The sequence below is a fragment of the Rhamphochromis longiceps genome, linkage group LG12 (assembly GCF_057381845.1).
Source record: "Rhamphochromis longiceps isolate RC_006_pf linkage group LG12, R_longiceps_female_GT1.1, whole genome shotgun sequence".
Classification (NCBI taxonomy): Eukaryota; Metazoa; Chordata; class Actinopteri; order Cichliformes; family Cichlidae; genus Rhamphochromis; species Rhamphochromis longiceps.
Genome location: NC_140568.1, coordinates 12,766,192 through 12,910,370, shown reverse-complemented (window position 1 = coordinate 12,910,370; position 144,179 = coordinate 12,766,192). Strand labels below are relative to the sequence as shown.

Genomic DNA, 144,179 nt, shown 5'->3' with positions numbered 1-144,179 from the left:
ACTGCCCCATGAAGGCAGTTTATCACGTTAATATGTAACCTACACGAAACAAGCGCTAGAGTTTGTCCTGCCTGGGACGACCACACCCCTGCGCTATTTCTCCGCATTTTCTCCCCCCTCTGCCCCCTCTCCCCCCCTCTCTTTTAGGAAATGGTAGCAAGCTAACGGCGGGCCTTACAGTAGTTTACATGAACTTTATAGTTGACCTTGGTGCAAAGCAGGTAGCTTATCTCTCCGCTGTCGCACTTTCATATTGTCAGTCAGTTTTCTGGGCAATTCTCTACACGAAACGACCGAAAAACAGACACTTCAAAAACAGCTTTAAGTTGGCACGAGGGGGCGTGAGCACAGGAGCGCGCGGGACACCGCAGGGACGCTCGCGACTCTCCTGCTTTCAGAGCGGGAGGGAGGACAGCGCGTGGTGCTGAAACGGAACTGCAGTGCCATTAATTTTCATGTGCGCGCCGTTCAGCACGTCGAAGCGACGTAGAAAAGACGGCTGCCGACAGACTTTTACATCCTAACACATCTGTAGGTCACTGCTTTCCCGAACTACTCACAAAAATAAGAAAGAAAAAAGGGTTTGTTGTTGTGTTGAGTGCAACAAATCAACAACTTCCTCTGTTGTAGTTTGTTTGTGGCCACTAAGGTGATTATGAAGTGTAAAAACACTCAAGCCTGGAGACCACCTGTGTTCGTGGGTAACACTGTGTTTCTGGTGATATTCTGTGGCTTTAAAACTAGTGGTTAATCGCATTTCTGACCAGTTGACCGTCGGCGGGTGTAATCCTTGCGTGTCTATGGGCAGGCCGTCAGACCCCCGTGGGACGTGTACCTGTGTGGCCTGCAGTGAAGCCTGGAGCTCCTGCAGCTCCTCCTCGTGGACTTTCCTCAGGAAGGCGATCTCATCCAGGAGCGACTCCACTTTCTTCTCCAACTCCAGGCGCGCCAGGGTGGCGTCGTCGACGTCCTTCCGGTAGCCCTTCAGGGTGTTCTCCGCCTCCTCTCGCAGCCTGCTTTCTTCCTCGAACTTCTCCTTCATGCGCTCCAGGGTGTCGTTCATCTGCACGCAGTCCAGGTGCATCTGGCTCTTCTCGTGAGTCAGCTCCTCCACGCGCGCTCGCAGCTCGCGGATCTCCTGCTCGTAGAGCTCGTGCAGGCGAGAAGGCTCACTGTTGCGCTGGCGCAGCAGTGTGACCTCGGCCTCCAGGATTTTGTTTTGCTGCTCCAGGTTGTGCACCTTCTCGATGAAGGACACGAAGCGGTCGTTGAGGCCCTGCAGCTGCTCCTTCTCGTTGGTGCGGATGATCTTGAGCTCGTTGGTGACCGCGGTGGACTGGGTCAGGTCCACCGCGTGGTCCGGCATGGAGGAGAAGACCCGGCCGGGGGCCGCTGTCCGGCGGTAGGTGGTGGTGGAGGAGATCGCTGAGGGGGAACCATAGGTGCGGTGGCTGCTGCGGTATCCCGCGGAGTGCAGGCGGGACGGGCTGCTGCTACCCAGGCTGACGCGACCGGAGCGGGGGGCATCTCCAAAGATCTTCCGATAGGAGCTGCTGTAAATCTCGCTGGAGTAACTCATGGTTCCTTCACCTCGGTTGAATTGGGCCGATGCCTTTGCTTTGCACAGGGAAGTGTGTGTGTGTGGAGTTCACGAGTGTGACAGGATGAGTGTGTGTGTGAGAGAGAGAAAGTGAGATGCGAGTGATGTCTGCCCGGGACAGGTGCTTTTATAGGGAAGGCGCCGGCGCATCATTTGACGCAGCAACAACAGAAGACAAGGGGAAACCTGCAAGCTTTTGCAGAAAGCCTCCACCCTCTGGGGAGACACGAAGTCACTCATGCATCTCCTCCTTTCCGCCCTGCAGCTCCAGCTCAACAAAATCACACTCAACGACGAGCAGGTTTCTGCACGGTCTTTGCTGTCCGTGCCCGAACTGAGATCATTAAAATCTAACTTTTTCTTTTCAAGTTACCAACTACTGATCGCACTTAGTGCCACCCGGATAAACACATCGTAACACAAACACAGACACAGGTGTAATCTGAATTACAGCACATTCATTATGCACTTATCTGTGGCGTTCACTGCAGTATTTTTTTTTCCTGCGCTGTCGCAGCAGAATGGGAAATGGGATCGATGTATAGAGCTTTTCCCAGAGTGTGTTTTGGTGGTGCTGCAGTCTGCAGTCACCCCCCCCCCCCCCGGCCACCGCAGTGTGGGAAGACGGGATAATATCATATTAGTGGCAAAAATATGCGTAAAGTGTGTATTTTTTACGCACTTTACGCACTTTACGGGGGGGGGCTCCTATGTTTCAGTGCTGTGCAGAGCGGTCTCTAGCCTTGGTCCTGATCTAGGCTGGAGACAGAGGCGAAGGACCACGCCCCTGCAAAGTACAGGACACCCACCCGCGGGACCGCAGCCTCAACAGCTCCGAACACCACAGGAGGCGCCTCCAGTGCTGCTGCTCAAGCTGCCTGTCTGGAACAGATCCCAAGCGCAGACATCGCCGGGTCATCTTAAATCACCTTAAACTACTTTCCATTGGTCTCGTTTCCCCCACAAATTATTATCAAACAGGGGTCAGTGAAGAGTTGCCATTGTCTAAAGTTACCGAACAATGGTAACTGTGAGCAGAAATTGATATTTTATTTAGCTTTATGAATTTGATTGGATTTATTTATTTATCTGCAAATTTGGAAAACAGTGACTTTTAAATAGAACTATTTGCACTGTAGCAAATTATTGTCACATATCATCGGACTTGTTGTTTGGAATGCAAAATTCCTTTTTAATAAGTCACACTGATTTCAGTCAAACATTTCCAGAGTTGATGCACTGAATTAATCACACGTCATGAGTGACGAAACTTCTCGAATGCAGTTTTTTCCTGGGGGCAGCAGGGGGCGCCCACTCTGGCTGTAAAGGCTAGGCAGATTGTATAGATGTATATGAGAAAATGACCCTGAAGTACACTCTATTACCTCGATTGATGTCCACAAATGCTAGTTTTCGGTCTTATTAAATATAACATGATACTTATTTTGTAAATCATAGCCCACCTATAGCTTCCCATGTAAACACTGGGCCAAACCAAACATGTTGATTGAGTGATGTGAGTAAAGCAGCAGCCCAAAGAAGCTTCGTAGTGGAATAAACATTAAAGCAGGGATGCTTTATCTTGCCTTACTTTTAAGCTGTATAGTTGTGAGAATGATGGTTCAAAAAGCTCACCTCAACTCTTCAAAATACCAGCCAACAATCAAAAAAGGAATTCCATGACACATACCTCTATCTTTTATATACAGACTGTGCTCAAAATTGAATTTTATGTGACCACGTTCACTATAAAATCTAAACCTTTTGCTTGAATATGCTTGAATGTGTAGCTAAACACACCTGAACACTGTGGGAAAATGTCTCAGGGCTGAAGCAGATGTGTCACAGTTTTAATAAGGAGATGGAGATTTTTGAAAACAACTAATTTTGAAATAAGCTCATAGCTGAAAAAAGAACAAAAATCTTGAAAATCTGTGTCCATTTGCCCCTGTAGTTTCTAATGAGACAAACAGGTCTTAAAGAAAATTGAGAAAATAAAGTTTATAGTCTAAATATAACAAAATGTTATATTTTAAAGAAGTGGAGCAAAGATACAGCTGAACTGAGAGACCGGCCGAGCCACTTTTCAGATCATTTTGATGTTGATTTTGATCCAGGCCTTTCCACAAATCATGTAGTTTAAATAAATAATAATAATATTATCAAAAATCAGAATAAAGATGATGTTTTTCACTTTAACTTTCGTATTTTATTTGATGAATGCATGAACACAGACAGAGAGAGACATTTTAATCACTAGGGGGCAACAAAGCACCAACGTTACACTCCTGAGCTCACAGTCTGAACTGATGCTGAGCACGTGTAAACAAAAACTTCCTTATTATAGTATCCTTTAATTCCCTCATGTTCATGACTGCAGCTCTAATGTGGATCGTGCTTTTGAGCTCTCCTGGGAAGATGCCCGGGCCTTTGATAGAAGGCAGTGATGATCTGGTGAAGGTTCAAAGTCACTGAGCTGGGATGTAAAACTTCAACATAGTGGGCATCTGTGTGTGTGTGTGTGTGTGTGTGTGTGTGTGTGTGTGTGTGTGTGTGTGTGTGTGTGTGTGTGTGTGTGTGTGTGTGTGTGTGTGTGTGTGTGTGTGTGTGTGACAGTGAGGGACCTTGGCTCTTCCATCATTGTGACCATCAGTGGCAACAAAAGGGCCTATTGATGCAGGGGACTGGTGACTCAGCAGGAAATATCAGGTACCCACGAATATCTGAATTCTGTGCTTGTGTCTCCTCCCTGCCCACTTTTGTAGTTGCCATTCAGCACAGTAACAGCACGTACACCAGCTGTATTTAAATAAGCTTTGTTAAAAGCATCATAATCTTTGATATCAATTCCTGATTTTCTGTCTGCATTTACTGCAGCTTCAAAAACCTTCAGTTCAACGTGCAGGTGAAATGTGCAGTGCTTTTTTAATATAAAAACAGGGACGCATTCATTCTGAGGCGTCAGTGCAATGAAGTGCAAGCAAGACCAGTGGGGAGGATGTTCTTTGCCTGCAGTCAGTGCCGCCAGGTGGATTTTCTTCTATGCTGGAGATGCACTGGGGTGTTTTATGGCAAAATAACAGAAAGAGGGCGCTGTTCTTCCAGCAAAAGCAGGAATGAAGCTTCCAGGGTTTGTAGCAAATGGTGGAACAAGTGAGAGGTTGGAGGGATAATAAAAAAAATAACATGTTAGGTATGAAAAGGCAAACAAGCAGGAGATGCCAGGTAATAAATCTCTCCGACACGTTACTTGAGGAAACAGCTCGTGTTAATAATGACTGCGTTCCATTTTACTTACCCTGATTTATTATGCATGCTGGTTCACTGGCATTGCTTACTGGGGCAGTTAATGGAACCAAGCCATCATTCATTTTATTAGTTACACTTGTGCTGGCCACGCTTTGACCAGTCACAATATCTGCCATTATGAAGGCCCCCTCTTAGGTTTCTTAGCAACATTGCTGGTACACTGCAGTTGGCTGTTTGAAATAAGCCGCTGTGTCTAATAGCTTATTATAAAAATCACAAACAGGCAATATCTGGGCAGCTGTAATGTGGGGAAAATGTTCTGCATGCCAACTGGGAAACCTTTATGTCTCGCAGCCCAGAGTGATTACTAGCTATTAGCATTTTAATGATGTGATGGATAGGTTAGCGCAGACGCTGGTGAGGAATAAATGTCTGATTAAAGATTGAAGAGCTACTGTTGCTGTGTTTTTATAGCTGGTAAAAAAAATACACATATCTAATCTTATCAAATGCTCAAGTACAAGAGTGTAGCATACAGTGAAACAGTTGTTCAGGCTTAGAAGTTCACCTGTAGGCTATAGACCACACAATATTACATACAGCTTTGCACTATGAAAACACATGTGACGTGACAGTTTGAGAGGTGGCTCAGGACTGTGCAAAAGTTTTGAGCCAATCCCTGTACCAGTGCTCTCATAAAGACTTCTGTAACTGAAGAGAATAACTGCGAATCATGAGCTGGACTTTGTATTTGTGTTATTTTGATTCTGACTTGTTTTATTCTGTTTTATGTGTTTTGATGTTACATGTGATGTTTACCTCGTAGCATGGTAATGGTGTGCATTCTTGGCTAACTCTCCTTTTAAAATGAGATGTTAATCCCAAGGGCCCCCTGTTAAATAAAGGTTAAAGGAATACTTTTGTCTGTTAAGCCACTCAACCTATGAAGCTTTTATGCATAAAAAGGCATTTAACTCAACTCGAGGAACCAGTGTCGTGTCTAGACATGGTAACAGACAATGTAGCAAAGAATTGAAACTCTATTTTTAAGCACTTTGTCACAGTCTGATGCAAAAACACACACTTTGTTAGTTTTCTCTATGAAAAGTGCACACAGTTCGACAGGCATAAAAACAGCATTTTTGCACCAACAAGGAGATTCCAGAAGATCTGTTTGCTGAAAACTTGGCATGTCTTAGTATGGTGTGCTGCGTGTCTTTAAAAAACAAATTAAGAAACTGCATGTGTGGAGGACAAAAGTTTTTCCTTCCCACTGTCGCCAAAGTGCTTGCTCATAGGGAGTCATATGATTGTTGGGTTTTCCTCTGTATGTATTATTGTAGGGTCTACCTTGCAATATAAAGTGCCTTGAGGCGACTGTTGTTGTGATTTGGCGCTGTATAAATAAAAATGAATTGAATTGAATCATTTCCTTAAGAAACAGGAAAAAATCCAGCAAAGACCTGATACAGGTTCAAGACTTTTGCACAGTACTGTAAATCTTTTGTAGTTCTTTCTTCTTCTTCTTTGATACCTGGTTAGCATTATCGCAGCTACCTGCTGTTATTTATCAATGAAACTCAGTGTGTAAGGCTAGCTAGCTGAATCCAACAAATGTCTTTCAAAGTGCCACATAAATATCCAAATATTAACTTTAACTAATATTAACTTTTTCCAATGTAGCTCTGCTAGCTTTGACAATATTGGGATGGTGACTTTTTGACTATTTCTATTTGCTTTTAACAGGACAAGTAAAAATAAGTGTCACTCAGAAACTGTTTGTAAACTGTAATAGATGGTGATTTTCACCTATTTGAAGAAGAAGAAAATATTTGCTTCTCTTTGAAGTACTACCTGTTTTTAATATGACATACTTAAAGAACATACTTCAAGTACAAATGACATTTCTTTTCATAATTTAAATATATTAAAAGCAACATAAAAGTCACAGTGGAAATGTAAGTACACACACAGATTTACATCTCTAAATTTAGAAACAGAGAGTATGTGTTAGTTGCCAGAGCGATGTAAAAATCACAATGATTTAGACCTCAGGCTAGGATTAAATTAGCATGTGGGAAAACCATGTTTCTTGACACGATTCACTTGCCAGTCCTTCTCTTCAGTTTTTACACCTTCCACTTCAGTGGGCTGGATTTGAGTCTTGAGCTTGCTGCTTTTGGCCTGTGGGCTGTACATGTTTGACACCTCAGTTATAACATGTAATGTAGCTTCCTCAGGCCTAAATGAAAAGACTGTGGATGCTTCTGAATCTGGCAAGAGGAGGATTTTCAAATGATCTGAAATAAATCATGACACCGTCATGGATAAAAGCTTCAGCCCAAAAGCAGACTGGAGGGTTATGGAGGTAGAGCCATTCCAGTCTTGGTGACGGTGGTTATAAATGTACACAAGTGAACTGTGTTTAAATGTATTTGTATTTTTAGAGAAGAAAAGAAAAGATTCGTTCTTTGTCCAGTGCCCACTCCTACCCTGGCAGGACACCAACGTTATGACTTACCTTTCAGCAGCCAGCTACTCGGTCTTCCTCTCTCTGCAGTCCAGCTACAGTCGCTGCCAGCAAAGTCCCTCCATCTTCGCTGTGGTCTCGTAATTGACTCATAAAAAGTGTGAACAATGTTAACACTTATACACAAGGCTTAGGCACATATATAATTGAATAGATGTAGCTCCTTCATTATGATTTGCTGCAGCTTTGGAACACAGGAAACAAAACAGTTGCCATTTACATTGCGGGTTATTTCAACACTTACTCATTCAGTGGTGTTATTCTCCACATGCGTGTATATAATGGCATCTAATAACTCAGAAAACACACATCTCCGTGGAGACCTGGGCACAAAACAGTCTCTGGCAGCCCTGCTCCTTTGAAACTCGTTTCCCTTTGGCGCTTTGATATGCCAGGTGTTTCTCAGAAGCACTGAGCAAGGCTCTCTGTGAAGCGCTTCACTACATGTCACGTACAGGCCACTCAGCTCCCTCGCCTTTGTTCTATCTTGGATGCACTGATCTTGTCTGATGTGCACTCTTCGCTCTGGTCCACTGAGATCCCTGTTTCCCGCATGCAGACGATCTCCTCCATCTGTTTGCACACACACACACACACACACACACACACACACACACACACACACACAGGGACACAAACCGCACATATACACTCATTGAAACCCCTTTACCTCAACCTACGCTGTCAGGTATTATGGAAGATGATCACGCAGAGTTCTTGTCACTCTGCCACAGAGCCATGCTGTATCTGGCTGCTGCAGAATTTCTATTCAGGGCATGAAATACTCTGACGCTTCAGTACATTTGTGCAGTTTGCACAGAATTGTTCTTACCTACGAGTGATTGTAGAGGGGCCTATGTGACTTGATGTGCTCTTTAACATTAGGGTTAAAACTTTCCTTTTTGATAAAGCTTACATATAAGCTGGATCAGCTGTCTCTGAATCCTCCCTTGAGTGTTTTCTCGTTCACTCATCGTTCACTCTCTGTGCCTTTATGCACCATTTAATCATTAGTTATAACTAAACTCTGCCTCTTTTCCACAGTGTGTCTTTTGTCCTGTCTTCCCCTTCTCACCCCTAACCAGTCGCAGATAGATGCCTCTCCCTGAGACTGGTTATGCCTGCTTTTTCCTATTAAAAAAGAGTTTTTCCTTCTCCTGTCACCAAGTGCTTGCTCAGAAAGGTGGTTCGATTGTTGACATTTCAGCAATGTCACCCCCACTCACTCCTTGCTTTGGATGACCTTGACAGGTCACATGATGGGTTACGACAAGATCTCACTGTGACGGTAAAGACTTGTGCCTTTTTTCACACCTTGGTTCAATGTGATGACTCACATGATCAACAGTGGGTCAGCGACCCTCACGACCACCTCTTAAGGGAACAACACCCACTATGGGTTAAATACCTGGGACTCTTCACCATTTGTTTTTAGAAGTGAAGAAGTTGGTGAGGTGAAACGTCTTCGCCAACCTAACCCTACCATGACCTGACTGAGAACTTACACATGTACATGTGATGTGTACATGTGCACACAGACAAAGCAATCACACACAGGTGAATATAATTATGGAGAGACTGTGATAGTCCAGGAAGCAAAGCTAACACATGACAGGGGAAGCAACCCTTCAAAATAAAAGAGGGACTAACAAAAGAAGACTGATACAGACATGAGTGTTGATTCCCCCACTTGCACTTAACAGGTACAAATTGTGAAAATAACCAAAACACTAAACTAAACATGGAGAGAGCAACACAGGACAAAGACATGAACACAGAATAATGAAACAGAAGGAGGAACAGATACCAAAACACCCAAATAATTGAAACTACTAATAGAAACCAATTCATGAACCAAAACCCGGAACACAAAAGTGAAACTTATTATTAAAAAAATATGAGGTAAAACAGGAAACAAAAACTCAAAGATATCACAGAAAATAAAGCCCTAATGCCAACCCCATTTTTCCTATTCTTCACCTTTCACATCATTTTATTGTTACAAAGAGAAAGAAAAACAACGGAAAGAGGGCAGATTCCTCGGAAGAGTCCGTGGATTTTTTGAGGGACCCAGAAATCCAAGAACTACAGAAACCAAGACATCAAAAAACTTGAGAGTAACAATAAAACTTCCACAGTTTAAACAATAACAATTGAAATATATTCTGAAAGAACGGCACGGTGGCACGGTGGTTAGCACTGTTGCTGCACAGCAAAAAGGTCCTCAATTCCACCATCAGGCCGGGGTCTTTCTGTGTGGAGTTTGCATGTTCTCCCCGTGTTTTCGTGGGTTCCCTCCGCGTACTCCGTCCAAAGACATGCAGTTAGTGGGGACAGGTTAATTGATTTATCCAAATTGCCCATAGGTGTGAATGTGAGCGCAAACAGCGACAGACTGGCGACCTGTCCAGGGTGTACCCCGCCTCTTGCCCTATGACAGCTGGGATAGGCTCCAGCTCCCCCCGCGACCCTGAAAAGGATAAGCAGAAGCGAATGGTTGGATGGAAGAATTCAAAACCCCACAAGAACAAAAATGCTAGCACCATGATAACACCACCTGACAGACTGATTAAATGGTGCAATCCAGCCACAGTCTGCTGATGCCTCTCATTCAGTTTTCTTTTCTTTATATATATTTTCTATAATTAGTCGTGCTATATTTCATAAAGATACTGTAAATCTTGACGGTCAGTGTTTACTGTGCATAGTACTTTGTGAAAACTAACAATTCTTCAAATAAATTTGAATCTGTCAAATAATGCAGGTTAGCCAGTGCGATTCAGACCAGTACTGGTCCTTTGGTGACTTTGTGAACAGTGCCGATTATGGTTCCTCACTCTGTAATAGTTCTTATTGCCAAAAGGTTGGAGTTGTCACAAGTTGCGAAATGCTCCGTCAAACTGCAGAAAATGTTAAATGTGTAGGAAACCGACACAGATAAACATTTTCCTGAAGGAGGAAGATAAGCAAGGACAGCAGAACATAGGAAGAGCATTGTTACATTACAATGGAGATAAGACGTGTGACATAAATGACTAGACGACTAATAGACTGCTACAGTGAGTAGTCATACCACAAAAACGAGCATGACGGGACTTTCAGGAAAACAGACAGTGTCAGGATGTCCGGTGATACCCAGCAGTAATTTGTTACCGCTGCACAGAGGATGACTTTTTTCCACTGCCCATACTTTTCTGTTTTAAAAGTATTATAGAACATGTTTGAGTACGTATCGTACCGAATTGTGCGAACATTGCAGAAAAAGTGCTGTTTTTAGCGCACATTTACACTTTTTTATTACCAAGTGGAACGTAAAACCTTGAGCCCATGAAGTGAGTATCCAATGAGGATTCACTGTGACAGACAATAGCAGTCAGTCATCCGTGGAAGAATAATTGACTGGTGCAGTAGGTATTCAGTGGGAGAGAAACAAGTATGACAAGCCTGTCAGGAAATCAGAGGAGCACACTTCCAACGCGCACTCATTTTGACAAAGTATCTAAGCAATTTAACCGTCCTGGCTTGCACAGTGTCGGCGACAGTGACTTGTTCATTGATACAAAAACTTGATTTCGACACAAAATTCAAAGGTCTTGTCTCCTGCGACTTGACTTCAGTCTCCTGAAGGTTAACTATATGTTTGTATGCTGTGTGAAAGCTGTTAAGTGAAATATGGCAAAGCAGCTGCAGAAAAACTAGATTCAAAGACATCAGTTGAGTAAAAATTGTAAAGAAGTGTGTTTGTTTGCAGTATAGCTTGTGTGAGCCGTGTGCCATTTGTGTCTTATAGCTTCATGTTGGCAATGGGAAACGTCAGACATTGCCGATAACAGTAAACATACAGATCATACGTAAGTGCTTAATGATCACCATCAGACAGCCACCACGTCTGTGGGCAGAGTGAGTGGGGTGGAGCGACTCATTATGTACACTCCATTAGTGACTTGTCGCCCACAAATGATCAAATCCCTGAAGTTGCCTCTCTCTTTGTTCGTGAGGTTTTTGTTGTTATGTTTCCATGGCGCACGTCATTTGTTGTTTGATTGTGATCCTTGGGTGTGTGTGTGTGTCATGTAGGTGTGTGCCTGTATTAGATGTCTCCATCCAGGTCTGTGTGAGGTTGCGTATGATTGGTCCACTTAAGTTCAGGTCCATCTTATCCAGGTCCTGGATAAGATGCTGGATTTGACTTATTTGGCAAATTAGGACGTGGACAGGTTAGCCAGTAAACCTCTGACCCTGATACACACCCACAAACAAACATTTACACACAAGTCAATACCATTGCTATAAACACACCAGCAACTGAGTTATGTCAGTACACTTAGCTGGAGAGTGTACTTGGCTCAGCCTTAGGTCTTGAACTAGCAATAGCTAGCTAGCTAGCTAGCTAGCTAGAAACCCATTTCAGAGTGTGCACACTGTTTCCGTCAGGCAGATGTGGACTGTCCTGATCATTCAACTGTGCTGAGCCTGTGTCAAGCCTTTGACAGCTAGGACACACAGCTCAGTTATCAACAAGCAGGGCTGGAGCACCAGACTGTGGCCATTTAAATAAGCAGTCTCTGTGAGCCCTCTTGCTTTCATGATCCATACCTCTCACAAAATTTTTCAACAAATAATTGCACTGACAACAGTACAGTAAACCACAGTGGTGATGAGGATAGCCAGTTATGACCGTTCCTATACCAGTTTGATTTTTAAAAATCTGTGATATGTCCATAAGTCTGCACAGTTTCCACACATTTCACAACATACTGTAGTCTACAGTTACTTTGTGGAAAAATCACTTTCCTTCCGTTTTCTTTATGGTATAAAAAAAACAAAACAGTAAAATGCTAATTTAATGCCGATACCCTAGAAATGTGTTTTATTTGCAGAAATGGGAAAAATGACACTGCTGTCCTGATTCAGCGTAATGGTTCACTTATATCCTCTCATCATGTTTCCCATGCTCTCTTCACTATCGTTCCACCGTCCTCGATCATATCTTCTTGCTCACTATCTGCTGCACAGACACACCCTCTATAAGAATGAAGTGTACAGGACTACGATTCGCCTCTTAACCTGCTTTCAGCCTCATACTGTTCTCCATCTATTGGATATAATGTCTTCATAAAGTGTGATGTTTGAATAAGTGCAAAGTTATTTGTGTTTACTAAAGTAGCTTGGTTGTGTTTGTTGGTTACATGACATATGCTAACTGTTTTCTGTAAGTGCTTCTTTGATCTCATCCAATACAAAGGTTAGACATGTCAAACACAGCGGTCTAATGGTCTTGCAGATATCTCAGTGATTTAGTAAAACATGAAAACCCTTAAGAGCAGGTGTGTTGGTGTGCTGCCTGATGGTGTTTCATTAGAGCTAGCAAAATTAAGTTTTTTCATTTTCTAATTAAGAAGTCACTGTGGTATTTAAACAGCTCTTTCATCAGCCTGAAAAGCACTGGCTTCCTTAAAATGCCTTGCATACCTCACAGCCTGGCAGCCAGAATTGTCATGGTTCTCGATCTATAATCCAGCGTTTCTTTGTTCCCTCTTGGTATTGTTTCGTTTCCTTGTTCTTCTTAGTTTAGTCATTAGTATTTCCAGGCCTTTGATTCTTGCTCATTTAGTCTGTTCCCTGTCATGCTCTGGTAGTCTTGGTGTGTTCTCCCAAACCCATCATGTCTCTCTCCCTTTCTGTGTCCCCCACTCTCACGTCTCCTCAGTCTGTCTTGTTCCCAAGTCTGTTTCTTCCACAGTTCCAGTGTCAAGTCTTAATCTGCGTCTAAGGTTTATTTTGACAGTTTCCTGTCCTTTGTTCAGTGTGATTAGTTTTGCTTCCTCCCTGTCTTATTGTGTCTGATTACTTCCAGCTGTGTTTCCTGCTGTTTCCCATCCGCTCTTTATCCTCTGTCGTCTGCTATTCCCTTGTTATTCCTAATTAGTTCCCTGTTTCCAGTTTCCATATTAGATTTTTGTGTTCATGTATTTAGCGATTGTTTTTTTTGCACAGGCAGTAAAGCGGCCTCTTTAAGTTGACCTTTTCATTTGGGTCCTACCTCTGCCTGCCGCTAGTGAATCCTTGACTAACATACAATAAAGCTTAATGTTACTTGATATCAGTGTTGGTAAGCTGAAGCTGAAGCTGTTATCAATACAAATGATTTCTTGGAATAACTTTTACTTATTACTATATGAGCTCATCTTGTAAAGAGGGATGTACTGCTTTTGCCATATAATGTCACATCCTTATAGTTATAGTGTGTACATTCTCACTGACTCCAGGTTATTTCAGCTAAATTCTGTTTTCTTGCCTCTCCCAATTGCAGTGCATAGTCCTAGCTGCGGCGGCCACTGTAAGACTAACATGTTTAAGTCGGCCGAGAGAGATGAAAAACATGACTTTTTTCTATCAGTTAGTGTAGAAAACCATTTTGTATGCACTGTATTTTAACATATTCTTTTAATATAAACACTTAGGGGGAAACCCTGAACTTTTCTTTTGACAAGTGCAGCTGTTTTTGCTGCTGTTAGCTCCTGTTAACCTCCGATAGTTGCTGTTAGGCTCTGTTAGCTGCTGTGAGCCAGTGTTAATTAAACTTTCTTTGAAGTTGGTCTTACATTGTTGGACTAGGATACTTAATAATAAAATCTCATAGGATGTGATAATGTAATCAAACTTTTTATCATAAGGAAAACTGATTTTTTTTTAAAGGATACTCAAGCCTAACATTATGCCTAACTAGCCTAATGTTAGCTTATAATCAGCTGTTGTTGTTGTGAATATAATCTACTGATAATAAGCAACAATATCAGGAATAAATAACTGTGTTTATACACGTTTTTGTGTGTTGAAGCTCTGACTTCAGTTTAAGACATGAGGCCTGAAGTGAGGAGAAAGAGGATCGCCCTGTTGCATCGTCCTTCGCATTTATGCTTCTTTGGGGAAGAGGACCCCTTCTTAGATGAAAAAAAAACAAAGGTATTATCCTTCATATCTTGAGTCTAAAGGTGCAGAAACAACTTAACATTTGTCTCCACAGCACATGAACGTCTGCAAGTTCTTTTCTCCTCCATCTGTGACGTATTGCATAATAATGGATTGGATTTATATAGCGCTTTTCTAGGCACCCAAAGCGCTTTACAATACCACTATTCATTCACTCTCACATTCATACACATGTGGAGGCAAGCTACAGTGCCTGAGATGTCCATCTCGACCACTGTATTCCAGATGGTGATTCAACATGGTGGCTTACACAAACTGGTGCCCACTGCTTTGTATTTTTAATGGATTATTTATATGTTTATGAGGCTATATCAGCTTGTTGGAGTAATTACATGCTCATCAATGTATATTTATTTATCATTACAATATTGTTATTTATATTACATAGCCTCAGAAAATTACTTATCATACCTAATGAATGCTGAGAGCAGTAAAGGTTTTACTCTGGTCACGTTTCTTTAAATTTCAGTTACTGCTTCTCCACCTCTCATTTCTTCTTTTTGATTCCTCGATTTTGCTTTCTTGGGGAAAGACATGACTCAGGATTCACATTAGCAGTTCTCTATTTATAATAAATTAGCTGTGCTGTAAAAGCAGCCAGAGTGCAGGTGGACTGAATCATTTTGCATCACTTGGAAGAGGTGAACAAGATGAAAGCCTCATTGATTCAACCAAATGATTTATTAAGATAAATAACATGAATGTATTTCTTTTTTGTTCAGAGACCCCAATAAATGGCACAAATACAGTAGTTGGTTATTATATCTTAATCATATATACCAATGAGGATGCATTAACACACAGTCACTGGTAATGGCACGGTTTGGAGCACCATTCAAATTGCATTTTTTTAAGGAAGGGCTTAATTTCAGTGAAACCATGTCAAGCCACATTTTGCATGCATTCCAGCAGCCTGACTCCAAAGAGCCTGGATGCTAAACTGGCATACCTGCAGTCCAGACTTGTTATAGGAAAAACATATGCATAAAACAGCAGGGATTCTATAAGAAGCAAGAATGGTACATGGAAAATGTATTTCAAAACCACAGAAATTCACAAATCCACAGTTCTCAAACACAGAGGGGGTTTTTTTCAGTTCTCTACTGAAGTGTAGTTATAGGCCTGACAAGAAAAACCGTATCCACATAAGGTGAGTAAATTATCCAAGTCAGTCTGCTGGCCTATGTTAGCTTATTGCTCAGAATTGGTTTTTGTTGTACATTCACAGAAATTGCCAGAGTTTACCAAATTTCCTGTTAAAAGTATTGTGTTCATTTATAAAAAAAAATGACCTAAGGATTTCAAATGTTAACATTGGTATTCAGCTCAGTCATTAGCATTTTGATATATTAGTACATCACATAAAGTTTGGGATGCCTGGTGTAGATGGGATTTGTCACTAAAAGATCTGTGTCAGCATAACATACTTAATTAGTTACACATTGCTAGTAATGTGTTGGACCCCCCTTTGCCTTCAGAACTGCATTAATAGTGGCATAGACTCAACAAGGTGCTGGAAACATTCCTCAGACGTTTTGGTCTGTGTTGACATGATATGATAGCATTTCCACTGTGGCTGGTTATATTGCTGGAAGCAGCCAGCCATATAGGGATGGATGTGGTCACTAACAACACTCAGGCAGGCCTTTCCATGATGTTCAGTTGGTGCGCAGAGAAGTATCCAACTTCGGTAAGCCCGTGTGAACTGTAGCCAGTGTTTTGTGTTCTTAGTTGACAGGAGTGGCCCCTGATGTGGTCTTCTGGCTGGCTTAAGAGTCGACATGTTGTGTGCTCAAAGAGGTTGAGTTACTGTTGAACAATTCGACATTTACCATGCTTTTCCTGCCATGATAGGTCAAGGTACTTGTTGGTCAGTTACAACATGAACTGTGATTGTTTGTGGATGCAAAGGGTGGAGAGGACTTGCATTAGATGCAGCATGAAGGGATGCAGCCTTTTCAGGAAACCCATCCCACTCTTTCTTTTTCCATTCTAGCTTCGTGTGTGTTGCCTGTAGAGCAGCAGTCAGATGGCGGTGATCACACAAACATGGGATTTGGCCAACAGATTACTCTGGAACACAATGGATGGCTGGCGAGGATCAAGCCCCTGCTAAGGCTTTCTTTTTATATTATCTTCACACACACACACAAAAAAAATGCTCCTCATTACCGTCTACTCAACCTCTACGTGAAAATTACCCATTGTATGAGAAACCGGTGGGCTGGATTTCCCCTGACAGCCTCCATTTGTCCTCGTCCCGTATGCTTAATAATCACAAACCATGAACAAAGACCACGACAAGGAGATAGGTAGGTAAACAAGGGTTTCAAATGTTTAATTCATTTTAATATCACTGGCAAATATAAATTGCTGCTCAACGATTCATTATCAAAGGGGGGCTGTTTCTCCCCTCTCTTACATTTGAAGAGATTTCTTTAGAAGACAGTGTCCAAATTCTCCAATTTCTTAAAAAGTTAAGTGCACAAACCTTAATGTTATTATTCAGCAAACAGACGTTTGACCTTTCTGAGAAGAAAGGCAGGAGGTGACGACGATGTTCGATGGAGCCGTGACGAGGGGGTGTTGTCTTGTGTGTTTTGTGTCTAATGCGATGAGAGCACCATGCCTGAGACCCGTCACGAAGAAGAAAAGAAGGGAATGACCTTTGTGATGCACGTCGCTGTTGTCGTAAACACACTGTATGCGTCTGTTAGGCCGTAACAGGTGTGTCCGTTTTGAGCCGCTTTGTATGCAGGGATAAAAGTGTGCAAAAAAAGAAAAGAAAAGCCAAATATACACATGAACGTGAGTTTTCCCCTGATGTGGAAAGCTGTAGCTTAAACAACTGGTCTGACTGTAGTCTTGTTCTTTGAGAGATTCCACACCTGCTTCTTAAGGCAGATGCTGAGAGCACCAGGGTCTTTGTACTGGAAGTGAGAGGGGTGCGATGTGATCACTGACACATACAGTACACTGCCCAGCTACACACACACACACACACACACACACACACACACACACACACACACACACACACACACACACTTTGCCTGAACCACTGATGCCAACGCAGCATGTGGAGGAGGGTGTATTGCTCACACATGGTTGCATGGCACAAACACACACACATGCACACACACACAGAGATTAGTGGAAGACAGAAATGAGACGATGGATGGGGAGGAGAGAAAAAAAATTGGTGGCTACCACAGAAAGACATTAATGCTCTTCTTCAAATAAAACAAATAAACAGAAACATGGATTTACAATGTTTTTAAAATCACCCACCCTCTACTACCAAAAAAATACATCTCTGAAGACAATAATGCAGTAAACTCACACACACACACACGCTCACATACTGTACACACACGTATGCACCGACAGATGGCATTACAGTGAACACACCTGCCCACTCACACCTACTTTTCAACACCCCCACCCCCCCAACCCCCACCTGGTTAGCGTGGCTGCACAGTCCCTCTCCGTTTGGACAAAAATAAGCAGCGTTCGACACTCAACGACTAAACAATCTCATATCTATTTTTCTGCTTTCCTTTTTTTTCCTCCTTTTTTTTGTGTTTTTGTGTTTTTTGGCGTACCATCATCATGCTTTAAACTGAGATCTGCAAGTGGCGCATGCACAACACGCAGGGAGCTTCTTTTGGCACCGTGCTGCTACGACTGCAGGGGTTGATAACACGTACATTCAGAAGAAACGACAACAGATCTGCGCTCCTGTCCCTGCCCGTGATGACTGGGAACCACACGCGAAGAGGAGGAGGAAGAGGTGGGGTAAAAAGAAAAAGAAGAAGAAAAAAAATCTCACAAGGCTCAAGAGCCATTTTGTCTGAGGCACGGGCGTGGGGGAGGGAAAGGGGTGTTGGGAGGTGAACCGGCAGCGCCACTGCGCTTGACCCGGACACCGGCTCCTCTCGCTTTTTCTACTTTCTAATCATTTTCTTTTTTAAGTTCTTCAGTTTTTTTGTCCCATTATCCTTCTCTTATGGGCTTCGAAAATGGCTAAAAGAAAAATCAGAATCAGCCACAAAGAAATCACTTCCTAGGAGCACCGTGCTGAATTCAGACAGACACTAAAGCCTCGAGGCACAAAGAGACATTTCTCAATATTTTATGGATTGACTAGGCTGTGCAAACAAACTACATATAGGAAACTCTCAATAAACCTCACAAGAAGAACATAAGCTATAACTAATTAAATAGATTGTTTTTGTATATTCATCTATAGATTTATCTAATAAATACATCTGCTGATAGACACTTCTTTCTGTAAATTATTTACATTAAAAGGTATATATTTCTGCTAAAACAATAAATAGCTATGAAGGCAAGGCGAGGGAGAGAAAACTGATTTAGTTTAGCTGTGAGCAGAGAGAAAGAGAGATCCTGTGTGTGTGTGTGTGTGTGTGTGTGTGTGTGTGTGTGTGTGTGTGTGTGTGTGTGTGTGTGTGTGTGTGTGCTCCCGTTGAAAAGTCAAAGCCGACCATTTGTATTTCCGAGTGATTCACTTCATCTCAAACTGGACTCTCTTCATAAATAACTGGTAGGAACATCCACTCGCAAACCAAAGCAACAAAAAATAATGAAATAATGCTCTCAGCCTCACCTGCCTGTCTTCTTTACATAAGTGGAATGTGCTCTCAGTAGATTCCCTTCCTGTTTAATACCTGGTGAATGGGGCAGTGAAGAAGTAGTGTACAAAAACGTACCAACACCCGCCAGAGCGTACCAGTATTGGGCCCAGTGGCTGGTGTTCATAATATCCATGACAAGCACACATAAGAAAGGGATGATGTTTGAAAAAAATAAAATAAATGCCCCGTCATCAGAGAGCGGCATAAAAACAATCAAACCCACCCCTGAAAACCCTCCCCAGTCACAATCTCATGCTGCACAATTTTTTTTGTTTGTTTTTTTCTTTTTTGTCGGTTTTTCTGTTACTTTTTGCTCTAAAGGGCAGGCGTGGACAAAAGATTACAGGGCAGTTGCGAGCCTGCCTGCCAAAGCCCGAGTACTGAGGGACGTATTGCTGTCGACAGTTTAACATCACTCACACACACACACACACACACACACACACACACACACGCGCGCTCTAGTTTAGTGTCCACAAAGTCTGCCGACTGACATGTTTTTCAAACACTCAGTTCATCTGGTGGCATTGCTGCCATGGCTGCAGCGGGAGGGTTGGGTGGGGCTTTGCTAAGGGACAGTGTTTGAAAAAGGTGATAGTTTTGTTTACAAAAAAGCTATTTTAAGTGCAAAGTACCATGCACATACGGTCGACCGGTGAGCGGGGCGCAAAAGCAAAAAAATAAACAAAAAAAGCCCCGCACCATGTCAGCATCACACCTTTGGGAGAGATGGAGCGGTCTGTGTGTGTATGTGTGTGTACGTGCGAGTTGATGTTATGTGTGTGAAGTATGGGTGAAATCTCATAAGTGCTTCCCATGGCTCTTGAGGCATAGAAAAAGAGGCAGTGGGACATTGTGTGGTAACATTCTCTGGCTGAAAGTTGTGTTCTGTTTTTGTGTTTTTTTGTGTCGGATGGGGGTAGGGGTGGTTGGGGGGGGTGGAGTGTCTTTGACGTCCCGCTCGTATTATCGGTGCGGAGCAGAGCGGGGGACACCCTAAAGACTGACCGCTGATGATGGGCTGGATGTCTTGGAGGTGTTGCAGTCTGAATGGAAGTCGGTGTGCAGACAGGAAGTCCGCGGAGGCCCAGCTGGAGGAGGGGCCTCAGACTTGGTCAGTCCTGGTAAAGAGGGAGGAAGAAGGGCAGGAAGGGGAGGTGAGGTCGGAGCGGGACCAAGGAGTGGTGAGGGGGCTGAGGGAAAGAGGTGGGTGCTGGGTCAGTGACGAGTGCTGTTTATAGGCTGCAGCCCAGCTGCTTAGCCTTCTCCTGAGTGTCCTGCACGTGCTGCAGGCTGGCGCTGGAGTAGCCCTCATCGCTACAGCTGCTGCGCAGGCTGCCTCGCTCGTCCCCTGAGTCGCTCACGCTGCTGGTGCTCCACTCCAAGTCACCCAGCAGGTAGTCCATCCCCTCCACGTCCACATCCAGGTCCTCTGTTTGAACAACAAGAACACAAACACGACACCATTAAAGAGCTGAATGACAACTATGTCATATTATTCATCTACTCAAGTTTCTCCGCTTATAGAGAGGATGTTATTATTACTAGTAACACTAATTAAACAACTAGTGCGAGTTAATGGTGGAACCTGTACAGCCAGCAGCAGCAGCAGCAGCAGGTAACTCCCTGCTCTGCACATCCTGCAAAAGCTCTTTTTTCCTGTATTTAAAATCCCCTTTAAACAACAGGGACAAAGCTACACAGCATAAGGGTGACACATGCACAGATCTGTTTTCATTTTAACCATTTAAAGGTTTTTGATTTTGCTCTTTTATTGAGTGACTTAATGCATTCAGGTTGTTTGATGTCATGTCCCTGTAACCCGGTCCAAATAGACAAAAAAAGAAAAGAAAAAGTGAACACTGACAGTGCTCATTTGTGCTAGGAGCACTGTCAGAGCTACAAATGACTTCCAAACAGGCCGCTGGAGTGAATGTGTCTGACCAAACAATCAGACTTCATTGAGCGCGGACTGAGGTTTCCCACTGGGCCTGGTGCTAACTACACAGCACTGTGGAGCTGATTGGCATTTGCCATAGAGTAGCAGATTTGGCATGTCCACCACTGTCGCCCTGTGTGTTTTTACAGATGAGAGCAGGAGATCAGGGACGTCCTGGTCCAGACCTGGGAGGAAATGTACAGGACATCATCTGTTGTCTCATTAGAAGCATGCCCTGATATCATCAAGCATGCATATGATCCACAAACTATTACTTCTCCATGTTTCTTCTTTCCTCTTTTACATCATTTGCTTTGGAGGGAGGACATTAACCATATGACTAAACAACAATGAATGCCACATAAATGGCACTCAGTATAAACTGCTGAGTATCATTTGGAGTTGCTGCAATGACATTTGTCAGAACGGAGGCGTTTGATGCATAATTTTTTTTCACTTGGATTTTTGGGGTATTATTAAATTGAGCGCTCTGTAGGTTGATCACTTTTGTTTGTATCAAGAAATGTAGCATCCTTTCATTCCTAACACTTTACCTCGTCCACATCAGTATAGATATCCAGAATGTTTTTTTCACATTAAGATCTGATGAGTGTGTTTTTATAAGCAGTGTATTTACTAAGACGCTTTACTTTGCACTGTGGAAGATTGTGTTTAGTGATGATGATGAAGACAATACCTGACACAAGAACAATAAAATGATGCCTATTCTGAACTTCCTGCACAACGGTTCACCTCCATATTTTTTTCATGTGCTTTGAGAGAAGATGTTAAACCATCTGAATATTTGCCCGGAGGTTCCAGACATGAAACATGTGAAGAGTGACATGAATAAAAGCATGTGGTGGTAACAAAGTCGTCTGAGCTGGCCACAGCTCTGCCTGTGTGCAGCCTCACCCTGGTCAGAGTCGGACTTATCAGAGGACTGAGTGGAGCCGGTGCTGTCCATGCGGGTCCTCTCCACTCCCAGCTGCTCTAGACGCCTCCTCAGGTGTCTCCGCTCCCGTTGTAGCTGCTCCAAAGTGTGCTGAGCTTTCCTCTCGCCCTCCTCCAACCTCTGCAAGGAAGAAGGAGAGAAAACGGCGCGCTTCATGAACAGCTCCTAATCTGCTCCTGTGTACGTGTCCACAGCAGCTTATCAGCTACTGAAACACGCAATTACTAACACACTCAGCAACCGCAGCGGTCAACAAATTGCCCTCTTCACACCGATTAGGTGAGTGGTGCATGCGCACATCCACGCACCTTGATGTGATCTTTGGCCTTCATCAGCAGGCTGAGGGTGGTGTGCCTGTTAGCATCTGGTCCCAAGGGAACGAGGGATTTCAAGCGCTCCAAACACAGTCGTAGATGTGCCCGTCTGAAGAGGAAAGATAAAAATGAAGGTGGAAGATGCTATTAAATGTACAGAAAAACAAAAAGCAAAAACAAAACAAGAAGGTAGGCCACTGAAATCTGAAAATCCCTGATAAAAACTAGTCTTTACCTGAGCTTTGAAAAGCTGAATGCAAATATCTTAAACTATCCTGTTTTTTTCTCTCTACAAGAAGTTCTACTCTTGTATTGAAATTGACCTTTTACTTAAAATTCACTTGGATGATTGGGCTTCAAGGACCTCAGATTTTTCACTGAGGGGAAACAAGCAACCTCTTAAAATACATCCAGGGGAGATTTTGTCTTCATACTAAGAGCCCTGAAAGGACTGTGTTTACATTTCTCCAAATACTGACAAATGAACAGGTGAATTATAACGGCAGCGTTTTTTGCCATCTTTTACTCTGACAAGCCTCGAATCAGTCTTGTGTCATTATACTTTTCTAGGAACATGGGAAATAGGTGAAATGACTTATGCAAACGTGCAAACACACATGGAAATACAGTATATTAGGCAAAATCAGTGTTGGACAATTCTAATGAGTCTGAAAGCCAATACACCTTCCTTTATTCCTCTACACAGCCTGAACTGCCTTAGGCACGGCTTCCTGTCTTTCTTCAAGTACTCTTCAGGAATAGTTCTCCAGGCTTCCTGAATGACATTCAAAGCTCTTTGGATGTTGGCTGCCTCTTGTTCTCTGCCAACACAATCCCACACTGCTTTAACAATGTTGGACTTATTATTGAAGTACTGGCCAATCCATGACTGATGGAGTTCCATTGAGTTTTTCTATCCAGGTATACTTTTACTTCATTGGTAGCACGCATATTCTGAATGCTCACATTTAGACAAGTTTAACGGCAGTCTTAAAAAACACAACAAACCAAATCCTAAAGTGATGTAATATGTATCCATGACTACTGCACAGTGACATGGCCAGATAATTAGGACCAATTAGCATTTCTGCGCCAGACTGCTGTGAGGACAGGACTCTTTTTTTTTTTCCCTCATCTGTGGTATGTCTTGTCTCTACTTGTTGCAGGTGATTACAAGCAGCAGTGGATCCTTTCTGTTTCAGCAGGAAGTTAAAGCATTAAATAGAGTGGGAATACTTCCTTGTTGTGACAGTAACTGTCATAGTCAGGGTGGAATTTTTTGTCCACTTCACACAAATTGAGTTAGTTCAAAGAGGAGATTTGCGTGTGCTGAAGCAATACCAGCCGATAAGTTCCTAGCATCAAAGCAAATATGAGGAACGAGCTGCAGTGAACTGCCTTTGTACTCTTCAGGCCTCATCAACCAGGTGTCATTACTGCAAGTATTTGTCAGACTGGAGCCACTAAACACTTTCTCCTCTTTAATGCAACCTTTGGGATCAAAGAGTATAAAGGTAGGAGCAAACGGAAAGAGGCGCCCTGTATGTTTCAGGAAGTCAGCAGTGTGTTAACTATTACATAATAGAGCTCGACAGGATGTGCGCCAACGGTCCTCTTAAACAAGAAGAAAACCAGAAAGCCATCTGCACCATATATTCAGAACTGCAACTGATGATTGATGTCACTTGCCCTTTATACCCCAGTCACACACACCTATACACAGTTCACAGCCTCTGTTTCCACCTGTATGCCCCTCAGCCCCTCTATGCTGGCAGCCTTGGCAATTTCTAAGGTCTGGTGGGTGTTGGTGACCACTTGACCCCGCTGTTACACAACACACACCTCCAGCTCCAGCCTCGTCACAGTGTGTACGTGTCTGTGCGCTTGTGTTTGCCTGAGCGAGTGGGCGTGTGTACGTCAGACTCTTCCTGAGAATGAGTGTAAAAATTGTTTTCTTTCTTTCTTTTTATTCTTTTTTTTTGACTGTGCAGCTGAAGGGCTGGCCGGCTGAGCCGCTCACTTATTGTCTGCTGCAAATAATCCTAACGTGAGCGTCACTGCCGGAAAGAGTTTATTCAAATTGTGCGCATGGAGAGCTACGAGGCTGATTTGACTCTGGGCAGTGGAAGCGCACAAATATATTCTCAACCCCTTGCCCTTTAAAAGGATAAACACACAATCGGCGAGCAGAGCTTTTGCACGCACATACAAAACAGCTGAAGCCAAGTGCCTGCTTCTCAGCTGACTCAGTCCAAAGGACATGCAGACTGTCATTACATAACATGGAAATGGTCCGGCCTGTGTTGTTCTGACATAATAAGGGCTGGCTAATGTTTGTTAAACACTGACAGAGAGCAGACTCAAACAGCACGAGTCACATGGCGATTCAGAGAAACACTACGGCGTGGTCCTAACACACAGCTATTCCAGTGACAGGTTATTCTGGTTCACTGTGTCAATAGGTAACTATGCAGTAAATGTGGAGCTGCAGCCTCAGGCCACAGCCTACATTTCTCTGGCCTTGTTTCACACTTGCATACGACTGACCTGAATGCATGTGTCTGGTCCAAAATGAGGTGAATGCGCCGCCTCAGTTTGTTATACTCAAAGCAGTTGCAGCTGTCGTCACCCCTTTGACCCAAAATGGTTTCTCCCAACTAGGTCAGCTGGTGCACTTTGCCTGATTAGCAGTAAATCACCTCGCTTTCAGGGCTCTTGCCCTCTGACCTCTAACAGTGAGTAATTTAACCAAGCCAATACTGATGGAAGGGAGGTTGGGTCTCATTGCACTCCTGAGGCTTTCCTAGCAGTGGGCTGCTGTGACTAATTTACTACTCGCCACTGATGGCTTTCCATCATCACGTTAGTGGTGGGAGAAACTAACTAAGTAGGTTCTCTAGTGGTCATAATTGTGTTTTACTGCAGGGTATGAGGTGTGTCCACAAACACATACAGAGGGCTCAGCCTGTCCACTGAGCGGCTGGTTTGGATCATCTAGCTCAGAGAGTGACAGAGACTGTATCAAAATATGACTCCTATTGCTTTACATATGTAAACTGAGGACTTTACAATCATCCAAAAATGGCTTTTATCAATTGTTGGGACAGTTTATGTTCACATAAGCTAAAAGAAAATCAGCAAATTCAGGAAGCAGAATTGATTAACGAGCGTCATGACAGTTTCAACAGTACCTAACTCTAACCGTTCAATGTTTTCACCTCCACCCTTTTGCTAGTAAACCATCTCCTCTGATAACTTTTACATTTATTTCCATTACATAACCAAATTATCATGAATGAATGCTCTCCAAAATGTTGTCAAGACAACCAAGTTGTGCAGCACTGAAACTAGATCGGCTGCTCTCAGGAGCCAGAGAGCACAGTGAGCCACCTGATACAACCGTGACCCCGTCGTTCATCTCATCAGCGTCAGGAGGGCACCGTGACAAAACAGTGGCTCTGTTCAAGCATGAAACGATTCTCTCCTTAGTTCCTTTTGTTCATCATAACTTCCACCCCCCTCAAAAGAAATTACTTAACTACACCATAAAGCTCATTTTATTCTCATTACCCCCTTATCACCTAAATTCAAACTTGATTAGTTACGAGTTTACAAAAAACAACACGTCCACCATGTCTAGATATGCCACGTCTCCCTTCTGCTTATCACGGGTTATACAGCTTACCTCTTACATAAGCTAACAGGGCAGTACACAAATAAAACTTGTGCTTTTGTTTCACGATGGCAACGTGCCAAAAGAGAAAAGGTAAGGTTTATTCAGGACTGTAATCTAGCTCAACTAGTTTCTCTGCAATTTGTGCATTCATGCAACAGGCGAGCCGTCAGCCTTAGTTCGTAACTGTAGGTTTCTTAATCCACCAGAAAGGCGCGTGATGTGAGCCTGTTTAATGTGCATCTGACCTACGTCGGGCCCATCCATATGCAGAAGGGATCCTGCTTCTCACGGGTCTGCTGTGCGGCTTCACCGATAAACCCGAGGATTCCACTGAATCGTGCTCAATAATTCACCTGATAAAAAGTTGAGGTCCAGCTTCACCTGTCTACATACGCGCTGCTTTTCTTTTGATCGCCCACTCATGCATGTAAGCAGGCTCATAAAAGAGGACCAACGAACACGTCACACCACATCACCAGAGATTCGCCTACTACAATTTTAAAATCCTGATAGTCACTCTGAGAGCATTCACCTTAGATCTGGAACTTTAAAAAATGTACCTTCTTTCAAAAAGGTTTCAGATTATGTTACAGGTTACAGGACCTGAACTGGCACTGAACTAATTTAAAGACTTCCTCAGTGTGGGAGGGCATGGGGTGGCGTGAATTGATATTTTCATGGATTGAAGAACACAAACACACAGAGAGATTTGATTTCTTTTTTTTTACCTGTTCTTTTCCATTTCGTTGTGTGTAGACCTGCAGAGATAAAACAAAACACATATGAAAAATCAGACATAATAAAAAAGCCACTGATTAAAATGAAAAAAGCTAAGGCTTCCCCTTCTCCACATGCACCGCAATCCAGGCAGAGGAGGGAGCACGAGTGAAAGGGTTGTGTGGGAGTCTGTGAACAGCCGGAGCTGCTTACAAAATAAGATTCAAAGAGGGAAAAAAAGACAGAAAAAAAATGAAGAAAAGCCTGGGTGTTCTTATGCCTGAGGCCTGTTTCATGGTGGAAGCTTTTTTTAAGGACCACACTCGTACACAGATACGTGATGAGGAGGCCCGACGGTAAACATAGTAACAGTAACCAGAAACAGGAGTAGATGGGACTCTGTCCCTTCATATTGCCTGATTATCCATTGTACATGCAAGCCTGAGCAGAGTGGGGGTGGGGGGAACACAGTGAAGGTAAAATGAGAGATAGAGGTGTGCTCGCGGCCAGCATGACTCTGTCATTGCAGTATTAAAACATCTCTCTATCTGTAACACACACACGTACACACACACACACACACAGAAATGGGGTCAAGTGTAGGGTTTGGTAGAAATGTGTCTGACCTGTGAGAGAAAGGATAAACAGGAGAGCAGGTCACGAGCAGAGAAGAAGATCCCCTCTACATTCTTGAACGCTACTCAACCTCCACCTGAACCCCACCATCCACCCCCATGCTGAATCCCAAAATAGCCTCTGCATTTTTCCAGCTCTGCAAACTAATGCACTGTCCTGCCTACACACATACACACAAACACAACCTCAAAGGTGCCCCCTCGTGTGTAATCTCAGTTGCTGGGCCAAACCTGGGTTTAAAGCTCGGGGTTGACCATATTTTCACTGTGTCGCAGCGTGTCACTGCAGCATGTGTGTGGCTGTCTTTCTGCCACTCGCTTTGGGTGTTCTCTCTGTCACTTGGCCCCCTCTAGCCAGTGTACATTCCTGTATGGGGCAGACAGCCGCTAGTGACATAACAGAGCTGGCAGGGAAGTGATCCCACTCACTGAGGCTAGATTTCAGGCTCTGAGACACCTCATAGCTCTCTGCTACTTTACCAAACACACCTATGCCACCACAATGCAGAAGCAATATTTAAGATGACATGCTATGCTAATTTCCAACTCCATCACTGTTCTAGTTACTTAAAGTACAGTCATATGAAAAAGAAGGTTTCCACAGGAGAAAACTAAATACACACATTTTCTGCTTGCATAGGAACTAAGATCTTAAACAGCAGCCAGGTGCTGCTAATTAAATGCATTTGTTTAACTGATCATCTCCAAGTGTGAGCACCTCTATAAAAGCTGAGGTTTTTGCAGTTTGCTGGGCTGGAGCACTCAGGTGTGTGTTAACACAGGGCCACAATCTTTCGAAGAGTAGATGGCCCAGCAAATTCCCTCTGTGCAGTGCTCAGAGAAACTACTGGCCTCAGTTAGTATGTTAAATATTAAAGTTCATAACAGTACAGTTCAAAAAAGAATGAACATATGGTTGATTTGGAAAGACTGACAGGAGAAAGTCTCTTCTCTCCCCTAAAAGAACATAGGAGCACAGTTTAGGGTCCCAAAGTTGCACCTGAACAAACCCAAACAATTTTGAAACAATGTCCTTTAGACAGATGAGACCAAATTGGAGATGTTTGGCTATACTACACAGTGCCAGCCCAAAGACCACATATTAACTTATAGAGGGGTGCTGACTTGGACTTATGTTGCAGGCACAGGATTTGGACACCTTACAATCACTCAGTCAACCATGAATTTCTCTGTATAATAAAGTATTGTGAATTATAATGTGAGGCCATCTGTCTGACAGATAAAGCTTGGCTCAAACAGAACGACTAAAAAGAAAATAATTAAGATTCTGCAGTGTCAAAGTTCAGATCTCAACCTTACTGAAATGCTGTGGTGCAATCTTAAGTGAGAAGTGCATCAAAAATACCTGCAAACCCAATGAACTGAACCAATGCTGTCAAGACGAGTAGGTCAAAATTCCTCAACAATGATGTGAGAGACAGATAAAGTCATAAGGAGACAGCTACTTCGAGGTATTGCTTAAAGGTGGTTCTACAAGCTTCTGAATCTTGGGAAAGTACTTTTTTGTCACAGAACTATACAGAGCCTTGTGACAGACAGGCTTGTGGGTCAACCTCAACATTTGTTTTTGGAGAGGAAATCACTGACCAAAAATAGAGAAAACACACAACAAACAAGTCTCACTAAATGAGCTACTGTCACCTCAGAGGTCCTCAGAAGGTTAAATACTGGATCACAGAGTTGCTGCCAAACGATTCACCAGCGCACTTTTCTTTCAGCTGCATCAGCCTGAACAACACAGCGTGATGACCACCGAAAGGCACCAGTTGACTGCAGAATGATTATGGCAAGCTCCTCGTGTAATTTCCACAGTGCACTGTAGTTGCGTATTGTATGAATGTGTGTGTTTGTGAGTGAGGAGGGGGAGGACTCTTTCTCCTTGTCTGTAATGGAGGCGCTGCTGTTCTCCACTGACGGCCAAAAGTGAGAGCAGAGCAGGAAAGACACAGAAGGATGGAGGAGGTGAGGAGAGAGAAATGCGAGAGGGAGACAGAGAGAGAAATGAGGGGGAGGGTGGACTCCTTACTACTGACACACATGCACACGTCCACGCCAGAAACATGGCGAGTCCCCTCCCCCACTACTACTACTCACACATCTACGCTTCGGGGGAAATGGCAGAAACCGGAGGGGCATATGTATAAATTCAAATATAAATGCCTGCCCTATATTTGACCAGAATCAGCAGCAGAAACAACATAAAACTGATCAAATAACACCAATTAATTGATTTGATCTTTTCCAGCAGAGATCAACCCAGGTTATTCTGTACTGTTAATCACCAAGAGACAATGTCAGATCCGACTACATCAAATCATCGTTGCAGAGATACCCTTATTAATGCCGTGTGATTCTGCTGCCCTTAAATAGCAATGAGTAATAGCTGAAAAAAATGCTTCAGAACTGGAAATGGAAAAAGGAAAGGCTGGTGAACGAAAAGTTGTTTTTTGGTTGTTTTGGGTTTTTTTTTACCAGAAATAGCAACAAACCAAGTAAGTCTACACATGCTAGGACATGATCTGAGTTAGAAGCACGTCTTTTCAATACTCTACACCCTGTGTTTTTGAAATCACAGCAGAAATGGTAGCACACTCCAAATTTGTCCCAGTCACTTTTGTCGAAATCAACTGATATACTGCTCGATGTAATGAATAAGCAGTTGTTTCCTTTAATAAAGAGGACCAATGCTGTATATTTTCAGCTTCATATATTTATTTCTAGACCAGAGGAGCTTTGCATAATTTACAGTTCAAAATAATGGTCACATATCTCTCCTAATGGGCCTTTGTGCCGCCGTTCAGTTCACAATCCACGCGAAAGAAGCTGCTTTAGCTCCCCTACCCCACAACTTTCTTGTGATTGCCCCACATGAAGAGAAGGTTTGCAGAGGAGATGGGTGGGGCTTCTGAGATCACAATCAAACTTGATTGTGTCAGAGACAAACATTAACACTCTCATTGACATCATACACAGCTGTGAATATAAAAAAAATGTCCTAAATTCATATTTATCTTATAGCAGGCCTTAGTGCAGCTCCATCACTTCATTAACTGTGAAACAAGCCGTTTTTAGCTCTTCTCCTTTAACACCACAATTTTCTGAACTAAGCTTTCCTCCGATTAACTGTCCCTCATAAAGACATTGACTGATCAGCAGATTGGTGAAGCTTCTATGCTCACAACCAGAGCTGCATACACTCTCTGACATGATAAAGATCCCAGAGTAGAAAAAAACTGTCTGAAGCCTGAGTAATTGGCTTTCTGGGATTACTGGGACATACTCAGATGTCATTATTTAAACCTTTGACCATATTTAGTATGAACATCATAACTGTATAGATAAGACAGGAAATGTATATTTCAGACATGATGCTGGTTTCTATAAGTTGGCTAAACTGTTTTCTTTTGACTACACTTGAATTCTTGGCCACAAAGTTATTAGATTAACCATCCAGAGTCAGGCTGGTCAGCTTTATGAGTCACAAGATGCACCTCAACTTCTTCCAAATTCATTTCCTCCATTGCACATTTAGTTTTCCCTCTTTTATTGTTTACTTTTAGTTACGTCAGCCACTTACAGAAAACCGCACAATGTTTTTTTTTTTTTTTTAAAGTATACCAGTGATCAGGAATAACAGGAAAATGTCTAGATTTCTATCAAATCAGAGGCAGATGTAACTGCTACAAAAACCATACAAATACAGGAGTAGAAAAGAGTGTTGATAGTCCAGAAAATATACCTACAATCCTACATCAGATGAGTCCTACACAAAGCAGATTATGCACCCCAGCATATATTTTCTGCACTGACGGATGAACAATGGATGAACAGTGTACCCTCATGGCAATACACCTGATACACCAGTTTCACCAACAAAGCATGTCTCTGAAATATTTTTAGAGGTATTATGAAACTCTTCTGTAACTGTAGCATCGAAACTTTTTATTGCAGCTTCATGCAATATGAACCATCAAGCACTTTAAAATATTTATATTAATTACTGGATCTGTGCAAACAGCTGGTGGTGCTCTCATCAGTTGCTTCTTTGATCTGCTGCTTTTTTAAAATGTTTGAATGAAAAGAAGGCACATAAAGGTTGGGATCAACAATATGTCAGTTTTGTGTTTACTGAAGGACAGAAGCAGGTGCCTAGATGTCACTGTTTTATCTCAAAGATCAGTTTCCAACAGCCTTTAATTTACTTCATCCTCTCTGTTGAAACAATCACCTGCAGTAGTTTAAACCTGCCTTTTCTTTGGTCAAGTTTGTACACACAGGAGATAACTTCCTACACAGGATCATGACAGCAAACTGGAGTCCAATCGCAGAGTGCAAATTGATCTACGGATTGCGGAGGCAACACAAATCTGTCAAATACCATTGATTTACGGAATTCAGGTTAGAGACTCTAAATTGACTAGTGTCCACTTAGAAGACAAGCGCAGCCCGGACTCACCACCACCGGACTCACTTAAATGTCTTCTGCATCACCTTGACTGACCCACTTTTCCTTACTGTGGGGTCATTGACTTTAAGCCAGGATGACGTTTGTATCTGTCACTCATATACTTTAAAGAACACATGGGGAAGACTAAACGTAATCTTAACCTAACAGACTCACACATACGTGTGACATCAGAGGACCTTTTCTGCAGTGTTATATATGAATTAGCCATTAGACTCTGAATTACAAAATATTACTTGGTAGCAACACCTAAAGTGGCCTATGCATACAGCATGTCAGTGCTGTTGACAGATTATGGAGCGCTTCTAAAGCCCTGTCCACATATAAGGTGAGCTGATGGGTGGACACCAGCAGATATTTCAGGTTCTGGTTGCATAGGTTATCCTCTTGCACATGTGCCACCCTGTCATATGTCAGTCAACACAATCCTTTACCACCATTGGTAGATGCTTTTCCATCAATACTTCACTGACAGATAAGGCATAGTCTGCACATCATGTAAATGTTAACTCAGCCTACGTACAGTAAATCTTTTTCATACAAGCTATGGATTGAACATGTACGCATGCACCCTGTGCCATGGGGTGCATGGCACAGGCACCCCATGGCAACCTCATATAATAGGTTATTTATTATATAATACTGTTTATCAGAATTTTCTTCTCTGCAAATATTTCGAATCAAATAAATAACTAAACAATGCAATCAGCTGCTACTCCAGTAAGTCTTTAATCCTTTGTACCAACTCAACCTCCACCGACTCAGTATGCAGCTAGTGAGACTAGCTCTTGCTCTTCTATGCAGCGTCAGTGAGCTGAACCAGTTCTCTATGTGCTGCAGATTCTGCTTAGAGAGGTCTTCCATCTCCAAGTGAAACTTCAGGGTAGAGGGACAACTGTAGTCACTCGCTGTACACGGTGGAGTTGGAGCCTGTCCAACCCTGGGAGAGATCCTCTCTGGGGAAGCATGGGGATCACTAAAACTGCAACATAACTTGAAAGCTAGCTGGTAAACCAACATGAGGCAGTAAGGGTCACCTGGTTACCAATGACTAAACATTCATGATAAGAACACTGTCCATTAGTAAACTGACTGCAGATAGTGTTATTCTATGAGAAAATAAGAAAATAAATGCTGATATTTTCACTATATTAGGTATACTAAAAACTGAACACGTAAAACACATACGTGAAAAATACTATTATAAGTATTGTGGTATTTTGTGTTGGTTGAAGAAACAAAGATGCAACAGGCAGGCGGTAATTCTAACAGTTAAAACATTAGCTGACATCAGCTGTGCTCTCACTGTGGCAGTCAGTGATAAAAAAGATAATAGATAATTCATAATCCTATGTTCTATTCTTCATCAACATCATAAAGTGTGCAGGAATGACTGAAATGCAGATATGGTGATCAGACGCTAACCGTATCTATAGCTTACAGTGGAAGATCAGAGAGCTGACTTATTTTCTGTAACAATCCGAAAGCTTCTACGGATAAGCTCTCAGCAAAATACATGATCAGATACATACAAATACAATTTTTTTTGCAGATATATTACGTAAAAGGCATTAACATGTTATTTTGATTATAAAATTGGCCTAGCCTGTCTGTCTTTTCTTTGCAGTTAGATTGGTGTTTGTAACAGTGTGTCTGACCCGGTCACTATTTGATGTCAAAACAACAAGGTAGTGTCTCGCAGTCATAACCCTTTTCAAAGCTTTGGATGTTTGATTGTGACCATGTTTGGCCAAGAGCACAAAGTCGCTGTTTCAACAGCGTTGCTGTGAATATAACAAATTATGCAAATAGGGATGAGGCTGCTATCTCTGAACTCACTGCACTTCCTGCCATTTTAAATTTGGGCAGTTAGCGTGTCCACCTGGAAGCACAGTACAGAAATGCATAAAAAAAAAAATTTTAAAAATGAAAAAGCAAGCCTCACATCACAAGCACCAAATAAGGATTTTGACTTGAAACACAAACACTAGTGTGATGAAGAATGGCTTAATCCTCCAAGAAGTGAGGAGGGGAAGAGAAGGGGGGGGGGGGGGGGGGGGGTGCGGGGGACCCCTGAAGTGGGGATGTGATGGGCGACTTGTTGCAGAGCAGGAAACCAATCAGGCATGTACAGTTTTGCCTTTACCTGCTACTTGTGTTTTTCTTGCTTTTGCTTTTCCTTTTCAAACTTTCCCTCTCCCGGCTGCTGATGAATGGCGGCATGGAGGCATAGCCATGTTCAGCTTCTGCAAGCAAGTAAACAACATAGTGGTCACATGTCCTGAAATCCTGCAATGGAAAATATACCCACAGTGAACAGAAGGAGAGACTGCACAATGTGTCACATTTCAGCTTTAGCTTTTGGCATCCCGCAGCAATGTCTTATGCTTTTTAGCAGGCATGCGGGGAATGGGTCTCAAGTAGTATCTTTTAGCCCTTTCCCCCTTCCTCGGGATGGACAATGATGTCATCTTGAACTGGAATAAACCCCACTAGCAAACCACAACAGAAGGAAAGGAGGGGCGTCCACGAAAACAATGTCTCCCTGCACATCTGCCACATATGCATTCATTCTTTCATTATCGCGAATGCAAATGCCCGTTTGTCTTTACACGTATGCATTATGCGCCTGTAATCACATATTTATTAGCACCTGTTTGGGGCAGGTGATGCAGCCTGCTGAATCGATGCGTGAAATTCGACATTTATGAATTTATTTCATGGCCTGATTGTTTGATGTAATAAGAATAATAATGGGAAGCAACAGGATTTAGGAACGCATCAAACGACGTGTGCTTAAATCCGAGTGATTCGGAGGGGGAGGGGTGTTAATGTTACATTGCACAGAGTGAATAAGAAAAGAGTAGAAAAGAATACAATGATACTTTACCTCGTTCCCTGCGATCAAGGTACTCGGCTGCTTCGATCAACATCTGCACCATTCCGATCGCCGCCATTTTAAACAATAACACTGATAATTTAACAATCCTAAAAGGAATTCCGTGGCTGTACACAGGCTGCTTCAGGGTCCTGCTTCTTTTTCACACTTGGGTAGCTCGCTGTTCTGTCAGTTATTATTTTTAAAGAGCCAGAGAGAGCGCGTTACAGAGTTGGTCCTTCACTGTTAAAGGCCTTGAATGCAGCACCAGTCAGTTCGAAAAGCCAAACTTCCTCTGTGGTTGTTAAATTAAGGATATGGTGTTAGCTGGCTAGTAAGGGCTGACACTAATAACACTTCTTCAGGAGCTAAGGTTACTTTGTTCCCTTTTAAGTCAAAATGCCAGCTAAATATCGTCAGCTTTATAGTTGGCTCTTCGAGAAAAGACGGCTTGTTGACAAAAACAAAACGAAAGGCTGTGTGACATACAAAAATAATCCCCGAATTGCTCTATTTGGTGAAAAAAAGGCTGGCTAACGTTAGCGCCAATGTTAAGCTGTCAAATTAAATATGGAAAGTTCTTGCTATCTCGGTTGTATTTGGAAAAGCTTCGGCCAGTGAAAAAAGAACGTTAGCATGTACAGTTGTTAGACACTTGCCTTGTGAAAATTATATATATATATATAAAAGAGCTAGCTGTTTTAAAGTTCAGCCGACGATGTCATCCAACCTTATCGGTTCAGAGCTATGGCTGGTTAGTTTTGCGCCGGTTTAACGCGCGATACGTCTCGCTGGAAACGCAGATAGCGACTGACATCAACTGAAGAAGAGTGACTGTTTGTCAAACAGCTTCCAAAATAGTGGCTTGTTGATCTGGACACCAGCTCTCTACTGTACTGTACAAAGATTCTGGGTGCTGCAATGTGATTGGATACTGAGTATAACCTCTCAAGCTCCTATTCGGCGTTAAAACCGTCAATTGCAGAGAGGGTTCAGCGCTTACTTCAACTGTGGACCTTAAGCAGCCATTTTGGTTCTAATTAACATCGGCTGAAACACACTGTGTACAGCCACAATGGAGACAGTTTCTGCGCTATACACTCCTACACAGTAATTGGTTGTTTTTTTCTATGAACTTGACAGCTATTGGCCCTAGTGGGCACGAGCCTATCTGACAACGCCCGCTTTTGACAATCAACACGCCTCTCTGCCATGCTGTTTCTCGGTGTATGGCAGCGATTGGCTCCCGTTGTGTCATTTAATAAATTTTGTGATACATGATTGGTCCAATTCACATGACCTCTTATCATTGGTCTCTTTCTTCTCCGTCACAAACTATCTGCACGCATGCGCCCGCTTGTTGCTTTCTGATCCATAATGGCTTTAAAAGGCTCGGCGCTAGATTGGATCTGCCGGAGGGATGCTCGGTTATGATTGGTAGTTGGGGTAAGGACAAGTACAGGGATTGGTTATTTTGGTGGGTCGGTTCTGTCAGACAGCACAGCTGATCCAATCTAGTATGAAACATTTAAACGCTTGCTTCAAAATGAGAGGGATCATTATTTTAGAGCACGATAAACCCTGGACTTGAACAAATACCACCCCAGGAAAGGTTTCTTAGCAGCCTTTACGTAGGACTGAATTTAAACCTGGATTTGAAACAATCCTATAGGATACATTTCTCAGAGAACACCAAATGAGATTATGCTATATTTAAACTAGAAAGAAACGCAAGCATTCACAGGAATAACCAATCTGATCCTATTCAATCCTTAAAAGGGACAATGAATAATGTCATATTTAGCCATTATTTCAAAAGAAACTGTGTTCCTGCACAACCTAGCGGATGGATATTTAATCAGTGCATAAGCATTTTAATAAATTAATTTTCATAATCAGGACAGAAAGCATGTTTTTTTTAATGCTTTTATTTCAAATAAATCATCCATGTCAGCAATATTAAGCTCAGTCTCACCCAGCTGTGAGTACATCTTGCAGGTACTTCTATTTACATGTATGCATTTGCTTATAAAAAGGTATATACACGACTGTTAAATCACACAAAACACGTAAGATATTGAACATGCCATCTATTTTCATAAGGGTGGGGGGAAGGGAGGGTACACACAGGTAAACTTATTGGGGAACATTGGAGTTGATGATACTTTCAAGCAATGAAGTCCAGCGGCCTGTTAAATCCACCCTTTCTGTTCATGTACTGCCTGTAAAATAAATATATAAGAAAACATTATATCACTGTTTCCCTCCCAACACACACAGATTACATCATCGAGCACCAATGGGAGCGTTGGCATCTCTGCATAGAAACACCTGCGGAGGTGATTGGCTACTTTAACAGTGATAGATGCTGAGAGTGCACACTGTGAAGAGGGGGGGCAGAAAAATTGACGTAACTCAGCAACACGACTAACAGCTGGGGCTCCAAAAGAAACTTTAAAAAGGATCTGTCACTAACAAAGGAAAGCTTATGAAATATCCAAAGAGACGTGCTGCACTGTACAGACACGGCACAACCAAACAACTACAAATGCTTGTTTCTGTTCAATGACCTACCTGTATTTTCTCTTCATGGTCACATTGACGGCATACGCGTTACTTGAGCCATCAGTCTTCTTCCCCTGTGTAAAAACAATGTTACTGCATGACATATCACGAAACAAACTTTTAAAAAACATTCTTAGCTAAACATGACAGTGTACAGATGAAGCTGAATTGGGTCAAGCTCATGATAGCAGTTGGAATTCTCTAAATATGCATTTCACGGAACTGAAGGATTTTGATCAGTGGAAAACAGTTTTGTTATCAGAATCAGAATACTTTATTGATCCCTGGGGGAAATTATTTTTTGTTATTTTTTGTTAATAGGACACAAACCCAGTGGCCTGCCAGAGGAACCTCTTTATCAACAATAACACTGCTAGTGTTCAATGGACTGAGTTTTGAAGTGACCCTTTTCAACCCACTGTTTGATCTTTGTGATTATATTAAGCTTACCAACTCTTATTGGATAAACAGTTTGCCCAACCACAACTATTAGCTTATAATTGCAACTATTCATCCACTTCTTGTAACTGCTACTCTTTATTTAGTGATTACTTTAAGTCTATCCACTTATTTTCCCCTTTTGATCATTTTCATAATAGACAGGTTTCATACCATTTAGAATGTTAATCTATTCTTATAGCTAACAATTTGATTTGATTGAATCTTTATTTTTAATGTGCCTGTTATTCTGTTTTCTGTCAAGATGATCCCACATTGCTTCAATAATGTTGATGCTCAGCTATCTAACCGGGTGTGCTTTGGCAGTGTGACTGGGTCATGCTAAACAATGAAGCCCTTGCCAGTCACATGCTTCCCAGATGCTATTACATGGTTGATTAAAATGATGGTACTTTTCTGTGTTCATACTGAACAGCACTGCTTGAAGTGCAGCCCCAAACCACAAAAAAGCCTCCACCCTCTGTTTTAGATTGCTGCAGACACTCAGTGTTGTACCTCTATCTTAACCTCCTGCATACATATTATGAAAAACTGAACCAAGAAACTCACATTTTGATTTATCATGTCTAAGACTTGTTACCACCGATTTTCAGTTCAGTTCTTGTGTAATTTGGAACACTTCAGCCTTTTCTCCTTTTATTCTTCCTTAAGAATGGTTTCACCTTTCCACTAACACTATTTTTGATGAGGCTTCAGTGAACAGATGACCACCCGAAGGGTCAGATGCTTCCCTGTGCCAGGTCATTGCTGGATTTGTTCCTACTTCAAAAGAATATTACTTTTAGATACTGTGACAGGCTATTAGCAACAAAAGTCCCTAAAGGGTTAGGGTTATAACACTGCTCGTTATAGAAGCAAAATAAATGAGAGCGGCTCAAGACTCTTGCACAGTACTGCAAACTTACATTAGCCATGGGGGGCTTGCTGTCATGTGAAAGCTGCCCTATTTGTACATGAATGTAGATTCATGTACAAACATTTCAGTATGTGTCAATTATGTCAATTTTTAACCGTTTTAAGCCCACCATAGAACCAAGTCCGCCTGAGCTTATCTTTACATTATTACATGCTGTAGTGCCATTTTTGGAGCATTTCCAGTTGCTATACATCAATAAAATCATTATATCCTAAATTTAAATCATACGAATGCAATATGTCCATAGTAACTACATAAATACCAAAAATGTGCAATAAACTAAAAAAGAAACTGAAAATTGTTTTTTTTTTTTTTTACAAATTTTTCTAGTTACAGAAACTTCAGAGGTACATCCCCCAAAACTGTAAATGCAAAGTTTCACAAAATAGTTCCCAGCCACAGGAAATTTATTTTGAGTGTCTTTATAATTTCATTTTTGAGATACACTCATTTTTACAACCTGCAGCAAAAACGAAAATATAATAGGGATTTGAAAATAGTTATGCAAATTGGAGCGTGCACGCTCCAATTTGACAGATAAGCAGGGGGGAAAAAAGAACCATAACTCAAAAACAACAGTATTCCCCTAAATAGAAAGAGTCAAGGGGAAAATGTGAAAAATGTCCCCTTTATTTAAACAAGGACAACCTGCTTTTTACAGCAGCTGCTCTAATCAATTTCATCAGTGCCAATGTGCTTTTGGAAGTTCCATTTCAATCCACTGAAATAAATGCAAACATACTGTGTGTGTGTGTGTGTAGTGAACTTTATTAGAAATAAACTGCACCCCCTTGTGGCTGCATAACACATAGAACAACTCTCACCTTGCTGGTATCAAAGTTCCCAAATCCCATAAGCTTCATCATCTCAATCTCCTCCTCCGTTTTGCCCTGCATGTCCTCCGCTATTTAAAAAATAGAAAAAAAACATTGAATTTAGTCTCTGTTACTACAAAATGCCTGAAAAACTAAGATTCCTGCTTAATGTGCAAGTGTATAAATAATGTCTGATACCTGAGATCTGAATGGGCTTTGCCGTCTTTTCCTTTGAGTCTTTGCGCTCATCATCTCGTCTCTCCTTTTGTCTCGAAGGAGAGAGGGAGGAGGATCGATGACGTCGGGGAGACCTGCAAAAGGAGCACAGTGATGGCTGCAGGATGGGTTATCACATCTAATCAGAGCAAATAAGGCACTTTGTGGTGCTCTTGTATTGTTTAAAAGAATCTCGACAAAAAGTTTGTTAACAAAGGGCAAAGAAAATCACAAGTGCACCACTACTCATCTGAAACAACACTTCTCTGTGATAGTAAACTGGAAACTGCCGTTTATTCAGTATATACTAACAATACTCATTGTGACCAAAATCTATCACAGCTCTGCATGGGTAAGGTCTCTAAAATAGTAAATGAGGTGGAAATATTAGTCTTGAAAACAAAGTTTCTCTAAACACAAAAACAAATACACCAACAAACAAAAATTCACCTTGAGCGTCTCCTGTGAGGAGACCGTGAGCGACTCCTGCGACGGTCCCGTTCCCGATCTCGAGAGCGATCCCGCTCCCTTCGTCTTCGCTCACGCTCTCTAGAAGTTGAGCGGGAACGTCTTCTTTCTGGAGGACGAAATGACATCATGGCATTAACTGAAGCGTCTTGAACAGCAGACTGGCATCTATATACTGTAGCAGTCTTAAAAATCCAAACGTCGGCTATTTTCTTCTGTACTGTGTTGGATTTCTGCCATACCATATAAAATAAAACGTCTAAATCTCACATATAATTGGGAAAAACTGGTTGAAATTTAACAACTTTTTTTTAGAAATAACTGTTTTGCTATTACTTCTGTAGGATGGAGTATTATGTATTTTCATAGGTACTGGTATCATGTCTGAAATTGGGCCAACCATAATCAGCACACAATTTCTTGCTACTTACCTTGGTTGTAGTAAAAAGCAAACCGAGTACAAGGTGCTAAATTAGTACCAGTTCATTTGCCATTTATAGTCAAAAGTACTGTACCATTTAGGAACCCACCAGACGTGACCATAGCATAGACTTTCACCTTTAATTTATAGGGTTTAATAAAAAAAATGTTGCATTAACTATTTAGCAAAAATTGAAATGACAGTGAGAGGCTATGAGATATTATATCCGCTTCATGCGTGAGAGTACAACAAGCATACAGTCCTCGACTGACCCTGAAACTGCTTGTTAGTCCACTATGCATCAATTTTTAACCTCTAAAAATAGAGGACCGTGTATTGGATTTCCCAAACTGATCATACAAAAATCTCGGGAAATTAAACTGTAATTTGTCCAGCAGATTTTCTGTATCTTTGAATCAAAGCTGTATCTTTGCAAAACACACGTTAATTATCCTGATAAATCACGCAGAAATATATATTTTTAACATGCAGTTTTTTTATTCCAAAAAACCCCCAACCAAACAAAAAAAACAAAACAAAAAACAAAAACCCTACATCAGACCCAAAAATGCACTGCTGGTTAGGATGGCGTCTTCTCCTCCCGTGGACCCCTGGAGAGTGTTTTTGTTTATCCCCCATTTTATGCACAGTACGTGAACGCAGCTCGGGAATCGTATCGAAGCTACTGCGAGTTCTCCACACATCTAGAACCTTTTGTTAATACGACAACCCAGTCGATGCACACAGTTACAATTAAAATATCAGTTTTGCTTCTAGTCCCTTTGAGGTATAGGTTATTATCTTTATCAGGCAGAAAAACGCGATTTCATAAAGCACATTTACTTCTCGGCGTGTTGGCGAAGAGACGTTAACAGAAAAACAGCTAGCTACTTCAGTTTCTTACCTCGTCTTGGAGGAGTTCGACTCCTGCTCCTACCCATTCTCCGAACAGATAAGATACTAGACTCACAAAAAATGGAAAATAAATGTAATACAAATCAGCTGGAAGTTATTTGTATGTCGCTGGTGGATGCTACTAAATGCTACTCCAAACCGGTCTCTTTTTTTTCCTTGAGCTTCGTATGCAAGTTTCCGGTCACGTACAGGAAGAAGAGCGCCCTCTACCAACCTGGAGGATAGTTTTCTTGTTTGGTGGCATAGCCTTTATGATGTTAACCAAAACATCCAAGACCAGCTAGTAATGAATAAAAGCTGTTGTTCATTCTTCTTCTTCTTCTTTTTAAAAAAATGAATAGTATTTAATGACACATGTGAAGTGCAGAGCTGTAGTAACCTCAGAGAGAAAAAACTGAAGAGACAAACCATGAGGGTATAAGTAAGATGGCAACTGTAGTACTGCATGAAGGAGTCAGGAGTGGTACATAAGAATGCCAGAGTGGTGCAGGATGGATACGAAGATAGTGAGAGAGTGGTGATGTGTGCACTAGGAGCAACAGATGGGTTACAGGTGGGGGTGGGATTACAGGGATCGACTCTAAGACCCTTCTTGTTTGCAGTGGTCATTGACAGGTAGGAGGTCAGGCAGGAGCCTCTGTGGACTATGACATGGTTCACATGGTGGTCTATAGTGAGAGTAGGGACCATCTCTCAAGGCTGAAACGGTTTTGGCATGTGCCGAAGATGGATAGCGATAGATATACTGGGCAAAGGATCTTGGAGATAGGGTTATCTAGGAAAAGAGGAAGACCACAAAGAAGATTTGTGGATTTAGTTAAGAAGTACATGCAGAGGACTGGTGTGACAGAAGAAGATGCTAGGGACAGGGTGAGATGGAGCCAGATGATCTGCTGTGGCGACCTCCAAAGGTAGCAGCTGAAAGAAGCAGCAGCAGCATTTAAACAGATCGTGTGCATTAGCTTTTAAATTAATAGCAGTGGCTGTCTTAGGTATTTGGCTGACTTTGAATTCAGTTCCATCATCCAGCATGTAAATGCTTTTGCAATCATACTTTTGAGGTATCCTTACCTCAAGGTTGTATGGGAAGGAGGAAGAAAATTTAAGCAGAGAAAGAAACAGAGACAAAAAAAATGTGATTTTAAGTCAAACTCAACCTTTAATGACTGATACATGGTAACCTTGCAACACTCACTTATACATTCTAATATAAAATAAATTAAGACCATGAGCAAACATCACACGTCAGCGTCAGCTACTAGTTCAAACAGAAAGTCGTTACTGTTCAGAGGTATTCTGCACATTTAAAAAGAAAACGACAAAAAGTGGAATGTTTAGTACCTTCTGTTTACTGGCTTACAGACTGCACCGACAAGCAACAAATTGTTTATGCGTCATCCCTTTGGCTTCGATCAAAGCGTTCACAGCAGCTCGTCGCGAGACCTCGCGTGCTCGCCCAGCTTCGTCTTCCCATTCTTGTCCCTGCTGTTTTAACACCAAACCAGCGTTCAGCAGAGCGCGATCAGTAGCTATCAGCATATTTCTACATTGTACTGCACCTGTGCTCACATAGTATACCTGCAACATCTATCTGATACTTAGAACCAAATGATGACTAGAAGATGCCTATGATAATGAACAAACGCAAACGTGCTAGGATGTCAATCTATGTGTCATTGTGCCTATACATGGAGGAGGAGTGCATAACTCATTGGGGCGTTTGTGTCTTGCAAAATTGTGGATTTATTAAAAAAAAAAAAGTCTGATCACAGTAGTAACCTCAGTTTTAGAAATGAAAATGTGAATGCCTGTACAGTGGAGTGGAGTGATGGAGCAATAGCGCAGCGAGGCTAAAAAATAAGACGTGGGTAATACAGAAACTGCGTGTGACGAGAAGTGCGTCAAAGTATCCCACCTGGGTCAAATATTATGTGAAAATAATCACCAGTGTTTTGTTTTTTAACTTCCTTAAGATGAGTCACCACATATATCATATGTGAGTGGTACAGTAAAGTATGTGTCGTTTGAGTACACCATATCTGTGAACGACATCCTAAATGGCTCTTTAAATACATCTGATGTGGTCGACTCCACCTGCTACTCCGTCATACACTAGGAAATATTTCACTGTAGTATTTCACCGAGGTTCTGCCACACGACTCCGAACGTCTCAGGTCTCTGCCTTCTCTTTCTGCTTCTTGCTCTTTTTGAGGAACGACGGAGGCTTGAACTTCTTTTTCTTCTTGGACGGAGACTTTGAGGGTGAGCCCTCCGGGGTGCCGCCCTGCGGTTTGGCGGGCGGGGCGGCGGGCGTGGAGGTGTCGTTGGTTGAAAGGGCCTTCATCCCTTTCTCTAATTCCTCTGTCGTCTGCTTCTCCTCCTCGCCTCCGTTCTGAATGGCCGGAGAGTCAGTCTTTGTCTCCTCTGCTCCGAGTATCGGTGAAAAACAAACAAACACAAAAGTAAATATATTCAGCAGCCAGATAAAAACCTTAAAGCTGGGTGGAGCTGCAAAGCGACATGCTGCTGCAGATGAACATGCTTGCTTAATGAGAAGTGGGTGCTCTGTACTTACTAGCGAGACAAGACCAAAGCACCAGAGGTGAGCGAGTGTAGAGTGACACAGAAAAGGACAGACAGACACAGAAGGAGACAGCACAGCAGACACAACAGGTACACAAACAAATGGATGTCACTACAAAGGGCTGAAATGTGACAAATGTGGATCAAACTAGGAGTGAGTCAGACATTTTGACTTAATTAACAACACAGCTGAGTGCACCGTTATTACTGTTTTAATTACTGTAGCAAAATATACCTGAACCAGTTTGCTAAAGTGAAGTCAAAATGTCTTTTATGACAGAGAACTGTGACACACAGCGACAACAGCCTGTGTTACTCCTACAGACCTACACAGTGATCAATCCACAGAACGCACTGTGAACAATGTTTGTAGTCGACAACACATGACAAAACGTAAAAGAATCACAAACATGCTTCTTTTTGTTACACACAGTAAAACCTTGAAATTAATATATTTCAATTGGAAGAATGTTTCCAAATGAAACACATTACTGTCCCTCAGGGAAGGAGTGGGCACCTCTTGTAGTTTTGTGGGGGTGGTGTGGGGCTGGGCCATCTTGTGCCACTTTGAGTGACCCAAGTTTTGCCAGCAAATGTCCTTCCTGGGCTTTGGGTCTGAACAGGAACCCCTACAGTTGTGGAGACCTTCCTGCATTTGGCCACTTGGGGTTTCAGAGCTCATCTAGGTTCTCATCACCACTCTGTGTTCTGACTTTTAAACTGGTGATTCGTGTGACTTTGATGGGAGTGAAAGTATCTTCACGTCATAAATCACCTCACTGCCTGTTAATGTTGATGTTTTTCTCATCCTTACTAATGCTGCATACATATTAGCTTTAAATGAAAGTGTAACAGACTACTTACTAAAAAAAGGGGATTAGGGAAGGTCACACGCACACGTTCACAAATACATGTGTGAGTTTTGTTCTGTTTTTTTGTCACTGAGGTAAGTTTATTAGCTAATTTCTATTTTTCTGTCATACATATATCATTTCACTGGATGACGCTCATATTAAAGATGGCCAAGGGTTAAGATAATGAGGTTGTACTGGTTCTCAGCCAGTTATCCTCTAAACCCTCAGTGTCAGATTTCCTACTCTTGACTCTGTATGATGTAACTAAGAGCTAATATTCCTAATATGGTCATCTCAGGAACACAGCCTCACCCACCTGCTGTTTAATCTTTCTATTTGATTAGTATAAAGATTTTAAAACAGCTAAAATAGTTATTTATACAGAGAATGTACTGAGGAGGTGCACGGCCCATTTACAAGATAAAAAAGTTTATTTTGAACCGTGCAAATGGATACACAAAGCTATCTTAGTAAAGTCTTAATGAAAAATGCTGAGTTGGAACCGAGCAGAGCGCAATGGGTTGACTTTTTGATAAAGTGCCATCTGCTGGTGAACATGCAGGAACTTTATGGAACTTTCTTTTTTGGGATTAGCCCACTGACTGTCACTCTCAATATCATCTTTATAGAAAAATAAAAGACAACAATCAACAGGCAGACTTTGTGTGAATGCAGATCTGACTCAGATCTACCAAATGTGTGCTTAAAGCGCACACAGTTAGTGTCTGCTGCATACGAGGAGAGGAGGAGTAGCACGGCTGTCAGTGAGTATCTGAAGCATGAGAGGACAGAAGCAGCACATCATCAGTCACACATGTAAGATCTGGAGCAAAGCTGTGAGTCAGAGAGTATGTGAGGCGAGCCAGGCAGGCAGGCAGCACTCTGCCGAGCCTCACCTGAGAGAGGAGGGTGGCTGGGAGGAGCGCCCTTTGTGGGGGACGTAGTGGGGGAAGACTCCTTATCATTTGCCACCTCCTCCTCTACTTACACAGCACGCACATAAACAAGAATAACACAAGCAGTGAGGGACAGTGAGGGGACAGCTGTGCAGAAGGTTAGTTTTTTTTTAAAGGCAAAGAGTAGTGAACACAGTTTAGACCACAGTCACAAGTGAGTTTGCTTAAAGCTGCTGTGTGCAGCATGTCGGGAGTTGCGTCAGGGATCCGGCATAAAAATCAGCCAAATGTGGAGCTGCCTGCTGTGGCGAGCCCATTGTGAATGAGGGAGCAGCCGACAGATGCTTTTAAAAAGCACCTGCAACAATTTATTTGAATTTTTAAATGTTACACACAGCATCTATGAGAAGGTTAGAATAACGTGTGAAAGTGAGCAGTAGCATAATTAGCCATTTTTGTTACACCATGTTCCCAAACATATGCAGACATTTTTTATGGCAATAGCAGTAAATGGTGCTGGGTCAGTTTAGGAAACTAAAATAATAGAAAAATGATCTTTATTAAAAGAATAACATGAAATGTATTTTACTCCTCTGTTTCTGCTAGCTTTGGTTTTTAGCTCATCTAATATTTTGCATAGGAAACATTTTTAATTTTCCTAACCAAATTCCAGCCTCTACTTTTATATGAACAGTGATGTATAATAAATAATAATGATAACAATAATAATAATAATAATAATAATGTATACTTTATTGATCCCCGTAGGGAAATTCCTCTCTGCATTTAACCCATTCACTCAGTGAAGCAGTGGGCTGCCATTGGGCAGTTGTTCCAAGTATAAATGTGAGTTTAGTTCAAAACCAAGCTAACATGCTAAACAGGTAGCTGATAGGCCGAGAACCAGCCTGTTAAGTTAGTTAACTAGCTCAAGCTAACTCTCTTCAAAAAATGGATCGTCACAAGCTACCGAGCACCCGACCTCACTTACGCTCTGGTGGTGGACCGACAGCAATTCTATGCAGATACGTTGCGACACATGCTAGCCTTCCCCAAATAGTTGTTGCACTACAATGAAGACAATATTTGACGACCACCCCTCTACTCTTAATTTTTCTGTTTTGATACCTCGGTAGATATCAATAAAGATGTGGTTTGATGGACATTAGAATAGTTTTTGGGTTTTTCCAAGGGTAGCTGCATAAGCAGAGACCACCCTCATTAACTTCTGATGGAAACCAAGTCATTTAGAGCAGGTCTGAAATATGACAAAAACACTCAGTTCAGAAAAGATATTTGACTGTTACTTATCGTTAACACTTGTGGTTAACATGGAATAAGATATTCAGCTATCACTTATAGTATGTCTGCATACTTTTGGCTCTCTGGTCTGTCACGATATTTAACTGTAATATTACTTAAGTATACACTTATTTGACAATCAGTGTTAGCTTATTAGACATGCTGTGTGTTAGAAGCTAAGCAGAGTACCATTGGTTCCTCCATCCTGCTTCCTCTGCACCTCCTTGCGGTACTCCTCCAGCTCCTGGTCCGTCAGCTCATTAAAGGGGTTTGGAGGTTCTGGCTCTGGTGGGACTTTAGGTGGACTGACAGGGGACTAATAGAGAAGCAGAAGCACAAAATTACAGCTTTTACCTCAGAAGATTAACCTGTAAGAAATAAAAGTGAGTTGTAATGGAGAGAGAGAGAGACTGCAAACTACCGGAGGACTATCTTCTGTTATAACACTGGCGAGGACTTGCGACTGCGGTCCGGCTGTTTTCATGTCCTGACGATTCTGCTGTCGTATCTGAGGACAGAAAAGCCGTTCTGTAAACTGTTTTTGTTTCACGTGACAGTACACCGAAGGGAATATGGACACTGGGGAAACAGAACAAGCCAAAAGCAAAGAAGCGTTACCTTATTTCGGGTCTCGATCACCTCTTGGGGATTGGTGAACAGAGGCACAAACTGGTTTGGGTTCTCTATCTTGATGGCTGTGCTGCCAGCTTGTGTCACCTCTTCTGTCTTCAACCACTAAGGCGAAGAAAACCAACAACACAACATCATCTAATTCAGTATTCACCTGTTGTTCACATCTTGTTATTATTGTGGGGGTTTTTTTTCGTTTTTTTTTCTTTTTTCTGAGGCATTTTAAACCATTTTTGAAATTCTTGAAATATTTATACCCAATCTGTGACACAGTGTGTATTTTGCCACCAGAGGGCAGACTCTGCACTGTCACCGTCATAAATGAGTTGGTGGGTTTCCCCCTGCAATGCAGAGAGCAAGGATGGCGGGAGGTGCTGAGGAGGAGAGAAAACACAGATGCACAGCCAAGCTCCTCCCTCTGATGTAAGACAGCCGCTCTCCTATTGTTTTTATCTTTAAGGGACTCGTCATTTGCAGCTCTGCTTAATCCTTCCCTTGAGGTATCTGGAAACACAAACAGCGGCTCCACTGTCTACATCCGCCTCCATATGAATCACAGGAAAATGCTCAGCTTGCCTAGTGTAATGCAAATAAGATGTATAGCAGAAAAGATGGGGAGTTGCGTTATTCTGTTCCTGTGTCCACCTCTGCTTTGAACCATCTCACATGCTCTGCCCTCTAACAGGCTTTACTGTTGCTTAAAGGGAATCACTGAGCATTACAGCAGGGTAAGGCTGCTAGCCTCTGATTGGATAAGTAAATAGATCTGTGTCACTGTGCTGAGGTGAAGCCTCGAAGGGATGCCCAAGACTTACTGTGGGGCAAAAAAGTATTTAGTCAGCCACCGATTGTGCCCCCACCTAAAATGATGACAGAGGTCAGTAATTTGCACCAGAGGTACACTTCAACTGTGAGAGACAGAATGTGAAAAAAAAATCCATGAATTCACATGGTAGGATTTGTAAAGAATTTATTCGTAAATCAGGGTGGAAAATAAGTATTTGGTCACCTCAAACAAGGAAAATCTCTGGCTCTCACAGACCTGTAACGTCTTCTGTAAGAAGCTTTTCTGTCCCCCACTCGTTACCTGTATGAATGGCACCTGTTTGAACTCATCATCTGTATAAAAGACACCTGTCCACAGCCTCAAACAGTCAGACTCCAAACTCCGCCATGGCCAAGACCAAAGAGCTTTCGAAGGACACCAGGAAAAGTATTGTAGACCTGCACCAGACTGGGAAGAGTGAATCTACAATAGGCAAGCAGCTTGGTGTGAAAAAATCAACTGTGGGAGCAATCATCAGAAAATGGAAGACATACAAGACCACTGATAATCTCCCTCGATCTGGGGCTCCACGCAAGATCTCATCCCGTGGGGTCAAAATGATCATGAGAACGGTGAGCAAAGATCCCAGAACCACACGGGGGGACCTGGTGAATGACCTGCAGAGAGCTGGGACCAAAGTAACAAAGGTCACCATCAGTAACACACTACAACGGCAGGGAATCAAATCCCGCAGTGCCAGACGTGTTCCGCTGCTGAAGCCAGTGCATGTCCAGGCCCGTCTGAAGTTTGCCAGAGAGCACATGGATGATACAGCAGAGGATTGGGAGAATGTCATGTGGTCAGATGAAACCAAAGTAGAACTTTTTGGTATAAACTCAACTCGTCGTGTTTGGAGGAAGAAGAATACTGAGTTGCATCCCAAGAACACCATACCTACTGTGAAGCATGGGGGTGGAAACATCATGCTATGGGGCTGTTTTTCTGCCAAGGGGACAGGACGACTGATCCGTGTTAAGGACAGAATGAATGGGGCCATGTATCGTGAGATTTTGAGCCAAAACCTCCTTCCATCAGTGAGAACTTTGAAGATGAAACGAGGCTGGGTCTTCTAACATGACAATGATCCAAAACACACCGCCCGGGCAACAAAGGAGTGGCTCCGTAAGAAGCATTTGAAAGTCCTGGAGTGGCCTAGCCAGTCTCCAGACCTCAACCCCATAGAAAATCTGTGGCGGGAGTTGAAAGTCCGTGTTGCTCGGCGACAGCCCCAAAACATCACTGCTCTCGAGAAAATCTGCATGGAGGAATGGGCCAAAATACCAGCTACTGTGTGTGCAAACCTGGTAAAGACCTATAGTAAACGTTTGACCTCTGTTATTGCCAACAAAGGTTATGTTACAAAGTATTGAGTTGTATTTTTGTTATTGACCAAATACTTATTTTCCACCCTGATTTACGAATAAATTCTTTACAAATCCTACCATGTGGATTCATGGATTTTTTTTTCATATTCTGTCTCTCACAGTTGAAGTGTACCTCTGGTGCAAATTACTGACCTCTGTCATCATTTTAGGTGGGGGAACTTGCACAATCGGTGGCTGACTAAATACTTTTTTGCCCCACTGTATATCCAGTAAATATTATTTCTCATCTCTCTACATCCAGGGCTCCGAAATCAGTTTCTATCCTCCACAGTATTTCGATTGCACCGGCTGCAAGTTATAGGACATGTCGTATTGCACAGTTAGTAGGAAAGATGATTGTTTTAAAGACAATCGCAGTAACTTAAAACGAGCCTCACAGTGGTGCGCTGGTGTCCCGGGCTGGCTTGCTCCTGGCTGACTTTCTGGTACGTGTTGGGGGTGTTGAGCCATCGGGTCCTCTCCTGCTGCTGGCGCTGGGCAAAAGGATGCTGCCTCAGCGCTGGGTGGACGCCATCGTCATCAAACTGGTGGAAGGCCGTGACGGTCGCCGGTACCTCCACCTCCCTCCGTGTTCGCGTTCGCTCTAGAAGTACAGGGAAGCGGTAGGCATAGCCAGTGCGGTAGCCCTGAAAAAATAACATGAGGAAGAAGTTCAAAGGTGCAGAAGGGACTGAATAATAGTGGAAATGTCACATTTTAGTCTTCTAACTTTAAGAAACTTGGGCATATCCTTGCATACACGCACGTAGATCGTTCATATATTTTTTTTCTGCTCTGTACAAGTCAGACAGTCTAATATACAGTAAAACCCACAAAACATGCGTGCAGAATTTTACATGTACAGCTAATTCTGATGTTCAATAAAAAATATCAGTGAGCTGATTGTGAAACACGTGTTTGTTCAGGGTGATTCTTGTTTACCAGGTTATCCAGAGTTCTCATGAGGGCTTCAAACTCATGCTCCCCAACGCGGCTCTTATGCAGAGGTCCGAAGGTGGAGCCAGCCCAGCCGACCGTGCCGGCTGGAGTGGGTTTGTGGATGGTACGATCCAGCATAATCAGGTTCTGTTCTCCGCCAGCACAACACAACGCCGACACCTGACAATAAAAAGTCGAAGACAAAAGTGCAATTTCTATGTTTCTAGCATAGGTCTGCTCTGCACACATGCACACACATCCCAGCAACTTCAGTGGTTGAAAAGGAAGCAAATTCAAAGTTCCAGGAACTGCAGTTCCTGCAGCGGCCACTTGAGGCTAAAAGCATCTCAATAACTCCCAAACTGCACGGCTGCTTGCTTTGATTGACTGTCTTAAAAAGCTTTTTTTCACCCAGGAAAATAAACTGTGGTATTTGTGCCACTGCTGAAATGCTGCAGGGACTTAAACCATGCATTATGCTCTGTAGCTGTGCTGGTGATCGAAGCATGCACTTCAGGAGTCCCTGTTGGCTCTTTGACGGCTGGGTGCTATGACAACTGCCTGCACAGCCAACAGAAATAGACATCCAGTAGGCAATGGAGGCAAAAGCAGAGGCAAAATCAGGACCATAGGTAGCGCTTGTTGTAGGTAAATGTAAGTTAAGTTTGTTTTGTGTTCCTCACAATAACTCCACAGATATATTAAGGGTGGCTACACCCTGAATTTTATATATGATCTATGATTTAGATTTAATCAAGCTCAGCAGTGTTTTACAAAAACCCTGACTGAACACCTTACAGTCACATATCTGCTTCCCTTCAGGCTTCACTGCTGCTCCTGTAGGATTACTGCAGAATTGCTTTGGCACATGCTAACATACCTGTAGTGTTTTATACTGCAGTGCAGAGCTACTGGCTGAAATACATGATACTTCATTTTCCCACTCACATAGCCACACACTCCATCTCCAGTGCGTCAGCTGTTTGTCAGTACTGTGTGCTTGTGTGTGTGTTACCTGGATCTGGCAGGCAGCCTGGATGTGGTAGATGGTGTAGAAGGCCTCCTCCACAGACTCCCCCAGAGCCACTATGCCATGATTCCTCAGCACCAGAACCTGAAAGGTATCATAAAATAGAAATATTACCACAAGAATGAAATCATCTCAGCTGGGAGACAGGCTGCAGCTCCAGTAATTAATCCAGCGCACGACCACATCACCCTACGTCTTCTCTCCACTCACTCTGAAACCCATGTGGGAGGCACAAGGGCAGCAGCTGCTGAACTGAGCAAAGATATGTGGGTCTTACTGTCAGTGTTGACTCTTTTAGTCTGCTCACCTTACAGGTAGGTCCTAAGCTCTTCTGTAACTCCACTCGGTCCTCCTCCTCCTCCATAACTCCATTGTAGTCATAGTAGGCTACGTCCCCAACCAGCAGTGCCTCATGGGACAGTGGCAAAAGGCCAGACTTCATAGCTGAAACCTAGAGATAGACTCAAGTCACAATGTGCTAAAAAAAACTTCTTATTTTAGGGAATAAACAGAGTAAAATTCAGTTGTTTTGTGTCTGCATGTGTCCTCTAAAGCTGCCTCACTGCTGCTGTAGCCGGTGTGTGGAGATGAAACAGACAGCGAACATCTGGCCTGGCCGAGTAGATGGCAGAGTGCAGGCTGAACTTTTCAGTGTCCACTCCCAGGTTGGTGCTCCCCTTCTCCACCACTTCGCCCAGGATATTCACCTTTACCTGTAAAAGTGCACAGCGCCATCACAGGGTCACATTTAGCAGTAAGGCTTCCTGTTAAGATATTTCTATAACGTGGAATTCATATAGAGCAAAAATATAACACAAGTTGCATATGTAACAAATGTAGCTGTAGGGGAATGAATGATGTGCACTTTTTACTTTTATACCTTTGCTCATGAGTGATGGTTCTGTTCTTCAGTTAGTGTGTGTTGGTAGCAACTTCAATAAGTCAGAACTTAAATCAAGGCTGCGGTGATAACAATGATTAGTGGAGGAGGAGGAGGAAGAGTTATTTTCTTGTGCCTGTAGCAGCAAATGAGTCATGACTGAGCCACAGCTTCGTCTGCAGGCTCAGGCTGCTGAGGCAGAGGGCTCTCCACAGTTAGCCAACAGCCTTTTTTTTCACAAGGCACAACTTTTCGTGGCCAGACCCTAAAACTCACTTTCCCCTTCAAGCAAGTGATGCATAAATCGTTTTAACTTGTACTTATACCGTACTTATTTATATATCTGTTTATAATCTAATAATTGTATTTTAAAAATGTGAGATTTGGTCAGATGTCAGATCAAAAATGCTGACCGAATGGTTTAAGTGGCAGATGAGAACAACAGGAAAGAGCAGATAAAACAAAACAGGAAGTTGTTGTTTGTTCAGTTTCATTGAAAGCACTGGCTTCACATACAATGTAATTGTGCCTGTTTGTTTAACATGAAGACTCTTATATTAGTTCTGAGGGTAAAAATGATAATGAAGTTAAATGAGAGATTGCAGTGCTCTTATTTTACTCAGTTAGATTTCTGACTGTCGTAAAGGGCAGCCAACATGACATTTGTAGCACAACATCTTACATCTCCTAGATTTCTGGGATGCCCATATTATTATCACCATATTGTTCTATGGCATGTAAACATTGAGACATGAGATTTACTGGAAATCGACAGGCATTTTGACTTTGATGTATGCTTTTTCATTAATAATATTTCAGTCATTAATCTCAGTGTAATTTTAAAGACTAAATGATCAAGGAAATCAGTTGGACATCCACTGTAGCACTCATTAATTATATAACAAATGAAGTACAATCAAAAGTAGCATTGTATCAGTAACAATGGAGCCAGAAGAACCCAGTCACATGTGTTGCTGCTGACTCACCAAACTGGATCCAGTCACCTCACTATAGGCCAGTCCATCTGGAAGCACAAGGAAGTGTTCCTGTTCTTTACTCACACGCAGCTGTCAGTGAGAGAGAGCGAAAAAAAAACTTACACTACTGTCTTTTATACACAGACTGCATATAAAAGATGGCCATAACCTGCTTTCTTTCTAATGGCCACCAGGGGGTGACACCTGGTTGCAAAAACACTTTGGGCTTTAAAGGGAACCCCGGCTATTAAGACATGTTTGCACTAAAATATGTACAATAACATATGTGGTATTAAAATACGCCAAATGTTTTCCTTTTAAGCACATTTTATATAAAACCGATTTACCAGTAGGCTGCCATAGTTATTTACTTCTCAATGCACTCTGGGTAGTGACGTGACACGGTTGCACCGCATCGAGTTCACAGTTAGCAGCGCACTGGAAATGGTTTCTGTTCAACCTTTCCAGGTTGAACCAGAGCAATCCGAGAGAGAGAATGAGAATAGTTAACCAGCACTTAGTTTAGATGAAGATGAAAATAATCCGTCGCACGAGGACGCGAGAGTGAGGGAAAACTACTGGTGTCTATGCGGCTACTGCTTGCCAATGTCGTGCCAAATTATGTATCCCCAACAGAATTTGTTTCCCCTGCTTTGGGACCTTGGTACAACAACGGATGGGATTATTTAAATAAACCAATGACATTTTGACTGATCATTATTTGTATCCTTCTGTAACTGTACAGAACTGTACTGAGCTAAAACCTCCAAAATTTCAGGAGCAATAAGTCTTTGGACAGGGGGAACAAACTGTGGTAGAATCAGCCTGATATTATTTGTATCCCACTGTAACTTTACTGTATAAAGAGCTAACATCTCCAAAATGTCAGGAGTAGTTAGTAATTATAAGAAGTGTTTATGAACTAAAAATCACGAACGTGGGATACTGTTAGTCCATGATTTTGAAAGCCCAGTGTATGCTCCCAACGCAGGGGAAACAAATTCTGTCGGGGATACCTAGTTTGGCACGACGGCTTCAAAGGTTTGGTGCACTGGTGTTGCATGGAGAATCTGTAAAAATAATGATATCGTAATTTCACTTTATAATGAAAATTTGAATTCTATTAATGTTTTCATCATGCGGTTATGCGATACCATGGATAGCTGCTGCCATAAAACTGAGCTCTTTACAACAAACGCTCTCAGTCGCCGCTGCCATTGGCAAGCAGTAGCCGCATAGACACCAGTAGTTTTCCCTCACTCTCGCGTCCTCGTGTGACGGATTGTTTTCATCTTCATCTAAACTAAGTGCTGGTTGACTATTTTCATTCTTTCTCTCGGTTTGCTCTGGTTCAAACTGGAAAGGTTGAACAGAAGCCATTTCCAGTGCGCTGCTAACTGTGAACTTGATGCGGTGCAACTGTGTGACATCACTACCCAGAGTGCATTGAGAAGTAAATAACAATGGCGGCCTACTGGTAAATCGGTTTTATATAAAATGTGCTTAAAAGGAAAACATTTGGCGTATTTTAATACCACATATATGTTATTGAAAGCACAGTACATATTTTAGCGCAAACATGTGTTAATAGCCGGGGTTCCCTTTAAAGAAAATAGCCCTCAGCTCCTTTGTTCTCTGACCTCAGTAAAAACTTTACTTCTGAGGTTGTGGTTTGAACCGTTAGCTTCTTTTAGAATACAACTTTATTGTAATGATTTTAATTAACTTTATTTTGTCTGCAGTACAATAAGGTGACTTAAGGGTAAGCTTTACGATTTGTCCCTCAGATTCTCACCCCGGTCCACCAATCTTTCATCAGGTCCACTAAGATGACGATAACAAAAGTACTCAGGTGTAGGTTTCATTAACAAGATTCATTAAGAAGTAGGTGGCCATCTTTTGAATACAGTCTATGATTTTATTGACACATCAAAAATCAAGAAAATGCAGCACAGAAAGACAGATTTATATCATCTCACTCACACATATAGCAGGTAAATTCCAGTTCCCTTGATCCTCTTTCTACTCCGTGTGTTTATCCTGCAAGTTCATATGGCCCATCTCCTTCATTTTACTTGCACTTAATCACACAGATAATATCCTCTACAGATAATTGCTTTTCCTTTATTCATATCTGAAACTAAGTCATACCATGGATTAATACTGCTGTCAAATCACTCAGCGACTTATGAGAAGCACATCTACAACCTAATCTCTTAATCAGCCTGTTCAACTTACCGGAAGGCAGTGTATAAGTATGTTTCACATGCTTCCATTAATGCTTCTTAAAAGAAATAAGGCTAAAGTGAGGAATGTAATGTGAGAAGGCAGCAGAACTGACTGTGAGACAGGTGCGGCCGATCTGGGCCCAGCCAAAGAGGTCGAACAGGCGATGTGTGCTGGCCAGCTTGCAGCGCATCAACCTCTCCCCCTTCACCATGCTGCCAGGCTCCCAGCCATGCAGGTCATTGATGGGTGTCACCATCATCATGTCTGTGCGAGTGGGAGGAAGAGAGAAAGCAGACAGAGACAGAAAAGAGGAAGTAAAGCTCATGGTCTGCACACAAAAGACTAAGCGTTTCAATAAAACATCATCACCACATAGGTAGATAACATCTCATTTAGCTCTTTTCCTTAAAGTCAACTTATCGTGGATGCTCATATTAAACCAACCTGGGAGAAATACGCTCGTTCTTTCTAGTTCCTGTCAGTACTCGCACTGCAGCATTTTGGATCAACTAAACACTTTCCAGGGAGCTTGTAGGACAAACTGATTAGTAATGAATTACAAAAGACAAGCCTAGAACAATAAATAGCACACTTAACTATTCAATAGCATACTTAGCTTATAGTGCTAGCACTTGCTACTAGCAAATAAAAGTAGCTCAATGGAAAAGAACAATAGTCTAAATCAGTCGTCCCCAACCCCTGGGCCTCGGACCGGTACCGGTCCGTGAGTCATTTGGTACCAGGCCGTGAGAGTTGAGGCTCAGGTGTGAAATGAATGGTTTTCAGGGTTTTTATCAGTTTTCAGCGTTACTTTGTTATCGTTTTTATCGTTAACTCGGTTTTCCTGGGTCTTTTCACGTGTGTTATGAATAAATCTTCTTTTTTTCGGTACCGGTACTAGTTTTATTTTGTTGTATTTATCCGCGACACCTTAAGGGCCGGTCCGTGGCGCCAAAAAGGTTGGGGACCGTTGGTCTAAATGTAACAGTAACCTTACACCTTTGACTCTGGAAAAGTTCTTCATGAAGTATGACTAGTAAAAAGAAACTCCTGCAGTCTCATTAAAATGTTAGCAGCAAACAGATCATGGATCTGCCTTCTTTTACCAGCAAATTTACAATTCACGGGCAAAATCAGTACTGTAACTCTCAAGATCCTCCTGAGAAAGGCAACCGCCATCAAGAACGTAGCCGCCTTATAGGATGTTCATCAGTGACCTGACCTGCTTCCCACAAGACGTTCTATTTCCACCTCGTTCCCAGATCAGTGAACATGATGTGAAAGAAATGTGATTCAGCAGACCAGGCCACCTTCTTCCACTGTTCTCTTCTAATGTTCACCTTCCCACATCAGATGCTTTTAAGCCTGGACATGGGAAGGTATGAGCAGGGATTACTCTGTTGACACCTTTCTATCATAGCTACCATTAAGGTTTTCACTCTCCACATGCATCACTGAACCTTGGCCACTGCAGGAGTCTTTCCTTGCCCTTCCTTGGACTCCTTTTGGTAGGTACTATTCACTGTATACGCTACAAGAACAGCCTAACCACTCAGGCCTTACTGTAACGAGACAATCCATATCAGACACTTCACACGGAAAAGTTTTAATGTTGTCTGTTTATGTACATAAAGCTAGGATGAATAAATATTTACTAAAAGATGTGGAACACATACTTGAGGGGGAGACGGGCAGGGAAGCCGGAGAGCCATGTGAGGCCATGAAATCAGCCAGCTGCCTCAGTGCCCATAGATTGGATGAGCTGCCACCCTTCTTCATCTGTTCCTGGATCAGCACATCCAGCTCCTCTCTAAATGACTGCAGAAACACAGATAATAAATGACTATATTATCAAAGACATATACACAGATCATGCCTTAAAAATCTTTTCAGCTTCATAAAAATGTTTATTTAAACTTCCTTTTGTACAGAGTTTGAACATTTGAATACTGGATTGACTCCTTTTCCCCCACAAGCTAAAACTCACTGCAAGTGTTTGAAAAAGCGTCTAACTGCAACAATTTCACAGGAGCTTTAAGCACAATCACAACTTTATAAACACTTGTCCGTTACATGGGTGAGGGTGAGTGAAAATATTTAATGAGTCACCCTCATTGCATCCGTCCTTGTAATTCATAGTCACTCTCACTCCATATGCAGAAGCACACACAATCACTCAGCATGGAGGTCCAGCACTGGCTGTAACCCGAGCTGTCACATGGCATTTGAGACCAGATTTATTCATCTATGAGGAGATAATCACATCCAGAGAGGAGAGAGAGGGCAAGAGAGGCTGAGGGGAAAGAAAAAGAATAAATCAGACGTGAGCAGACGTCTTACTGGACTCTGAAGGAGGCTGGAGATGCGTTTCTTATGCTGTGGCCCGATGCTGGGGGTGGAGTGCTGGGGAGACTGGAGGCCCTCGGAGACTCCATCACTGGGACTGCGCTGCACCGGGGTGCCCTTTGGGGTGGGAGACTTGCTCATCTTTTACTATTTTGCAGTGGGCGTCTTACAACCAGGGGTGGATCTGCAAAGAAAAAAATGCAGTTAATTACAAAAACTGTAAATTGTAAATCGCAGTGGCCTTTTCAAGTGCTTACAAACCGTCAGGTAACACTGATCATTGAGATGTAAATGTTTCTGCTGATTTACAAACTGTGAATGTCACCAGCTCTAGTGCACCACATGTGGTCTGCAAAATAATCTGATGTAAATGATAGTCCTATTAAATTTTACTCGTATCGCATCAAATCACAACAACAGTCACATCAAGCTGCTTCATATTCTAAGGTAAAGACCCTAACAATTAAACGACCGCCTATGAGCGAGCACTTTGCACCAGTGGGAAGGAACCTCCAGCAGAAGCAGGCTGAGGGAGGGGCAGCTGCTGTGACCAGTTGGGTGTGACGACAGGATGACTGTATAGTAATGCTTCACATCTGTATACTGTGTACGGATGTGAAGCATTTATGGGGAATAAAAAAACTAGCATATCTTGAAGCCACAAACTGTGTTGTTGTTGTGATACATCAGTTAATTTGAGAAATCTCTGTATGTCTGTTCCCTCACCTACCAACTCTTCGCACCTGCTTATCCAGTTGTATTGCTGTGAACATATTACCCAGGTCTGTGGCAATACAGAAGGTAGACTCTCAGTTACCAGCAGAGAGCATCTGTTGTCAGAGGGGGGCAGTGTCTTGCTCCAATAGCAGAGAAATGCAAAGTTATAACATACTGGAACATTTAATTGATGCACAGCATCATCAACATGCAGCCAGGATTTGTGATGACTGCATGGCAGCATGTTTGCACTGACTGAAAACGTGTTTTTGTAGGCTCTCTAGAGTTTGAAAAGGTTCGGTTGATTAGTTCTCATATTTTGGTAAAAACTGTTTTCCCTGGTCCACTCTGTGTGGAGGAGACAAGCACACACACAGGTTTTACCAGCACAAGTTAGTGTGAAACCATCGCCCTAAATTGTGTCTGTTTTCAACACAATAACTTAGCGATTGTGGTCTCAGTTCATTAACTTCCTGTTTTATTTTGAAATGACTCACCTAAGCTAAGTCTACATGATTCCTTTCCTTTTTTCTCTCCCATTAGCTTATGACACACCCAGGATGTATACATCCTCCCTTCGATCTCTCACTGAATGTTTCAGCATTTTGTCACGCTTTCTGGCATGTTGGGATTTTGGGTTGTTTTTTTGGATCCTCCCTCTTGCCTCCATCTTTGTCAGTTGTTCTCTACCTGTGCTTGACCCAAGCATTGCACATTAAAAACTGACATAGCTGAGTCCACTGTTTGGCTCAGCAGTTACAGATTGTCTGCACATGATGTGTATATAGGAAGGCGGCCGGGCCGGATGGAGTGCTGGGCCGGGTGCTAAAAGACTGTGCTGCGGACCTGGCGGACGTCTTCACCTCTATATATAACACCTCGTTGTCCTGTTCACTGGTACCATCCTGTTTCAAAGCAGCAACCATCGTTCCCATCCCAAAACAGTCAAATGTCACATGTCTGAACGATTTCAGACCTGTGGCACTCACCCCCATTCCCGCCAAATGCCTGGAGAGACTGGTCATTAAACACATCAGAGCTGCTTTTCCACCATCCCTGGACTCGCACCAGTTTGCATACAGGGAGAACCGGTCAACCGAGGATGCGATCGCCACAGTGCTGCACACATTACTGAAGCACAGGAACACCTATGCACGGCTCCTCTTTGTAGACTACAGCTCGGCTTTTAATACCATCCGGCCATACAAACTCCGTCCCAAACTCCACCAACTGGGACTTAACTCCTCTCTGTGCAACTGGATTGTGGACTTCCTCACTAACCGTAGACAGAGTGTCAGAGTGGGTAAGAACACCTCTTCCACCCTTGTGGTCAACACCGGTGCCCCTCAGGGGTGTGTTCTGAGCCCTCTGCTATACACTCTCTTCACCCATGACTGTATTTCCTCCTGCGCGTCCAATCTCATTGTTAAGTTTGCAGATGACACTACAGTGCTCGGACTTATATCCAACAATGATGAGACAAACTATAGGACAGAGGTGCAACAACTAGAGTCATGGTGCCACGACAATAACTTGGTCTTAAACACCAAAAAGACCAAGGAGATCATTGTAGATTTCCGGAAGAGGGGCCATAACAACCATCTGCCTCTCTTCATTGGCAGTGAGGCGGTGGAGAGGGTGAGCAGTTTTAAATTCTTGGGGGTAACTGTGACCGAGGACCTGTCCTGGGGCAACCATATCACCTCAGTTGTACGGAAGGCCCAACAGCGCCTCTACTACCTGAGGAGACTGCGGAGCGCACACATTCCCAGATCTCTGATGTTGAACTTCTACAACTGTGCCATCAGCAGCGTTCTGACGTATGGATTTCTAGTGTGGTTCCCCAGCTGCACCAAGGCCGATCAGCAAGCACTCCAGCGGGTGGTGAAAGAAGCTGGCAGAATTATTGGAACAAGTCTGCCAGAGATCAGTAATATCTTCCCCACTCGCTGTCTGAGGAGGGTGCACAGTATCCTGCGGGACCAACATCACCCTGCGCGCCACCTTTTCCATCTGCTGCCCTCAGGGAGAAGGTACAGGTCTATACAGGCCAGAACATCCAGACTGGCCAACAGCCTGTATCCACAGGCTGTGAGGCTCCTGAACTCTCTGCCCCCCTCTCACGGACAATAACCATATCCAACTTCTTAATAGCAATGAACTGGTCTGCATTGGTGCATCATATCTTTATTCTCTTCCCCCTCCTGCCCCCCCCCCCCCCTCTTTCTTAAATAGACAACTATCATATCTGATATCATATCTCACAGTACAATAATATTGAATGGGTTGCATTGTTGTATTTTGTCATGTTTCTCAGGTCTTTGTCTGAATTTCTACGAACATTATTGCTAAGGATTGTCTTATTGCATTGGAGTCACACTGGGTTAAATATGTACACTTGGGTTTTAAGGGGTATTTATTATTTTCTTCTTTTTTTTGGGTTGTATGGAAGCCCCAAACGCAATTTCATTGTTCTTGACAATGACAATAAATAAATAAATACTATAGTAGACCTTTGTAAATTGTAGCCACAAAAACAAAACAAAAAAACTGGTTTGCTCTCTTCTCTCACTCCAAAAGCATGCATGACTCTGCTTATTAGCAGAGAGCGACAAATATAGGATTTTTAAGACCAATACCAATATTTAATAATAATAACACTGGTTGATATTTTTATCGATGCTGATACCAATAGACCGTGTGTGGAGAGTATGGGGAAATCTGTGAGTCAGCCATATATCATCAACAGATGTTAGGGCTAAAATCTGTGAAAGGATCGCCTCCCCTGTGAATCTGCTGTAAATAATGACACAAGGTAGCACAACAGTTCATACAAAAAATATTTAAACTTAAAATCAGTGTTTGTTTTCTTTTCCTCTTTTTTTTTTTTTTAAATTAAGTGTAATTAAGTGTGCAGTCTGGGAACGACCACTGAGCATCCAGACGTTCCATCCAGGCGTGGCCCGGTAGGTATGCTTGCAAAAGTCACATACACGTCCCCAGACATTCAAACTAAGCCCAGATGTATTCAGAGTTTGCGCTCTTAAGCCTATGTAAACCATTTTCAATTTAATTTTTAATGATATGTAGGGAAAAGGAGCATTTGACAACACAATATCCTGAATTTAGTTTAAAAACAATCAGAAGGCACATCATGGACAAGCCTTTCCTTACAGCAGGAGTGCTGCTCTGCTGTGGTGTTTTTTAAAAATTTTTTTAAATGGAAAACACGTTTCCACCTTTCACTTTCTGTTCACACCCAGCAGGAAGAACGGACAGTCCAATCAGGATGTGCAGATGTGATTTAAAAAGTAAAGTAGGAGAATAATAAACAGTTACAATACACTCCAAGAAGTATATGAAAATAAGTTTAATAACCTATTCTTAATATTCTACCCATATCATTCTAAAGCAGCAGCCATAATCCTTTTCAGCTTAAAAAGACACCCCTATCACAGCTTAGCCAAGGAAGTGTAAGTAAATATGCAAATGAGAGGAAAAACTTTTAAAGCTTAAGCACGCAGGAGCTCTGCTCACACCAGCCCAGAGAGACACTGAAGAGATCAAGCAAACGCGATCGAACATTAAAGTACAATTGTGTCTTCATTCAGCACGCTCATTTAAGTACAATTCAATTCAGCTCTAAATACCTCTGTGTTTTTCAGCATCCTGCTTCAGAGCAGATAAATAAACAACGAGCCGGCCTGCGCATTAAGCCTCGGCGTCCTTGCACGTTCAAATGGGAGCATTAAGATGAAAAACCTACCCTCGCATTAAGGATGCCGTATTCCTCGGGGCCCTGGACGGTGGAAATGCAGAGCTATAGAAAATGCAGCATTAGCAGTAAGCGCTCACATGCAGAACCACTAAGAGGAAGTTAGCATGCGATATGGCTCGGTAATTGGAGAAAGAGTAAAAGAGTTACCGTAAGGATCTTCAGAAAAGAGCTGGCCACTCCCTCACTCAAACACACTCTGCTGCAGGGAGCAGATAAGGTCGCGCACACACCACACCCTCCCTCCAATGCTACCACTCACTAACTGTCTTCATTACTTACTTACTCGATTAGGTGCATTACTGCAATGCCACTGTTTGTGTAACCTCAGCTGAGATGCACTCTCATCCTCTGAAGGTACGAGAGAAAGTGGCAGCAGACACATGTGCATTACTGCACCTCGCTGCAGTAGACGACTAAACCTTTAATGGAGTTTCTGAATAAACTGTGCACTTATCCCAACATCAGCTGTGCAAAAACATCAGCCAGTCCCTGAAGAATTAAGCCCCTCCCCCAAACACACACACAGACTGTGTTATATTATATGCAAGCTACACTGCTGCTTTAAATCTACATCTATTCACATAGATGGGTTTGTTTTAATGCTTTTGGCGCTCGTGTTTCACCAACAGCAGCAGCTCTCTCTTTTCTCTACCAGAGCATGGTGTGTGTGTTTCTCTGTCTCAGGGGGCAGAGGGGGCCCAGCTGCTGACAGGCACCAGACAGAAAGCTGCTCTCTCCAGGGAGGATCCTAATGACTAAAAGGGAGACATGGACTTCTGGCTGCTGGCCTTCCATCACTGCCTACACCCCCTATCATTAGTCTCCCTGTGATGGCTGAACATGCTGCATCATCACCTCACTTTTGTTTCACAAAAGCTCAAGACGACTTCCTGAGTTCTACAGCTGAATCAGTACTTTCGAACCAAACAGTGAAATCAGACAGGAAACGATCATTTTTAAGTGAATCTCGTTCTGCTTTTTTAAGGATTTTTTCTTCAATGTTTATCCTTAAAATCAAACCCCGGAAACTAAACACGCATTTCTCTTTTAAAGACACGGACCTTGTAGTGCATGATTTTCCACATTTGAGGGTTAGATTTGCAGCAGACAAAGCTATCATCGAGTGGTTTTAAGTCATTGTGTCTGAGCATTCACATCCAGCAGCGCAGAGGCAGAGAGCACTGACTCAACATTTTGCATTGCTGGATCCATTTTCTTTGGCTTCCCTTCCATTTAGTTCATTTCATACCTTTTCAGCAAATCCAAACCAGCATTCCTTCAATAAATCATAACAGATTCTGGTGGTGAAACTGAATAATTGTGGTCAGTCACTGAGTTTTAATGTCCTCCATCACAATTTGCATTTACAGTGCTGTGAAAAAGTACTTGCCCTGTTGCTGATTTCTTAGGTTTTGCATATTTATCACATTTATATCTTTCAAATCATTAAAGCAATTTTGTAATTACATAAACACAAGCGAATGCAAAATCCACTTTTTAAATGATTTCATTTATTTAGGGATAAAAGCTATCCAAACCTAACTGTCTGTGTGAAAAAGCAATTGCCCCCTAACCCTAATAACTGGTTGTATCATTCTTGGAACTGTTATCAAGCGTTTGTGATAACTAATAATGAGTCTTTCACATCACTGTGGAGGAAGTCTTGCCCACTCTTCTTTGCAGGATTCTTGTAATTCAGCCACATTGGAGGATTTCCAAGCACGAGTGGCTGATTTAAGGTCATACCAACGCATAGCAATCTGATTTGAGTAGGCATAAAACGCCTTATGAATAATTTTAATTTAAAGAAACCATATATGACCATTTAACTTTTGTGCATTTAGCTCTTCATCATCTCTCCCTCTCCACCACTGACTTCTCTTTCACCACCTCATCCTCCACAACTCAAGCCTCATCTCCTAACCTGGAGTCAGGGCTCCAACACATAAAAATATGCATAAACATGTTTATTTTTTCCTAATATTGTTGCAGTTATTGTCAGCCGTGTGGACATGCAACTCTCCTGTCTCTGGACAACTGGCCACTAAGTTTTTAAATCCATCAACGTTAGTGCCACCTCAAAAGACGGTTTCATTAATGCTGGCTAACAGAAGCTAACAGCAGCAAAACAGCAGCACTTACTGACAGAAAAGTTGAGCATGTCCTCAACAAAAAGAAAAGCATGTCCTCAACAACTCACCTCAGTATCACTGCCATCAGACACAGCTGAGCTTCATCGACTCATCGATTTGTACTCCTGTCACAAGGTTTTACAGCCTCCTCTGTAGCAAATAGAGGTGGAGGCATATTGGCAGCTGAGGTAAACAGCGGACTACTACAGATGCACTTCAGATGAATTTGAGGTAACTCAGGGATAAAAGCCCGAGATAAAACAAAATGTTTAATTGACACCTGTCCATATTTTAGTCCTGATTTGCTGCTAAGTGTTAATATTATTGACGTATGTTAAAATATATTGTGCACATAATTTTTGTATACACAAACACACACAAAAAAATATTGGTAAAAAGACACCAGCTGTACTGGGTAAAAACAAATAAACAGAGTTTAGTTGACTCCAATTTGCTAACATGTAGCAGTGAGATTTTACACTTTAGATTGGACACATTAATATTAAACATTTGACACAAGAGTGTCTTGTAGAAATGCAGTGTGCAGTAAATAAAAGTGCATTTATGCAAGATTGATGTAGAGGTATAATAAGTTTTGCAAATTCTCTGTAGGACAGTTATGTCTCTGCAGCCTCTAATGGGAAATTTGGCTCCAACTTGACAAAACATCAACACAGAAAGCATTTCAGCACATGAGACCAGCAGCTGAAGACACACACAAGAAATGGAGTGAACTACGTTAATTACAGTATTACTGAATCCTGCAGTTATTGAATATTCCTTGTGTGATAATGCACGGATGATAATGCATGAATTAAAAAATTCAGCATATGCTAATTGAGTCTAAGAATAAAAAGTATGGAGCTGGACATGAGCACAATATGCTCTTTAAGTTGTTTCAATTTAAATTCAAACAACAAAATTCCCACTTGCCAGTATCGTATAAAATAAACTCCAGTTTTGGTGATTAACAGTTTTTTTGTTTTTTTCAATTACAACCACCACCAAACTGCTCTTTTAAATACATACTGTCAACAAATTATTGAATTAAACAGGATGAACACAAGTTACAGGCTGAAAAGGTGTCTGAAGTTCATTGCACCTACCCTTTTTACATAGCATATGCTAAGTAGCTATCCCTCTGCATCTGGAGTTCAAGAACAAATAACTACACAAAACACACAAAAAAACCAAACATTTTTAAATAAAAAATAATCATGCTTTTGAACATTTTTCTAACTTACATAGTGAATTACATCATCATAATTCCTCATCACAACTATTTCACATCTATTTCGTTCTATTTGTCCTGACCACTGCTTTATTAAAGAAAAGGAAAAACTATTTATCTTTCCAAATTCAAACAATCTTCACATACAGCTTACAATACAGTTAAATTTTAAGGTGCTTTGGTTCATTATAACCACAACAGTGTCTTATTCGATAGATGGATAAATGATAAACAAAATCCCCCCATAAATGCTATGATTTCTCTTGAACAGGGTACAGTGTGCAAACCATTGTTTTTACAGCTATTTCTTTTTTCAGTATCGCTGAAGTCTGACTACTGTGTTACCCCACAGTCACGGCCTGCCATTGTGCTGGGGGAGATTAAAAAAAGGGGGGGGGGGGGGGGACCCAGATGTGTCACATGGCGGGGAGGGGGGAGATGCGTACAGGCCAATTGATCCAGAGCAGTGCATGCAGAACACAGGATTGTAAACGAGGATTAACGTACAAAACTGTTTTCCGAGTTTTTCCCTTCTTTAGCATCCTCCTTTCTTCCGCCAGTAAACCGCGTGCGCTCTGCATGGCTGCCTAGCAACATTCGCAAGCACTGCAGCATCAGCACCAGCAGCGCGGAGGTTCCGGTAATGGCCTCCTGCAAAAAGGCAGAGACCAGCGACGGTAGCACAACACTACACCACCCCCCTCAGTGAGCCAAACGAGCAAAGGCACATTTAAACCCAACTACAGTCCAAATAAAGGCCGCGCACAGCTAGCGAGCGAAATACAGCGCAGGGAAAGCAACGACAAGCAGACGCGGTGTGGCTAAAGTAGCAGAGAGGCGCTGCCATTACAGGCTCTGTTAACAGACAGCCTCACACCCACCGAGCCTGGCTGCGGAGATCATTTACAGGAGGGGAGAATGTGCGTGAAAGCTGCATGCGGCGTGGGCCTCTTAATTTCATTGTGCAAAAACAGAGTTGGACGCGCAACACCAGCAGCTTAAACATGAAGTAGTTCAGGCAGGCATCGTCAGAGAAATGCGCACACAACGCTCATGCACGCGTCAGGGAGGACCCCGCACTACACCCAGCCTTTTCTCCGTGGATAACTACACGTAAATATCAGCAGTGTAGGCTACTCACCTCAGCGCATCCTCGGGAGCGTGTCTGCTGAGTGGGTGCGGCACACCCACAGCCTGAAGACGTCCTCAGAGTGAAGGAGTTAATTGCAACAAATCTGTGTGCACTGGCTCCTTTGTCAGAGTGTTTCAGGGCCTCAGCTGATACCAAGTCAACCGACCCTGCTGTGTTGTTTTTTTTTTCATCGCTCAGTGAGCCAGGACCAGCCCACTGCCACGCCTGTGCACAGTCTAGCACCCCAAACACTCCCAGTCAGTTCGCTACAGTGAGGATCCTGGCAGTGTGCTCGGTTATTGTGCTCGTAAAGCCTTTTGACGCACAGTCCTGGAGGATTTTATTATCGCTGTCTTTTTGTTTAGTCGTTCAGGCCCACTTCAAGTGAAGAAAATATCATACATCAAACAGGCGCCACCTTCTGTTTTTAACACAGCACAGCCCGAGAAGCAGGGATATGCAGATTGTAGGTGTTTGGAAATGAGTTTGTCAGATTGTAATTGAACTAGAAAGACAAGGTGGTGGGAAAAAAGGAGCCGCAGGTCACCTCCACTTTTATTGGACTCTGCTGGAAACCATGTAAAGACTCTGTGTTTTTACCCCACGCAGACACATCCACTCCAGCACAATCAAGCACTGCTACACGAGGTTATGCAGTTGATCCTTTGTGTTTTTTAGGAGGCTCAGCTTGAAAAAGTACTAAAACAGACTCCCGTGACGTCACTACGGGCCAACACAATATTTGCTCAACCTGCAATTTTATATAACTGATTTCTTCCCATTCAAATAAAGTTAATCAGATCACCAGAGAAGATTATGGATATAGAGGTATGATAACACTTAATATGGCCAGGATGTGAATTCCCCTGTAACTGTGTGGAATTTTCAATAATGTGACATGGAATTATATTTAGATGCAAATACTTAAAGGCAGATACACTAAGGGAGTAAAAAGTCACGTTTTTACAGGAAACAAAGAAATAATGATACTGTAGGTAATTTTAAGTCATGTGTAAGCAATGTTATGTCACGCATGAGTAATTTAAAAAGTATTGTATAACTTAGGTATTTTACAGGGAATTATTCTGTAAGTACTTACAGGAGTACTGCATAACTTCTTCATAATTTTATGGGTAAACAATATTTTCCAATCTTACATTATAAATACACTTTTTCAAGGAGTGACTTGTTCCCCCTTTATTATTAGTGTGAACTTTAAGTGTTCATAGCTAAATATAATTATTGTAGTTTCAAATAAAATAATTGAAAACAATTCAGTTTAATTACAGGGGAATTATGCATTTAGTCACAGCCCAGATGTGACAGTTACATTGTATCAGTAAACTTTATCACCTTTTATGAAGGACCTATGAGGATGGTACTGAGTAATAAATTGCCAATAAGGTTTAATAACGCTTTATGTAACAGTCAATAATATGGAGAACTCCTGATTGTGTAAACATTCACAATTAACTTTATTTTATGTTTACCTTTTTACAAGTAGGATTTCCAGTGTTGTGGTAGGCAACCTTTTTTCTTTGAAACTTTCAGCAGCCTTGTTATCACGCCTGTTATGCAACTGCACTGCAACTATAGTTAGAAATATGCGCAGTAATGCAGGAGCAGTTGTTTTGGAGATGGCAAGACTTTACAGCAGGATGCTCTGGAAATTATCGTGCACTATGAGTCAAACAATTAATCAATTAAAATCTGCAGGGTGCTGCTACAAGCCCCTCTCATCAGCAAATGTAAGAGCAGTGTGACTTTTGCATGGAAAAAAATTAGAAGAGCTGGCAGCACCATGTGGGAAGCTTATATGCCAAGACCAGTCTGTCCATTTTCAGCCTCTGCTCCACCTCAGCTGGAGTCCCTCTTCTTTAAAGGGTTAAAGTCCCAAAACTCTACTTAATAGTTTATATTTATATTTCAGGCTGAAGTTGTTAAAACAAAACAAAACAAAACAGTGGCGCTATGCAAACATACTGGCCTTTAAAGGGTTAAAATCCAAAATGTAATTAAATGTAATATTTGATATTGATATTTCAGACTGAGTCATTTAAAGTGAAAAAAATATTACTGTATAACATTTTACAGCAATTTTTGCAAAGCTATCATTTTAAAAAAATCTGACATGACAGAAAAAATGAAAAATGCATGAAAAGCAATGTTGCCTCCAAGCATTGACCCATCTTAGGACCTAATAAAAATAATAAAACACTCCTTGAAATGTACTTTTTAGACTTTCCGCTGCTGGTATTCTTTTCCGATATAAAACAGTGGAGCTCTGTAAACACACTGACCTTTAAAGGGTTAAAATAAAACATTTTACAATGTATTTCACAGGCTGAAGTAGCTTTAAAAGACTGAGTCATTTAAAGTGGAAAAAAGTATTATATAGTAATACTTTTACAGCAGTTTTTGGGAGGGTGTCATTTTTCATCCTTAGGGTAAAAAGAGTCAGGATTTTAAGGATCATATAAAGATTAAAACAGCTCAAGCTCTTTTAAGATATTTTACTTTCAGAAATGTGATTTTTTTCATCATTCAGCCTAATTTCCTTAAAATTTACACATCACTGTGTATTTATAATCGCATCAAGAGTACTTTAGAACTATGTAGGATTTAGTTGAACATTTCTACTCATGACCATTTTGTTTGAAGGAGATTTGGCTTCAAGGTTTCTGTTGGCATCTGCAGCTGAGATTAAAGGTGCGGGATGAGGTTGTAGGTGTGGGGTTGGCAGTTGTTTTAAACATGACATCACTTTTCAGCTATTTGGGTTCATGGTGCTGGTGAAATTGCCTGGATGAGGCAGTAGGTGGAAGCTTTAGCTCCTGCGATCTGCTTTAATCTGCAAGTGGAGGAGGAAGCTGTAGGTTGTAGGTTGAGGCCGTCGATGGCCTTAGAACATTCATGTGGTGTAGCAACTGGACTGCGGTTAAATGAGGCCGTAGGTGACGTGCCTGCAGCTCTGTGGGGGTGGAGATTAGACCAGCAGAGGGATGTTATATGTTTTAATGGTCTTTGTAAGAGACTGTTGGATGGGGATCGAACAGTGGACGAGAGGCTGAATGGGGAGGTGTGTGTGGTTTCCTTCCCAGCTCCGTAAACTGCATGAGGGAGCAGGTGGGTGTTATGAGCAGCTGGAGGCAACACATGGCTACTGTAGGTTGGAAGCAGATGTAAATAATAGGTGGTGGGTGGCAGAGGCTGGTACTTCTGCTTGTTTCCTGCTGCTGCCTTGAGTCAGAAAAAAACTGCTGAGGTTCAGATTGGTTACGAGTTGTATCAACACCCTAGATGACTGTAGCTTGAGCTCATGGATCTGATTGTTTTAAGGTGTACAGACTGTATTAACTTCTTATTTGTGTGGACTTTTTACTCTTCTCAAGGATCTACATCACACGGGGGGAATAGATTAATCAAACGTTGGAGTACCTCTAGGTTCAACTTTGGGCTCTCTGTTGTTCCGTTTGTACATTAATGACTTACCCGAAATGTATACACCTACTCAAACCCGCCCAAGGAAAGTGTGATGATATGGCTGCTGAAGAACTCCCAGCTACAACAATTACATCAAATGACAAAATCTAATACAAACTAGACACACACACACCAACTTTCTGTACACTGAGCTACACAAAAATAGTCAATTGGTAATCCCTAGTTTCCAATTAGTTGCTAGGTTGTGCCGACAAAACTGCTGATGTTGCGTTGCAGACTGCAGATGAGGGTTCAAGTGATGTTCTTCATGTAGACCTGAAAAGCAGAACAGTATCAGTTTCTCTAAATATTTCTAAAGATCTTTTGCAGCAATCATGGGGGGGGGGGGGGGGGGGGGGTGTTGCCTTTCCACACAGGCTTTCAAACCTTTAAAGCCTCTTTACTCTTGAACTGCAGGGACCTGGTCAGAATTCATCAGGTCTTTTGAACCTTAATTGTCCTTATAAGTGAACTGAAGTGTATGAAGCTTTAAAATTTTCTACTGCTGAGTTTATAAAATATAAATATCCAAACAAAGGGTTTTTTTTTTTGTTTTTTATATATTTAAAGCTGAATCAAAACAAAAGGAAACAAAGAACTACAGTCTTTAATTTTTCATGCATTTTCACATTTCCACTTGTATTTAATAACATTAACAAGTGACAGCAGTGTGACAAATTCATTCTGTTAATCAGCACAAGTCTTTCCCCCCCAAAGAAAACCTTCTTGAACACTAACACGAGTTTAACATTTACATGACTCTTACAACAAGTGTTGTATATAACAGGCTTCTAATAGGCCTACACAGAAAACAATTTCATAAGTGAAATTACAAAAACAAAATTCCTTTTACATTTTAAGGCTGCCAAGGATACAATCTGTAAAATGAGAATCAAAACATTTACTTCAACAAAAAAAAACAAAAAAAACAAAAAAACAAAAAAAACAAAAACCCCCCCAAAAGGTTAAAACACCACAAATGAAAGTCTGCTTTCTTCAAAACAATCCTTTTCTTCAAAGCAACAGGACCCTAAAAAGAAAAATCACAACACTCAACAACTTGGTTTCCTTAAAGTATTCATACCATTTATCAATCACTAGAAACATGTTTGCCTATTCAGGCTGCAACAATTTGAGTAATTCAATAATAACCAATTCAACACAAATTCTTTGGGGCTTCATTTCATGCACGGCTCTGTGCACGTTTTTGTTTTCAACACTGTAAACGAGCAATTCACCCACATTTTTTTTTTCCAACATTTAGGAGCAGAGTGTGAATACCAAGCCTCACCACATTAAGCTCACACAGCCCCCAGTTTTTAACATAACCAGCCCTTCGAGTACCCCGAAGAGGAGAGAGAGGGAAAAAAAAAAAAGTTTCCGCAACTCAGAAAGTCTCTGGTCAACAACAGGCACATTATGCCCATATCATGGTCTACACCAGAGATAGTCAAGGGCAGAACCTCTCAGACGCCCATGCCCAAGGTAAGATGTTCTCAAAAGTGCGCCTTATGAATTCTGGTTGTGCTTACTGACTGCAAACCGGTTTTATGTGGGACACTGTGCTCAAAAATCTGTCAAAATGTTTTAGTATGACTTTGCTAAGTTACAAAGCCGCACCGCTTTGTGGATTGTCAGAGCATTACGGCCACAGTAGTCAGGAGCCTCAGAATAATGCATAGCATGCTTCAACATAATATTACCATAATGTGTGTAAACTCAGTCACGCAGTAGAACATGGGAATAGAGCAGCTGCGAGACATTAATGAATCAATGGCACGGAAGTGGAGGAAGCAAGACGAATGAGTTGACTAAAGTTTGACTTATCTGACTGTTTTGTTTCGCTTAATGTGCCTTATGGTCCCAAAAAAAAAAAAAAAAAAAAAAAAAAAAAGTTAACTTGTCTTGTAGAAATGTGCTCCAAATAAGGAACTTGTTGACGAGATTGTTAATCATTTACAAATCAATATTGTCTGTATGGAGTGAACATGTAAAGCTGTGGTGTTAAGCCGGGGGGGGAGTTAAACTAGAGTCCTGTCTGTACGCTTCACATTTCACCCTGCTTCTATCAGCATTCACGTCATCAGTGACTGCTTCACTGGCATCCACACATTAGCCATGTAAAAACATTACCTACACGTTTTATAGACTTTATGCTGACACGTTTCTCTCAAATTGTTACAAGTTAACTTTCGTTTCATGTGTACAACGATCAGGCTCTTTCAGTTGTATCCTAGCAAAGTCAAACCTGTGCTTCCTGTTCTTGAGTGAAACCAGGATCGTTTGTGAACATAGAGACTTTACATTCACAAACATGTCTCTTGACTGTAGATTGACAATGATCTGTCTACCTGTTCGAGTGCGTTCATGATTTTGAAAATTTGGTTCTCTTGACCATTGAAATAATTATGTCATTATCCTTCCTATGAACTTCAGGAGTCCAATTACTTTTAATCCCCTGAAAATGGAGGAGTATGTATAAAAATCCTGGCAGCAGCCAGTGGTGAACATCAGCCTCTACACCTTGTTCTCAAGTTGACATCTGACCTTCAGGTCGAGGTCACTCGAGTTATAGTCAACTTTGGACATGTAAAGAGTACGAAGCCCAAACACTTAACTGTTTTAGTTCATTTAATCTTAAAATTCCCTTTAAATGTATGTGTTTAATCAGCGTTGTTTATCATTTATGTTATATGAAGGATAAGACACTACAAGCACATACTACATGCTTTACATCTTCATGTTTTAACAACGAAATAAAGTTCTCTAGTAGACTAAAGTGATTAATTCAACATTATCCATCTATTCTTAAACAGTTCTAATACATCCTTTTTGGAGTTCTATTCACAGCAGTGATGTGAGAATAACTCCTGTGTGGCGCTGCGTCACACCACTTGTAGAAGCACGAGTGTTCAAAGGAAGCTGTTGCGTTGGCTAGAATGTCCGCTTAAAACTACGAGCCATTTAAATAAAAGTTTCTGTAGGAAGCCTTAATTCACATTCAGGAATCTAAAAATCGGCAATGCAAACGGCAGCTAATCTGGTATTTTTAGTACCCTGGTCAGAGGTGAAACAGAAACTACAGATTAGACAGTGGAACGCTCCACCAGAGGGCAGTGCAACAACACTTTTAAAAAGACTCAACTATAGGCTACTTTATGTGATGCACATCCAGTGCTTTGAGAGAAGAAAAAAGAAATTAAGGGCAATTACATCATTACACACAAAGATTCTATGAAATCAGGCCCAATTAGAATATAGTAGTACTCACACCCTTAATCATTCTGAGATGCTCATTCAGACCACATGAGGGCAACATTTGTACACATTGAGTAATTTTCTACTTCACATATATTTTTAGAATAGTAAAGCAAGAATGATATTTAATCATTCAGGGCCTTTACTAACTTGATTTGATCTGCAGTCAATTACATTCTTGATCATTAAATTCTGATCCCACCAACATTTCATCACTTGCATTTCTGTAAACTGATTTAATATTAGTGTTCAAAACGCAAACCTGGCAGGTGTCCAATATCAGGCCACATCAGCTGCTGTAAACACTGCTTAGCAAGGTTGAGACATCTGTTGGAAGACAAAAAAAAGTTAATGTTCAAGTCCTTACAATGTTAAGCATTTCCTCTGCTGGATAAAAGTCAATTTTTCACTCTTACAGTCCAGGAGGATTACATGTTCATAATTTGATGCACAAACACTGAAAACTGAAGTCTGCTTGTCACAATAGTTCTGTGTACAGCATAATGACATAAGTGCGGGGATAAAACCCTCGCTCTGGCGTTATCTAAACCTCTTCACCTAAATTATCCAATCAGATGCTCAGGCACTTGTCAGGACTGCTTGAACCTTTCAGATGTTGGCACTACTCAGAAGACAATCAAATGCTGTGCGCCGATTGTCAGCTGTAATTGAAGAATGTTTCTGCCAGATCATTCGTGGAATTAAACATGTGATTGCCTATTGTTTGCAGGGTTTGTCTTCCAAGAACTGCATAAACATTGCCCATCTTCCTTCTGAAAGGTTACTCCAGCTGTCACTGATATATCAGGGTCAATTCTGTATGCAACTTGATTAATGAAAAAAAATTACAATAAACCCCTGATTTACTTTGTGTACTTGGTTTCCCCCCCCCCCACACACACACCACTTGTGCATTCTGACTTAGTTGTTAAATTATGCCAGTGTAATGTGTTGAGCTTTTATTTGGCCAATTTTAGAGATGTGCCGTTTTTAGATTTTTTTTTTTTTTTTTTTTTTTTTAAATTAGGTCTCTCACACACACACACACACACACGATTTCATGTCACTTATCTACTAGTCTTTATTTTAACCCCACTACTGTGTGTCCCAAGGGAGGACGGAGTACAGGCTATGGGGTCAAAAGTGACCAGAGTCACCATGTCAACAAGCACACTGCTGCATTTTAGCATGAGCAGAGTTCTTGGTTTTGCCTCGTGGGACTCAACTGAAAATTCTAATCTTAGCTATAGACCTGCAGATGTGTGCACTGTTGCACTTAAAAACAAACAAACAAAAACAAAAAAACATAAGTAGTAAGCCTCAAATCAGATGAGTAATCCAGACTGAGGTTCCCTCTCTTTTTGACTGACAGGCTGAACACCGACCCCTGAAAACATGAAGTACATTGATGAGTTACCGCAGGCTGATCAGGAGCTACTTGGATGATGAACTGGTATGTTGGCATCACACAGTGCTGCAACATCAGTCTGGTCATCTCTCCATCGTCTGTCACCGGTTCAGGGGGTAAAATGAATCCATCATCAATTTGTTCCTCTGACATGCTCAGCAACTGGCAGGGAGAAAGAGCACAGTTAGATAAAACATTCATTTCTGGGAACAGTGACTGGTCAACTGTAGTAAAGCAAGACCAACTAAACCAGAACAACAATCAAATGAGATGGTAAAAAGTGTGACTGTTCATTTAGCACTTTCCTGGAAAAGCTGCACTTCATGTTGGATACGATAGCTCACCCTAACACACTGGAAAAGTCTCCACTAACAGATATAATTTCATTTAATATGCTAATATTTTGTAATAAATATCTATATACTTTTGACAGTGAGCTGATGTAGTTTTATGTTTTGCTCAGGAATGAATGGTTTATTGCTGCTTGTGGCTTTATGAAAAAAAAAAAATGTATTAACCCTCCGGGTTTGTTCAAAATCACTAACCTTCCAGCCAACAGATAAGGTCTGTAATTTTTATTATTTTCATGGGGTTTTTTTAAACCCTTCTTTCTGCATAAAGCTTTTAACTAACTTCAGTTCTTTTCATAAATATAAGATAGTTATTACTTTTTACATTTTTAACCCTTTAAACACCAGTTTGTCCACTGCACTAGCTGGAAGACAACCTCAAAGCAAAAACATAAAAACTCCCTCTCAGCTTGCTCGTGGCCAAAAACGGGCACCCCTTGTTTAAGTCTACAAAAGGCTATAAAATTGGTGGCCATTTAGAAGTCAGCCATCTTGGATACAACTCCCCCCCCCCCCCATAGGAAGAGGGCCATGTGACACAAACTTATTGGTAATGTCACAAGAAAAACAATGGTGTGCTTGGTTTCAACGGCCAACTTCTAAATGGCCACCACCCGTCTTGAGGAGTTTGCCCCCCCCTTCACAAATACTAATGTGCCACAAACAGGACTTTAATATCACCAACCATTCCCATTTTATTACAGTGTATCCATATAAATGGCCCACCCTGTACACCTGGTGCAAGGGGCTGCTGTTCCAATCCTGGAGGTGCGCCTTTTGCACCTTCTTCTCATTTCATTGGTGGGGTGTGGGTCACACCTGTTCAGACTACTGTATCTTGGGATCAATGGCAGAAGTGGCTGAGAATCAGGGACAAGGGTGTCTTGCAGCTGTTGAGGTCACCAGCATGTGCCCCAGCTCTCCCAGGATCGCTCTTCATTTGTAGAGCACTCCCCCACTTCAGTGAAGTTGTTTCCGGCAGGACAAAGGCATCATATCCCAAGACATCCAGGAGATTGGAGAAAAGAGCCAGCAGCTAGTTTTCCTTCAACAACTTGAGGTGCCAACATCCTCTCCAAGTTATCTAAGCTGTATTTGTGTCTATTGTAGTCCAGGATTGCTTCTTGTTTCTAGGCATCCTCTATTCCCCATCACTGACTGCTGGTTCCTTGTGTGTTGCTGTCAAAAGAAGCACATTCCTCCGTTGCTTTGGCATGTGGTAGTTTTGGTGAAGCCAAAGACAGACAACAAAATCTTCCTCTGTTGCATCTGGAGGAGCTGGGGAGGAAGCTCTGGGTTGTTTCCCCTGTGCCAGTTTTCATCTGAGGAGTTCCTCAGTGCCAAGGTGCCCGAAGGAAAGACGTTGTCCTCAGAGCTCCTCCGTCAGTTGGAGTCTGAATCAGAATACTTTATTGATCCCTGGGGGAAATTATTGAATGTCTGAACCCCTTTCCCTTTTTTACTTCCTGAGAACTTCCAGTGTTGTCATCCAACATGCTACGTATTGCTTCATTCTGGTTCAGGCTCACATCTCCACTTCATCTATAATCCTCCAATCCTCACACCTTTGCCTCCCGTGCAGGTTTGTAAGGGTGCACAGCAGCTAAAAGATCTCCTTTGTTATAAAAAAAGTCAAAAGTAGATCTCAGGCTGCTAGTGCAGGGAACTGCATACAGGGTGACATCTGGTTTGATACCAGTGGGTACTGGATTGTAGAGCAGTCTCTCTTCAGTAGTGGGACCCACATGGTTTTCCTTTCATGAGGGATCCACTCAGTCACCGGCTCCTCGGTCTCAGAAAATGCTCCTATGTTCTTTTCCATCAGCTGCTCGGCCTCCACCTCCATGCCCCCAAACCCCAATCCTCCCCCAAAGAAGAGGATTCACACACTGGCTAGTACTCATCTTCAGTGGTGATGCAGTCAGCCTCTTTGGAGATTGTCCCCTCATCTTCTGGAGAGGAAGTTTCTTCATCTTGGGCAGATGTCTCTTCTTCAAGGGCAGAGCACTGCTTGCTGTCCTTGCTCTCTGACCAGATCATATAGACAGTGCTTGAAGCAGTGATGACCTTCTTGCCATATGGCCAGAATAAATGATCTGGAAGCTGTTAGGCTTACTTTCAGCAAAGAGTTTCTCAATGCAAAGAATGGGGATAGGCGTTAATGGCTAACGCACTAACCTGAAATCAACCCAACAGACATGGAAATGCAAAACTAAACTGCAGGAACTTAGGCCAAAGCACTAGTATGTATGTGACGCTCCATTTAATGATGTATGCACATTCTGAATGTGGATTAGCACCATTAGTAGGTTGATACAACAGCGTCCCTTTACTGAAGAAACAGACACCACTTACATCATCCACTCGCCAAAAGTCACTACCAAGGCCTTCAGTCTGACTGTAGGCGATTGCATTCTTTAAGAAATCAGTCCCACTGCCATCATCCTAAAATAAACGAAAACAAAACACAGATCAACATTTCACAATAAGTGGTAGTGTTGCTCTTGGAAAACAATACACTTGTCATTTCAGAGAGTCCTGCCGAGCGCAGTACTTACACTTTCAGTTTCCTGCAAAACTGCAAGCAGCAGTCGAATGTATTCTGTGGCAGCTTTGAGTGTGTCCACTTTGCTGGGCTTTCGGTCTGGTCGCATCAGTGGCACCATCCTTTTCAAGCGAGAGAACATGGTATTCAAGTTCCTGATCTGCAACGAAGAGAGGCTGAAGTGCTTTAGCAAACACTGAAAACTGTAGGATTTGAAGCAGGAGCGATTGTCACAATTTGATACTCTTGTAGAAATTTAAGCCCTGTGGGAGCAAATCCCGGTTTAAACTAAAGTATTCATACTTATTTGATTGTAAGCAGCACTGAGTTGTATACAGACTTGTCAATTTTGAAATACAAAAAGGTAGTTTTTAATTAAACACAAAGGCAACTTTCAGCACCCCAGCAGGACTACTTATGCAAATATCAGCGCTATTATTATCATCATCATTATTTATTCTAATAATATTGTTCAAATATCCAAAAACAACATCTCTAATATAACAACGAAGGAGAACTGCATTTCCAAGAAAATTAGTCCATTTCAGACCATTTAATGCCAGGATGCATTCATAAAGCGGTCATGCTTAGCACTTAATACACAGCTGCTAAAAAACCCAAGATGCAGGCCTTCGAGCGAACTTCAGCGCCAAACAATGTGCCTTAATGGTGAAGTGCAGCTCTGTGTAAAACATTAGCCGAGGACTCCTTGTAGGGCGGAGTGGCACAGATTAAGGAGGGGGGGGGGGGGGGGGGGATTACTTTATTGAGAGTCGAAATGTTTACATTAAACTTGCAATTCTGCTTGGACAATAAAGTCGTCAGTCTATTTTGAGAAATTAGCAGCAAATTATTCCCAAAATGAACAATAACATCTATTTTTCCAGCTAGCATCGTTAGCTGTGAGGTTGCTAACAGCTTCCCTCCTTGAGTGAGCCGTTAACCCTTGGAAGGTCCTTAAAAACATCCTTATTTGGTCCTAGAGCCAAAAATCGACCACACCATAAAAAGTGCTATAATATTATATTTTTTCCCACTTTAAATTACTTTTAAAACTACTTCTCCCTGAAATATTCATATAAAGTTTTCTCACACACACACACACACACACACACACACACACACACACACACACTTAAAAATATCATTTTTTGTTGTAACTCCCAAACTCAATGGTAATGTAACAATACTTTTTCAAACGACAACGTCAGCACTTTTCGTACTCAGGACAGCGAAAGTGTTTCTGTGCGCACTTTGGCACACGGCGAGTCAGACCTGTACGCTGGAGCGTCCGGAGCCTAGTCATTGTCCGCCAGTTTGTCGAAATCCTCCAATGGCTGTTCCAATCGATCTCCTCTTCGCTCACAATTTGCAGATAATTGGTGTCGCTACGTGATCCATTAACAGTGTGAGCTGAAAGCATCTCCGTTTTCTGCTCAATGCGCGTCTATTTAGAAATGCGGTATCTTAGCTTTCCATCAATGACTACTTCCAGGTCATTCAACCGCAGCTGTATTTAAAAAAATGATTTTTAAGGGGAAAATAAAATCCAATTTGCTTTTAGTTCTTGCTTTTATATTCAATTTGTTTGCATTGGAGTGTGCCTGTCTGGCCATCAAAATACTTTTGAAAAAAAAAGTGTCTTTTTTTATTATTTTATTTATTTATTTTATTTTTTTGACATAACTTTTTTTTTTTTTTAAATATAAAGGTCATTGATAGTGACACAACACCACTCCCCCCCTTTTTAAAGCAGAAAGACATGCTCAAAATCTGAATCTTTGGCTTGAGTTCGTTCAATGCTGAAATATGAAGGGCGCCACCTGGTGGACAACTAAAAAAATTAAATTTTAAGGCCCGGACTCTAAAGTGCCCCCCTCACTTTGACGATGGCACTACATTTAGTTATGAAAAATGAAATGAAAAATAGCGTTTATAATGGTTTTCAATGGGCCGTTTTTTGGCTCTAGGACCAAAGGTGGATGCATATTTGTAGCTTATTTTAAGCTAATTTAATGAACTCAGACCGCAATTCTAAAATTTTTTTTTTTTTTTTAAAAATGTTTGGCAAATTTGGCTATATTCTATTCAACACAGTGAAAATGGCTTGAAATTAAAAAACACAGTGGATGAAAAATGGCTCCAGGACCCTCTTTCTAAGGGTTTGCTACCAGTCCTTCATTTGTGGTTATGGGTTACTTTTTAAAACACTCACTCTCATTCGTTCCTTGGCGTTGACCAACTCTCGTTTTTTCACAGTTTGGCTGAAGTCCTCGGCCACGAAGTATAAATTGTCCCGTCCTCGTTTGAACTTCTCGATGTTGCAGTAGACAGGGAGCGCGGACTCGCCCGTCAGCCGCTTCAAAATGTCACTCATGGATTCCTCCTCCGGTACCTTCATTTTAACGAGTACCGTTTGATAAAAATAAGCTACCACCTGGTCGATTTAATTCTTTATCGTGGCGCCATGTAAAAGAGAACAGCGAGAGGCCTCTGGCGTGGCGGAGGATCACACCTGCGTCAGGAGGGTTTTAATTAGAGTCAGGTGTTGTGCCAAAAAGGACTTCCGGTATTTTCCACACTGAAAAAAAAAGAAATTTTGAGCAGGAAAGAACATTCCTGTTACATAGAAGCCGCTATCAGTTTGGGGTAAATGGACTTTTATATATCCTTTATTTACCAGGGGAAAGTCTCACTGACATTAAAAGTTTATTATTTAAGAGTGACCAAGTGGGCAGCAGAAATTACAATGAATTTAACATAATAGTGCTATCAAGATATTCATAGGCTGGTTGAATATACTTTAGGTACAATAACACAGAGTCATAAAGATACTTGCAAACTTGGTAATTTCTTCATATGTAGTTTTTCATAAATCCAGTTGACTTCAGTCCTTTTTCCAACATAAGCAAAACATCACACAGAAAAAAAAAAGATATTTGCCAAACATATCCATGATGATCAAGTCATTTTAAGCCAGAGAGAACATCCCTGTCTGAGAAATAAGTGCCTCCTTCACACTTCCATAGCTTTATTTTGGTGTCTGATCACTACCATGACCCATTACTGACGGCATTATTCACACAACAGGTTGCTTGTTAATATGTCAACAAGCGATCTGTTGTTATCTCTTTAGCATAATCTGGAAACCTCCCTCAAATATAAAAACATTTCACTGCTGAAATCCACACAATGACTTTTTAAACAGTAGTCTGGAGAATTAATAGAGGCCTGCTTTTCTCACACCAGGGAGACGTTTAAAATAAAAACATATTCAATTAAAGCTCCATTCTGACAATGTGTCACATCAAAACATATCTTTTCAGATTTTACAAATTGCTTTCATGTTCACACCTCGGCATCTTTATTGTCTTTAGGGCAAGTCAGACAACTTTACACTGCCTCAAGCAAACCCTCAGCTTAATGTCAGATGTCTCCTGTCTGCTTTAACTCCTCCACCTCCACAGCTGCTTTTCTGGGAAGATTTTTCTGCCGGTTCCCATTGTTCATGTAAATCAAAAGTTTCGGATGCTCTTTCACCTCCAACAGTCAAATCCCAGTTAAGCTTTTCTCAAAGCTTCTACTTTCTTCACATAAAGAGGAACTTTCACAAGTATAGCCACAGAATTCTTCTCAGCTCTTTAAACTCTTTTTTTTGGCAAATCTTTAATAAATGACAGAAAATCATACTGAGATCCCTGTTTCACACCATGAAAACAGTCCTGTGAGATATTCAGGATGGTGCTGGCTATCCCAGCTGCCAGTGATGTACACTGGATAGGTTACATGTCTATCACACAGTATTGTCATGGTCCTGGGTCGTGCGACCCAGTGTTTTGTGTTTAGTCTATTTTGATGTTTATTGTTTGTTTAGGTTCATTAAGTTATTCTAGCTCGTTTGTAATTATATTACCCTTGTGTTAAGTCTCCCTTGCCCTTCATGTCTGTGTGTCTTATGTTGCCAAGTTCATGTTGTCATTTCTGTCATCTTCCCCTGTACTCAGTCTCCCTGGTTCGTGCATCTACCTGTCATGAGTCATGTCTGCGTGGTTATGTTTAGTTCATGTCATGTCTAATCTCCATGTTTCCTGTTTTACTTTGAAAGTCTGTATTCAATGTCAGTGTATTTAGTTTCACTTCTCCTGTCCTGTCTTTAGGTTCATGTGTGTCAGCTGTGATCCCATGTGTGGCCACTTCCCCTGATCATCCCTCATGTGTGTTTAGTCTCTGTGTTTCATACAGTCTGTGTCGCGTCGTCTGTGTTCCCACGGTCGGTCTTTGCAGTTATCACCATAGTCTCTGAGTCTTCTTAGTTTGTCACAGTACTAGTTTTCCCAGTTTAGTTATAGTCTAGTTTAGTCACGCTATCCCTGTTGTGTTTGTACACTTTGTCTTCAGCCATAATAAAGGCTCGCTTTCTGTTAAGTTCACTCCCGTCTACTCACTTGTGTACGCACCTGGGTCCATCACACACACCACCACACGGCCTGTCTCCGCAGACCGTGACAAGTATAACATAATATACAATATAATAGAAAGCTATTTATCTCTAAATGAATACAACATTTGTACAATTTAAAAACGTTAACTTCCTGTAGGCTTCTCATCAACCACCATGGTCTCCATGCCATTATGGGAAAAGATTGTAAATGTACGCAATTCCCTAGAATGTAGAATGAAAATGGTTATTTTTAAAATGAATTCATTATTATTTTCTAAGATAACTGAAAATGCAACGTTCGGGTGAACACAATCAGCTTTCTGGGAATTCATATTTTTTCTTTCAGTTGATAACTTTGTCATTACAACCAAGCACTGCAATTAACGGTTAACCTTTTTAAGATATGAAAACTCTAAGGAAAATACAGCCTGAGTAAATAACAGGTTTGATAAAAGTCCCTTTAGAGGAATCTAAAGCTTGATTATATTCAAGCTTTAGATTTCTTTTTAAGGCAAACAATTATGTGCTTGTCTTTATGCTAATGTTAGACTTGGAAACACTCAGAAATTAGCTTGTTAAATAGGAAGGCCTGTGACTCTGGGCTGGTTTAAGCTTTTCAACAAAAGGCTGTGAGGCCTGCCATACTTCAGTGTATTTAACTGCTGCACTCGACAGTGCATAATTACAATAAGCTATTTTCACTATAAGAAAAGACCAGAGTCCTCCAGTCCAACAGCCCATTTCAACAGGGGAAGGGACACTCGCCCCACAAGTCATTCATCACATGTTCAATCCATAACTATGTTTTTCATCAAATTTCTCTGTGAAAGCAGGTAAGTGTAAGCATGAATCCTGATTTGCTGCAGTCTTTTTTGGTCTTCATTCACTCAGAGAAGCACATATCTATGTCCTTTAATCTCCCATCAGAAGAGAAAATAGGCAGATCGTGAGTATAAACTGTACTTAATGTATCTAGTCCTATTTTCTTGCAGAGTGATGTGAGATATCCAATAAAACTGCATCAGGGATTGCTGATTCAGCAGGAGTGAGCACATGACTTGTACTGCTAAGAGAGTCTAAAACAAAGGAAGTAACCGCCTTTTACTTCATGGGCCACCAAGGCATAACATCCCATATGAAAAGAGCACCCCTCTTTGTTTATATTTAATAAGTTTACAGCAAAGGTGTCAAATATAAGGCCTGGGGGCCATAATTGGCCTAGGAAAGGCTCCAATCTGGTCCACTAAATGGCTTTGTAAAATTTAACGTAGGGCATAGATTTTGGACTGTTAACTCTATTTTCATAAGTATAATTGTATATATTCTGTCTCAAGCTCTCAATTTACCGGTTGATCTACGTCTCTACCCTCACCTATGGTCACGAGCTGTGGGTAGTGACGGAAAGAACGAGATTGTGGATATAAGCGGCGGAAATTAGCTTCCTCTGAAGGGTGGCTGGCCTCTCCCTTAGAGATAGGGTGAGAAGTTTGGCTATTTGGGAGGGGGTCAGATTAGAGCCGCTGCTCCTTCACATCGAAAGGACCCAGTGTCCCACTGGGAGGAGGCCCCAGGGCAGACCCAGGACACGCTGGAGAGATTACATCTCTCGGCTGGCCTGGGAACTCCTTGATGTTCCCCCGGACAAGCTGGAGGAGGTGACTGGGGAGAGGGAGAACTGGGCTTCTCTGCTTGGGCTGCTGCCCCCCAAGTCCCAGCCCCGGATAATCGGAAGAAGATGGATGGATGGATGGATAGTTTCCTTAATGGTTAGAGTGTTTAACAGTAAACAACCATGTCTAATTGTATCAAGAGAATCAACCTGTCTTCAACAAAACCCTTAACGTACAGCCTTTCCGTTGCTATTCATGTGTAAAGTGTTCTTGGGTTTCTTGAAAGGCCTTATACAAATTTAAGTCATTATTATTTTTATAATACTCCACCTCACCTGACCATAAAAGCAGGTCTAGAAGATCCTGGAGTGAATTAGCACTTCCTGGGTGTAATCCTGTAGATGGCAAATTGCAGTATGAAGGAGAGCTAAGAAACAGATTAAATCAAATGCAAATCTTAAAAATAAAAACTTCAAACATTAGGGGGAAGGAAGGTCTCTGCAAGTCTGCATGAAAAGAATCTGAGTAAGCTGTATGAAAATGGAGGAATGGTGTTTTTTCAGTTATATTTCCTGTGCTTTTCAGTGTTTTGCCAGTCAGAGAAAAACTGACAGCTACCCTTTGAGAAATTGCACTTTTAGGATGATCAATAAATCACAGCAGCAACAATTAAATATACAAAGTAAACCGAAAGCAAGGATTTAACTGTGTGTGTGTGTGTGTGTGTGCGTGCGTGCGTGCGTGCGTGCGTGCGTGTGTGTTTCCAGAACAGTCATTGTTATCCGAGAAAACAAATCCTCTTCAAACTCATTATAATGACAGTCAGTGTTGAATTGCTCATATTGGTCCATAACCACACAGAAACATTTGATTAAGTGAAGATTAAGACATGATTAGGAGAAGTTGAACCCCAAAGGGAACATCTGAGTGCTGTAGCTGCACTAACGTACAAAACAAATGTTAGAACAGTCGAATAATTAGCCAATGAAACAAACACAACAACAAGGGATAAAGAGAGGAGACATAAGAGGTTATTAGTATAAAACCCCATTATCTTTGATCCTACCAGAACAACAAACTGGACTGGGTGAACAGAGCGTCTGTACAGGTTTGGGGCAGACGCCACTCAGTAACTTTGTTTTTGCACCACTGTGGAAAGCTGCAGTGTGCATGAATGGAACCAAACTCTTGATTTGGATGGTTTCATGTCTTCTGCCTCTTGTTATTATTAACACGGAAAGTTATGCTGTTTAGACTCCATGGTTCGGGCTCTCAATTTAAATTAAACTGAGAATAAATTATTATTAAATGATTACACAATGCACTCACACATTACCATTTAGATCATTATAATAATAAGCCAAAGTCAGCTCTATCAGTGTGCATTTATAAACACTAAGTGGATTTGCCATTATGTTAACATTAGAGCAGATGTAAACATTTTTACTCAATATTGAACTCTTGCAAAGCTGATTTGCATTATATCAGCACTGCAGGGAGTCAGTTTTTGATACCCCATCTACTCCCATACTGGACTGGACTTCTACTTGCGTCAAGTGCATGGCTGCTGGAAAGCAACTGCAATTTTATCTACATCGCACACTTCACTATATGTAAACTGATTATGCTTAAAATAGAAGTTAAAAACACAAACACTGTGGAGGCTTTAAAATGCCAGTAAACACAACAACTACACACAGCTCCTGAGTGTAAACCAATGTGCATCAATACATGTCCTCTGCTTTGTATTCATTTATTATATGACATCATTATTAGCTATAAACACTGGGTTCTACATAGCCATGCTATTTTGCCAAGTGAACAAATGCACTTACCAATCAGAGCTTGAGTTTTATAAATGTGCTGCAGATCAGTACTCGGATAGGACATGATATTGGACAGAGTGTCAGAGTCATGAGAATTACACCAGGATGTGGTGGATGACAAAAAAAAATCTTGTTATCAATGATAAAATGAGCTCCAACAATATTTAAGCAGCTATACTGTTTTAGATGTGACTGAGGATATTTCAAAATTAAAGCCACTCACTGTAAGTGCTCCAGCAACAGTTCAAGTTTCACCACACTTCCTTCTCAAGGTTGGCAAGAGACACTTCTCACAACCTTCCACCCTGTTCTCTGAAAACTGTTAAAACAAAATCAGCTTTTCAAGCATGTTTGCTCATACTGATCTACTAATCCTGATACTGATACTTTTAACCTATAAAGGCAGCTTATGTAGGGTGGGGCAGAGTGCCATGATTCACGAAATGAATCATCATCAATTTCCAAATTCAAAACACATTTTAAGGTTCAGACATTTTTATGGTGCATGTTTGATGTATATTTGTAAATTTTTATATTTTATGTACATTTTTCACTTGCATAAAAATAATACAATAATACAATTCAGTGAGCTACACACTGAACTTAGAGGATGGAGACAAAGCATGAATCTTATTGTGCTAGTATCGATCTGACACCAGTACTAATGTTTGTATGGATACTGTCGATGTTTGGATCGATCATGTTTGTCTACAATCAAGTACTTTCACACAAACATAAAAAACTACAGGTAACTGTGGCAATCACCTCACAACCAAAGCAATCACTGAGAGGGTTTTTTGTGCAGCAGGCAAACTCTGCTATCAAAATAAAACAGGAAATAACTAACTAAACACTAACACTCACAAACCTGACATACAGAGATGTGAGGCTAAAGGTTTGGAAAATAACATAGGCGACTACACAAAGTAAACCGAACCCAGAATACTAATGTCAGCTTGAACTGAAATAAAGACCTCTAGATATAAATGTACATGAAAGTCAAATATAAACAATAAACTAACTAAGAAACAAATACATGTCCATGAAAAGTCAAAGCTCTTTTGCCTCAGGCCATGAAAATGAAATATACTTTTATTTAATCACACAGACAAAAGCAAAAGGTAGAATGTCTGAAGGTCTCAAATAACTGAATAAAAAGCACAAGTTGTTTAAAGAGTCCTCTCCCTGCTTTGGGTTGCGAAAAGAGGCACAAACAAGAGAAAGGAAGAAAGCCTGCAGTGCTTCATCCATTTGTCAGATTGTTTGTTTGTCCCCGGCATATCTCCTTCTCTTTTATGGGATTTTATTTTATGTTTTTTTTTCTTTTTTCATTTTGGCCTTGGTTTATTCTAACACTTTTGACTAAATGCCTTTCATTGACTAAACTCACCAAAGAGTCCTATTTTTGTGTCCTCTCTACAGCAGTCCATCAGACATATCTGACATATACTGTGATTTATTAAGCAGATTCCCCCCTTTCGGATTTTTCCAGTGCAACAAAACATAAAATAAGGATAAAAAAAAATCAGCAAACTTAGAAAAAATTGTGGTTTCTCACACGCCATCTGAAATGTCTGTTCTCCTCTGCCTCCACCTACAGCTCTTCTTACAGGCTCTTATTCCTCTGCCTCCATTTCCATTCAATGCTTTTAACAACTTTCTGATCACTCTTGCTGCCTGTGAATTCATAATTGACTTATATTGGTTAAATTAAAGCAATAGCAACGAGCGTGACCAATTGCCAGTTGTCCCGTTTAGGAAATATCATTGTAATTGTTACGCTTAAGCCTCCATTCATTATTATTATTATGAATCACAGGTGTATCATGTTGGTCTGTGAGAATGTGTTTAGGATTTTGAAGAAAATTTAAAAAACAATCTGCAAATTGTTTGTAGAGGCATGTGGGGATATCGATCAGGGGTCATGCTGTGAGTTATGTCTTTATGTGGCATTTGGCTCTTCAGGTTTCTACCATGCCAACTCCAGACAGCACTACGTGACAAATTTCAAGTGGATGACATTTGTGTTCAGACCAACAAAACAGGAAAAATTCAGTCTTAGTCAATCACACAAATATTTCTTATTCTGAAGTAAAAGTTATCTGTGGAGGCTGTGGTTCAGGTGGTAGAGTGACCCTTGAAGTGACCTTGGACAAGATAATAAACTCTGGGTTGCTCCTGGCACATACATTTGTGTGTGTTGACTGTTATTTAAAAAGTGTTTGGGTATAGATAAAATCACTATATGAATGTGTGTGTGTGTGTGTGTTAATGGGTGAATGAGACTTCATTGTCACCACTCTTAACGCAGTCTCAAATCAGTGCCACATTTCCCATCCACATTAGCCTCACCATTTGTAAAACAGTTTGCATAATGAAAACGTATGATGTATTTTCTACTTTCAATGTAACGCTTTGCAATTTAATTTCATAGTTTAAACTAAAAATGTAAATTTTGGAACACATCAGACGTTCACACTAGTCTCTCAGGCAGAGAGATAACTGCTGTCTCGTACGTATCCCTCCCATTCCCGTAATGAGCAGCGAGAGCCAACGCATACAAACCGACGGTGTTCCTTAAAGGGGAGGTTACTGAGTATTCACATAACTTGACGCATGACGCAACACGCCTCCTTACACAACAGTAGCTGCCTGGCGCATTACAGATTTTCATTTTACCTAAGCTGATCTCCGCACACACCCATTGTTTCAGGAAATGTTTGGAAACCATCAATCACTTCTAGGAATATCATTTTTTGAAATAAACAACAGAGTTGTTTGCCGAACGACTTGAACATCTTGTTTCACTGGTACAACTGTTTCTGTGGAAAAACTATCTTGTATTTGGCAACACACAGAAAATTGAATTCCTTCGTACACCAGTTAATTTGCAGAAAGGTGAATTTTAAACAAAAAGTCACACCACAGCAAATTCGTGATAAAATATACTACACGGCATTATAAAGGCAGCAAACATCTGACACTAAAATCCTCGATTCAACAATAAAACTCACATATCACGGAGATGGAGGTCAATAAAATGTAACTACTGTGAGATTCATTAACTACTCTGAGTTGTTGGGTCTAAGATATAACATCTGTGCTGTGGTAATGTTTACTTTTGCCATCTGCGGTGCATCAAAAGTGTTTCATGATACAAAATCTGTTTTAATGAGATGAAATCGAGAAAAGTTTTTCCCAGAATAATGAGATTCATAAAGTTGTCTTAGGACACTGAGCGCATGGTATAGAGAGCCAGAGTTAGTTCTTTAGCAACAAAGCTCCGAAAGCTGACCAAGTTATGTAAGTAAACACTAAAACAGTATATATGCTCCTGATGCAAAACTGCTTCAAACACTCTCAAATGTATTTTCACAACAATTCACTTGTAGGCAAAAACTCAACAAGTGTTGCTAATGTGGTGATGGAAGACGGATGGTTGTTTGCGAACAATCTAAGGTGCAGAGGAGGAAGAGGAGGAGGAAGACAAGAGCAAAACAAAGGACAGTACTTCCAGATGTTCTTCTTCATTGAATGATAATGAGGCATGCAGGATAAATCAGAATCAGAATCAGAATCAGAATACTTTATTGATCCCTGGGGGAAATTATTTTTTGCTACTTCAGCATAATCAGGTTGCCCTGTGTTGTACTGAAACATCTGTGTACATTGCTTTTTATAAACTATATAGGGCATGTGGTGGTTACTTACTGCTTTTACTGCACTTACATTTGTTGCTTTCTTTGTGTAGGATTGAATGAGTGCCACTTGTGTAAGGAAGGTCTGAATTTTTAAGCATTTATTAGCCCCACACGTGGGAAATTTGTTGGGTGGACAGTGCGAAGTTACAAGCACTAAAAATTAAGGAAAACAGTGGAATAGAATAAGATAAAAAGAATAACATACTATGTAAAATAAAATGTACATACTATGTTTTGTTGGAAAATTACACTTAGTGGTATTGCACATATGTGGATGTGTGTGTCTGTCTGTGCATGTGTGGTCATGTGCGAAGAAGATTTATATGTGAAATAGTTTTTGGTGCTGATCTGCACTGAGTAAGTGAAAAAAAGATGTGTTATGAAGTTTCGAACTGGGTTAATGTGAGTTAGATTTGCATGGTGATAGTTCTGTGTAAGATATTGTTCCATCATTTTAATGGAGACCACAGGAACTTCTTCCCTTCAGATATACTCTTGGAAGTTTTGATCTTATCATATATTTTGTTATTGTTGCTAGTGGTAACATTGTTTAAATATAGGAACCAGACTTACTGAGTTTTTGTCTGAGCAGTTTCAGAACAAAAGAATGTGAAAAGCAACATATTATTTCTGCTTATAACAGTACCTGCCCACACGTCTTTCCATTTGATCTATGCCCTTCAATCAAATCCCTCTGGTCACATACCGCCGTGACCAAACATAACTTTCGAAATCATTCTATAAATAGATGTTCACGTGATGCAAGGATCACTCAGAAGAGGGGGCCTTCGATGCTATCAAGTGTGGGCATACATACACCAATACTGTTTACAAGTCGTTTAATGAGAGAAATTTGGATTATAAGTGCCAGGATGTTCCAAGCATCTTTGAAAATGTGTGTTTTTTTTGTTTTGTTTCATTTGTTTCTTTTTTTTTTTAATTTCCTTCCTTTTGTTTATTTCCTTTTGTTTATTTCCTTGTTTGAGTTGTTTATTATTGAGGTATTGGATAAAATTTGGAACCTGCCTGAAGTTTTTATACACTATTGTACCTTGTATAAAAATCACAATCTGCAAAGTATCAACAAATGGCTGAGAAATTGCGTTCCTATTGTTTGGTTCATATCTGAAACATCTCTGTACTGTAGAAATAGGCGGATGAATCCAAATATTGATAGCATCGATTAAAACGCTGGTTTTGGTAACAGATTAATACTAGGATTGATATGTTGTCTCTATCCTCTAAGTCAGAGGTGTCCAACTCCAGGCCTCAAGGCCCAGTGTCCTGCAGGTTTTAGATATCACCCTGGGTCAGCTCACCTAAATCAAATGATTAGTTCATTACCAGGCCTCAGGAGAACTTCAAGACATATTGAAGAGGTAATTTAGCCATTTAAAGAAGTTGTGTTGGATCAAGGACACACCTAAAACCTGCATTACACTGGCCCTTGAGGCCTGGAGTTGGACACCCCTGCTCTAAGTTCAGTGTGTAGCTCACTGAATTGTGTTTATTGCATTATTTTATGCAAATGAAAAAAATCCTCCTCCTCAAACATGCACCATAAAAAATGTCCTTTTTGAAAAAACCTTTTTGTGTTGACTGTCACATGTATTATATCTATAGCCTATAGCACATTTAAACAACGTTTAAATTCAAGTTTCAAAACACATGAAAGGCTGAATGGTGTCCTTTGTTGTGTTAAGTATTGTGGAAAGTAAAAAATCGTAGTGATTTAGCGGTCATTAAATTCTGTTATGAATTTGGAAACTGATGATGATTCATCATAACACACTGCCCTACCCAATATCGGCTGTCTTAAAAGTAACAGTATCAGTATTGATATTGGTATCTTTAATACTGGCCCTGTATTCACTTTGTATCACTTCGATACCAAATTTTGTAGTACCTCAGCACTGTTGTTCTGTAATTTTTTGGAGAAAAGTGATATCACCGCGACATCTCTGCAGCCAATCGGCGCCCTTCTTTCTCTCTGACGTCACCACACTACCAGGTCCAGGAAGCTGGAAGTTTCACTAGACTTTTTTTTTTTTGCACAACTCTGTTTTTAAAGACGAGTTTAACTTACGAATTTAAGACAAGTTAGCACTGTTGTGTGTTTGTTATTTAAGGGGGCTGTGTTTGTATTTAATTTCTCTGTAAGTCTGTAGAGTAGGAGGACGGGAAGGACGTAAATTCGCCACACATCCCTGACTAAAGATGTCAACCTCGAACCCTCTGGCTAATTACAGCACGGAACTCCACGATGACCAAGCAGATAAAGTGAGTACTGGCGTTCAACACTCCGCTAGTTATGTTTTGGTAGCTATCTCCAGTATGGTGACGTGACATTTGAACTTGATACGTCTCAGGGAGGACGTGAAACCGGGGTCAAACAGGTCGCTAGGCTGTTAGCATGTATTGTTTGCGTGTTATTACTTCTTCCTCTTTGGCCAAAAAATCTGCCGTTAACTTAATTAACCCCACTTCATTGCTCACACTAGAGGAAGTATGAGCAATGCATTGGGTAACAGGATTCAATAAAGCTTATTACGCACTCTATAGAGAAGGTAATGTCATATCAGGTTTCGTCAATGCAGTGTGTGTGTGTGTCCCTTTCTTACTCTCTGTATGGGGAAATCATTAACGCCCTTTTCTTGGAAGAAACGGTAAAGTGTGGAAAACTTGTTCAGGGAAGTAAAAGCACAGTAATGTTAAAAACTTTAGTAGTTCCTGTCATTTGTGTCCCATTAAGCTCAGTGGGGATATACTTATAGCACCGTCCCATATCATCAATAAACCTGGGTTTTAACTGCTACGACTTGAATTTTATGTTCTTGATGGTTCATTTATAACAGGAAAAAGCCATCATTGCTGCAGAAAGCTCCAGATTTTATTTAAGAAATTTGCAGTGTGCCCAAAACAAAAGAAAACACTTAATAACAATAAAACAAACCCAGGGTGACACAGTGGAAAAGCGATTAGCACTGTTGCACCACAGCAAGAACACCCTGGGTCTGAGTCCCCCATCTGACTGGAGCCTTGTTGCTTGGATTCTGCATGTGTGTGTGGGTTCTCTTCAGATACCTCGGCTTGGCTCCAGCCCCCTGCAAACCTGATTTGGATAAGTGTAAGAAAATGGATTAATGGGAAAATAAAATCATCCACAATAGGAAGGTTACTTAATGACGTGGTATTTACAGCTTTCCCAAGGGATTGTCACAGCGGATGTGTGCAGAAGTTTGATTTGGTGCAGTTTTTATGCTGCGACCCTTCCTGATGCAACCCTTCTATTTATTCAGGCTTGGGACAGGTTACTTAATGACATGACACCATACAATACAAGTTTACAGTATTATTATATTGTCATTATACATAATATTTTCAAAAATATTTAAATTTGTAAAAGAAAATTCATTGCAGGAATTTTTGTTTTTATCATTATTGACACAGGCTTCAAGGCCAGCCCCTTAATTCGAACACGTTCTGTTTGATAAGTTAGTGACATGCTTTGGTGAAGGGACTGTGTTATGCTGTTAACACGGTAGAGATGGGAAAATCTGTCTTGACTGAGATCAGGCAGATAGCTACAGTCTTCTGCACAACTTGTCCTTTTCACGATGCCCAGAGGCTCACAGTTAAAACACACGTCATCATTCGTGAAAACACAGGGATGATTAGCAACCCTAGTACAAACACTTCCTGTGACTGCTTCAAATGAAAAGCCTGCAAGTCACAGGACTGTAACATTTACATGATAGAGCCTTCTTTCTAGGCTAGCCCTTGCATACTAATAGATATAATCTGTACATTGCCTACGAGACTGTATGCGAAAGATGGGTGCTTAGTGATCAGCTTATGTAAGCAAGTTAAACTGTATGGGTGAAAATGCACATGCCTGATAATTACTATTAAATAATAGTGTAATAAAACTTGAATTTACTGCCATTTCAGACAGTGTAATTCCTTTTGTATTCCATTTTGAACAATCTTTTCATTGCTTTTTCATTTCATTACCTACGGTTTGACTTCTTATTCAGTGTTTCTGGTGGTAATCTTATGCAATTTGTCAAAATAGCCAAAACGAAATTACAGCAGTATTGCCCTTGGACCTTTTGAGCTGATTCTTTTTGATTAATGGCTGAATGGAACTCATTTGGCCTTTTGTTCTGTTGTTTTGCTTTTTTCTCCTATTGTTGCACTCCAGTCATTGCTGTCATTTAAACGGGGAATTGTATGAATTGATGATTTTGCTTGTTCATTGACGCTACCATTCATCTACGAAACCTTTAACAGCTTCTCTTGCTGTGAGGCTGTTTACTCACACTCAGCTTATAATTACAAAACGTGAATTGGTCTGTCAGATACTCCTGCTGAGGGGAATATTTAAAGAATCAGACCTCTTCTCTTTCTAAATTAAATTTTAAATGAATGAATGAAGTATAAATTCCCATTCCTTTAGACTTAATAATCCCTTAATAACAAAGTAAAAACCTGCTTTTAGAAATTATAGCAAGAAACTTACAATAAAGCTTTGTAGTAGCCCCCTATAGTGTCCAGCTGGTGTGTGTGTGTGTGTGTGTGTGTGTGTGTGTGTGTGTGTGTGTGTGTGTGTGTGTGTGTGTGTGTGTGTGTGTGTGTGTGTGTGTGTGTGTGTGTGTGTGTGTGTGTGTGTGTGTGTGTGTGTGTGTGTGTGTGTAATTTCAGGCTTTGGTAACATACTGTACAGTGTGGTTTTTTTTTTTTGTTTGTTTGTTTGTTTGTTTGTTTTTTCTTCTGAAGCATAAGCTTAGCATAGTCTGTCACTTTCCACAAAAGAAAACGGTACAAGGCGCCTGTGAAGAACACATACAGTTATATTGTGGAGGACGGGACAGTCACGATCATGGTTCAGAACTGTTCTAGGAGCAGATAATGAGTCCTGATAGCTCGTGACTCGTATGAGATGTGTAGCTCTCCTCTTGAGAAGGATAGGAAGCGCTGTCTACAAGAGGTTAAATGCTGCTGTAGCCCGGCCCAGCTGTCAAAGGGGAGGTAGTAGGATAGCAGGACTCCCAATGAGCAAGTTGCTGCTGCAGGGCGCCATAAACAGCCATTCACGCTCACATTCATCCCTACTGCCAGTTTAGAATCACTGGTTAACCTAACACATATGCCTTTTTTCACTTTCAAAGTAAGTAAAGACAATTTTCAAGATAATTTGCGCGTATTGAGGAGTTTAAAGAAGCGTTGATTTTATTATTCTAATAGTGTAGTCTTCCTGTGGTGTAGCAGTTGGAGAGAAAATTAAAGTTGACAGAGAAAATGGTTGATAAGATAAAGATTCTTGCATCTATCAAGATGATAGCGCTCCTCCTGGGTCCTAATCCAGTCAGTGTCAACAGTTCATACAGCTCCCTCATTCACAAGGGGTCGCCACAGCAGGCAGCTCCACGTATTTGATCTGGCAGATTTTTGCACCAGCTGCCCTTCCTGAGGCAACACCCCAGACATGGGAAAGCTCTGAATTACACCTGCTATTGATCCTCTCTTGAGGTCAATAAAGAGAGTTAAGGTTAGTGAAAGGCTAATGAAATACTCTCAATAGCAATTGCAAATAAGCGGTCAAAGAGGGTACCTCTGCCTCTACCAACGCTGAACAGGTTGGAATAGAGACTGGAGCTTTGGATAATGTTTCGCCCCTTGTCAAATCCCTTCAAAGTATAGAATAAATATCTCCATTTTACTCTATCAAAAGCTGTTTCCACGCTCCAGCAAAACTAATACCTGTGGGCCTGAAGAGTCCGAGAGGAGATGGATAATACTGAGAAAGACCCTCGCACTGAAAAAAGAAAATCTATTTTTAACAAAAGTGTCCTTTTTTTTTTTTTTTTTTTAAATTAGGTATTGGAGAGATCTGGGTTACATGCAGTACATGCATTATACTTTATTAATAAGAGAAAATGCCATATTCATTGAGAAATTTGCTCTTTTAACTCACTGGAACAGAGACGCGTTATATAAGCCATGTGAAGAATCTGCAGGTGTATTTTTATGTACTATGTACTTATGTAATATCACTGTGTGTGTGTGTGTGTGTCTGTGTGTGGTATCAGCCTATTTTCCTGCCGAATCTTAGTCTCTTCCTTTCAGAAAGTGTAATTTCCACTTTCATAGTACTGATGTACAAGGACTACAACATTCAATCCATTGTGTTCCCTAGATACACGGTCCAACCCGAGGACCACGGTGACCTAGTACCAGAGTTGAGTTGTTGAAATGGGCTTATTTTCATTAATTTCTGTTATAGCTGTTTTTTCTCTCAAATCTTGAACAATACGTGAAATTTTTTGTTACCTTCTTGCTTTAGCCTTGCTCCAGACTGTTAAGTTTGCCTACAAAATCTTGTAAGGATTTTCAGAATAATTTTAATTTCTTTCTTTGTTGGGACGTCTTAGGCGGGGTGTCAAACATAAGACCTGGGGGGCAGAATTGGCCTGGTAAAGACTCCAGTGCGGCCCACTAGATGGTTTTGGAAAATTTGAAGGATTTTGGACTTTTAGCTGTTCTCATAATTTTCACTGTTTGTCCCACCCATAAAGACCTCCCCCGTGGACATTCATGCTACACGGAAGTAATAAAGTAATAGTAGAAACTGTTAAATGACAGGAAAGTTCCAGTTCTTTTAGAAGTCTTTTTTTTTTAATATGTCCACAGTAAAATAAATGAATACAACAGGACATTTTATGTGAATTAACAAAAACATTCTGCATTATAACTACAGGACAGTGTGGGCAAATTTCTTCCACTTTAAGCCCAGTATTAGTTCTGGTGACAGATTTCTTTCATTTAATGCAGCAGCAGTACTTAATCACGTAGAGAAACTGAGACATGTTGAAATTACACTTCTTTTTCTTATATTTTCCCATCTCATGGATTAAGTGAGTGTAAAGTTAAACTACACACTGACAGAAGGGGCCTTTCACTGGTCTGGCTCACTTCCATGCCCTCAGGTGTAGGATACCACAGTATGGACACAAGTTTGGTGCAAAAAGTAACATCTTCTATACAAAATGTATAGAAGTGAAGAACAAAGAGTCTAACAGTCACGTATTGAAGCAGCTGGAGCACACCTTGTGTTGGGAGTTTTAAATATCAAGCTACACAATGTCAACGTCTTCAGTTACCAGTTGGGGAAACTAGAAGAAGTCATTTGGCATTTATTTTTAACTTTAACATGATGATGCTGTTTACTCTGTGTTTCTATTTGAGTTTGTGTGGTTTTTTTTGGGTTTTTTTTTTGGTTTTTTTTTCAACACTTGAAAGGAAGCTACATGCTATTAAGCAATTATCCTTTTGAACCCTGCCAAGGAAGACTGTAATGCATGTTATATTTTCTGATGCAGACTAATCTAGTACTTAGGAAATACTAACTTTGTTAATTAATTACTTATTTATTTATCTAGGTGGACAAATACCTTCACAACCTCCAGCTGTCAGATAAGACTTTGATGGACGTGTCACTACGATTTCGTCGAGAGATGGACAAAGGCCTGTGTAGAGACACCAACCCCACCGCTGCTGTCAAGATGCTGCCCACATTTGTGCGCTCCACTCCTGACGGAACAGGTAATACCCGTTTCACGTACAGGATAATGTTCATTAAGGCTGGGCTATATCATACCATTCACGGTAATACCGGTGTAATTTTGGGCAACGAGAGGAAAATGAAATATCGGGATAGAATATGGGTAAAACGCGCATGCGCAGTGCCTTTGTTTACATACGCACATGGCGGCGACACAGAATGAGAAGGCAAAAGTGGATCGTTGAATGAAACGGATGAACCAGAATTGGTTTGTGAAAATGCTGCAACTTCAGTGGTGTGGAACTGGTTTAGCTTTCGTCCGTCAAATACACAACAAAGCACTATTTTCGGTAGTGCATGCTAGCGGGCCGTCGTTATTACCGTGTTTTTTTGAAAATACGGCACACTTAAAATCAATCCTTTGATTTTTCTGAAAATCAACAGAGCCCCTTATAATCCCGTGTGCCTTATGTATGAATTCTGGTTGTGTCTACTGACCTCGAAACTATTTTATGTACACGGCGCTCGAAAATCTGTCAAATGTTTTAGTGCGACTTTGCTAAGCTATGAAGCCGCACCGCTTGATGGGTTGTTGGAGCATTACGGCTATCGTAGGCAGGAGCCTCGCGGAGTGATGCGTACTGTGCTTCAACATAATATTACCGTATTTTGTGTATAACCTCTTTTTAAGTTTTGTGGATATTATACATGGTTATGCTGAGGATATGTCGGCCAGTTTCCACTGGAAATGCCTTTTGGTTAAACTGTCAGCAAGAAATTTGCACTGTTAAATTTTTATATAACTTTAATGCACATAAAAAACAGCTGCTTGTTTAAGTGAAAATACATTGATGGGTTTTTTTTGCACTAATAAAGTTGTGGAGTTGTAAAGTGTTTTGTCTAGTGTCAATTATATCGTCAGTTATATCGTTATCGCAAATTTTCAAATGTATATCGTGATAAATACTTTTGGTCATATCGCCCTGCTCTACTGTTCATATGAGACTGTAAAGAGTTGGTGTAAATGACGTGTCCAGTGAAAATGTGTTCCTTGAAAAAAGTGGATTTTGTCTTGAGGCAAGATGTTCTCATCTCAAACCAAAAACTATTTAGATAATTCATTCACACATAACATGTTCAAATTTATCCTATATATCCTCTTTACCATGAGAGTATCTACTACAAGGGTGAGGAGTGAGGAGTAACACTGGCAGCCACCTGTGTGTGTGTGTGTATAGAATATGTATGTGTGTGTATATATATATATATATATATATATATATATATATATATATAAAATAAATATAATATTGTGAGTGTTGTGCTGTATGTAACTCTGGGTTTATTCTTTTGTTGAAAAGAACAAGGACAATTCCTGGCCCTCGACCTTGGTGGATCAAACTTCCGAGTGCTTCTGGTCAAAGTCATGGGTAATGGCGAGCAAAAAGTGGAGATGGAAAGTCAGATTTACGACATTCCTGAACACATCATGAGAGGCAGCGGGTCTGAGGTAAGACGCGTTCCACATTATGGAAGGCTAATTTATGTTTTTTCTTTTACCGTGTGCTTTGCTATCGCTGAGGTTTACGAGCCATGTACGAAGAACGAAGCACGCACATTGACAGGAGAAATTGGCCTCATCAACCCAAAAATGACAATTAAATTATCATTAGTTTATTTGAAGTACATCTATACAGGCAAAAAGAAAAGACTGTCTTTTAGTTCTAATGAAATAAACTCTGATCCCTACAGTGTGCTAGAATGAGGTAAATACAACCTCAGATGAACAATTACACATGAGATTTTATACTGTGTCATTATTTATGCTCAAAGCCAAAATGCAGAAGCAGCATGTGCAAAACTACACACTCTGCATCATTCAGTAACTTATAGGACCACCAATTAATAACTTAAAATAATACTTTTCAGTCTCTCAAATTATTGTGGAGGAATTTAGGCCCACTCTTTGCAGGCGTTCATTTCTTAACCGCTCTCTTAAGGTTGAGGACTGGACTTTGACTGGGACACCTTGATTCTTTTCTCTTTCAGCTGTTCTCTTGTAGACATGCTACTGTTTTTGGGATCACTGTTCTGTTGCAGAACCCAACCGTGACCAAGCTCTAGTAGTTAACAGATGACCTTATAGTTGACTTTAGAAAACTTTTGGATACAGAGGAGTTCATGGTTGATGCAATGGCCTTGACTTTGCAACTCTGCCAAATTAATGTTTGCTCACATGTTCTTTTCAGAGAGATGTTTCTCCTGGCAACCTTTCCAAGCAAGCCATATTTGTTCAGTCTTTTTCGAATAGTGCTGTCATGACCTTTAACATTGAACATGCTCACCTGAGGTCTGTAGATTCTAAAATGTTTTGTGTTTTGTCTGAGCATTAAATTTACTATGATGTTCCCTGGGAAGCGTGGCAGCTGCCTTGAATGTTTTTCCCATGTGAATAATCTTTTTCACTGTAGAAAGAAAAAGGAGTTCACATTGTTTGGAAATGCCCTTCCAACCCTTCCCAAACTAATGGACAGCAAGCTACTGAAAACCTCTGCTTTTATAGACAGGCTCACACTTGCTGATGATCAGTTACAGTGGCTTGCAAAAGTATTCGGCCCCCTTGAACTTTCCCACATTTTGTCACATTACAGCCACAAACATGAATTAATCTTATTGGAATTCCACGTGACAGACCAACACAAAGTAGTGCACACGTGAGAAGTGGAACGAAAATCATACATGATTCCAAACATTTTTTACAACGACACTAAACATAAAGCCAGGGCAACAATGGAACGGTTTAAAACAAAACATATCCATGTGTTAGAATGGCCCAGTCAAAGTCCAGATCTAAATCCAATCGAGAATCTGTGGCAAGATCTGAAAACTGCTGTTCACAAACGCTGTCCATCTAATCTGACTGAGCTGGAGCTGTTTGCAAAGAAGAATGGGCAAGAATTTCAGTCTCTAGATGTGCAAAGCTGGTAGAGACATAAAAGACTGGCAGCTGTAATTGCAGCAAAAGGTGGTTCTACAAAGTATTGACTCAGGGGGCTGAATAATTACGCACACCCCACTTTGCAGTTATTTATTTGTAAAAAATGTTTGGAATAATGTATGATTTTCGTTCCACTTCTCACGTGTACACCACTTTGTGTTGGTCTTTCACGTGGAATTCCAATAAGATTAATTCATGTTTGTGGCTGTAATCAGAATCAGAATCAGAATACTTTATTGATCCCTGGGGGAAATTATTTTTTGTTACAGTACAGTAATGTGACAAAATGTGGGAATGTTCAAGGGGGCCGAATACTTTTGCAAGTTCCCCCACTTAAAATGACTAAATACTTTTTTGCCCCACTGTATATCACCACTAGGGATGGGTATTGAAAACTGGTTCTTGTTGAGAACTGGTTCCCACTGTTTCAATTCCTTGGAATTGTTTGCCATTTTTGCAAATGATTCCCTTATCGATTCCAGTCGCCCCGGATGACGTCACCACGTTGCGGAGCGTCATTTAACTGGCAGGAAACGCGGCGCCTAACGCTCAAAAGTTTGATTATACTTTACGAGAACGGCTGACAACAGGGCAACTTGCAATACTTGCAAAGTAGATATTTCATTTAAGGGAGGAAACACTACGAATATGCAAAAGCATTTGCTCACAAAACACGCGATGACCTTAAATGAATGTCGTGTTTTTAATTCCGCTCGACTCGTGAATCTCAACCCAACAGCAGCGGTAACGTTTGCACGTCCTCTCCCGTTAATGCGGCAGGTAAATAATCAACTAACAGTGCATATTATGTTAGCGCGATCTGCCTTATTACAAAACCTGCCATTACTGTGCATTTAGGTGACCATGATGAGAGAGACAGACAGAGTCTGGCTGGCTCAGATGCTGGCAGTTCTCACTGCAGTCTACCGGTAGCGTCTCCTTTCAGGCCAGGATAGACGAATGTCACCGAGCAGTAAGTTTGTGGTCAAAGGCTTGCACCCATTTGCCACAGCAGAAAAAAACAAAAACAACGCTTGGACACTGCTAGCACGGGGCGCCTACACAAACGCAAAGCAGGAGATCAAGCATAGCTGAATATGTTTCCAAACCAACTTCATTCTAAGCCAAAGCCATTTTTTCTTGTAAAACAAAGGGGTGCCTAGCAAAAAAGTTTGGGAACCACTGATGTAGCTCAACATGAAAACCAAAACAACACACTAATTAACAACCTCAGTGTCGCTCTTTTAAGACTGTTGAACTGAACTCAGTGCATGAAAGAGATCAAATGCTTGGTTTATAAATTTTAATAATATTGCAATAACAGTTAGGCATGTATAATTATCCTTTGTTTGTTTTAGAGTGACAAAAAAATCCTCGCGTTTTATTTTAATGTTGTGTAATTTTGCTTTGCATTTAACATCATACTACTGAGCATTAAAGGAGAGCATTACTGCAAACCAATCAAATGTGCTTATTTAATTGTTTCTCCATAAAAGCAGAAGTTTTGAGAATTTTCTGCTGTGGAGGAACCAGGTGTGTGTTAACACAGGGCCACAATCTTCCCAGGAGTGGGTTTCCTAGCAGATTCATGCCACTGTTTATTAAGAGCTACATGCCAGACTCTGCAGGGCTCATTTAGCATGTTAAATGTTAAAGTTTGTGTCAGTACAGTTAGAAAAAGACTGAACAAGTATGACTTCTTTGGAAAGATTATCAGTAGAAAAGCTCTTCTGTTTAAAACAAACATGGAGCAATAAAACATATTTACTCATGTGTGTTCGCACAAAACTGTAGATAAATCATAAATAAACCTGGTGTTTATAAATATACTTGTACCTGGATTTGTTTGTACTTTATGATTACATTTAAAAGTGCCTCTAACTATGTGTACAAACAAATGAATGGATGTGTTTTTCTTTAGGAAATTTGAACAAAAGTCTTTAAAATGATGCAGACTGCAGGCAACAAACACAAAGCTGTTGTATTAGAATGAGTTTAACATGGTTGCAAGAGCAAAATTGGATGTTGCTCACTTGTCAAAATCTCACAGTGGTTTTGCGTGTTAAGCCATTTTTTGTGCAGATTAAGAACTTTTCCATGCAGGTATTTGTAAATGCGTAGCAATGTCCTTTGGTCCGATGAAAACAAAAAAGGAGAAGTTCTGCCATAATACACAGTGCCACGTTTGGCAAAAACCAGACACATCAGCAATAACACCATTATACCACCGTCAAGCATTGGGCTTGATGTGGGCTTGTTTTGCAGCAACAGGACCTGGGCACTTTCCAGTCATTGAGTTAGCCATGAACTCCTCCGTATACCAAAGTATTCAAGAGTCAAAAGTGAGGCCATCTGTCTGACAGCTAAAGCTCGGCTGAAACTTGCAGCAGGACAATGATCCCACAAACAGCTGGAAATTTCCAACAAAATGCCTGAAAAAGAGTCAAGGTTTTGAAATGGACCAAACTGTAGTCTTGAGCTGTGCATAAAGGAATGCCAATGTAAAGTAGAGTGGGACGAAATTCCTCCACAAAAATGTTGATAAAGTCACACAGGAAACTATTACTTCAGCTTATTGCTCCTACTTGTGCTTCTACAAGCTACTTAATTCAAGGTGTTGAACTGTAAAGTCCTTTGAAAGCTTTCTTTATTGCATGCCTGAGTTGAGATGTTGTTTACAATTGCCATAGCAAAGATGTGATGAAGTGATGTATAGTGATGTTAGTAGGATTTAAACGGCTTCAGGACTCGTAATAATGTATCACATGGTTCGTTACACCAGCAGCATTGCTAGTTGGATGAACAATGCACACATGTATGGAAAATTAAAGATGCAATTTTTTATCTTGCAGTTAATAAGAAAATTGACCTTTCTTCTCTTGTAGTTTTTTGACCACATAGCTGCTTGTCTGGCTAACTATCTGGACAAGATGGGCATGAAGGACAAAAAGCTTCCTCTGGGCTTCACCTTCTCGTTTCCCTGCCAGCAGACTAAGTTGGATGAGGTGAGTGATTTAAAAGTTCTGCCCTCAAATCACAGATTTGGATGGATTTCAATAAAGATTCAATTCAGTTAATTTCTTTCTTGTATTTCTGTTTAAGTAGAACTCTTTTTTTTCTGTGTTTAGATATATAAAGAGTTGAAATTGTTTAAAATAAATTAATGATAAAATAACACAATTACTGTTACCATTTCAAGTTTGGCATTTTAGTTGTTTCTGAATGAGTCAGATTTTTGTTTTTGACCTCTTCAGAAGTTCAAACTGCTACCATACTTTATATCTAAAGTATGGTAGCAGATATATTAATGGATTAATGGATTGCATTTATTAGAGATGGACCGATCCAATATTACGTATCGTATCGGTCCGATACTGACGTAAATTACTGGATCGGATATCGGAGAGAAATAAAAAATGTAATCGATCCATTAAATATCAAAAAAGCACCTCACAAAACTTGCAACACGGCGTAACTCGGCTCATAACCGTAGCACATCTGAGCAGTGTGGTCACGTGATAGAGCGGCTGTGTGTATTTGTAGCCTCCCTACCAAACCAGCATTTCATCTCCGATGAAGTTATCCCACAGAGAAGTAAAGCAAGTGTGTAAGTTCATCTCTGAATGTTTGTAAAGCATTCCCACGTTAAGCTAAACAACCGATATATGGAGCGACTGCCTCTTCTTGCTGCTACTTCAATCGTGAAACTGATTAATGATCAGCTGATCGGCTTTTCTGTCGAGAGTCCGTCTCTCTTGTTTGTTTTTGGCCCACTTCGCTCCAGAAAGAGGAAACCAGTGGCTGAACAACAGCAGCACGCTTAACCTTGATAAGCTGTTGTTAGAATTCATTTAATATTACTTTCTACACCAGGATCTTTTTCTATGTAGCTGACGGCTGGTAACTGTGCAGGGGCGGATCTAGCAAAGTGTAGCCAGGGGGGGCGATAGGCCATGAACAGGGAAAAGGGGGCACAGAAACATACTTTTCTTTCTTATTCTCATTTAAAATGTCTAGCTTTTAATAAATAATTATCTGAATCTTACACCCAAAGTTTTAATTTGATGTAAAATATATAGAAGTCCATTACTGTATATAGTAACTGTTAAGTCTAATATACCCTAGTAAGCTATAGTACTTTTTCCTTTGGGAAGGTACCATCTGTGCAGTCTGCAATTCTGTTGAAGAAAGATGTTGAATCTATTTAATTATTCTTGAAAAATAATTGATTTCTGTGCATTTTTTTTTTTCACACTGCATCAAATTAAAGTTGATTACGTCGATTAAGCATCATGAGGTGGGTTCCCCCTTTTTTTTTTTTTTTTGCTGGGAGTTTTAAAACCCTATTGGTTAGGTTGCTTAATATTTCTGCTAAGTACTCTTTAAAATACCAGAATAGGGAGGATGGTGTAGGTTTAAGTTTATTAGATTGATCAGTTTTGCTGAACTATGAAATATTTTGGGTGCAGTGTATTTTTTGCATACAGGTATAACAGAATAGCTTTAGTGTTTTTGTTTTGTTTTTTTTAACTTGAGTATTAACTTATACAAAAAGCAGCAAGATATAAAAAAAAAAGTTTTAAATGATTAAAAAACACACTATATCGGATTCATATCGGTATCGGCAGATATCCAAATTTATGATATCAGTATCGGACATAAAAAAGTGGTATCGTGCCAAATCTAGCATTTATATAGCGCTTTTCTAGGCACCCAAAGCGCTTTACAATTCCACTATTCATTCACTCTCACATTCACACACTGGTGGAGGCAAGCTACAGTTTTAGCCACACCTGGGGCAGACTGACAGAAGCGAGGCTGCCATATTGCGCCATCGGCCCCTCTGGCCACAACGACCAGAGAGCAGGGGGATCGAACCGGCAACCTTCCGGTTACAGAACTTCCCAATCCCCTGAGCCACGGTCACCCCTAGATATCTCCTTTAAAGTGTTGCCTTTCCAGATCTGTGGCTCCTATCTGTAGCAGGGAGATATCTGGTTTTTAGAAACGTCTTGTCTGTACGCTTGGTTGGTCATCTGATAACCTTTCTTGTCTGGACGAAGAAGGGGATGCGGAGAGCAGCATTGCTCTGCTGTTGCATGAACTGGGCCTTTATTTTTTGTTCTTTCAGGGTATTGAAAATAGCGTGAAGTTTCTCTAATGGTCCTCTGCTGTCAGCTTTTACTTGCAGCAGTCAGTGAGGGCTTCATCACACTGCTGTTTTTCTTGGGTTATTACGTTGGCATTCTTTCTAACTCTTCTTTTCCTGTGCAAAAAGTGATGCGGTCCAGTCTGTGAGTATCTGGACACTTGCTCTTTGTGTTCTTGTTGATTTATTTCTTTATTTTACTACATTAAAGTGCCAAGTCTCAGTTTGTGTAAGTAAGGGAACAGCTGTGTGATATATGTAACAGTTTTAACACAACACATTTGCCATTATTATGACAGCTCACTTCACTCAATAAGTTGCAAACATCTTCAACATTTACTGATATTGGAGTTTCCATCCTTGTTTCTAAATTGAGCAGCAAGTGCTGCAATTTAAAGCAATCATGCTAAAAAGCCCTTTGTTTGCTCTGGCCACATGTTTTTAATGCTTAATTGTATAATATTTAAAGAATCTAGCTGATTCTTAGCACGCACGATGCTTTTGTGTCATTGTGCATTTTACCTGTTGCTTCCATCAGCAGTGAAATATTCAATAAATGACAATATCACAGTTCTAATTTGACATACAGCCAACCTCCTATGCTTTTCCAAAACCACTTCTATACTTAAAATAATGGTTTGGGTTATGAGACTTTTTTCCCCTTCAATTCAGTTTTTTCTCTTTCCATCTTTTTAAAGGAAGCTCATTTTAATTCATCAGTAGAAATTCGGTTTATGGAGGGTGGATGTTTTTGTAAATTGGCCCTAAGTGTACATCTTCAGGAGCTTTTTTCCCCCCGTGTACTCAAAAGGTTTTTTTTTTTTTTTGGGTTTTTTTTTTGTCCACCATGGAGAAGACTTCCTCAGCTTTTTGCTATTTTCTACTTTGTCTGTGCACCCTTGTGCAACAGATGACACAAACTGATGTTTCTTGTAGATTTTTCTTTTTTTTTCTTGGTTTTTATTTGTTTTTATTTATTTATAATTTTTTTTACATTTTTTTAGACAATTTGTTCTTCACATTTTTACTTTTTTTTTTTTTTTACACTTCTCAAATTGACAGATAACTCCACCACAGCCTAATATCCAACACTCACTCAGCTTGAACCCACAGGTGAGCACCTTTGTCCATAAACATATGTTGAAACGACACGCAGCTTCCTAAGGTTTTAGTGACCAAACTGTTCCAGTACTTTCAGACACAGTTTTGCATATATTACAGCTGAGACTTGGTACTTTAATGCTGTCTGTTATATTATTTTAGATTTAATGTACAAACCTGTTTTTACAGTGAAGATGGTCACAAGTTTTTGTGGCTGTTTTAAAAATATGCAGTAAAACTGGTTACAGCAGACAGAGGAGGCATTCAGTCTTCTGTTTTTCATTTCATTTTATTAATTTTTTTACAAGATTTACAAAGTTCATACATTTTAAAAGAGAAATTATTAGTTAGCAGATAATTACTCTGGCTTTTTTTCTATTACTAGCTGCCAGTTGCTGAGTGACCTTTCCTGTTTCGTATTCGTCTGTAGTTTGTACTTGATGACTAACAGATAAAAAAATAAATGGGAAACACGAAGTTTCACAGTGTTGTGCTGAGTTCAAAATCTGAAATCATGCCATCAATAGAAAGGTCACAGTCTCCTTTTGCCTGTGATGCACACAGCCCTGCTCTGAATGTGTCACCTGAGGTAACATGTTCACTGTCATGTTCACACATGACCTCAACACAAATCAAACTGATCCATCATCAGCTTGGACTGTGAACATATTTTAAAAGTCTTCATGGTGGACTCTCTCTGGGCTGAATATAATCCTTCCAGCTTGAAATTTCTTATTGATAATACTCATTAATTTTTCTCTGAATGAATGCTGGTTAGAATGAGCAGCTTTCATGTCCCAGACCAGGCTGTGTTGTGGAACTTTATAAAAAGATAAATGTTTATCTTTGATTTATAGAGTAATTACCACCGGCTGTTTATTTACTTTGCTGTTTTAAATGTCCATATTTTACAGGGAAGAGTTAGCATTTAGTCGTTGTCAGGTTCAGTTATTATTAACACAGTGTGCGTTGCCACCTGAGTTGGGGACTCTTACAGCCAGTGGTGAAGTATGTTTCAGATTTTAGGTGATTTGTAAATCACTTGGTTGATTCACTCAAGCATTCTGTGAGTTGATGAGGTGTGTAACAACTCTGAGCAATATATCATGAAATTATTTTTTAATTGACTTGTCCTGTTGTTGTTTTTTTCCATCTGCAGGCTGTTTTGATGTCTTGGACTAAAGGCTTCAGGTCAAGTGGGGTGGAAGGACAGGACGTGGTCAGCCTTCTGAGAAAATCCATCAAGAAAAGAGGGGTAATTATCCAAATTTATAAAGACTTGAACATTTGGAAAGGTATTGAAACAGTGCTAATTAAGTGTAGCTGCAGTTACATTCACTGGCTTGCCACTGTGTTAGGCACACCTTAGTAGTACTAGTTTGGACGTCCTTTTGCTTTCAGAACTTAATTCTTGATGGCATAGATTCAGCAATCGTCAGGAAACATTTTGGTCTGCACTCCCGTGATATCATCACAGTTTCTCCAGATTTCCCGGCTACATATCTGAAATGCAAAGTTCTGTTCTCCTGCATTCCCATAGTTACTCTATTCGATTGAGATCTGCGACTGTGGAGGCCATTTGGGTACAGTGAAATCAGTGTCATATTCAAGAAAACGAATTTAGGATGATCTGAGCTTTGAAACATGACATGTTAATGTGTGGGAAGCAGCCATCAGAAGGTGGGCATACTGTGTTCATACAGGGATGGATCAGGGATCAGCAACAATACCTCAGCTACTGTGGTGTTTAAAGGAAGTTTAACTAGCAAGTAACAAGAGGCCCACAGTGTGTAGAGCAGAAAACTCCACCCTTCTTTAAACTCATTTACAACTCTTTATGAAAGGTTGTAAGGACAAGATGGGAGAAACACCCTTCAACCATGTTATGAATGTTGGTTTTTCATACTTTGTCCACCAGAGGGCACTGTGCAGCGTTCCTGTTTGTATCATTTTTGAAACAGCAGGAATACAACAGAAAGTTGAGACAGATATACTGTAGATCAGTGGTCCCCAACCACTGGTCCGTGAGTCGTTTATTACCGGGCTGCAAGAGTTGAGGCTCGGGTGTGAAATGTATGGTTTTCAGGGTTTTTAACGTTATTTATTTATGTTTTTAAATCATATTTATCGTTAGCTCTGTTTCCCTGGATCTTTGCCCGTGTGTTATGAAGAAATCTTTGTTTTTCGGTACCGGTACCGGTTTGTTTTTTTTTTTTTTGTTTTTTTGTTGTTGTTGTATTTATCCGCAACGCCTTAAAGTCCGGTCCGTGAAAATATTATCGGACATAAACTGGTCCGTGGTGCTAAAATGCATGGGGACCACTGCTGTAGATCAGTGTTTCTCAACCTTTTGGAGCCACAGCACATATTTCACATTAGAAAAATCACATGGCACACCACCAAACAAAAATGTCACAAAAAGCATATTGATCATTTTTCCCTGCGCACCAGGGATAGTGGAATTGGCTTGCTTTGTCCCCAGTATACCTTTTTTGCTTTCATCTGACCACTACTCATGCTAGGGCCTTCATCTGGGTCTGAATTTTCTCCAGGACCAGGTCAGAATGACTACTTTTTCTTTTCAAATATTTATTTATTGCTATTACACGCTGCGTTGTCTCACTCACAGTGTGACTTTATGCAATTTCTTCTTTGTCTTCTTCTTCTTCTTCTTCTGTTTTACTGGCAGTTGGCAACCGATTAATTAGAGCAGGTCGTTGTACTGCCCTCTAGTGGAAGACATTGTAGTTGTTCTGCCCGTGACTCACACCAGCCGCTCGGTGTACTAATCAGGTGGAACCAGATAATCTTCCACAGCACACCTGATCATTTCTCACGGCAATCCTATTTGCCGCAGCACAGTGGTTGGGAAACACTGCTGTAGATGTAATTAATTCACTAATTAAGTGAGGACTGCTAAATAATTACACGTAACACATAGTAGAAAAATCTTTTTATGTTTCATGTCCCGGGAAAAAACCCAAACCATTAGACAATATATCAGATTTTAAGCTTTGCTGTGTAAACTGTAACCTCTGACCAGTCAGCCTGGCACAACTATGCTATGGTTAAGCAGCTAATACATTAGCATCGTTGGCACACTGAATATTTGCATTAACAGGAGTTTGAACAGGTGTACCTAATAATGTGGTTCATCAGTGCTTATTCCTCAACCTGCAGGAAAAGATAGACTTGGGCACACATGAGAAACTCAGTGTAGAGGTGTTGTTTCTCTCATCCTGTCTGATTATAGTGTGAGGAAACTTTGCAACATGATCTCAAAACACGCCTGACACCACAAGGCAAGCGTGCTCGTTTTACTCCACTGTTTCATGACCAAATCGTTCTAATCGTTAAATCCCACAAGTCAAGAAGAAGCATGCCCATCTTGGCAGTGGTCAAAATCATTCAACCACTGACTCCTTGTCATTGGTTGGATGATGAAGAGCATATAACAGAGCAGATGAGCAGATCAACCATCACTTCTCAAAGCCTTTCTAATTTCTTCAGTAAGCTGGCTGAAGTATTGGAAAGACTCAGAACAACATGAGTAGACAAATGCAAACCACCAGCCTGACTTGTTCTGCTATACATCTGCCACAATGCAAACATGTCCATGCAAGTTGATAATTTTCATGTATCCAGGGGCTTTATGAATCATCTTCATGAGCATGCATACATGGGGAAAAGGAGTAAGGACTGAACCCAGTGCCAAAACTAGAGTTTATGGTGAATTCTGAGTATACGCGAGGCTTGGCTCACCTCAAACAAGATATTTAGTGTCTGTTGACAACAAACTTACAAGTAATTCACACTGGCTCTTTTGGAGCAGCAAATGGTAAAAAAGTACAAATGGTACAATGTGAGAGTTTGCTTTGGTTTCTACGTGAACACACAGTGCCAAAGAGCATCCTGGTTGGAGCTCGTATGCAAATCGTGTACTCTAAGGGAGGACTGATATTAAATAAATGGAGCAGATACAATAGAGCCTTCGCAATGTGAATGCTCAGGCTCTAATAACTTGGAAGAAAAGATCTTTTTGTGCAGGCTAACACTACATGCGTCTTGTGCAGGTGACCTGGGGTAATGACAGCATGAGCTGCTGCATTGTGCCTATTAAAGATATCAATGATACTTCCAGCTATAAGTATGGAAGGTCATCCACAATAACTAAACAAATGTCCTCAGCAAACCTCAGCAAGAAAACACGTTTAGATAAAACACCTGCATAATGTCCTCATAAAAACTTAAAGATTGATTTCAGTGTAGTAAATTAAACAAAATGAAGTGCTGAAGTAAATCCAAAATACTGTGATGCAAGAAGTAGTGAATTCAAATGAAAGCTTGTTTTAATAAACAGATTCTCATTGCAGGACTTTGACATTGACATTGTGTCTGTGGTCAATGACACAGTGGGAACCATGATGACCTGTGGCTTTGATGACCGTCACTGTGAAGTTGGCCTCATTGTAGGTAAGTCTAATGTAACAGTGACTATAAATGGATTATGAGGCTCAGTGAGACTTCTACCACACAACAGTGATGTAACACCCATTAAACTGCATCCTAATGGATGAACTGTTTTCTTCTTGGGTAAAAATATCGATGTTCATGAAAAAAAAAATCTTTTAATGCTGAAGGCCAGAACATGTGGCACCTCACTGTTGCACTCAAAAAAAGAAATTTCCCTGCTGAAGTTTCTTATTCATCTCTATTTAATTTTTCCTTTAATGGATTTCATTCAGATGCAGTTTCTGCTGCAAAGTGTGATATTATTGTTATAGTATTATATTTGTAACTTGTATTGTAAAAATATATACAAACTAGAGGAGAGAAGTGAGCACAGGTGCTTTCACACTCATCTTGTAAGTGTAATCTTAAATGTGCCCACTAAGCCCAGCCGACCTCTCAGTTAGTCGTTATATAGTTACTGACAGAGTTGTTGCAGTGAAATCTCTTTTCTCAAGGAACGGGGACCAACGCTTGCTACATGGAGCAGATGAGGAACATTGGTGTTCTGGATGGTGACGAGGGGCGGATGTGTGTAAATACTGAGTGGGGTGCTTTTGGGGACGACGGGGCCCTGGAGGACCTACGCACTGACATTGACCGGGAGCTGGACGCAGGCTCATTCAACCCTGGCAAGCAGCTGTGAGTGTGTTTGTTCTCACACGACTTGGTATTAGATAAAACATCCCACGCTGGTGGCTTCACAGGCAGGCGGGTTTGAATTAGAAGCGACTCTCTCTGATTTCCATTCATGTGGGCATATTGAAATACTTTGTCTGACTGCTTCACCTTTGTTGATGTTGTTGCTGATATTATGTAAATAACCTTTTTCATATACTAATTCAGAGTTCTGTCAAAAAAGTCAGTATGTCCTGGAACATTTGCGGTTTTGCAGACATGTGGACATGTGACAATCATGTAGGTTCAAGTGAATAAGGCTTCAGTCACACAGGCCTAGAGATTGGTCCATGACCATCTGGCAACCACCGGTCGTGAGGGAAAAATGAATATTCGGCTCTGCTAATACTGGCCAGCTGCTTTCAGAGTATCAGTGAAAATGAAAAATGCGATGCAAACTGGAAATGGAGCCCTTCAGCACTGCAGCCGGCAAATTTCAAAAGGCACAGCTAACTATTTCTGGTTTATGTTTCTTTAAGTTTTACTGCTGCTTGGCTAGTTGTTGGAGTATTTGCAGACAAACATGAAAAACTAAAGGTGACCTGCAGGGAGGTTTTTGGTGCAGCACCTTCTTTGCAACTGATTTCACCCAGCGACAGCCATCAACCTGCAGGAACCATTGGCAACCTGTCAGAAAAGCACATTTTTCCCTAGCAACCAGTGGTTGTATCACATCCAGTATAGTGGACAGCTCTTGATATCACATGAGAAACCTCAATAAGAGGTCTGGGCCCAGACAGGGTTTAATAGAGTTAGGTGACGGATTTAAGTTTGCGTGACCTTAATTTCCAGTCACAATAAAGCATGCAGTGCGTCACAGAGAGATTAAACAGTTTATATACTTCAACGAATGACTTTAATGCCTAATTGGTGGATCATTATTACCATGTAATTCTAAAACAAAAATCAAACTTTTGACAGTTTATTTATTAAAATCTTTGTAGTTCTGACTGTCTCACACTTGTCAAACATTGTTATTTGTTTGTCTAAAAACATAAAAATAATACTCTGCTGGAAAGGCAGTTTACCTCAGCATTTAATTTGGGAACAGCTTTGTTATGTGCTGCTTACTCAATGAGAGTAATGTATTCTGAATACTTTGGATTACTTAATATATTATCATGCTTTTTTACAACTACATGAATGTACTATTGCTTTATTAATCCTTTATTTATCCAGGTAAAAAAATCTCATTGAGATTAAAAATCTCATTTCCAAGAGAGACCTGTGTGATTGCTGTGTGATTTATTACTATTACTGAAGGTTACTCGCCATACCAATACCAACTAGATGTTTAAATCTTAATATAAAATGAGTAACAGTAAGGTGGACATTAGGTAAGGCTGCACCTTTTGCAGTGATCTCGTATATAAAACAGGTCCGCGGCTCCAAACCGTAGTAAAGGGACCTCTGGCTATTACGTCGGGTTCCGTGTCGGGCTCGTAGCTGAAAACTAGCTTTACTTTATTGTGTGGTTCAAGTTTGCTAGCGAGAGACAGAGAGAGGCGTTGAAAGGCTGCTCCAACGGAACTTTTTGTTTCTGAGGAAAACACGAACACAGTGTACAGTCGAGTCTTAATAGCTTACTTACAACTGGGCTCGTCAGGCTCTCTTTTTGGCTGCAGTGGTTATTATTATATTTACATGCTTCCAGCTCCCGTTTCTGCTCGGTGACAACTTGTACTTTTCCACTCTCCTTTTTCTCCCTCCTCACGCTCACAGACACATAACGGGTATGGCAGTGCATTCTCCGTGCAGCACAGACTACACTGCCCATGAGGCTACATTCTTTAGGGCTATGCCTGTAACACTCTGCCTGCATATTAAATCATTTTTGTGAATCATTTTTTAAAATATTTCTTTACGTCATTATGCGGGCCGCAAGTAGGGGTGACATGGGCCGCGAGATTGAGACACAGGCATTAGAGCCTCTTAATGCGTGTTTTGTTTGGGGCGTGGAAACCAAAAATAGAGAGAGCATAGCCGAACATATGAAACAGGAAAATACCGCCATGTAATCCCTTAATTTCAGCAAAGTAACTGTATTCTAAATACCACCTTTTTAAACGGTAACTGTAACAGAATACAGTTACTCATATTTTGTATGTTAAATACGTAACGGCGGTACATGTGTTCCGTTACTCCCCAACACTGTGTGTAGATGTACATAAATAGAGCTCATCATATTTTATAAATATATGTATATCACATTGTTTTGCTTCTCTTTTTTTCATGTTGCATGCAGGTTTGAGAAGATGATTAGTGGGATGTACATGGGGGAACTGGTACGTCTCATCTTGGTAAAGATGGCCAGATCACAGCTGCTGTTTCAGGGCAAGACTACGTCAGAGCTCCTCACCACCGGACACTTCAGTACCAGCCACATCTATGCAATCGAGAATGACAAGTTAGTTTTTCTTTGTGTGTGTGTGTGCACATCTGCACCTTGACACTGTGATATCTCTCAGATGGCGGATTAAGTGCAAACCTGTTGAACATTATGTTAGTAGCAACGAGCTATGCCAGGAATTAAGATGCTCATCGAAACTGCCGAACAACCAAGAGCTACATCTGACACTCTGCAGACCTGAATTAGTCTGTTAAATGTTAAAGTTCATGACAGCACAAAAAAAAGGCTGAACAATTATAGCTCCATTGGACGTCAGTCTAAAAATAACATGGCAACACTGCTGACGTTTTTAAAGTTGCATAGGTTGGGTGGGCTGGCTGTAGTCAGGAGGTAGAGCAGGTCATGTACTAATTGGAAGGTTGATGGTTCGATCCCTGACTGCATCCTGCCTTCTGCATCACAAACTCCAAATTGCTCTCCGATGCATCGGAGTGTGAATGTATGCATTATATAAGCAGTAGATAATAACCAGGGGCAGCACGGTGGCACGGTGGTTAGCACTGTTGCCTCACAGCAAGAAGGTCCTGAGTTCAATTCCACCATCAGGCCGGGGTCTTTCTGTGTGGAGTTTGCATGTTCTCCCCGTGTTTGCGTGGGTTCTCTCCGGGTACTCCGGCTTCCTCCCACCGTCCAAAGATATGCAGCTTGTGGGGATAGGTTAATTGGATAATACAAATTGCCACTAGGTGTGAATGTGCGAGTGAATGTGAGTGTGAATGGTTGTCTGTCCCTGTGTGTTGGCCCTGTGACAGACTGGCGACCTGTCCAGGGTGTACCCTGCCTCTCGCCCTATGACAGCTGGGATAGGCTCCAGCACCCCCCGCGACCCTGAAAAGGATAAGCGGAAGCGAATGGATGGATGGATGGATAGATAATAACCAGTCCATTCACCATTCGGATGAAACTCATTCATGCAACAGGAGCCCAATCACAGCAAGAAATCTCTAACAGAATGGTGAAAAAGGCAAAGAATCAAGGTGTTGTAATGGCCCAGACCTCAGCCTGACTGAAATTCTGTAAATCTGACTGAAAGAAAGTAAATCTCCAAAAGTTGATTCTGTTCATCTGGACGTAGCGTTTTGTGGGAGAAACGTTTCGTCACTCATCCAAGTGACTTCTTCAGTCTCAGCTGACTGCAGGTTCCCCAATCTTATAAACAGTACGTTTGCATAATGTCATTATGCAAATGTATTCAAATTTACTGTACTGCAAAATGTACTGTTTATAAGATTGGGCAAACCTGCAGTCAGCTGAGACTGAAGAAGTCACTTGGATGAGTGACGAAACGTTTCTCCCACAAAACGCTACGTCCAGATGAACAGAATCAACTTTTGGAGATTTACTTTCCTGGATGATTGAGAATGCATCAAGACGCTAAGAAAGTGTTGCATAAATGAGTGCTCCCACACTGCAATGAACTGAAGCAACATTTTAAAGAAGAGCCAAAATGACACAATGACAAGAGAGAGTGATAAAGTCACACACAACACAATTAATTCAAGTTAGGGCCAAAATGACAATCACGAGTATTTAGTGAACAATAATATTATAATTCACACTCCTTTCACATCTGTTCACATATTTGTATCAAAGTAGTCCTTCTTATTCACCAAAACTTTCAACAAAATGAAATCAACAGGGCATTACTTTATATACATTTTAATGCATGATCACTCATATTCATTTAATTGTAGGAAGCCAAACTTGAGATTATAATTTGTTTAACTGTGGAACCCTGCTTCAAGTTATTGTGGCTGAAAGTTGTTTCAGACATCACTAAATAATGGGGTGAACTGCATAAAGTCTTGTGTAAACGTCCTCACATGGCTCTATTTGCATATAATTGCCATCGCTCCTGTTTCGCTAGATTTTTTATTTTTATGTTTATTTTTTGGGTGGATTGAGTCAAAATATTAGTTATTTATAGCTAAAGAGGTGAACAAGTGATGTTTAACACCAAATACATGTTTAGTGGGTCTTTCAAAGATTCTTGAACAGAAATCTTCCCCAACAGCAAAGTAGAAGTACAGCATGCAGGGAAGAGAAACCCAGACCATCTCACAGAACACACAGTCCATTTCCTGAAAGTTTATTATTCCTTTATTGCTTTCTGGTAAATAATCTATTAATAGGTCTTCATTAATAAGTTAAATTCTGAGTTTGAATGTTCAAAAGCAGTGGGCAGAGATTATATGCTAGTAATTAAAAATGTGCTGTGAAGGTTGAGGATAGAGAAGGAAGAGGCGTACAACCCAAAGAACACCTTCCCCACACTGAAACACGATGGTGGGAGTGTTATGCTTGTGATTGTTTCGTTTGTCTGGAACTGAGAATCTCATCAAGGTGGAAGGAATCATGAAGAAGGATATCTGCAGATTTTGGAAAAAACAAACCTGTAGCAGCAAGCACCAAAGCTGAGATCCTCCCTTTGTCTCCAAACACCACAACCCAAAACACACATCTCTCCTGTTGGAGAACTACCTCCAGACAAACAAAGTGACTCTTCCTGACTGGCCTACATAAAGCCCTGAGCTGAATCAAAATTGAAAATCTGTGGGATGAACTAAAGACTAAGATCCATGCCAGAAAAACATAAAATGTGGAGGAGCTTAAAAGATTTGCAAAGGAAATATGTAGTTGTATATGCAACTAGCTATTAGCATGGAGGCTAATAATTTTGAAGCTGTTAGTTTTTGTTTTTTTGTGAAATCATTATGTTTCCGTATGCAAAGTAAAATAATGTGAGCATCTATAATAATCTAGGCTGTTTGGAACAGCTGTGTTAAAAATGTCTTGCCCTTTTAAAAAACACTTGGCACGTACTTAAAATAAAACGACGTTTTTATGGGGGAGGGTAAGAATTCTGTCCTCAAGCTCTTCTTCTATTCTTCACATTAATTTCTTCACTTTCCTTCCTGCAGAGATGAGGAAGGTATTGCTAGTGCTGAGAAGATACTTCGTGGCCTGGGGCTGGACCCGTCGGTTGAGGACTGCATAGCAACTCGGAGGGTGTGTCAGATTGTATCCACACGGGCCGCACACCTGTGCGCTTCCTCTCTAGCATCAGTGCTGCGACAGATCCGGGATAACAAAGCTGCTGAGAAGTTGCGTGTCACTATTGGAGTGGATGGCTCTGTTTACAAGAATCATCCAGAGTAAGTGAATCACTTCTGTTATGTTGGTCTCGCCAACACATTCATGACTTTGATCTGTGTCACTGGCACCTTTTACTGTAGCTGTGGAGTGACTGTGGCTGTGTTTGTCACTTCAAATCACATTTTTACTACTCATTCTGTGTGCCTGCATGTCCCTGAGACAAAGAATATAAGAGCATAAAGGCAAGTCTCAGGGAGGTGATCTCAGTGAACAGCCACATACAGTGGGGCAAAAAAGTATTTAGTCAGCCACCGATTGTGCAAGTTCCCCCACTTAAAATGATGACAGAGGTCAGTAATTTGCACCAGAGGTACACTTCAACTGTGAGAGACAGAATGTGAAAAAAAAATCCATGAATTCACATGGTAGGATTTGTAAAGAATTTATTCGTAAATCAGGGTGGAAAATAAGTATTTGGTCACCTCAAACAAGGAAAATCTCTGGCTCTCACAGACCTGTAACGTCTTCTGTAAGAAGCTTTTCTGTCCCCCACTCGTTACCTGTTTGAACTCATCATCTGTATAAAAGACACCTGTCCACAGCCTCAAACAGTCAGACTCCAAACTCCGCCATGGCCAAGACCAAAGAGCTTTCGAAGGACACCAGGAAAAGTATTGTAGACCTGCACCAGACTGGGAAGAGTGAATCTACAATAAGCAAGCAGCTTGGTGTGAAAAAATCAACTGTGGGAGCAATCATCAGAAAATGGAAGACATACAAGACCACTGATAATCTCCCTCGATCTGGGGCTCCACGCAAGATCTCATCCCGTGGGGTCAAAATGATCATGAGAACGGTGAGCAAAGATCCCAGAACCACACGGGGGGACCTGGTGAATGACCTGCAGAGAGCTGGGACCAAAGTAACAAAGGTCACCATCAGTAACACACTACAACGGCAGGGAATCAAATCCCGCAGTGCCAGACGTGTTCCGCTGCTGAAGCCAGTGCATGTCCAGGCCCGTCTGAAGTTTGCCAGAGAGCACATGGATGATACAGCAGAGGATTGGGAGAATGTCATGTGGTCAGATGAAACCAAAGTAGAACTTTTTGGTATAAACTCAACTCGTCGTGTTTGGAGGAAGAAGAATACTGAGTTGCATCCCAAGAACACCATACCTACTGTGAAGCATGGGGGTGGAAACATCATGCTATGAGGCTGTTTTTCTGCCAAGGGGACAGGACGACTGATCCGTGTTAAGGACAGAATGAATGGGGCCATGTATCGTGAGATTTTGAGCCAAAACCTCCTTCCATCAGTGAGAACTTTGAAGATGAAACGAGGCTGGGTCTTCCAACATGACAATGATCCAAAACACACCGCCCGGGCAACAAAGGAGTGGCTCCGTAAGAAGCATTTGAAAGTCCTGGAGTGGCCTAGCCAGTCTCCAGACCTCAACCCCATAGAAAATCTGTGGTGGGAGTTGAAAGTCCGTGTTGCTCGGCGACAGCCCCAAAACATCACTGCTCTCGAGAAGATCTGCATGGAGGAATGGGCCAAAATACCAGCTACTGTGTGTGCAAACCTGGTAAAGACCTATAGTAAACGTTTGACCTCTGTTATTGCCAACAAAGGTTATGTTACAAAGTATTGAGTTGTATTTTTGTTATTGACCAAATACTTATTTTCCACCCTGATTTACGAATAAATTCTTTACAAATCCTACCATGTGGATTCATGGATTTTTCTTTCACATTCTGTCTCTCACAGTTGAAGTGTACCTCTGGTGCAAATTACTGACCTCTGTCATCATTTTAAGTGGGGGAACTTGCACAATCGGTGGCTGACTAAATACTTTTGCCCCACTGTATTTGCGCTGTGTGATTATATAAATAAGTCAGACAAACAGTTTAAAGACTGAATGCTGGAAGGATGTATACATGATAAAGGAGCATCATCAAGTTCACTTATAGCAGAGAAAAATCCATCTATAAGAAATTGTGCTCTTAAACTGAGTCCTTATCTTTCTGCCCCCCTTTTTTCTTAAAGGAAAATTGCTGCAAGCTGAATTGCCTGCCACTTACCTTTTCCAGGTTTCCTAGCTGGCTTGATTATGCGCTGCTTTTAGTGTAACTAAAAATGATAATCTATAAAATATACAGCTTGTCATTGTGTGTGTGTGTGTGTGTGTGTGTGTGTGTGTGTGTGTGTGTGTGGGGGGGGGGTTAACTGACAAGGAGGGTGTGTTCAAGACGTTAATGGGCACAGCTGATTGTATTTGTGCGACACAGGGTCAAAAGATGTTCATTTTAAATTTAAAAGGTTTGCTGATCAAATATATCTAGTGGAAATGTCACCAGGTTCATCAGTTAAAGTGCACAGTGTGTATGAAAAAAATGATTCTGTGTGTGTGTGTGTGTGTTCCTTGGCAAAAATCATAAGCATGATATACTCAGGTATAAGAAGTGGCTACACAATGTTAATCTCTGAAGAAGGAAATGCCCATAGATGATGTTCCTGATTATTGTCTGGTGTAGAGCAGCTTCAATGTAAAAAAAAAAAAAAAAAAAAAAAGATCAAAACACAACAGAGCAAGTTGTTTGGGTATCATGTGTACAAGCGAAAAAGGAACAACAGAAGACAGAAACCATGGGGACTTAACCAAATGTGTGTCTTTTCTAGGTTTTCCAGGAGGCTCAACAAAATGGTTCGTCGACTTGTACCCGACTGCGATGTGCGTTTTTTGCAGTCACAGGATGGTAGTGGGAAGGGTGCAGCTATGGTGACTGCGGTGGCCTTCCGACTTGCCAACCAAAATGCTGACCGGCAGCACATCCTCGACACGCTGCGCTTGAGTCGCGAACAGCTGCTGGAGGTAAAGAGGCGATTCAGCGAGGAGATGACCCGAGGTCTGTCAAAGCAAACCCACAAGCAGGCCAGCATCAAGATGCTTCCCACTTATGTCCGATCCACTCCCGACGGATCAGGTAGGTTTAACCCCACCTCCCCCAAGCTCTGGCTTGCTTTTGACACAAGGTTTCTTTTTTCTTTTCTTTTTTTTAAATATAATGAGTTAATGTCTTTTATACCTGGACAGAACATGGCGATTTCTTGGCTTTGGACCTTGGAGGCTCCAGCTTTCGAGTGCTTCTGGTGCGAGTGAGAAGTGGAACAAAACGCAGTGTGGATATGCAACAGAAGATCTACAGTATCCCACAGGAAATCATGCAAGGCACAGGGGAAGAGGTAGTGCTTCAACTGAAACTGACTAACAGGAAGCTACTTGTGATTAAGAGCTAAATTAAGGCCAAATGTTGGTTAAAAACTTGCCATGTCAAAGCACAGTACTGTGGATGTTTGCAAAAGTGATGCTTTGTACTTATTTGTACTTATACCTTATAATATTCCTTTTAATTTTGTTTTTTTGTTTGGTTTTTTTTCTAGCTGTTCAACCATATTGTGGACTGCATAGCTGACTTTTTGGAATACATGGGCATGAAAGGAGCATCTTTACCTTTGGGTTTTACGTTCTCCTTCCCCTGCGATCAAACCAAACTTGATGAGGTAATTTTCTGTGTTTGTGTAAAATGACCTATAAACTATATGAGTTCAGACTGGTTACATCTTTCTCTTGGTGCCTTTCACCAAAAACGTTTATACTTTTTACCCCAGCAAAGACCCACCCTTGGTCTACGTCAGTTTCAGTTTAGACTGAAGTAAACTTCATGATTCAGTAGTTTGTAACTTGATGTAATCATTTTCTGAATCACTTGTATCAATTTCCACATCATCATTGTTTTGCCCACCCCTCTTTACAGCATTGCTTCAGTTCATTGAGCTTTGCAGGTAGTTGCTTCATTTGTAGTTCTCGTGAGGTCCCACTGCAGCATCTGGGCTTTGACTGGGCCATTGCAACACCTTAATTATTTTCTTTTACAGCCATTCAGTTGTAGATTTGCTGGCTGTCTTAAAACCAGCGTTTTGTTGCATGAACCAGTTTTTGTCAAGTTTTAGCTGTCAGACAAATGGCCTTACATTTAATTCTGTTTTTTTTTTCTAATTACTCTGTCATAAAACTTTGATAATTTAGGCTTGATGAGACTGAGATGTAGTCCTTTTTGTAGATAGGACGCCCAAATGCCCCAGATCAGCAAAGTGCCCAAACTTCTGCTTTTATAGAGGTGCTCACACTTGCTGATGGATCAGTTCATCAAGTACATTTGATTAACAGCACCTGGTTGCTACTTGCACTGTACTCTGGTTTAGCTTAGTTGGTTTTGTTTTTGTTAAATAAATAATGATGCGGTGCAGGATGTCATGTTTTGTGGTTGCTCGGAGGTTGTATTTATCTAATTGCCAGACCTGCTACGGATCAGGTTATTTCATTTATATCTTCTTATACTTAAAACTTTCTTCTTCACGCTGTATGTGAGCACAGGAGTGTGTCAGGTAGAGAAACTGGTCTAAACTATACTCTGTTTTCTAAACTTGCTGGGACACTCTGGTGGGGAGTACACAAGCTACAGTGGCTTGCAAAAGTATTCGGCCCCCTTGAACTTTCCCACATTTTGTCACATTACAGCCACAAACATGAATCGATTTTATTGGAATTCCACGTGAAAGACCGACACAAAGTGGTGTACACGTGAGAAGTGGAACAAAAATCATACATGATTCCAAACATTTTTTTTACAAATAAATAACTGCAAAGTGGGGTGTGCGTAATTATTGAGCCCCCTTTGGTCTGAGTGCAGCCAGTTGCCCATAGACGTTGCCTGATGAGCGCTAATGACTAAATAGAGTGCACCTATGTGTAATCTAATGTCAGTACAAATACAGCTGCTCTGTGACGGCCTCAGAGGTTGTCTAAGAGAATATTGGGAGCAACAACACCATGAAGTCCAAAGAACACACCAGACAGGTCAGGGATAAAGTTATTGAGAAATTTAAAGCAGGCTTAGGCTACAAAAAGATTTCGCAAGCCTTGAACATCCCACGGAGCACTGTTCAAGCGATCATTCAGAAATGGAAGGAGTATGGCACAACTGTAAACCTACCAAGACAAGGCCGTCCACCTAAACTCACAGGCCGAACAAGGAGAGCGCTGATCAGAAATGCAGCCAAGAGGCCCATGGTGACTCTGGATGAGCTGCACAGATCTACAGCTCAGGTGGGGGAATCTGTCCATAGGACAACTATTAGTCGTGCACTGCACAAAGTTGGCCTTTATGGAAGAGTGGCAAGAAGAAAGCCATTGTTAACAAAAAACCACAAGTCCTGTTTGCAGTTTGCCACAAGCCATGTGGGGGACACAGCAAACATGTGGAAGAAGGTGCTCTGGTCAGATGAGACCAAAATGGAACTTTTTGGCAAAATGCTATGTGTGGCGGGAAAACTAAGACTGCACATCACTCTGAACACACCATCCCCACTGTCAAATATGGTGGTGGCAGCATCATGCTCTGGGGGTGCTTCTCTTCAGCGGGGACAGGGAAGCTGGTCAGAGTTGATGGGAAGATGGATGGAGCCAAATACAGGGCAATCTTGGAAGAAAACCTCTTGGAGTCTGCAAAAGACTTGAGACTGGGGCGGTGGTTCACCTTCCAGCAGGACAACGACCCTAAACATAAAGCCAGGGCAACAATGGAACGGTTTAAAACAAAACATATCCATGTGTTAGAATGGCCCAATCAAAGTCCAGATCTAAATCCAATTGAGAATCTGTGGCAAGATCTGAAAACTGCTGTTCACAAACGCTGTCCATCTAATCTGACTGAGCTGGAGCTGTTTTGCAAAGAAGAATGGGCAAGGATTTCAGTCTGTAGATGTGCAAAGCTGGTAGAGACAAACCCTAAAAGACTGGCAGCTGGAACTGCAGCAAAAGGTGGTTCTACAAAGACTCAGGAGGCAGAATACTTACACACACCCCACTTTTCAGTTATTTATTTCTAAAAATGTTTGGAATCATGTATGATTTTCGTTCCACTTCTCACGTGTGCACCACTTTGTGTTGGTCTTTCACGTGGAATTCCAATAAAATTGATTCATGTTTGTGGCTGTAATGTGACAAAATGTGGGAAAGTTCAAGGGGGCCGAATACTTTTGCAAGCCGCTGTACCTTGGATATAGCAATCATAGCCTTTTGCATTGTCAGAAAAAAAAAAAAAAACCCAACAAATAATAACAATCAAATGTTCCCAGCAGCTTGAAGTTTGAACAATCAGTGAACTATAGGGAGTGTTGTTTGGATGATGATGAAAATAAGAAGCCCTGCAGAATAAATTTGAACTCTGAATCATCGCCCCAAACAAAATACCTGGAATAGGGTGTCATGCAGACAGAGTTGCATAAAGAAAGATATTTTGGTGATCTGTGAATGTGATTGTATAAGTGGGCTCGGTTGTTGAACTTGAAAACAAGGAGCGACAATTGATGACAACAACCTGCCACATGTGTTAAGCCAGTGGTTCCCAAACTTTTTTTGCCAGGCCCCCCTTTTTTTTTACAAGAAAAATGTTCGCGCCCCATGCCTCCTTCTCGCACGTGCACGCACACGCGCAAACACATCCTCCAACCACACACACCCATATTTTGCTCCATTGCGGTTTATTTCACACCTCAAACATTTAGTGAACAATTAAGCAAATGCAAGTAATCTGCAATAAATTACAGGTTGTAAGAAAATAAACTACTAACTCTTTAACGCTACGTCCACACCTACACGGGTATTTTTGAAAACGCAGCTGTTTCGTCCACACGTAAACGGCGTTTCGAATCACTGAAAACTGTGATTTTTTTTAAAACTCCTTTTTTGCGTTTACGTGTGGACGAGGAATACAGAGTTGGTCAGGCAACGTCAAAGGTATGTGCCTTTTTTCACGTCACGCTGTGCGCCACGTTATTGTTTACAGGAGATGAATTGCAGAATGGCAGATTAACAGTATTTTGTCTCTATCTTCAGGTTTTACACGCTTACACACACGCAGTTACTGTCCCTCTATTTAGAAAGGCAGAGGCGTCACGGTGTGATTATTTTAGTTGTTTTTTTCCTGTGTAATAATATTCAACATTGTTATCAATACATTTTTCAAAAATGCCTCTCTGTGCAAAATAGGTTCAAAAACATAAACAACTGTGGGATACTGTTTGTCCGTGATTTAGACAGGGGACACAAAGTGTGGCAGGATCAGCCTGATATTATTTGTATCCCGCTGTAACTTTACTGTATAAAGAGCTAACATTTCCAAATGGAGACAATGGAGGTTTGTCTTCCTTGACTGCTTCTTGTTTTTGTTTGTGTTTTGTTTTTCTAATTGAGACCTGAGTTGTTGTTTTTTTTCTTTCTGTGTGTGCTTAAATTTTCAGCTCTAATGACACCCTGACTACAAAAAAATGTTTATTTTCTTTGCATGCAAAGAGTAACGTGAACCAAAGTCAAATGTTTGTGTCCACAAACGTGGCTAAATACAAAGGATTCTGATCGTGACTCTGTAATTTGTCTAGGGCATACTCCTGAAGTGGACGAAGGGGTTTAAAGCCAGCGGCTGTGAGGGGAAAGATGTTGTCGCGTTGCTTAAAGAAGCTGTCCGCAGCAGAGGGGTCAGTACATCAATCACAGTCTTAAATACAATTTTAAAGTCACTTCACTTTTTTTCATCTGCCAAAGCACAGCATAAGTTGCCTCAAGGTGTTTTATATGTAAAGCAAAGACCCAACAATATTACAGAATTGTGGCCTTGAATATTAACCCTTGATTCATGTAATAAAAAGAGCCAAAGTGGCTAGACTGTACCATGATGTTATACAGTCACATGTAAGACCCAGGAGAGCAGCACTCTAAGAGATCCACCTACACTTGTCAGTGAATGTCTGAATTTTCTCTCCAATGCTTTTAGTTACGACTTTCATTTCTGATTGAATAACAAGTACATCAGTTTAATTGCATGAGATTTAACAAATAGATTAAAATGGTCTTGTGTGATTCTTTGAATTTGTGTTTGAGTTATTTTCTGAAATGGCTGAGTGTATATGTACACACACAGAGAGATATATACATGTGTCTATATGTAGATATTTATATATATTTACGTGTGTGTGTGTGTGTGTGTGTGTGTGTGTGTGTGTGTGTGTGTGTGTGTGTGTGTGTGTGTGTGTGTGTGGCTGAAATGTAAGATAAAGTAATGTAAGTAGTGCTTGTTATAAAAGTACAGAATCTTATTATATAATCTGACAATTTACCAAACTATGATTTATATCTTCTGTTTTCCGGTGCTCACAGCGTTAGATGATGCACTAAAGCAATATGAGGATTCTCAGACCCGCAACCATTAGAACTGCAGTTGAGTGAAGAGTGTAGATAAGCGAATAATGTCTTTCTAGTGCTATGGATAATATTAATATTTATGCTTATGCTCAGGCGGCACGGTGGCACGGTGGTTAGCACTGTTGCCGCACAGCAAGAAGGTCCTGAGTTCAATTCCACCATCAGGTCTTTCTGTGTTTGCATGTTCTCCCCGTGTTTGCGTGGGTTCCCTCCGGGTACTCCGGCTTCCTCCCACCGTCCAAAGACATGCAGCTTGTGGGGATAGGTTAATTGGATAATCCAAATTGCCACTAGGTGTGAATGTGAGTGTGAATGGTTGTCTGTCCCTGTGTGTTGGCCCTGCGACAGACTGGCGACCTGTCCAGGGTGTACCCTGCCTCTCGCCCTATGACAGCTGGGATAGGCTCCAGTGCCCCCCGCGACCCTGAAAAGGATAAGCGGAAGCGAATGGATGAATGGATGCTCAGTTCCAGTTCATAGATATGAATACGTTTGTTTACTTTGCTTCCAGGAATTTGATTTGAACTTTGTGGCAGTAGTTAATGACACAGTGGGAACCATGATGACTTGCGGATACGAGGACCCCAAATGTGAGGTGGGACTCATCGTCGGTAAGTTTGGCCACCTCCCTCCTTCTTTGAAGTCTTGCAAAGTTTATTTATTGTTTGCAAACATTGTCTGGTATATTTCTATTTATTCATCATCTTTGTAGTCAAGCTGTTCTATGAAAGTCCTCGTATTTTGTCTGATTAATTTCAGGCACAGGGACCAATGCCTGCTACATGGAGGAAATGCATAACATCGAACTGGTGGAGGGCGACAATGGCCGCATGTGTGTCAATGTCGAGTGGGGAGCATTTGGTGAAAATGGGGAACTAGAGGAGTTTTGCACAGAGTTCGATCGCCTCGTCGATGCCTGCTCTAACTACCCTGGGAAACAGAGGTACTGGATCGGTAATAAATGAAAAATCCACAGCGTGGATTCTCAGAGCCAAGATTCACAACAAACAGCATCACATGTAGTTACCATTATGAACACATAAGGGAAAAACAAGACAAGGACTGACTGAGAGAAAGACACACTGGCTCAAGAAACACAGAAGAGTCAGGGAGTCTATCATGAAATAATAATGCTGCCAATTAAAAGACACATGGAGAGTGCACTACACTGCAAGTCACCACTGTGACAGTTGTTTGAATAGATAACTCATAGTGTCACACATCAAGAGCTCTCTGTGGCAGTAAAGCAATTCCAGCAGTCAGTTCTGACATTTCCCACAATGACAAAGTTTCAGTGTCGAAAACTGGAATCACAGATTTATTTATTTATTTTTTTATAAATTACTGACATTAGTCTTTTAGAAATATCAGGCTCCAGAAGTGCTCCGTATAAACTAGACCTTTAAGATATTTATGGTCACAAGTCAGATAATCTTACCATTGTCAAATACTCAATCCAAATTCTGTAAACAAAAACTATGAAGGAATAATCGGAAACATTTGTTACAAAAGGAGGAACAAGTTTGTCTTACTCAGCATTTTTAGACTACAGACAAACATGTTGAGAATAAATTTAACCCTGTTGTGCTTTAAACTCAATTTGCACTATTTTATTTCTTAAAATTTCACGTTTCTTTCCCTCTGTAATGTGACACTGCAACACTCTGTCCTGATACCCAGACATGAGTTTCTCTGCATCGACGTCAGTATTTTTTTTTTTCTTTAATGCCTAAGATAAGGTTTATGGTTAGGTGTTATGGTTGATGTTGGTTTGTGATGATTATCTTGCTGAACAATTTATGAATCTTTAATTCTCACAAAGCTTAATTTCTGTATAGTCCAAATGTTTACCAACAAACTGGCAGTGGCTTTTTGTCTAGTGAGCCAGAGTGATGCTAACTTTCAAGTTGGCCTACAAAAAAACATTGCCGCTGCAGCATTCTGCACTTCATAACAAACAGGCCATTATTCACCAAATTCTTAAACTTCACATCAGGCCCTTTTGAAAGTACACATCATTTAAAATCCAACAAGTCAAAAGCAAGAGTTAATCTGAATAACAAATGTATATTCTTTAAACAACTATGTTGGTGACTGTTATTATATTTGTAGGCTTAGACCTCAGCGCCCTGTACTATGACCTTCAGTGCACCCAAATTACCTTCCTGTTATCTGGATTCACTTATCCTAGCATCAGTGATCAGGATAAGTGATTGCATAAAGCAGGTTATCAACTCGCTAAGTTAACCCAGGGGGCTACCCTGTGTGTTCACATTAAAGTGGTGGTGCTGGCAGCATCTTACCAATCCAAAAGGGGCATTTCACCAATCTTATAACTCTTGTTTTCCCCCACAGAATGATCCCTATGAGTGTCACCTATTCCAATGATAAAATGTAAAATATTTCTATGTGATCAAATATATCTAAGAACATTAAAAGAACTGAAAAATGCAGTTCGATGCTGTAGAAAGACTACTGAAGAATGTAGCCTGTCCTGCTCTCCCTGCAGATGTGAGGGGGCCGTGGATTATAAGTCTAAATGCTGAGAATTAAGTCTGATCACATTTGTCTCTTGGCTCTTTGCACACAGTCGATCACTCAGTACCTTTGGCTGAATGATAGAGACTCAGCATAGCTGCCAGCTATTTTATTCACCTAAAGAGCTGTTTATACAGCTGTCTGGATAAGATACATGTTTTATCTTTTTTTAAAAGCACAGTTCTTGTATGATTGTTTATCAAACTACTGGATGGACTACAAAACAGCAGAATTGTGTCTGCAGGAACATCTGTTACAGAGACACTCTTAAACTAAAACGATGCAGAGTGATTTCCACTTGGGGTTCAGGTTTCATTTTGTTCTTATAAATAGAATTAGATTAAGGAAAAATAAATTCATCAGCTTCATCAGATCAAATGTTAAAAACACATCAAACAGAAGAAGAGCTAAAGTAATCTGGGGTCATTTGATGAGCATCTCTGTAAATGTGCAATCTTTGGATAGTTTAACTTGGTGGTTAAATACAGTTTGTTAGCAACATGTTTTTAACAGTTTCTAATTACCAAAACAAAAACAGCAGACTCCATCAAGAACAAACTAACAATAACAAAAAACAATACCAATGAACTGAATACCCAGAGCATACAAAACAACACAAAACTGCAAAAGTATTTTTGTTTTCTATGTTGTGCATGTGCTACACATGCAAACTCATCAGCATGCAACTATTTAAGCAATATAACATTATATATTATTTAATTAATATAGATATAAGATGATAGGTGGACATTTTACCAGAGTAACTAGTCACACATACACACTTGCATGTATCTTAAGATGGAAAAAACTGAAAAGCAAAGTTTTCCCTTTGCTTTTCAGTTTCAGTACTATCTGTGAAAATGAGTTTGTGTGATTATGATCACTTTACTGCAGTTCTTTGGAGATCTGAGCAGTCATGGTGTTGATTGGTTGTTTCTTTATTTCAACAATAAAGCAAATGCTGCACTTTAGTTTAGCTTGTAGTGGAATTAGAATATATACAGGCAGATTCAAAAAGCCCAGAGCAAGTGAGTCTGAATATGTTTGAAAATGAGTCTTGACTGTATTTGAGTGTTCCAGGAAAAGCCCAGACCTCTGTGGAGAGTTGTCGATCCAGTCTGATTGACTTTGAGAGCATCTGCCTGTGAGAATGAGATAAAGGGTTCAAAGCTGTCCCAGAACCATCCAAGTTCAGCCTTTTTTCCTGAAATCTATATATTCTGTATTCAAGTCCACAGGAGCTCAGGCCTGCCACCACATCACATTTTTCTCTTGTTTATTCTGTTTATCTGAACACATCCAGACAAAACATTTAATTTGTTGGCTTAAAGCACTTTGTGGTCTTTGTTCTGAGAAAATACAAAATACCAAGCCACCGAAGAGGGAGGTCACACCTTTGACCGGGAGATGAAATGAAATGAAAGACACATTGTTGTTTTAAAGACAAGTCGGGCAACATCATTGGTTTCCTCTTGACTTATTCATGAGAGAACATTAAGATGTAGCTGTGAGTAAGACAGCAGAGCTATACCTATACAGGCATACTATACATTGATTATTTCAAAAGAAGAAGTGCTTTATTAAGTTATTTTTTCTTCTTTTAAAGAAGCCTTTTGGAATATCTGTAAAAAGAAGTCTCAGTGTCACGTCAGGGAGTTCATGCAGTGTGTGTCCTGTACATGCCGAGCATATAACATTAGACAGAATTCATTTCAGTCCCTGTTACACATTCTGGTAACTATTCCATTAAAATCTGCTTTAGTAATGACATTTGTTTTTGTTAATGGAACAAATAACTTATCTGACTTCTCTTAATTAATGTTTCTGTCTCCTCTTTCTCAAAGTAAATTGGTGCTTGCTCACTAAATTGCTTTTTAGTAACATTTGGGACTGAAATTGTAAATGGTGATAATGTAAATACTGTGGCTACTGTGTTGTCTGTGTGCATGGATCTGGAAAGTTTGAAGTTTGTGTGTTCTCTCGAAGGTATGAAAAGATGATCAGTGGGATGTACCTGGGGGAGATCGTGCGGAACGTGTTACTGGATTTTACCGCTAAGGGCCTGCTGTTCAGGGGCAAAGTGTCAGAACGACTGAAGACGCGAGGCATCTTTGAGACAAAGTTCCTGTCGCAGATTGAAAGGTGAGTATTACAAACTGCTCTAGTCTCAACATGTCTGTTGAGCTCACACCATCTTGGTCACATGTTTGGCATTTGTTATACTAAAGCCTGAGGTGTGTAATGATTATGTATAAAATGATGAGCAGCATGTCAATACTTTTTGTATCACTGACTCATTTTTGTTCTTTGAAACCAACACAGACTATTTAGATGTGATAACATAAAATCACAGTGTCTGAATATGTTGCCATCCTTTATACTTTCCAGTTATCCTTTTATATTTTTATATTTATTTAAGTATGTTAGTGAAATATAATACAAAGTTAACAGAGTTAACCATTTTTCCTTTTCAATGATAGTTAGCAGCCCAAAAAGGAAGCTCGACTTTACACCACAGTCTGTTCTGCTGCGATGCTTCTCCAATACATGTGCTGCTCAGACTATAGTAAAGCCACTTGTTATCCCAGGGTGTTAAATGCTGCCATTGTGTAAGATCCTGCTGGTATCATAGAGATGCACTGCCAGTGTCCTGGTCAAGCCGAGTGCAGAAGGTAAGACAGAAAAGAAACAGAGCAAAAACAGTTAAGCCGATATTTGGAGGTTTGAGGGGAGGCAGTGGGTCGAACGTTTGTCAGTTGGAAAACTGCAGTTTGTTTTTTGTTAGGGAGCTTTGTGTTTTCACAGAAAATCCTAGCTTGGGTTTAATATTCCTGAATGCGGCAGCTGTGGCTCAGGATCAGGAAGGATCAGGCTTAGGACGGAGAGGCTTGGGGGTTCGATCCCTAGTCGCTCCAGAGCCCGGAGTTGCTCCCAGTGCATTCATCAGAGTTTGGATGTTCTACTTAGAAGAAAGAAAAAGTGAATGAAACATGTTGGATAAAGCTGAGTGCTCAAGTATCACTCAAAGAACTCTACTTGAGTAGTAGAGCAGAAAAGTGCTGCCTAAGAACTAGGGCTGGGCCATATCATACCGTTCACGGTAATGTTGGGCAACGATAAGAAAATGAAATCTCGCGATAGAATATGGGTAAAATGCGCATGCGCAGTGCCTTTGTTTTCATACGCACATGGCGGAAAAAGCATAGCAGAGAATGAGAAGGCAAAAGCGGACCGTTGAATGAAACGATGAACCAGAATTGGTTTGTAAAAATGCTGCAACTTCAGTGGTGTGGAACTGGTTTAGCTTTCGTCCGTCAGATACACAACAAAACACTATTTTTGGTAGCGCATGCTAGCAGGCCGTCGTTATTACCGTGTTTGTGGAAAATACGGCACACTTAAAATCAATCCTTCGATTGTTCTGAAAATCGACAGTGCCCCTTATAATCCCGTGTGCCTTATGTATGAATTCTGGTTGTGTTTACTGACCTCGAAACGATTTTATGTACACGGCGCTCGAAAATCTGTCAAATGTTTTAGTGTGACTTTGCTAAGCTACGAAGCCGCACCGCTTGATGGATTGTCGGATCATTACGACTATCGTAGGCAGGAGCCTCACGGAGTGATACGTACTGTGCTTCAACATAATGTTACCGTATTGTGTGTGTATAACCTCTTTTTAAGTTTTGTGGATATTATACATGGTTATGCTGAGGATATGTCGGCCAGTTTCCACTGGAAATGCCTTTTGGTTAAACTGTCAGCAAGAAATTTGCACTGTTAAATTTTTATATAACTTTAATGCACATAAAAAACAGATGCTTGTTTAAGTGAAAATACATTGATGGGGTTTTTTGCACTAATAAAGTTGTGGAGTTGTAAAGTGTTTTGTCTATTGTCAATTATATCGTCAGTTATATCGTTATCGCAAATTTTCAAATGTATATCGTGATAAATACTTTTGGTCATATCGCCCTGCTCTACTAAGAACCAGTCCATCTACTGTATGCATCATTAACACTGCATGCTAAGAAGTTCAGCTCATCCAGTGTGAACAAATAATACCAAGGTGTCGTTTGCATGTGATAAGGAGGACGTGACAGACCAATGACAAGCAGACCTTTGACCGTATTTGAAGTAGGCTTTGCAACCTGTGTGATGATGGCAGGATTTCTAAATGTTCTGTATGCTAGTAGCATCAGTTAAGGGCCTGAGGGCTCTGTCTTATCGAAAGCTTAGTTTAGCATTCTGATTGAATCATCCTGGATTTACCTCCCCTGCTACAGTGCACATGAAAGAGCCAAGATGTGTTATTACAGATTAATCTAAAGAAACATCAATCGCACTGGGTGATTTTAAAGAGATTGATAGAAGCAGATCAATGCAAAAGTACAAAGAAATGGGTGAGATCAGAGATGTTTCAGAGAAAGGCTGTTACTTTGTGTTCATAAATTGTGCTCTTTACTTTCAGCACATTTGATGTGGAATTACAATATTTTAAATGGGTAAAATGACATTTATTCTAATGATTCTACACAAAGTCATTTAGAATGAGAACATTAAAATATGTTGATACTTATCAACTAAAGTTCACAAACTGAAATAATTGTGAAGTGATTAAGATCCTTTTAGCTGCACGTTGCAACGGACTGAGAAGGAAGAAGGTCTTTGGTCAGAAAGGGCTCCATCTGTCACTTTCCCATAGCTGCAGATGTCCTCTGCAGAGGAGTGAGAGCTCGCAGCGGCTCATCATCCATAAGGCTTTTTATGAAGCGAGATAGAAAACATCATGTGGCAAATCTCATTTAGAGGAAAGGATGTGGAAATAGAAAAATGGATGAAACAAAAAAATAGTGCTTCTCTGTAGGTCACAATGCTGCAGGTCCATGTTTGCTGCATCCACCAACATGTGGAGTCTGCAATCTTTCTAAAATCCAACCATGAATCTCTCTGAGTCTTTATAGGGTTTAAATTTGCACGTGTAAGACTTTGTCTGCTTTAAAGTTCCGCGTTTCTTTCTGATTATAAATGCTCTGTATGATTGTGTGTCTAATAAGTGGACTCTCTTTGCGCGTGCATAACACTTTCTTCTCTCCGACCCGCAGCGACCGCCTCGCCATGCGTCAGGTTCGCTCCATCCTGCAGCACCTGGGCCTCACCGGCTCCACGTGCGATGACAGCGTGCTGGTGAAGGAGGTGTGCAGCGTGGTCGCCCGCCGTGCCGCTCAGCTCTCTGGCGCTGGTTTAGCCGCTGTTGTCGACAAGATACGGCAGAATCGCAACTTGAATCAACTCTCCATCACCGTGGGAGTGGATGGCACGCTTTATAAAACGCATCCTCAGTAAGAAGCAGTTATCTCCTAAAACAGCATTTTATTCAGTTCGTAAGAATCAGACAAGCCTGCACTATTAAGCCCTGAGTGGTTGGGATACAGAGCTACACTGCACACTTTTATATTCACAAATTTATTATATTTTTTTCTGAATTGTAGATTTTTGGATAAACTATTCATGATTTGTACAAAGAGCTGCAGAAATGTATCTTTTTAGTCCTTTGAGGACTTGAAAGAAAAGACCATCTGGGTGTATTACATTTAAGACAACGTAGTCATCAGCTGCAAAAATACTCTTATTTGCATAGTAGAGGAAGAGAGTTTCTTGCAGCTTTTTGACACTTATTTCTCCTCTCTCTCTCTTTCCTTTGCTTATTAAGTTTCTCTGCCATTATGCAAGAAACACTGCGGGATTTGGCGCCACAGTGTGAGGTGACGTTCCTGAAGTCGGAGGATGGAAGTGGAAAGGGAGCAGCACTGATCACCGCAGTGGCCTGCAGGGTCAAAAATGAAGGACAGCAGTAAATCCCAAAGGCTGCTGTGATGTCATGAATAGTTATATATATATTTTTTTAATGTTTTTTTTCCACCCCCAGTGTAAAGGTGTGTAAGAATGTGTTTTAAGATTTGTGTTTGTAATCTTTGTAGCTGATATTGAGAAGGGGGGAGTCTTTAAATGAAGTTCAGACAGCGCGTTACAAGAATTGCACCTCCTGTGAAATGTGACTGTTACAAGCTGATGGGCTTGTTTTGTATACACTCCATCTTTGTCTTTAATATTGAATATCCCAGGCTGCCTTCCAGCTCGTGTGTATAAGTTTATACACTGATTGAAAAAAGAAATGTTGGAAAAACTTGTTTAGGCAGCACGTGTCACAAAGTGCCTCCGTCACAAAAACATTTCCATTGCCTTTATTTGGAAAATTGCTGAACACGTGGGAGATTAAACTGTAACTCCTGTGTTATGAAACCAAAAATGAAATGCCGGTTGTTGTACTGAATTTACCAATATTTAAACACAGCGTTTATATAAGTGAACTGTTCTGTTCTGCTGGACATGCTGAAAACCAAATCTTATTCATTCTGTATTTTTATTCATACTGTGTTTGTATTTGTAGTGCTAGCAGAGGGCTAATGATTACCATTAGGTTATTCTGATGCTGTAGGAAAAGTACCAACATTAAATATTCTCACTGCACCCATCCCCAGGGACTCTTACCAAACAATAGAGGTCAGAAAATAAAGGAGAAAAGACAAAAAGTTGAAATCCAGCACTGGTGGGAAAATGTTTTTAATTTATTTTTCTTTTTTATTTGTATTAACTTTATTTGCATGTTTAAATATTTCATTTTGCTACCAAAAAGGTTAAAAAGTCATGTTTCTGAAAATGCCCGTCAAGCCGAAACTCAGCAAAAAAGAATCTTTTTAAAAAAAAAATCAGAATTCCCAACATTCAGCAGCAACATCACTAAAATCAAGCTTTAGTGGATTTTTAGAACCACAGCACTTTGCTTTTTCATTCATAATCTGTCTGCTAAGATTGTCTGGCAGATCATAATTCATCCTGCGGTTTTACTGCCATTAAAGACCGTCACATTACAATTGATGTATTCGTTTGCTCTTTCTTTTATTCAGATGGGTACTAAAATAGATCCATTTGGGAGCAACTTTCAAGCAAACAGATACTGTAGTCGCAGTGAGGGTGCAGGTGAATCACAGCATGGCTCATGCAGGCTTCATAGTTTTAAGCTTAGCCACGTGCACGTGTAATGTGCCTGTGGATGAGTTCAGGAAACAATCAGTACACAATTGTGCATTTACACTCTCATTTCTTCCTCCATTGTCCTTTATTCCATTATTCTTGTTACGCAGCCTCCATGTTGCGTCCTTTTCAAACTCAAAGGTCAACAATAGGATATACATATACACAGTTTAGTGTTCGTGAAAGAGGAGATCACAAGATCCCTCTAAACCTTAAAGAATGTGTCCGTCACCAAATACATTTGCTTATATCCATGGAGATGTGAGCAGGCTTCATCTGATAACCTCAGAGGTGAGTATGCTCCTTCAGCCCACAGCAGATGTGCATTTGCCTAATATGCAGTCTAATTAGTGTTACTGCATTCAGTTTAACCGAACACCTTAATCACTATAAGCAGACCTTTATAATGAGCCTTCAGTCCTTTGAATGGCACATGCCAGGGTTGGACGGCTAATGAACTGGACATCACATATGTTAGTCATACGCTTGTATAAATGTTGGCTATATACAGTCTGCTGTTATTAATATAACTCCAGGTTCACCTAATGCTGCAGTCCTGTGTCTGTATTTAAAAAGAAAAAGGATCTCAAAATGCTTTTAAAATGGTCTCTCCAAGGTGTATGGCTTTTCTGGGAGATACCCTTCGTGTGACATCATAAAGATGTAAGCTTAGCACTGAGTGTTCAGAACAGTTTGAAGCCTGAGCTTTAAGCTCACATGGATTACTTTTACATATGCTGACCCGATTATTTAAAACTTTGGTCACTTTAATATGAGTATCTATCCCTGTAGCAATAAATGTATGATAAAAATAAGGCGGTCCTAGCCTGTTTGGTGCCCCGGGCGAACACTCCCCCCCCCCCCACACACACACACACATATGAAGAGAGAGAGTATGCATAGAATGCAAACAGCTACCAAACAGCCATCATAATTTGTCATACAATGAGAACAGGAAGAATCAACAATTGACAATGACTAATTAACATTAAAATCTGTAACATAATGTATTGTTTGGGGTTCAGTCTGTTACTGTTACTATTTTTACCATTTCTTTTTGGAGCAACTGTAACCCACATTATTTCCTTAGGGATTAATAAAGTATTCTGATTCTGATTGTTTCAGGATGACCTGCCATTGTCCAATGACACATCTGCTTACCTGCATCTTTTGCTCGTTTCTCCTCCTCTTCTTTTCTATTTTTTCTAAACTGAGGACCTGATGGCTTTGAACTTTAATTGTCCATCTTACATTGGTTTTAATTTTGCACTCCAGTATGAATACAAATCCCCCAATTCGAGGATCGCCACAACATAACCTAATAAACTTACCTTAGTTCACAGATTCACTTTGTCTAGGGTGCATTTCTGAGATTTCACACAACCCAGGATTCAAATCATGAATACATAATGGGCTTGGATTTACATCATTATGAATGAAATGCGCTCTATTTGGAAGCAGCAGGGCTCTCCTCCCCTTTCGACGGGTTGTGTGTGAGACTTTAAATAATCAAACTGTAAATTATAAATTTTCAATTGTTATTGATCCCTTTACCCCGAGTCCTAAAGTGTATATTTATTTTCTTACTCTTCTTATATATATTGTTTGTTTACTTGCACTGCTGTAACTGGAGCCTCGCCGTCTCGTCTCTCTATATTCTGGACTGTAGCGGAGATGACAATAAAGTTTTACTTTGACTTCAGCAGCAAGCAGGCGCACCGAGGGCTCTCGCGCTCACTTTTCACGTATAGAATTTCGAAAAAACATCGGCGCAAATTACAAGTCTGTATCATAATGTCTGGTGTTTTCGTGTTTGTTAGTTTGTCTTTATTTTGTTTTATTTTGCGAGCTGGTTATTAGATGCTGCTCCAGCCAGCCAGAGAATCCCCCCGCAGCCCCGCCCTCTCCTCCCTGTGCCGCAAGCAGCAGGCGCACCTCGCAAACGGAGGGCGCCCTTACTCCCAGCAAATGGGCGATAGAAAACCGATCGGTGACAATGCCATTCCCAATATGCGCTGGCTGATGTCGAGGCAGCATGAGTACGAGCAATTTTTTATTTTTATTTTTTATTTTGCCGATGCCCGTGATGCCGCCCCCCACCACGATGCCGCCCCGGGCAACCGCTACTGCCTGTGGGTAGGCTGGTATAGTCCTGTTGCGATTGCAGCAACATGCCATGATGAATATTTCACAATATGTGCACACTACATGCACACAGAGAAAGACTTACCATCTTAATGTACAGTAGTTCAGGTGCATTCATGGAGGACTGCGGTCCCTACATGAAATGAAACATGCAATAATTTATTAATATTATGTTTTATCACAGTAGGCCTAATCATGAAATCAATGAAAGAATTTTTTTTCTTTCATAATTCTGGGAACCTTTTTATTAAATAAAGTGTTTATTGCCTAATCAAGTAGATGCAACAGTTACATTAATTGCATCGATTTCCTTAATCAAGCAATATTTACTCATGTAACACTTTTCATATGAGTCAACAAGTGCTTTACAGAGTAAGGGGCAGATTTGGTGCTTTTTTTTTTTCCCGCCTGTCCCATTTGGTTCTTTAGCCATCAGAATTGTTGTCTGAAGACCAACAAGGATACCCAATGGATTTACTTTGCCAAATGGATCATCGTGGCATTGCCGTATTGGTCCATTTGGTCGATCTTTGTTTTTATTATTTATTATATTTTATTTTCAGATGTTACAGACGGGACAGACATGAGTGAGAGATAGGAAAGGGAGAAAGAAAGAGGAAGGAAAGGAAAAACAGAAGGGGAGAGGGACAGTGAGAAAGGGGGGGAGAAAAAAAAATAAAAATCTCCTGGATCACCTGTTGAGAGAAGAATAGAAAACAAGCAAAAAAAGACAAAAAAAAACAACAACAAAGCAACATACTAAACACAACACCATCGCATTAATCTAGCTAAGTGTAAACAGCAGTAAATACTAAATATTCAATGTTGTTGTGCAGCACGCAGGACAGATGTGCTTCGAAGTAGCAGCCAAGAAAGGTGTAATTTGGGTCTACGAGCAGTGAACACCTGTGTGCATACCTGTGTGGATCAGCGCGCTTGTATTCCAAAGGTTTCTCCATGTAACGATCTGCTAGGGAGTGTGGGGGGGGGGCCACAGCCCCGTCCTCCAGGGTGTGAAGCAGGTATGGAGGAGATCAAAACTCCAGACATCCAGAGGCCCCCAGAACACAAGAAACCATGGAAGACCAACAGAGGGGCAGCCGCGCCACTGTTCCAGTAAGAGCTGAGGAGAGTCCCAGATGAGGGTTCACTCAGCAGCCGCGGAGCAGAAGCCAGGGGGAGTTGCAGTGACGCGCCTGTGAGCTCCGCCGGCCGCCAGCTGTGCCTGAGTGACCGAGCCCCAGGCCGAGAGGCCGGGGGCACCCCACCCCCGAAGGGGCCCGAGCGAGCCCCAGGCTCCAGGCCCCGATAAGCGGCCGCCAAGGAGTGAGCCGGTGTGTACCTGGACGCCCACCCCCAGACACAAGGAACCACCAACGCACCGACACCTGAGGGAGTCCGCCACCGGCAGGGGAAGTGGTGGTAGGTGGAGATAGGCCTCCAAACCTTGGAGGGCCTGAGATGTCCCCAGAGAGGTGGCGTCTGATACCCAACCTGACATATAGACACAGACATACAGGCACACACAGACACAAACATCCATTCCCCCCCTCATGCTCTCATATGCACTCACTCCACACTCAACCAACGTGGAGACAGACATAAAGAGACGCTGTACACACGATCACACTCCCCAAGCGTACTCTACAAACCGGGTCTAGGTACCCTTGCCCCTGGAGGGGGGAACTGCACCCAGACCCAGGTGGTGTTACCCTTTTCCCTGCGGTGGGGAGAGGCAGACCACCCCGACTCCGTAGCAGCAGGGAGGCCCCACACTCCAGACCGCAGTCGGACGGCCAACTCCACCTAGCCCTCCCGCTCCAGCAGGCCGCAGAGAATGGGGGTGGGAGAAGACTCCAAACCTCCCTCCACCCGCTCATTGTAGTGTTGATGCATGTGTGTTCTAAGGTGCAATTAAAACCCAGGAGGGCATGGAGCTACCTGCCAAGGAGCAGCAGGTAAGCGCATAGTCCCTCCTGCTAGCCCTCAATGTCTAAGTGTATTTAAAATTGAGAGGTGGGCAACGACGCCAGGGGTGAGGTGTACACCCTGATGGTACTTTGGACTCCGTGATTGTGCCCACCCCCAAGATCCTATATGTATGTGTAATGAGAGTGTGAATAATGTGAATGTCTAAGTTGTGGGATAAAATTGAGGCAGAGGCAGCCAGAAGGGGACAGAGGGGGGGTAGCCTCCTCTGCACCCTGGTGACATACCCCTACTCCAAGGCCCTGCATGTGTGGGTGGTTGTGGTGGAGCGGGAAGAGAGAGGCAGCTGGAGATGGGGAGGGAAGGAAGGGAGGGGCAGGTAACCCCTCCCTGGGGCCAGCTCCCCCGCTGACCCCAGTAGGCACTCCCACACTCCGCGACCCGCCAGGGAAAGGGGGCCCAGGCCCATCCAGACCGGGGCCCAGTGCAGCAGCGCCTCCCGGCCCCACAGAGCCCGGGACAGTCCACCCAACCCCACCACAGAGAAAACTGCACCCACCCCACCATCCACTCATCTTCCAGACTACATAAGACAATAAACACCCAGGCTGAGATCTTCCTCCACCTCTCCTGTATCTCCCCCTCCTGCAGAGAGAGTTCCTGAAGAGAGGAAAGCTCCTGCAAGATGTGACAATCTTCCCCACCAGTTGAAGAGCCCCCCAGGTGGTCCGACGCACCGGCGGCACCCTGCTCCAGGGCCGGGCCCCCATGCACCCACCCGCCCACCACCCCGGCAACACACCAACCAGGATCCAAGCCCCCGAGGCCCGGCCCGGGCCCCAGCCCAGAGACGGAGCGCCCCCAGAACCTCACGCCCATCCCGGACCCACCCAGGGCCAGCCAGGCTACCAGGTCAGTAACCCACGTCCGTCAGCACAGACCCTCCCCTAGCCCCGCTGCACGCAGCCGCGAGGAAACAGTCACCTGAGAGCCAACAGAGCCCCCAACCGGACATGACCGCTACCCGGGGTTGAGCCCCCCAAGGAAGATGCCTCCGGGGAACCCCCCGACGCCCTAAGCCTGTCCCTACCCCCACACCAATCACAACAGTGAAGGTGGGACCAAATTATGACCCCCCACCCCCACTAGGTGATGGAGCTGATAAAAGGAGTCCAGAGCAATTGATCTGATGTGGTGGCAGAGGCTGTATCAAGACTAATGTAATCTAATAGATAATTTCTATATTGGTTAGAATTAAGATTATTTTTATTTTTCCAGTTCATGAGGACTGTTTTCTTGGCTATGCATAGGGCAGTGAAAATCATATGGGCGATATTCTTTTCTGAAGTGACATTATCTAAGCTGCCCAGTAAACGCACTAAGGGGGAGGTTGGAATGTTACATTTCAGACACTTTGATAAGTCTTCACATATCTCGCGCCAAAACTTTTGCACTGGTGGACAGAACCAAAGAGCGTGGATGTAATTGTCTGGTGTATTGCCTTGACAGTGTGAGCAGTTGTTGGAAGATGTAAAGCCCATCTTGAACATCCAATGACCTGTATAGTGCACTCTATGTAGTATTTTGTATTATATTAATTGCAGACTGGGATTTTTAATTAATTTAAAGGTTTTTAAGCAAATCTGAGACCAGAAGTTTTGGTCTAAGCTGACTGATAAATCTGCTTCCCACTTTGCAATAGGAAGGGATATTGATTCATCTAATTTAGAAAGTGTTCTGTATATTTTAGATAATAATTTGGGGGATTTAAGAGTAAGAAAATGTGCCGCACTTAGTGGTGTTTGTAATTCAACTTGACTGAGGTTAAATTTCTTTTTTACTATGGATTTAATTTGTTGATATTCTAAAAATCTTTTCTTGTTGATCCCATATTGTGCAACTAGTCTGTCAAATGGAATAAATTCTGTTCCCTCTAATATATGTTCTAAGTGTTTAATTCCTTTACAACTCCATTCTGGGAAATTAATCATATTATTGTTTTGTAATATGTCAGGGTTGTTCCAGATAGGTGTACGTTTGCATGGGATTAATGAAGACTCCGTTATTTTTAGAAACTCCCACCATGCTGTCAGAGAGAAGCTGATGTTGATACTTTTAAAGCATTCATGTCTTTTGATGTTTGAGCTAATAAATGGTAGGTCTGAAATCTCTAGATCCTTGCATAGTGCCTGTTCAACATCTAGCCAGGGCTCAACTAAGAAGGTATGTTTTAACCATTCTGAGATGAACTTAGCCTGTTGGCTAAGAAGTATTGGTGAAAATTAGGCAGGTCTAATCCTCCTCTATCCTTGGTTCTTTGTAGCGTTTTTAAGCTGATACGCGGGGGTTTATCTTTCCAAAGGAATTTGGAAATATATGAATCCAGAGATCTGAACCAATCTTGTGATGGTTTGTTAGGGATCATCAAAAATAAGTAATTTATTTTTGGTAAGATCATCATTTTTATAGTGGCGACCCTTCCCATGAGTGATATGGGTAAAGATTTCCATCTAGTCAGATCGCCTTCTACTTTCTTTAGAAGTGGGATGTGGTTTAATTTAGTTAAGTCTGAAAGCTTAGGAGAGACATTAATACCTAAATATTTAATATTTCCGGATTGCAGTGGGGCAGAGGAAGAGTTATGGAAGGAGCAGTTAATGGGGAGAACTGTAGATTTTGGCCAGTTAATTGAATAATCTGAAACTCTTGAAAACCAGTTTATTAAAGTAATTACCTCAGAGAGGTTGGTTTGTGTGTTTTGCAGAAAAAGCAACACATCATCCGCATAGAGACTGATTTTATGTTCTATGTTCTTACATTTTATGCCCTTAATTGTTGTAGCCTGTCTAAATGCTGCTGCTAGAGGTTCGATAAAAATTGCAAAAAGTGAAGGGGAGAGTGGGCATCCCTGTCTGGTGCCCCTCAGGAGACAGAAGCTGGAGGATGTCTGGTCATTTGTTCTGATACGAGCTGTTGGGGAATTGTATAATATTCTTATCCAGTTTATGAAAGAGTTTCCAAAACCAAATTTGTGTAAAGTTGCGAATAAAAATTTCCAGTTAACTCTGTCAAATGCTTTTTCTGCATCTAGAGATAATATTATGGTTTCGATGTTTTTATCGTATGAGTAGTCTATTAAATTAAGTAATCTACGAGTGTTTGTTGAGGAGTGCCGACCTTTTATGAAACCAGTTTGGTCAGGATGAATTAAGAGGGGGGTCATTTTCTCTAATCTCTTTGAGAGAGCTTTGCAGATTATTTTAAGGTCTACATTTAAAAGAGAAATTGGACGATAGCTTGAGGGAAATAAAGGGTCTTTGCCTGGTTTTAGCAGGAGACTAATGTTGGCAGAATTCATATTTGGTGGTAGTCTGCCATTTTCCTCGATTTCCTGCAACATGCCGTGGAATACTGGTGCCAAAATTATCCAGAATTCTTTGTAGAATTCTGCAGGGGAGCCGTCTGGACCTGGAGCCTTATTATTGGGCATACTTATCAGGGCTTCCTGGAGTTCACTTGGCGTCAGTGGCGAATCCAGTTCCATTGCTTGACTTTGGAAGAGTTACGTTGTCAAGAAACAGATCAATTTCATTTTTAGATGGGTTTATTTGTGGTGAGTATAAAGTTTCATAGAAATCCCTAAAAATGTTGTTTATTCTTCCAGGATCATATATTATGTTCCCCGATAAATCTTTAGCAGCACATATAGTTGTTTTTTCTTTATTTATTTTTAGCTGGTTAGCTAGAAATCGACCTGATTTGTTACTGTGTTCAAAATTCTGCAAGCGAAGTCTTTGTATAAGGAATTGTGTTTTTTTATTAATAATTTCATTTAATTCTAGTTTTGTTTTGCATATTTTGTTCAATGTTTCCTGATCTTGGTCGCACGCGTAGGCTTCTTCTAGTGATTTGATGTTTTTTTCTAATTCCTGAATATTTTTGTTTTCTTCTTTCTTTTTGTGTGATGAGAAAGATTTGGTGCTTTACAGCAGATAAAATCAAATCTTTTACATCTAATGCTTACAAACATTATCATCTTTATTCATTATTAGTATTAGTGATTTAACAAGCACAAAACTCAATTCCCAAATGCCCACTATTTTTGATCTAACATATTTTTAAAGTGACAGAACAATCTTGACCTGCACTTCAGTGCCAATTCCATCAGGGTTCGCAGCTAAGTGCTAGCTTGATGAAACAGCAGGGATGGGCTCTGAAGGAGTCAGTGATTCAAGATGGCGCCAAGTATGGCAGCCTTGTCGCGAGCTCCCCCAAGCAACAGCTTTTTTCTGTGTTTAATTTTACTTTTCCTTCATTTTTTCGCGAGTAGCACATGTCTCCTTGTGTACGACCGACAAACCTTACTGGACATAAAAGACGGTCTTTCTTATAACTTTCCGGAGTTCAAGTTTTGCAACACGGACGCTCCGTTTGCAGACCCCCCATTCATCTCACCTGAGACGCCTTTGTTCTCTGGCCCTGGAGGCCGCAAACGCCGACGCAGAGGGAGAAGATCTAGCGTTCTGGTTCGACTGAGACGGCGCACTAACAGACCACCGTTACCCAGTTTATTACTGGCTAATGTGCAGTCTCTGGAGAACAAACTGTGCGAGCTTCGGGCACGGATCTCATTCCAGCGAGAGATGCGGGACTGCTGCGTGATCTGCCTCACAGAAACCTGGCTATCGGACTCCGCAATACAACTACCGGGGTTCTCCGTGCATCGCGCGGACAGGTCACAGGATCTTACTGGGAAAAGCAGAGGCGGTGG

General features: G+C 41.2%; 6 protein-coding genes across 10 annotated transcripts in view; 1 reads left to right on the top strand and 5 right to left on the bottom strand.

Moving 5' to 3' along the window:
• Positions 1–1,687, bottom strand: part of neff1 (neuronal intermediate filament family member 1) — an 8,490-nt gene extending 6,803 nt beyond the window's left edge. Inside the window, exon 1 of the mRNA XM_085426896.1 lies at positions 836–1,687. Within this exon, the coding sequence (XP_085283022.1) occupies positions 836–1,579 (744 nt within the window). The 5' untranslated portion in view covers positions 1,580–1,687. The remainder of the gene's footprint in view (positions 1–835) is intronic.
• Positions 1,688–17,308: 15,621 nt separating this feature from the next.
• On the bottom strand, positions 17,309–35,536 carry mxd1 (MAX dimerization protein 1). Its single transcript, XM_085424798.1, has 6 exons — positions 34,643–35,536; positions 33,899–33,998; positions 26,643–26,672; positions 22,233–22,347; positions 21,885–22,044; positions 17,309–20,462 (listed from the first exon to the last, which is right to left on the bottom strand). Exons 1-6 carry the CDS (start codon positions 34,707–34,709, stop codon positions 20,266–20,268), a joined length of 669 nt encoding a protein of 222 aa, XP_085280924.1. The 5' UTR covers positions 34,710–35,536; the 3' UTR covers positions 17,309–20,265.
• Positions 35,537–36,651: 1,115 nt separating this feature from the next.
• Positions 36,652–41,577, bottom strand: snrnp27 (small nuclear ribonucleoprotein 27 (U4/U6.U5)). Its single transcript, XM_085424797.1, has 6 exons — positions 41,395–41,577; positions 40,052–40,178; positions 39,584–39,696; positions 39,395–39,474; positions 37,205–37,269; positions 36,652–36,852 (listed from the first exon to the last, which is right to left on the bottom strand). Exons 1-6 carry the CDS (start codon positions 41,429–41,431, stop codon positions 36,798–36,800), a joined length of 477 nt encoding a protein of 158 aa, XP_085280923.1. The 5' UTR covers positions 41,432–41,577; the 3' UTR covers positions 36,652–36,797.
• Positions 41,578–43,156: 1,579 nt separating this feature from the next.
• Positions 43,157–67,521, bottom strand: add2 (adducin 2 (beta)). Of its 5 annotated transcripts, XM_085424794.1 has the most exons (16): positions 67,261–67,521; positions 64,957–65,038; positions 58,256–58,445; positions 57,592–57,733; positions 56,028–56,179; positions 53,696–53,776; positions 52,393–52,542; positions 52,137–52,280; positions 51,815–51,913; positions 50,803–50,979; positions 50,259–50,507; positions 47,659–47,775; positions 47,462–47,548; positions 47,230–47,356; positions 45,739–45,822; positions 43,157–43,829 (listed from the first exon to the last, which is right to left on the bottom strand). In XM_085424794.1, exons 3-16 carry the CDS (start codon positions 58,400–58,402, stop codon positions 43,576–43,578), a joined length of 2,010 nt encoding a protein of 669 aa, XP_085280920.1. In that variant the 5' UTR covers positions 58,403–58,445; positions 64,957–65,038; positions 67,261–67,521; the 3' UTR covers positions 43,157–43,575. The 5 variants fall into 5 exon arrangements, with proteins under 5 accessions (XP_085280920.1, XP_085280918.1, XP_085280919.1 ...); XM_085424792.1 differs by lacking the exon at positions 64,957–65,038 and having other exon boundaries at positions 67,261–67,520; XM_085424793.1 differs by lacking the exons at positions 64,957–65,038; positions 67,261–67,521 and adding an exon at positions 62,745–62,893.
• A 3,838-nt stretch (positions 67,522–71,359) lies between these two features.
• figla (folliculogenesis specific bHLH transcription factor) lies at positions 71,360–80,791 on the bottom strand. The gene is made up of 6 exons (XM_085426895.1): positions 80,511–80,791; positions 78,309–78,455; positions 78,106–78,195; positions 75,410–75,562; positions 74,255–74,319; positions 71,360–71,764 (listed from the first exon to the last, which is right to left on the bottom strand). The coding sequence occupies exons 1-5, from the start codon at positions 80,694–80,696 to the stop codon at positions 74,302–74,304; spliced, it is 594 nt and encodes a 197-aa protein (XP_085283021.1). The 5' UTR covers positions 80,697–80,791; the 3' UTR covers positions 71,360–71,764; positions 74,255–74,301.
• An 11,076-nt stretch (positions 80,792–91,867) lies between these two features.
• On the top strand, positions 91,868–135,174 carry hk2 (hexokinase 2). The gene is made up of 18 exons (XM_085424791.1): positions 91,868–92,153; positions 97,316–97,478; positions 98,799–98,947; positions 103,321–103,440; positions 107,845–107,940; positions 111,059–111,158; positions 111,653–111,836; positions 114,118–114,279; positions 117,204–117,437; positions 120,061–120,365; positions 120,476–120,624; positions 120,823–120,942; positions 124,882–124,977; positions 126,213–126,312; positions 126,461–126,644; positions 130,226–130,381; positions 133,345–133,581; positions 133,953–135,174. The coding sequence occupies exons 1-18, from the start codon at positions 92,091–92,093 to the stop codon at positions 134,095–134,097; spliced, it is 2,763 nt and encodes a 920-aa protein (XP_085280917.1). The 5' UTR covers positions 91,868–92,090; the 3' UTR covers positions 134,098–135,174.
• The last annotated feature ends 9,005 nt before the right edge of the window (positions 135,175–144,179 follow it).

What these genes read in the sequence shown, in the direction of transcription:
- mxd1 (XM_085424798.1), bottom strand. Translation starts at nt 34,709, where the DNA reads ATGGCGGCGATCGGAATGGTGCAGATGTTGATCGAAGCAGCCGAGTAC. An exon ending in AGGCCAAAGATCACATCAAG is followed by an intron (nt 22,045 to 22,232) that starts GTGCGTGGATGT and finishes TCTTCCTTGCAG; the next exon opens with AGGTTGGAGGAGGGCGAGAG. An exon ending in TAAGTCCGACTCTGACCAGG is followed by an intron (nt 20,463 to 21,884) that starts GTGAGGCTGCAC and finishes TTGTTCAAACAG; the next exon opens with AGGACCTGGATGTGGACGTG.
- snrnp27 (XM_085424797.1), bottom strand. Translation starts at nt 41,431, where the DNA reads ATGGGTAGGAGCAGGAGTCGAACTCCTCCAAGACGAG. An exon ending in CCTCACAGGAGACGCTCAAG is followed by an intron (nt 39,697 to 40,051) that starts GTGAATTTTTGT and finishes CTCCTTTTGCAG; the next exon opens with GTCTCCCCGACGTCATCGAT. An exon ending in AAAGCCCATTCAGATCTCAG is followed by an intron (nt 39,475 to 39,583) that starts GTATCAGACATT and finishes TTTTTTAAATAG; the next exon opens with CGGAGGACATGCAGGGCAAA.
- add2 (XM_085424794.1), bottom strand. Translation starts at nt 58,402, where the DNA reads ATGAGCAAGTCTCCCACCCCAAAGGGCACCCCGGTGCAGCGCAGTCCC. An exon ending in CCTGCCCGTCTCCCCCTCAA is followed by an intron (nt 56,180 to 57,591) that starts GTATGTGTTCCA and finishes CCACTCGCACAG; the next exon opens with ACATGATGATGGTGACACCC. An exon ending in ACACACCGGCTACAGCAGCA is followed by an intron (nt 52,281 to 52,392) that starts GTGAGGCAGCTT and finishes GTCTATCTCTAG; the next exon opens with GTTTCAGCTATGAAGTCTGG.
- figla (XM_085426895.1), bottom strand. Translation starts at nt 80,696, where the DNA reads ATGAAGGTACCGGAGGAGGAATCCATGAGTGACATTTTGAAGCGGCTG. An exon ending in ACGCCAAGGAACGAATGAGA is followed by an intron (nt 78,456 to 80,510) that starts GTGAGTGTTTTA and finishes TCTTCGTTGCAG; the next exon opens with ATCAGGAACTTGAATACCAT. An exon ending in ACTTTTGGCGAGTGGATGAT is followed by an intron (nt 75,563 to 78,105) that starts GTAAGTGGTGTC and finishes TCTCCCTGCCAG; the next exon opens with TTGCTGAGCATGTCAGAGGA.
- hk2 (XM_085424791.1), top strand. Translation starts at nt 92,091, where the DNA reads ATGTCAACCTCGAACCCTCTGGCTAATTACAGCACGGAACTCCACGAT. An exon ending in TGCAAGGCACAGGGGAAGAG is followed by an intron (nt 120,625 to 120,822) that starts GTAGTGCTTCAA and finishes TTTTTTTTCTAG; the next exon opens with CTGTTCAACCATATTGTGGA. An exon ending in ATCAAACCAAACTTGATGAG is followed by an intron (nt 120,943 to 124,881) that starts GTAATTTTCTGT and finishes TAATTTGTCTAG; the next exon opens with GGCATACTCCTGAAGTGGAC.